Consider the following 144,179-nt stretch of genomic DNA (forward strand, 5'->3'; position numbering starts at 1 on the left):
GGTCACTTGAGCTTCAAGAAGACCAAGGAAAGACTTTCTTTATATTTCTACTGGCCTAAGTTAGGGTAGGATGTAGATACATTCTGTAGGAGCTGTCACCCTTGTCAGAACTCTGGCAAGAGTGGAGCCAAGAATGTGGCACCTTTAGTGCCTCTCCCAGTGGTGCCTCTCCCAGCCAAAGGACTCTTGTGGGCTAACTGTAAGAACTGGTGTCTTGTCTCTAGAGGCACTACAGGTCTTCTGTAGTCCCCTGGGACAGGCTCAGTTGATTCACTGTAGAAGAGGCCATCTTCCCAGTACAATCGTTGCTTTTGAGAGGGTGGGAATCAACATTGTTGGTCCCTTAGACCCTCCAACCTCTTCAGGCAATTGATTTATATTGGTTGTAGTAGACCATGCTACTGGGTATCCTGAAGCTATACCTATGAGGACTGTTACCAAGCAGGCTGTTGCTAAGGCCATGCCTGGTATTTGTACCAGGGTAGGTTTTCCTAAGGTATGACATTGTATGTCCCACTACATGCAGACCATGTGGAAAAACTGTGCAGTGACTTAATAGTTCTCAAATGCCTAACATCCTCAGACAAATGGGTTGGTAGAGAGGTTTAACCACACTATGAAGAGCATGATATGTGCTTTAGAGGAACCACTTAGAAGAAAGTGGGACCTTCTACTGCCATGCCTTCTATTTGCTTTTAGAGAGGTCCCTCAGGAGGGAGTTGAATTTAGTCCCGTTGAACTACTCTATGGTCAGCCAGTTAGACGTCCATTGGCCCTAGTCAAGGAGGGGCTAGAGAGTGCTCCTTCTCCCAAGCCAGTGAGAGTCACTGACTATGTGTTAGGTCTCCAGAGCAGAATGGCACACATGATGACAGAAGCATCTGATAACTTAAAAGCAGGCCAGGCTCTGGTGAAACATTGACATGACCAGAAGGCTAACTCAGGACCAGCAAGATTTAGTTATGGTACTTACAAGGCAGAGGGCCTTAAATGACAAATGGATTGGACCCTTCAAGGTTGTGGGAAAACCTGGAGAGGTCAATTAGAAGGTGTACTTAGACAATCCTAAGGAGGTCCCTGGGGACTTTCACACCAAGTTTATGTCACCAGACCAGAAGTGGGAGCTTTGATTCTAGCTTCAGCTCAGGAGGAGGAAAGAAGTGAACCTCTACCTGATCTCCTCAGGGGACAACCTTAAAATGAGAAAATAGAAGGGGTTAATATCTCTTCTAATCTGACACTGGAACAGCAGGAGGAGTGCAAGTTTTTGCTGAATCAGTTTGCCTGCCTGTTTTCACCATCACCAGGCTTGACGCCTTGGGGCCAGAATGATATTCTCACTGGTGACTGCTTACCTGTTAAAAGCAGAGGTTACAGTATGTCAGACCATGTAAGAACCCACATAAAGGAAGAGGTCAACAAGATGCTTGATCTCAGGTAATAGAACCCTCTACCAGTCCATGGTCTAGTCCAGTTGTACTAGTACCAAAGGCAGGATACAAGGAGTTGAGATGCTGTGTGGACTATAAAGCTCTAAATGCAGTCACTAAGACTGATGAGCATCCTTTACCTAGGACAGATGATCTGGTGGACAAACTTGGTTCAGCCAAGTACCTCAGTACATTTGACCTAACGTCAGGCTATTGGCAAAAAGCTCTGAAAGACCATGCCAAGGTGAAAACTTCATTCTCCACCCCAGCAGGCCTCTACCAGTTTAAGGTAATGCCCTTTGGATTAAAAAATACACCTGCAACATTCCAAAGGATGTTTAATCAAGTTCTGAATGGGATGGCGTACTTCTGCATGGCATACTTGGATGACATTGCAGTGTTCAGCCCTACTTGGAAAGAACATGTTGACCACTTAGGATATTGTTTGCAGGCTCTTCAGTGGGCCCATCTAACCATAAATGCAAGTAAATGTCAAATTGGTCAGAGCAAAGTGGTCTACCTTGGACATGAGGTAGGAGGAGGTGAAATCAGGCCATTGCCTAGCAAAGTACAAACTGTACAAGAATGGGCCACCCCACTACTCAAAACCAAGTTTGAGCCTTCTTAGGTCTCACTGGTTATTATAGGAACTTCATAGAGAACTATGGGTCCATAGACTCTCCCTTGAATGTGGTCTCCTCATCCAAATTTCCTAAAAAGGTCAGATGGAATGAGGAGTGCACCAAGGCATTTGTAGGACTTAAGAATGCCCTTTGTCTACCTCCAGTCTTAAGAGCTCCTGACTACAGCCAAATCTTTGTTGTGCAAACAGATGCTTCCAATACAGGTATAGGTGCTGTTCTGAGTCAGCTGGATGAGAAAAGTAGGGAGCACCACATCTGCTTCATAAGCAGAAAGCTGAAGGAACCAGAAACAAGGTGGGTAACCATTGAAAAATAATGTTTTGCTATTGTGTGGTCACTGAAGAAGTTTAGATCATACTTGTATGGATCGACTTTTGTGTTTCAGACTGACCACCACCCTTGAGATGGCTAATGTAGATGAAGAGGGAGAATCCTAACTTGTTAAAATTGTCAATCGCCTACAGGGGTTTGATTTTACCATTGAACAGAGGTCAGGGTGTAATTACAAAAATACTGATGATCTCTCCAGAATGTTTGACCGGCTGACTAGAGCAAGGAGATTCATCCAGAGGTGGATTAAATCCTCATGTTCCTTAGTCTGGTGGGGATGAGTTTTAAGGAGAATACTCATATATGTGCTAATTCCCTTCAAGTTAGAGACCCCCAGCAACTTTGCTGGATTTTGAGAACTTGATTTGTTTGCCTGGCAAGAGTGGTGACCATTTCTTCCCACTCTTTCATCTACTTTGATGTCTAGTTTACTTTTGTGTTCTTTGATGATGGAGTTTTTAGATAAACTCCATAGGCATCATCTTTTCATGTATGTTACACAGCACCTTCAATGTAGTAACACAGGGATGTCTTTTAGGCTTCCCAAAGTATTAAAATACCTTCTCTGGGATGAACTACTGCTTTCCAGAGAATGTAAAGTGAAATTGACTTTACAAGTCTTTCCAAATTCCTAGACCCAGCACACACCATCTTACAATAGAGTGCCGTAGGGGTTACATAGGATCCCCTGTGTCTAAATACTCATGTAGAAGTCAAATGCTACCCTTCCTATTTAAATGGTTGGTGACAGTGGTTTTACAATGAACTACCATGATTTTTCCCGACCACGAACACCGGTAGCTAAAAATCACAGGAGCCATGTTTTTCAAGATGGCACCTTAAGCCCCTTTGTTTAAACAGGTCTTGGTCTTTTTTTTTTTGCTGTTTCTTTTTGGAAAGGTCCTTCTAGAGTGTATCTCTGCGCGCCAAACCAGGTTTGGTCCCTTTGTTCGTAAGCCTTTGCGGGCTACAGGACTGAAGACCGCCTCTGGCGTCGGAGTGTCTGGGGTGGGCAGGAAGTGAGGGAGGGGCCCGTAACTCCCTGGGCTTAGTCTCCAAGGAGACACAAATGCACTCTGGCGTGATTTCCTGGCTGACTGTCCGGCAAGGACAGCCACCCTGCTGGATGATTGACAGCTAGGCTGGAATGAAAGGGAGAAAACTATTTAAAAGGTGAGTCTCTTGGACTGGAAAGCAGAGTGGATCACTGGAACGAAAGACCCAAAGAAGAGCTGGAAGAGGACGGCTATTGCAACTCCTGGGCCATTGGTTTGCCCGGTGAAGCCCTGCTGCAGGTCCAAATTTCCAAGTTCACCTCAACAGAGAAGCCCCTTCAAGGACGACTTCTTCCTGGGAGTTAGTTAGACCAATCAACTCGTAGGCCACCTGAATACCATTCTCTTAGCTGGTTAGGTTTAACCAGGGAGGGGGACACCAGCTTGTGTGCTTGAACTAGAGCTACTAGAACTGCAGTGACACAATTTTGGCAGCATTTTCCAACGATCCCGTGCAGTGCAGAAGTCCCCCAACGTCCTCCTTCTTGTACCCACGACTGAGGTTCATGAACAGCGAGATCTGCAGAAACTGCTCGGAACCAATTTCTTCAGCTGCATCTTTTGCTTCATATTAAGGTACTGTGCCAACCCGATTGAGAGAACGCATCTCTCGCGGTGAAAGTTTGTGGAACTTTCCCAACTTGCAGGCCTAATCAGCTTGTGACCCAACATATGATGCTTTTTTATACAAACTACTTCTGAGAACGTTTACTACAAGAACTGCGCTTTCCTATCCAAGACACTAGTCCATTGACTTTATCCTAGTCCTATTGAACTGAATCGAGTGCTCTAGTGAACTTAAACTATTTGCACTGCCTAAAGAAAGTTTTTGTGATCTATTCTATTAACTTGTGCCTTTTATTCCCATTTAAACCAACAGAAATGCCATTTTGCTCCTATTTCAGGGGAGCCTAATTTACTGAGAAACCTATTGGTTCAGTACTAAAGTGTGTTAACATCATTGCACTGCTCACATTCCCTATTGAGATAAGCATGGCTGCTCATCTCGCTACCAAAAACTGTGTAGTACAGACTTATACCAAAGCTTGGTTTTGCTTACACCTGTAGTCCTAATTGTATGTGGTGGTCCCATGAAATTCTGCCTAACACCTAGGAACTGCAGGACTGCCACCAGCTTGATCATTGGGGACCCGTCTATGCGGATGTCAATGCTGCTTCAAATGTTGTTTCGCATTGTGGCCAGAAGCTCAGTGATGGTCACCCCATCGATCCGATACTCTGTTATTAACTGGGTGTCACTGAGGGCCCAGGGGGATAGCCTGACCCTGGGGATGGGTGCACACCTTGCTGTAGCCAGTCACCTCGTCTTCCTCCTAATCCGCATTCAACCCCCCCCCCCCCCCACTCCCCACTGTGCTCCCTGTGCCCTGCCCTGGTTGTCCAGCAAGTGTAGCTCCAAAGGCAGCATGTGCAACTGCATGTAAAAGCTTCCAGCAGAGAATGGAAGCATGCTGTTGGAAAGTGTGTTTGGGGCCTGTGTGGGTCTTATATAGCCCTCTGGTGTGCATTGTATGCACCTGTTGCTTTATTCCTGGCACCTGTGTTCATTTACCTCCAGCTGGAGGCTGGGGGTATTTCCTGCTGTCTTATTGCCAGTTTTCTGGCAGTAATACCACTGGAAATGGATTAGTGATAGGTCTGTAATAAAGCTCTGTGTTGATGGCAGGATTACTGCCGGCTGTAATAACACTGGCTGTAATAACTCCTGCTGTATTAACGCCAGTCCCTTTCGGGTCTACGCTAATTTTGCAGGATCGTGATTAGACGGAACAGTATTCCAGGCGCTAATACCATTAAGGCTGTATTTAAGGGCTACCGCCCAACTTGTGATGAGGCCCAAAGTCTAGAGCGCCGGACCAAACGGTCTGATCAATGAAGTTTTAAAGAATGCCCCAGAAACATGGGCCCTAATTCCACTCCTTCTGTTTAAGAACATGCTTAAAAGTGAAAGAGTGCCCATTCCTGGAAAACATAGATCATCATCACCATATATTAGAAGGGTGATAGGAATGATCTGAGTAATTACAGACCTATCACCCACCTTCTGGATACCAAAAAACATTATCTTTGCAGTCCTGACCTTGGAAAAAAGGGAGCAATGGACCAAGACTGCATGTTGTCCACCCCGGTTTCAGACATGTATCAGAAGGGGCGTTGGAACCTCATTAAACAGCCTATTATTGGAGTACCTAGACAACAAAATTCTTGTACTTTCTGGCATGCCATTTTTTATTGCATCGATAGACCTATCATTGTTGTTTGATCTAGTCAATCGGCCTCACCTGCAGCACACACTAAGAGCATGCAAAATGCCCAAAGCAACACCACCCTGCATGTCCGCATGAATAGGATGGGAGAGTTATCCAAGCAAATCGAGACACCCAATGGTCCAAAACAAGGCTGTGTCTTAGCATCCTGTCTTTTTAATTTCTATCAGTCAGATTTAGGGGAACATCTAAAAGAAAGTGCATTTGGGTCACCTAGATTGGGCAACAACAGAAAATCATGGTTTACTTATGCAAATGATATAATCTTAATGGACCCCGCAGAGGTGGGTCTACAACGCCTGATAAACCAAATCTAGACGTACACTTTTGAAAATAAATTAAAGATACATGACATGAAAACAAGGATTCTGAGATTCACAGAGATTCTGAGATTCCCAAGGATTTAAGGGAAAAGTAATTTACAGTGTAAATTGGGATTTGAGAAAATGGAATTTATTCAAGAGCTAAAGTATCATGGTTTCATTTTGGCAAAAAGCCATCTAAACATAACCTAGAGGATAGAAGTGTAGCAAAATGTCACTCAGCTAACTGCGCAAATGAAATACATCAAGATTAAATATGGTTTGTGCACACTATTACCATTGATTAAATTATATTGTGGGAAGGCTGTTCTGATTATGATGTACGGAATGAAGTTTAACTTGGTCCTCAATCCTTCGTTTTTAGAACATTTGGAGGCTAAAATGTGGCCATCATTCTTAAACCTACCAAGCTGCATACCTATAACTGTTTTCAGATACTACCAAGGAATATCCTCCCCAACCGTGCATCATTCCTGCAGATTCTTGTCCCTATATGGCCGTATCCTAGAAGCAAGCGATGAGGAGTTGTATGATGATGTAAAAAATGAAATTGCCGTTGTTAGACAAGATTGTGTGCAGTACCATTTGCGTGCACTACAACAACCCTGACCTCCTGGCAATAGGAACCCGACCTTTGATATAAGTCTGTACTATACAGGTTGGTGGTGTGGTCGAGTAGCCAGGCTTATCTCATGAGGGGTCAGTGTGACCTGTAGGGGAGTTAAACAAAGATTCACAGTGACAAGTCTTCAAATAAACTCTTGTACACACAGTTTCTTGATTAAACACTTATAGATTTATTTAACAGTCAGTTAGAGTGAGCCTTTTTCAGAAGGGAGCAATATAAAGCAACACACAAATACAATTCTTAAATACACACTCTTAGTTTTCTAAATCAGCAAATACCCATTTGGGATGTCTCATAGACACTACCTACACCCTTAGGTGACTTCAATAGCTAGTGTGTTGTGGACATTAATATATTATTGTTGCATTTAGAATATACTGTATTCACACAATTATTTTTAACCATGGAAGTACTTTCAAAACCCCCCAAATGCAGAGCCAGTTATCCCTTTCCTGGAAGGAAGGTAAAACACATAAGCAGAGGCGAGAAGAGACATTCAGGGAGCCAGGGCAGCCAATGTTAAGTTAGCAAAAGTCAAGGTGAACTGAAGCACTTCTTGCAGGTGAGTAAATATCTTGCACTGTGTTTTAGAAATCTTTGTAGCAAAAGTATAATCAAATGTAGGGTGACAAGCCGTTAGGCCTGTGAGTAGTAGAAGATGCAAGAACTCTACCAGAGCAAACGAGACACGTCTCAACTGAGATCAAGTAAGGTGGCAAGACAAGAGGAACGTTTTCTTAGACTGTACAGTACCTTTAGGTTGAAGAAAAGTGCAGCAGATGACTTCTGTTCCTGTGCAGCTCTGCAGATTTTCCTGTGCCTCAGTCGTGGGGACAAGAGGGAGGACATCTGGGGACTCCTGCACTACAATGTGACTGTCACCAACCGCAACCCGCAATATTCAAACAAGTGGCAATTCAGTGTTTCAGCTCCTTGTGTCTACCGCAAATAGCAACACTGCGGTTCTGGGCTGTCAAGAAGGGCTTTCCTTGCATCTAGGGTCCCACACTCTGTTGAGGGGGCTCATGCTCGGTTCCAGCAGCGACTGCAGTGGAAATGCAACCAGCTTCGAGAGGATGCCCAGGTGGCTTACTTTGGCGTTAACTCGTCCCACCAACTCAAAGGGAGAAGTCGTCCTTGCAGGTCTTCACTAGTTGAAACAGAAATGGGGTTTCAGCAGAGCAGCATGGCTTCATCGGGCAAACCAATGGTCCAGCAGTTGCAGCAGGCGTCCACTTCAAGTTCTTCTTTGGATTCCTTCTTTCAGTGGTCGACTCTGCCTTCCAAGCCAAAAAGTCTCGCCTTTTATGCAGGTTTATTCCATTCATTGCAGCTTAGCTCTCAGTCACCCAGCAGGGTGGCTGTCCTTGCCGGAGAGACCTAAGAGTGCATTCCTGTCTCCTAGAAGACAAAGGCCATGGAGTTTCGGGCACCTCCCTCCCTTCCTGCCTCGCCAGATACCCTGGAGCCAGAGGCAGGCTTCACTTGTGAATCCTGCCAAAGACAAAATGAACAAAAGGGACCAACCCTGGTTTGGCGCGCAGAGTAAGTCTCAAGAAGGACCTTCCCACAATGAAATGGTGCAAAAAAGAAGACTGGGCCATTATGACAAAAGTGCCACTCTATGGTGCTTTACCGTAGCTGCGAACACAACCTGCGGTAAAAGCACACCACAGTAGTTAAAAGTAAACCACTGCCACCAGCCATTCATTGAGGAAAGGGTACCATAAACATGTTACATGAGAGACTAGACAAAGGGGATACTAAGCAACCCCTCCAGCACCCTATTGTAAGATAGAGTGTGCGGGGTCTAGAAAGTTACACATGTAAGTAAAGTCAATTCCACTTTCCTGCTCTTGGAAACAGTAGTTTATCCAAGAGAATGTATTTAAACCTTTGGGTAATCTGTAAAACTTCCCTGTGTCATTATACTGAAGGTGCTGTGTGACACAATGTAAATGATGATGCCTATGGAGTTTGTCAGACTCCACAACCAAAAGAAACAGAGTTCAAAAGCACATTAAAATACATGAAAGAGTGGGAAAAAAAGGGTCTCACTCGCTCCAGGTTAAAAAATCCAAGTCCTTAAAATCCAGCAAAGTTGGTGGGGGTCTCTAAGGTACAGAGGAATTAGCACATTTCTGAGAATTCTCCCTAACAGCTGTAGACAAAGTGGGTTTGTTGACCAAATTTAAAGAAACAGGTCTGGCTCTCCTAGAAAAGATACATCAAATAAGTGAAGACCTGACAGTGAACTGTGAATCAATCAAGACAATAATGTCCAAATACACCTGGCTTTGGAAAACAAAAACATTGGGAGTATTACCAAAATACATATAAAACTTTCCCGACCCGTAGTATTGAAATAGCTTCATGAAATTTCAACCTAACCTATTACATACTGGTGTGATTTTAGGAATGAGGAATTCATTGCCTCCAACTTCTCGTCTCTGTTGTTTTTGCAACCAATTTGATGCTGCCGAAAGTCCAAAACATGTTATTATGTATTGCCCAGGACTGAACAAAAAAAGAAACACATGTTTCAATGATCAAATGGTCAGAGGAACTGTTGCTTAAAAGGAAGAAGTGTGGCTAAACCTATTCAGTGAGTTTAAAGTTGTGTATGTATAGGTAGCCGTAAAATGTTTAAGATGTATTAACTTGATTGATTTAATCCTTGAATGTGGTTATAGTAAGTCAATGTTGACTAATGAACATATGGATTGTTTTCTTCTACATATGAAATCTACTAATTGATTTAGTATGATGTGTTAGGTTTGCATAAAACAATACACAATAAAAAAGTAAAAGAACAAGGAAGCCAATCTTGAAAAAATAAAAAGGGTTTTGCTACCTTTCTCTTTGGAAATGAATGCTAAACGTATTTCCATCGGAAATCAACCTTTAACCTCCAACTGTGATACCGAGGGCTGTGCTCAAATTCAAGGAAATAACAGAGGGAAATATCAGGCAATACTGAAAGTCCCATGAAGTCCCATGAAGTGAATCCAAAGACAAATTAAATTGGGTATTTACATTGCACTTATTGCCACACTACAGCCTCTAAGCACAGGACCCAGAATCAAACCCATGTTATTCAATATTATTGTGTTGCACAGACACGCACATTGTCCCTGTGCTATCCTCTCAGCCCATTGAGAGCTTATTTGATAAGGGCACATGTTTTGAATTCCTTTTGGTTTATGCTCTGTACAGCCATTGGACAATTCCTTGGTGCAGTATGAGATACTCTGGAAGCAGTATCAATGGGGTAGTAGAAACCTTTACATTCCGATTGAGATCCTGGAAAGGGTAGGATTGAGTAGGCTGTATACTTCATCAAATTGATTAGGAGACCTTGTAAAGCCAAACCCAGTTACAAAAAGCTCAGTAAGAGAGAAGATTGCCTGGGATATCCCCTTAGGAAATAGATACACCGCACTGGACATTGACAAGAAAGTCAATGTAGTAAGAGGGTCAATTGAGATGAACTCACTAACATCGGGTAGTGTTTTGCAGGAGGGAGCTGGTGAGGGTATATGATATGATATGGTAGGTCATTTATAATGCGCTTAATACCCAGCGGTTTCTAAGCGCAGTACCGGGGATCGACCTGTGTTGCTCTGTGTTGTCTTGCTCCCAAGGTGGGCATATTGCCCCTGAGCTATCCTGCCAAGACAATATCAACGGTTTATGGTAATCTACCACAGAATGATCCCCTGCTTACAATTTCTGATATAGATGGAAACTTGGAGATTAAAATTAAAATCACATAGAATGGATAAATATCCTGAGTAATTACCTAGCCTTTGATACTGAAGCAGGAAGGACTTGTGATTGGCTTTGCTATTATCCATGCACATGCTGGGAGTTGTGACATCTGTGAGAAACATTGTTTATTGTTTTCAAACCTTGAAGAACAGACTGAAGAATCTAAAAGCAGGTTTTAAGGATTTGTATGTGGAAATGAGGGATTGTTGACACATTTTTGCAAATGTATGTTATTTATATCAATAAACCTGGAACATCAAGTGGTAGCAATAGAGCACTTATGGTATCTGTATTTGAATATAAGGGTCATTATCTCCCAATCCATAAAGCCCCCTGAACATAAAGTCCCAAAGATGGAATGCTCCTGATTCTATGTTATTAACAAAAGTTAACACTTTAATTTATATGCACTGTGCTAATAATCTACCACCCAACATTAAATCCATTAACCCCAGGAGGGTCAATTCTTTTGGAGGGAGGTGGGCAATAGATAGGAATGCAAGCCATAGTAACACTCATGGAGTCTAAGAATGGGACCATGGGCTGAAGGATAATGTGAATTATGTGGTTATTATATATACAGAAACTGACCAGAGATCCATGGGTAGTGGGTGATGCCATTTTGAATGAATGGATTCACTGGATTTGTCAGAGGAAAGGTTGTTATTCTTTAATTCAGAATCTTATTATTGAATTAATTTGTTTCAATCTGCCTGGGGAAACAAAGTCTGACTATATTGCATTACAAGTAAACAAGGAGAGTCTGGCAAATGGTCTCCTTCATTGGAATATAGAACACACACTACCTACTGAATTATCTTTCAACTAAAGGCTATGCCTCCTTTTTACATGTAGCAAGATCAAGCGGAAAATAGGCCTGGAACACAAACCCCCTCTTATAGTTAATGTAGGGAACATCTATGAAAGGGTTCTGTTGATGTACCTTGGGTCCACAATTATATCATCCATCTGCAGGCAGGTGCCCAGCGTGGTAGCAGCAAAGTTGATCAGGGCTTTTATTATAAGCTACTGCTACAAACTTATGTGATGCTAAAGAAAGATCATTTTTAAATGGTATTTGTGGACTGGAGTACTTTGGTGAGAACAGCGGCTGGTGTATATAATGGTAATATGGCCGCAGTTGGACGGAATTTGGGCAGCGAGAGAGATCACAGACATGTACTTTGCTTAGAAGGGAGTTGTCAGGGATGTGTATTAGCCCCATCTCTATTGTACATACGGAAGCATGGGTTAGTTGCTACTTCTGGCAGAAGAGACACATCTTGATTCTGACAAAACCTGCATTTTATGTATTTAAAGATGATGCTGTTCTTATCTCATATGTCACTAGTGAATTAAGTAAACTACTGTTAAGGGTCAGTAAGCTTTGTAATGATAACTTATCTGTGGGGGTCTCATTGCATAATTTGATTGTTTTTTGTTGCTTTGACAGATTCCAGCAGTGGATATTTCCTGTTTTGTATTTAGAAGAGATGATGCTTGAGCTTTGCATTGAAATAAATCAGGTCGGAATGAGAACGGGCATCATTACAAGTTTGGTGGTGTGGCAAAAAAAAAGTGACAGTAAGTGTGTTATTGCCAATGTTTTGGCAGTAACAGAATTGGTGCTGTTTATCCCTGTTTTTTTAGTTAGCGAAATTATTGCAAGGTGAATCCATGTATTATTTTATGAAAAGTGTTGAGATCTCCTCCAGCTATTTGCTGGAGGTAAATCCTCAACTTTAATGCCAAAAATCAATGAATTAATTGTTCAGTAATTCAACTTTTGGTAAATCTGATAAGAATACCCATCGAGTCCCAAGGACTCGACAAATGGGAAGTTATCACCACTGTAATCCTGTGGTAACCCCACGGGACAAAGTAGCAGTAATGGTAATCAGGTTTGCCCATAAATTACTGTCAAACTCATAATGAGGACCTATAGTCTTCTGAATTGTAGATTTGGAGAGTGATTGCATGTTGACTTTGTGATAAGGAGGCAGTTGGCTTTGGTGAAAGGCAATACTTAGTTGGGTCATTATTTTTCAATCATGTCTTTTGAGTAGCATGATTCTCTGCTTTTAGACATGTGTATGCATAACACATAAACTTGCAGGAGCTCCTGGCCTATGCCGAAAAACCAATTTAAGGTTTTGAGTTTGTTAGTGACTAGTTGACATTCCCTTAACTAAAGATCAGCCTACACACTCCGCTCTAGACAGTGCATATCCTTTTGATTTGATAAGTAGGAAGGCCCATGCAGAGAGTGTTGCTTTAAGATTGACATGTGTTTGCAAGGGCTCATATGAACATTTGAATGTTTTCTGTTCGCATATAGGGTACATAGGCTGAAGAGAGTGTAAACTAACAATACCTGAATGCCATTATTTATATTACTTATTCTTAATAGTCCTACTATGTCTTTACAATGATTTGCACATTACCTGTTACCCCTTTCATGTTACAAAACCATAATATATAGGACTTCCCTCTTCATATTGAATTTATGAATTTTTGGAAATCAGGAATCCCTATACTACTGGCTTCATTTACACAATTGTGGGTATTTTCTGAAAAGTACAAATTGCACAATGTGGCCCCAGCAATGTGCACACTTACATGTAGTGCAGTTCATCTGTGCAATGTTCAGTATAGATACAGTGTTTATTGTTTAATTACGTTTAGGTGGAAATGTTTTTTAAAAAATAGACATTGCATGAATGGTAATGCAGGCATGTGCATGTGCAATTATGCTCACTGCAGTCTGTCTCTGAAATTCTTATTGTTTGCACCATGATGTGTAATCAATAGTTGTATTCATGTATTTTATTGTATTTATTGAGCACTTTCATCAAAGTGCTTTGACAATAATTAACTAGTGACAACAGTACAAAGCAAAAATGAAGGGTATGGAAAGCATAACAACCGGATGAAGCATGGCATAGTGATTGAAGCAAATGAGTTTTAACCCAAGTCTGTCGGACATGGAAGGAAGAGAAGGAGGAAATATGAAGGGCAAGACTGTGTTAGGGTTTTGGTGCAAGGGGCATGAATGAACCAAAAGTAGAGGAGGCACAGGGTGGTCTAGAAACAGAATGAAGACAGAGGAACTGAGAGCAAAGGGAACATGCAGGGACTTAGAATGTGAGGAGCAACACCAGGCAGAGTTTTGAAAATTAAGCAAAGACAGTGAAAGAGAAGATAAAGGTTAAAGGAGAGATGCAAAGAAGCAATAAGAGAAAGGGTGACAGAGGAGTGTGAAGGGAGATGAAATAATAAATGGATAGCAGAGTGTGGGGAGGGGAGACCAAGAAAAAAAGAATAGAACAGTAATTAGGTCTGGAAAAAAACAACAAATGGACAGGGACGTTTGTAGACTGTAAAGAGAGCAACAGCTCTGCATGCAGAATATTATAAAAATCATAGCGAGCTGAGGGCGCTAGAGAGCCAACCAAGATGGCGGCTTCCTAGAGAGCTCTGTGTAGCTCCAAATTAATCCTGTGACATCGACGCCTCTGTGGTGACCTATTCATCGGCAGCCAGCGCTGTGCAGTATTGTGAAATTCTGCTGCACATTTCGAGACCATTTTCACCTCGAGCAGCCAAATATCAGCAGACTTACAGCCTAAACATCACAGGCCCGCCCGCTTTGCAGTCTACGCCACGAGGCAGGGGGCGCGGCTGGCCGGCGTGGAGGGAGGGGCCCTGCAAAGGCCGAACTGTCTTCCTGAACGAGCAGTCGGTGAGCACTAAGCCAGCCCTGCCGGAAGACCCGAGCCTCTTCCAGAAGACGGGCGACACGGCCCCCCAGGCGCCCAGAGAGACGCCGGAGTCTCCGTCCCCACGGCGGCCCGAAAGGGGGAGTGGAAGCGCCACTGGCCAGAGCAAGCAAATCCAGCCCAGTGCCCAGGTAGGAGCGGATTGCAGCGTGCGTGGCCTCCGGTCCGCGCCCCCAAAGCGCCCGCGGGGCACCCCAGCCTACCTGCACAACAAACAACGTTAGCGGTGGGCACGGAGATAAGTGCCATCACTGACGACCCCCACCGACCCTCCAGGATTGACATTTACAAGCGAAACATCCAGGATTAGCATGCTCGTACCTCATGGCCAGCGGCGTAGCCGGAAAGCATCTACTGCGTTAGTCCACCACGATACTCCAACAACTGTGGATCAACTGAGCAGCCAATTCAAGCCACCAGCCCCCACCTGTGCACCCCAACCACAAAACAGCAAGCACAAGAATCACAAGCACCTAAACACTCTGGTCACATGCACACTGACGCAGTAAGGGACACTGCGCAACAAAGACAAACAACGCAACAAACAACACCTGCCATGGGGCCCACTCGCGGTGTGATTGGGACGAAATTGCAAGAACTGCTGGCAACACGCCATCCAGACTGCACCAAGAGCAACACAACGCTGACTGACCAGTACAGCTAGCCAAAGGTCCCAAGTTTCACGTAATTCTCCTCAAAACATCCCCCACTGCAACCGTGTAAGCAGAGTATCTCGGGTCCGCGCCAACCAGCGAGCAGACCCAACACTACCCCCAATCCAGATTCAAAATACTTATATCACGCAACAATCATCAACCACTCTTGCATAAACTACCTAAAACAACAGTTAAAAGCACCCCAAGCAACTGACCATGCCAGGACAACGCCACCATTGGCCCACGTTATCACTGTCCACAAACTTGCAGAAACCAAATCAAGATAACCATGGGGAAAACTGACAAGTCCCAAAAGAAACTGAACTTTGGAGCCAGTTCCTCTAGTAAACCTCCTAACGCCAACAGCAGACCTGTGTCGCCAACCCAAGACACAGCCCCAGTAGAGGGACAAGCCCAGAATTTTGACATTAGGGAAATCCTAATGGACCTAAAAGCCGGAATCGGAGGACTGGGGAGTAAACTGGATACCCTATCGTCGAAGGTAGACCATCTCCAACACTGCCTCAACAAACATGCAGACAGGCTCGACTCAGTCGAACAACACGTGTCAGACCTTGACGATGGCACTGCAGCCCTGACCTCCAGAGTCTCGACTCTAGAATCTCAAATGAAGGCAGTCTGCACCAAAAACAAAGATTTAGAAGGGTGTTCTCGAAGGAACAATATCAGAATAATCAGAATCAGAGAGCAACAACTTCAGACTAAAATGGAAGACCATGTCGAACAGATTTGTATGGAACTATTTGGAAAAGAATCTCTCTCCCAGTTGGCCAGTCCCAGGCGCAAACCCACGCCCAATCATAGCAAAGCCACTAAACTACAAAGACCGCAACGCAATACTCAAGATTGCCAGAGAAAGAGAAAACTTCCATATGAAGGGGACCCAGACCAATTTTTTCCAGATTTCTCCCCAACAGTACAGGCGCAGAGGCACCCGTACACAGCAGTCAAGCGGTGACTACAACACAACCAAATACTCTACTCTATGCCATACCCGGCAAAACTCTGAATCCAACATTAGGGCAAAGCCCACTTTTCCAACACACCTGAGGAAGCCAATGACTTCCTAGACTGCGCTGGATGCAGATCGGCCTCAAACAATCCAAGGCCTAGACGAGAAGACTGCATATAAAGAGAACCTCCATAACAGCCGACTTCAGCAACAAACGACGGTGGTACTACTCCACCTCCTCCATCATGCACGATACTCACCGCAGAGTCAAAATCCTATAACAACAGGGAGCCTCTCTCCCTCTTGGAAGGCTACTAACACCCCAAGCACAGCAATGTTAACAGTTCTGTTCACAAGGGTGGGTACATTGTGGGCCACTTGGGGGTTGCCCATGCAGGGGAGGGATGTTAATCTCACTAAGTTACTATTGACTGTTCATCAATGTTCTACTGCAAAACTACCACATACCCCCGCCTCGATGGCCATAAACATCCACCGCTTCTCTTACGCGCCCATGCATCATCCGAAACCAACCGACCATGCAGAGTCCAGCAGGCTGCAACTAACACTCCTCCCATTGGTCCATTTAAAGTAGCCACCTGGAACATCAGAGGTGGCAATCAACCAGCTAAAATCAGGAGGATCCTTCAATACCTCAGGAGGCATAAAGTAGGTATTGCCATGCTACAGGAGACTCACCTCGTGCCGACTGCAGAGCAACACTCGGCCCGCTCATGGGGTTGCCATAGATACTTTTCATCATACTCATCTTTTGCAAGAGGGGTCGCAATCTTAATTGACAAAAAAGCCAACTTCAGCCTAATTGACTCAAAGAAAGACACAGAAGGAAGGGCTCTATCGGTGAGAGGAATACTTGCAGGGAAAGAAATAGTCCTGGTGAACGCTTACGCTCCCAACATGGACGGACCAAACAACTACAACTGGATCATGTCTCAACTAGGTACACTCACCTCAGCAACAATCATCTGGGGTGCAGACCTCTACACCCTGCTAGATCCCAAAATTGACAAATCTCACAACACAGCCAGCAAACCCTCATAAGCAAGCCACCATGTGACTGAGATCTGTCAAGCATTCGAACTGATAGACATCTGGAGAAACACCCATCATGATGTGCGGGATTACACATTTCAATCAGCAGTCCATAACACCAGTTCACGTATTGACTACATCATGGTATCGATTAAAAGCCCATACTGCTGGGGATCCAGTCACATCCTCCCTCGATCCTTCTCCGACCACTCAATGGTGACACTTGAGCTTACTCTGCCCAGCATCAAGACGACGGCCCTCAACTGGAGATTCAAAGCAGGATCACTATTGGATTCTGCTTTCACATCGGAGTTCCAGCAAGAGATCCCAACCTTTCTTGAGATAAACCAGGACTCGGTTAGCTTAGCCGGTACTTTGTAGGAAACTCTAAAATGCTATGTACGAGGTGTATGCATGGCGAAAGAGAATGGCATTCTAAAATGAATATGACGTGAATTAACAATCAGTGAACAACGCCTGAAGGAGCTCGAAGCTAAATGCACAACATCCAACGACCCACAGACCCTAGCTTACCTGAAAGAAGAATTACTAAATTCCAAGAATCAGCTGAGCGCGAGTGTTTCTCGGACGCAGACACCAGATCCGACAATACGGCGAAGGACAAAAACCTGGGGCACTTCTGGCCCACCTAGTAAAAATTGACAAAACACTGACTCGCGTGGAACATATCTGTGACGCACAGGGAATCCTAGTCCACACAGAAGAGGAAATAGTGAATACATTCTGCGATTTTTATCAAGACCTATACTGCTCCAAATGTACCACCAGCCCTGAGACACTTCGAGACTGCCTCAAAGATACCGAACTATACTGGGTAACCCAAGAACTCCACGAACCCCTAAATGCACCTATCTCACAAGAAGAAATAGCAGAAGCAAAAAAAACTCTTCCAAACACCAAAGCTGCAGGCCCTGATGGCTTCACAGGGGGATTCTACAAAGCACACATGGCCACCATAGCTCCACTACTCCTCCGTGTATATGAAGAAGCCCTCGAACGTGGGATCCTCCCACCCACACTATGCGAAGCCAATGTGTTCTTAATACATAAACCAGGCAAACCTCAAGAGGACTGCGCCTCGTACAGGCCTATCTCACGAATTAATCTTGATAACAATATTGTAGCTAAAATTCTAGCACAACGACTACTCCTGTTTATGCCCGCACTTGTATTAGGGGACCAGGACGGTTTTATCCCGGGGCACAGCACAACATACGGCATCCAATGACTGTTCGGCGTCATTGCGGCACTTAACCCAACACAACAAGCAACCGCCGTCCTCCTGGATGCTGGGAAGGCCTTTGACTCCGTAGAGTGGCCATATCTCTTTGCGACGCTTGAACAAATGGGCCTGGGAAAATTCTTTATCAAAATGATTTTACTGCTCTATAACGATCCCTAATCCTACATTACCCTAGGTAACACAAAATCACCCTGTATCGAGCTAGAAAGCGGCACCAGGCAAGGCTGCCCCCTATCTGCCCTCATCTTTGCCTTAATAATGGAACCCCTAGCTTCCAGACTAAGATCCCTTCAACTCAATAGAGGCCTCACCCTAGGTCCACATAGACTAGTAGTCTCCCTATATGCCGATGATGTTATGTTATTTGTCAACAATCCCCAAACAAACCTCAACCCGATAATGCGCAAAGTGATTACATTTAGCTGCATCTCAGGCCTTAAGACCAATCACTCCAAATCAGTGGTATTTCTGCTGACGCCAAATACCCCTAAGTGCCTTCAGGATCACGGATTCAGATGGGAAAGCTCCAAAGTGCGATACCTCGGCATCTATATGTCACTTAATTGCAATGAAATATTCAAAGACAACTATGGAACGACAATAAACTCCCTTCAGGAGCGTATTCAGAGGAGGAAGTCACTCACACTAACACTGTGGGGGTGGGTCTCTCTGACCAAAATGGTGATTCTCCCCAAACTTCTTTATATATTCATAAATATACCCCTAATACTGCCACGCTCCTTCTTCCTAAAAAGAAAAAGCCCCATCCTCAAACTAATACGGGCGAGAAAACCAGCAAGAGTTACTTAGACAACGCTGACATTACCTACATCACAAGGCGGCCTCGCACTCCCAGATATGGAGAAATACTATTGGGCTGCACAGGCACAATTCTTGAGCCATTGGTATACTACACACTTTATACGCCCACATGTACAGGATAAACGGGCCATAGTCACTCCAAAACCTTCTACGAGCTGTTATTCTCAGCAACCTCCCAGTACCGCACAACACGATGAATACTGTCCTGTCTACCTATGCGATTTGGGAGAAAATCGCCCAAAAATACGGCATACACACGAGATACCCCCCCTACCACCAAGCAAGTTCATCCCCGGCATACCTCTGACAAATGAAAAGATATTTCAGATATGGCTTAACAAAATCAATATCCAATTCCTAGGTGACCTTTTCCCTGATGACATGTTTATAACCCCACAGATGGCCAAAGAGAGAGGAGGTAATACTTCACTCGATATATGTATCTACTTTAGACTACACTACACCCTACAAGCGCTATTCCCATCATTTCCCAAGAAGCCAGCGACATGGGACTTGCTACATAACGTGATCCAGGCAAAGGGAGAGGGAAGACAAGTATCCATAATATACAAATCCCTTCTAACAGAAACAGCAATAAACAACTCCCGCACGAAACAACAATGGGAGACGGCCATCCAGTCCAAAATACCGGATGACGACTGGACCTACATTCTTCGCCAAACCCAGAAAGTCACTAAAAACACTTGTTTCAAACAAATTCATTTCAACTTTGGCGCCCCAGCCGCAGACTTTCTCCACCTCGCCTGGAACTGTCCCGGGGTATCCCGGTTCTGGTCTTCGTTTCTACAGATAACTGCCGATATAGTGGGAGAAGAGCTATCCCCTCTTTTGACCATCTCACTTTTAAGTCTGACCAAATATCTACAACCTCCGTCAAGGAGACTAGCTGCTCTTTTTCTGGTGCTGGCACGCAGGAGGATCGCCCTGTCATGAGTTTGTGGTCCCCTACCCACACTAGCAGCATGGAAAAAAGACATCACATACTGCCAAGACATGGGCACCGAATTCACAAGAAACTTACCCCTTCACCCACAACCCCCCGACATCTGGGGACCATACATTGTCTACCTACTCTCCAACTCAGATACCTCAGGCTCTCATCCACAACTCTCTCAAACACAGAGAACAGATGCGTGCACTTCCATTACAATCAACGCGACAAACTGAAACACCATGAACAAGTCAACAGGATTGAACTTATATCAGATATTGTAGCAGGGGAGGGGGTTAAGCTGGGTATTTTGTATGTTATGAATGTATTTTTGTAGACTGCACCCGATTGGGTGCAGATCCGTGTTTTATTTTTGTATGAAAAATCTAAATAAAATAATTTAAAAAAATGATAGTGAGCTGAATGAGCTCTGGTGGAGATATGAAGAGTGAAAGAGATGGGTCAGTAATGACCACAAGACTTCGAGCAGAGAGGGAGAAGAGGACCAAAGTTGGGGAAAGTAGATACCAGATGGCTTTGGTGAGGAAGAAGGGGATGGATAAGGTACAGAGTAGATCCCAGTCTTAGGTTTGAGATGAAGGAAGCAATAGACCATCCCTTCTTTAGCAGCAGATAGACATGAAGAAGCAGAGTCTTAAAGAGAGGGGGAGAAGGAAGAAAATAAAAATAAAATGTAAGTGTCATTAGCCTAAAAGTGACATGAGAAATTAAAGCAGAGCGAAGCAAGTTTGAGACATGTAGAAGTGCAGACGCTGTGTAGTGTGCAGGACGAATGCCAGATTGAAGAGGTTGAAGACAAGAGTAAAGGTGGAGATAAGAAGAAATCTGATGGTAGACAACCCATCAAGAAGATTAGGTTAGAATGGAGGAGAGAGATTGGATGAAAATTTGATGACAAGGATGAGTCAAGTGTGTTTTTCAGGCTGTGAACGTTGACAGCATGCTTGAAAGAAGAAGGGAAAGTAGAAGAAGTCAAATATAGGTTAACAAGAGACATGAGATATGGAATCCGAGAGGATAGATAGAAGAGATGAGGGAAGAAGGAATAGAACCTAAGGGGGAGTCCATGGGTTGAGCACACGCCATGTAAAAAGAGGATCTGAGTCAGTAAGTAGGGCAAAAAAATACAAAGACAGAGGAGAAGGAGAAAAGGTGGAGGAACGAAGATGAGAAATGACCGGTGAGAGGGGTGGAGAGTCAGGTGGAGATGGGAAAGTTAGAAGTGAAGAGTGGGATTCGAGACATAGGGCCTCATTACATGGTAGGTGGTAAGGGTTTACCGGTACCGGTATTTTACCGGTACCGGTAAACCCTTACCGCCTTACTACGAGGTCCCTTTGCGGGTTGGAAAATTTAATGCCTGCTTTTTGCAGGCGTTAAAAACCAACCCGCAAAGGGACCAGGGAGCTAATTACGGTACCGCAATTTGCAGTGCCGTAATTAGCACCTTCCCCATTCCCATTATGCCCTAAGGGGCAAAAATGGGAATGGGGAAGGGCAACGGGGGAAGGAGGAATTACTGCCCCACCAACCTTGGAATAGGGCGGAAATTCCCCTTTCCACCAAGGCCGTGCCGGTAGTTTACCGGTATGGACCAAGGTGCTAATAGCACCTTGGTCCACCGCCGTTCGTGTAATGACGCCCATAGAAGCACAAAGCTGCAATGATGGGCCTTTAGAGGTAAAGAAATGCACTAGTCAGTATCATGAGAATTTAGAGCAGAGGGTCGGGAAATGAGGGGCAACAAATGAGTTCAGCAGCTGAAAAAGATGATGAGGGTGATGAGAGGCTTAAAGTTTAGTCGAAGAAAATTACTTTTTTGCAGAGAGTAAGAGAGAGTTTTAAGAAGAATGGATAGAGGATAGAAAGTGCAGATCGTACAGACAGTTGGACTTCTTCCACTGGCAGTCAATATTTTGGAGAGAGGAGCAAATAGAGTGGAGAGAGGGAGACAGCCAATGCTGAGATGGTTTCACAAGGGAATAAAGGGAAGAGAGGGGAATGAGAAGTTGCGGGTTCAGGAAAGTGAGCAGGCGAGATGGGAAGAAGCATCATCAACAGAGACAGAAGAGAAATCATTAATAGGAACAATGGTGGAGGGAAAAGAAGAAAGAAAATACAAGGAGTTGACAGAGGTGAGATCACAATGCAAGAGAGGTGAAGGAGGAGAGGAGGAGGGAGTAGGAAGGGAGAGGAGGAAGGAAAGAAGGAAATAATTTGAAGAATAAGGATACACCTGAACAGGAGTATCACAAGAAAAAGAGGTATTAAATCAAGAGAGGAACCAGAGGAATGGGAGGGTGGAGTTGGAAGTGGGGCCAGATTAAAGGAATTCAGAAGGAGAATACATGAAAAAGAAGCATGTGTAGTGTCAAGATGAAGGTTAAAGTTGCTGAGGAAGAACAAAGGAGAAGATAAGGGAAGGAGAAAAGAAAGAAGAGAACCAAGGTCAGCAAGGAATGAAAAGAATGAGTCAGGTGGCCTATAGAGAATGAGAAATGAGACAGGGAGAGGGCGAGATTATTTGGAGAAAGTATATCCAAAAGAGGGAAGATAGGAAAAGACTGTATAGGAGGAGCAAGAGACCAGGGCGAGTGGTACAAGATACCAGTGCTGCCACCTTTACAGTGAAGGTGAGAGGAGTGAGAAAAATAGTAAGAGAGGATAGAAAAGAAGCAGATGTGGTTATATTATCTGGATTTAGATTAATACAAATATCAAGAATAGAAAGGGGCTTTTTGCAGGCAAACCAGATATCGCAGAGTCCTATGGATTGAGAAGATGGAGGTGAGAGGGATAGTGGGGTGGGTAGAGGAAGTTAGCTGTGTCACAGGCACACTGAGACAGAGGGGCAGGAGAGTGATAATGAACAGGAGAATGCATGGAGACAAGGAAAAAGAAAACAAGGATAGCAGCGAGTAGGTTAAGGTGCAAAGCGATGCCAGTAGGACAGAGAGCTGTGAAATGTCAGTGGGTGATGAGCAGGAGCTGCCAGGGGTGAAAAGGGGCAGACAGGGATAGAATCCACCCTCATACAGGGCACCCTTAGGTCGAGACGCCCACGGCAGGGAATCCCTAGAGGTAGATGGTTAAAAAGAAAAATATGTGTTATGTGATCCATCATGTGACCACACCAAATGGTTCCAGCTGGTGTTGGCAGGCGTCAGGGGCGAGGGGGAATCAGGGGACATCAGGTAGCTATGCTACAATGTTAAGACCTCGGCTGGCATTCTCACAGTCCCAGAGTGCTGTGGCAGGTGCTGCTAAAACACTAAAGGAGATGGTAGACATTATGGCCTGGCAGTCACATGATCGATTATTCAACTGTGCTGGAGGATGTGCAGCAGTGTCAGCTGGCATCCGGGCAAGAGAGGAAGCAGGTGATATAAGGCGTTTATGCAGCAAATGTCAGGATCTCGGGCCAGAGCGCTGTCCCCACAGCCGATGCAGTTAAATCAGATGGACAGCGGTTTACATGCATTATTTGCACTTTGTAGTCTAAACTGTAGCATATGCCTCCCACATGGTATGCATGACAGGAGGTGTTTACATTGGGTTCGTAAGGAAGCCCTCTGATTTCAAACAGGACTATAATCTCATGGCTTGTGAGTGGCCCTGTTGGCAACACACAAGTCAGAAGTCTTTGCTAACTCCTTGGAATCAATCTCTTTTGAGTCAGCAATGTGCTGTCTCAGCTCAGGAGAGCAGGCATAAAAAATAGACTCTAACAAAAACAGATTTATCATTCCTACAAAGGATTTCACTCTGTAACCCTTAACCCAACCACCTACGTTTTTCAAACATTCATCCTCCCATGTAGCCGAAGGGGTACCATCAGTCTTTTTGAGGGTCCTAAATCTCTTAAGGTACTGGGAAGGAGTTTTCCCAAATCTGGCTATGAAAGCCAGCTTCACATTCTCATACTCCTGTCATTCAAAATCACCCACCTCCCTTACAGCATCAGTTGCAACTTGGGGAAGCCTAGACAAAAGCCAATGAATCAAATGATTCCCTGTGAGACCCTGAAACCCATGATTGTATTCAAAGGCACCAAGCCAATCCAAAATATCAGGTTTCACATCATACATACTCACTGCTTCTTTAGGCAGGCAAGGCCTCTTGGGACTGATATACCTAGGGGACTCTGGGAGGGAAACCATTTCAAGAGACAATTTCTTCATTTCAAGAGCATATTGCATTTCCAATTCCCTAAGTTTGACGTCCTGATGTTTGGCTTCAGCTTGATCTTGCAACCTTTTAAATCCCAATTCAAGCCTCGTTTTTTCAAGAGACACATATTCTGGACTCAGTGGTGGACCTTTGCGGTTTCCCTGTGGATATAGGTTGAGGCAAGAGGGCTTATCCTGGGACACCTCTCCCTCCTCTGACTCTTCTAAGACATTAGAGTAAGACTCTGAATTATCATTCTCATTATCAATTTCCACATTCTGTTGGTTAGTAGGTGTGACAGGCCTACTTCCCAAACTTTGGTGATTCAACAACCTTTTAATCAATACATTTTTCTTTCCTTTAACATGGATATTTCTGACTTTACACATTTTTTTCAGTTGATCTACTGTTAAAATGATTGGGGATTCCTGACTGAAGTTATCCATATTAGGCATTTTAAAATTGCTGTTCTGATGGAGCTTAGCCTTGTGAAGGTTTTAGTTGAAAAAAAGCAAAGCAAGTACTCAATGTGACAACTCTACAATAGATCCTCACCACCTGCCACGAGTGTTAGCAAGCTTGTATGCAGTTCCCTGTGGAAGACTGCGCCAGCCTGGTCCTCTTGGCAATAGTTAACCCAACATTGGTATAAGCATGTACTACACAAGTTGGTAGAGTGAGTGAGCAGCCAGGCTTATCTCAAGAGGGGTCAATGTGAGCTGAAGGGTAGGGTTATTACACAGAGATTCACTGTGAAATTCATCCAAATAAACACTTACACTCAAGGTTTCTTGATTAAACATTTTTTTTAAAATGTAACAGTCTGTTGAATAAGCCTTCTATAGAATAGTGCAGATGTATGTAACACAAATATATTCTTCAAAATACACACTCTCGGTTTCTTTAAATCAGTAGATACCCATTTGGGATGAGACATAGATACTTCCTACATCACGAGGTGACTTAAATATCTAGGACACTGTGGACATTGATATGTCACTGGCACATTTAGAGCAATACTGAGATTAGTGTCAAAAGAGCAATATGAGGGAATAAAACAATGGTTAACAATTATTCTTAAGCAGGTAAGTACTTTTTAACCATCCAATGCAAAGTAAGTTACCGCTTTCCTGGGAGAAAGGTAAAGCACAAAGTCAGAGGTAAGAAGTGTCTTTCAGGGAGCCAGATAAGAAGAACAATTTCCCAAAAACAAGCTACCTGTTGGTGTCACACACTTGGACTCAAGGTCTAGACGAGGATTTGGCACATTTCGAACACGGTCTTGTGTTGGAACAAATATCACAAGATATACACAGAAGCTAGTATTTTGACCAATAATATATATGGTTTTATTTAACTACATAAAACATTGAGCCCAATGGGTCCAATTATTAAAAGAACACAAGGAACGGCAGAGATAAATCACAATCCTGTTGGACAGAAAGAAAAATTCATGTAAAGATGATTGTGTGAGTCAATTTACTTCATTCTAATCATATATCGAACCTCTTTTATTTTTAAAGGTGATGTTAGTAATTGTATAAGTGACTTTACAACAAAGACATTTACATAATGAAACTATTGCAACGCCCCAGTTGGTACAGTGTTTGGGCATGAGCCCATCTATAAACAGTGTCGACAGGATGGCTCTGTTTCCAGCCTTATAAGCAAAAAAACAGTCTTTTCATCTTTCACAAATGACTGTTGTCCATTCGATGAGTGTAGGACCAAATAAGACTTTCATCAGGACACGTTAGGGCGGTGTTTGTAACCCAAACATCAAAATCTTCACAATGGTTTTAGGATGTCAACTGATGTATTGCTAAAGACAGACAAACAAATAGATTAAAAACTAGCTGTGTTCAAAATGGCATTCGTGAACATGCCTCATCAACATTTCTATGACCTGCCCTGTCTTGTATTGATCAGTGTACACCAAAAAAGATCTGCGTGGTTTCTCACGTATGACTATGCCAGAAATAATTAAATGACATATTTTTTGTTGTCTTATTACTGATTTCAGAGCAACTAGATGTACACGTACATTTCCTATTTTTGCATTATTCAGCTCATGTTAGTCATTTCATTTATGCAAAACGGTATTGTTTTTTTATTGGTACCTTATGATGGAGCTGAGGTTTGACGTTTTTCAATGGATATTTCGAGGTATTAGAGTCCCTCGTACATTTCTACAGGAGCGGAATGTGTCAGTAAATGACCTTCAATGGCTGAAATGAGGAAAATAGAAAGAAGTGCATATAATGCACATCAAATGTGTTGTCAATACCTCATAGGAAGTCACATGCAGTATGGGGGAGGTGTATGTAAATACTCCTACCTTCTGTGAGCAGTGGAACTGCTGCCGTCAGCCAAATATTAGTCTGAAGACAACGGGCATGCTGCGGTGGTGTTGTAATCTGTTTCAGCGCCGTTGAAAAAATGTCGACGTGCTGCAAAACAACGAGGCACAAGGGAAGCTGTAGAGTGAGGGATTTCTAGTGCGCTTTTCGGGTGTGGTGAAATGCTACATCAAAGAAACGTACTTTTGCGTGTTGAGCGAGACTTCTTGTTCTCTGCCCGGACGATCGCGTTCCGTGTAGGATGTGTCTAGATGGTCATGTGATCGCCTTGACGCCTTTTCAAAAGTTCACACACTAGCGTCGGCATGATGACATACTATTATGGTAGTGGCCAATTAGAGTTGAAATACACATCAGCCATCTTGGAGTGGCTGCCTGGGAGTTATCTAGATGATATGCATTAGATGGCATATGTGTAGAGTGTACGCAGCTATTTGGAAGGCAGCAGGGACTCAATTGCAGTTTATTGTGTATGTCTAAAGCAATTTGTTTATATCTCTATAGAATGAGCTACTATAGAAGATGTTATCAACGACCATATATTCGCATTGATTCTGATGGTGTGAAATACACTGTTGTGGCCATATCGCTGAGGTGTATCTTATATGCAAACTCAAAGCATTAAGTAATTGAGGCTGTTGACTGTTGCATATGGTCAAAAAAGATGGAAAAACCATTGCTCTAAGGTTTAGCATGGATCCTGAAAAAAGAATGGAGAAGTGAATGGAAAATTCTTTTTATTAACAAGGTGTTATTTGTGTATAAACAGGTTCCATTCAATATACAGATTTAGTCCACTTTTGACCGAATCTTGTTTGTGGATCCATTTTTGTTCTAGTTTGCGTAAATTAAGGTCCCTATCTCCCCCTCGGGGGTGTGGATCGAGAGTTTGCAAGACAAACCAAGTCAAATCGTTGAAAGAGTGTTTCATTTTGCTATAATGATCTACTAATGGTTTGTATTTGATGTTGTTTTTAATACATGAGCGATGTTCCCCTATTCTCGTTCTGATAGTACGTTTGGATTTTCCAATATACATAAGGTTACATGGACAAATAATGCAGTAAATTACCCATTTGGTTGCACAGTTGGAAAAAGATTTTAAAGTCCACTTGCCAGTTTATACCTCAATGTTTTGACATTCTTAGTGAAATTGCACATTAGGCATTTTCCACATTTAACATGGCCTACAACTGGAGGAAGGCTCCATAGTGTTGGTTGTGTAGATGGCGTGGTAGGCTGTCTAGGGTACGTGTGAACCAACCTGTCCCCGATATTTTGTAACCGTTTGAAAGCAAAACGGGGGGGAGGAATAGAAAAGGCCTCTGTGTTTATCTTTTCCAATGTTTGAGAATAGTTCTCCTCAGAGCATTACTGATAGGAGTAAAGGTTGTGACACAGGTAATTTTTTCCAGCTGCGTACGATCTTGTTTCACAAGACAGTCAGCTCTGGGAGTATTTTTAGCCCTTTTGTATGATCTTCTAATAGTTTGGGATGGATAACCCCTTCCTTTTAGGTTATTTTTTAGTTTTTCGCTATGGACTAGGAAATCTTGTTTCTCGGAACAATTCTGCCTGATCCTCAGAAATTGTCCGAATGGAAGGTTTTCTTTCAGTGAATGAGGGTGGAAACTCTCGAAATGCAGGAGTGTGTTGTTTTGGGTTGGTTTCTTATAGAGACTAGCTCCAATTTTATTGTCAGATGTGCGATATATGAGAAGGTCCAGGAAAGGTATTTCTTTATTGTTGGCTTCCCACGTGAACTGGATCGATAGTTCGCATTGGTTCAGCCAGATGTTGAAACTGGTAAGTTCTTCCATAGTACCGCGCCAGATCATAAAAATGTCATCGATATAACGATGCCATGCGTGGATGTTTTTTCCAAAGGGGTTTGTATCATTGTATATATAGATGTTCTCAAAGTGGTCCATGTATAAATTAGCCAAATCAGGGGCAAAGGTAGCCCCCATACTTGTGCCATTCAGTTGTTGGTGGAAAAAGTTCTTATGAATGAAGAAATTTTTTGTGAGGGCAATATGTATGCACTCTGCAATAAACGCTGAAGGAGGTTGTTTATCAGACCGTGTTTCCAAGAGTTTGAGCATCACGTCAATACATTTCATCTGAGAGATATTGGTATAGAGTGACGTGATGTCAAGGGTGACAAAGACATCATCTGGTTGTATAATAATAGAGTGCAAGATATTTATCATTGCAGTAGAGTCTTGAATGTAAGATTTCATTTTGTTGACAAAGGGTCTAAGGAACACATCTGCATAAACTGACAGCGGTTCTAAAAGTGAACCAATAGCGAAACTATAGGTCGTCCAGGAGGGCATGTCAAATGCTAGTGTATTTTCGGTAAGCAGTAAAAAGCCGGGGTGACAGGATGTTTGTTCACCAAAAAAAGTTTTTCATCGTCATTTATCCACCCTTGGTCAGCCGCATGTGTCATGAGATTGACAATTTCTTCCATAATTTTGGTGGTAGGGTCTGATGGAATAGATTTATAAACCATTGGGTCGGATAGTTGTCTGTTAACCTCTGAATCATAAAGATCAGATCCCCATAATACAATACCTCCGCCTTTGTCAGCTGGTTTTATTATGATGAAGGATTAGATTCCAAATTCTTCAAAGCCAGTTGTTCTGCTTTTGAGAGATTGTGTATGTGTCTATTTTTGTTAGTACACAACAATTTCATGTCTCTTAGTATTCTGTTTTCAAAGGCCAAAATTTCAGGTGATACCATGGATTGTAAGGGGGTAAAATTAGAAGGTGGTTTTTTCCGGATTTATTGTCACTATCTGGAACTGGATCGTTTTTGTCATGAAAGAAAAAGCGCAGTCTGACAGCACGAAAGAAATTTCTCATTTCAATTTCTGTTTGAAAGAGGTCTGCTCGTGATGCCGGGACAAAAGATAGGCCATTCTCCTGGGAGAAAGGTAAAGCACAAAGTCAGAGGTAAGAAGTGTCTTTCAGGGAGCCAGGACAGCACATGTTATTTGAGCAAAGGTTTAGGTGAGCTGAATCACTTCTTGCATGTAGGTAAAAAGTCTTGCACAGTGTTTTAGAAGTCTTTGTATAAAATGAAATCACTGTAAGGCCACAAGCTGGGAGGCTTGTGTGGGGCAAAGCTGCAAGCAACTCTGCAAAAGAAACCAAGACAAGCCTCAACCAAGAACTAGCAAGGCTACACAACAAGAGGTAAGTCCCCTTAGTTTTACAGTACCTTTGGTTAGAAGGAAGTGGTTTCACCGGGCTTCTGTTCCTGTGTAGGTCTGCAGATCTTGTTGTTCCTGGGCCCAGTCGTGGGGACAAGTGGGCGGACGTCTGGTGACTCCTGCACTATGAATGGAAGGTCAGCGGCAGCAATGGGCAAATTTCAGATCAGCGGCACTTCACGATTTCAGCTTCTTGTGGCTCTCGCAAACAGCACCACCGCGGTTCTCGGATACCACTGTAGACTTTCCTCACATATGGTTTCAAGCACTCTGTTGAGGTGGCTCAGGCTTGGTCAGTCCTGCTTCGTAAGAGTCTGGAGGATCTTCTTGGAGCTTGGGTCTAACTTAAAAATGATGTACTCTATTTTGCTGTTCCTTGCACTGGCCATCGGTTCCAGCAGTAATGGAAGTACAGCCAGCTCTGAGATAAAGTCCAGACGAGTTTGCTTTGGGGTTGGTTGGTTCCACCAACCCAAGGGGAAGAGCCTAGCAGTGCTGGGATTCTCTAGTCGAGATGAATTTGGAGCTTACACAATGCAGCAGGGCTTCACCGAGCAAACCAACAGTCCCGGAGTTGCAGCAAGCATCTCTTCCAAGTTCTTCTTCGGATTCCTTCGCTCAATGCTCGACTCTGTGTTCCAAGCCAAAAGCCTTGCCTTTTATACAGGTGTCTCCCATTCATTGACAGTCTAGCTGTCACTCAAACAGCAGGGTGGCTGTCCTCCAAGGACAGTCATCCGGCAAATCACCTTTGGGTGCATTCCTGTAACCAAGGGGATTAAGTGCAGGGAGTTTTGGGCACCTCCCTCACTTCCTACCCCTGCCAGACACAATGGATCCAGAGGCAGGCTTCATCAGTGAATTCCACCAAAGACAAAACAAACAAATGGACCCAAACTTGGTTTAGCACACAGAGTAAATCTCAAGGAGTACCTTTCCAACAAGAAATGGTGAAAAAAGAAGACCGGCCATTTTGACTAATTGGGCACCCATTGGTGCTTTACTGCAGCTGTGATTGCAGGTAAAAACACACAATTATGAGAAATAATAAACCACTGCAACCAGCCATTAATTGTAGAAAGGGTAACATAAAAATGTTAAATGAGAAACTAGACAAAGTGGATATTAAGTAACCCCTCCAGCCCCCTATTGTAATATAGTGTGTGCTGGGTCTAGAACATTACAAAATGTAAGTAAAGTCAATTTCACTTCACTGCTCTTGGAAACAGTAGGTTCACCAAGGGAAGGTATTTAAACCTTTAAGGAATATAAGGGACTTCCCTGTGTCACTGCACTGAAGGTGCTGTGTGTCACAATACAATGGTGATGCCTATGGAGTTTGTCAGACTCCAAAGTCAAAAGAAACACTGAGTCCAAATCACAGAAAAAAACATGAGAGAGTGGGGAAAGGGTCTCATTCTCTCCAGGTTAGATATTAAAAGTCCTAAAGTCCACCAAAAAGGTCTAGGGGTCTCTAAGGTAGAAGGGAATTAGCACATTCCTGAGAATTCTCCCCAACAATGATTTTGTCAAATCTATGTCTTTTTTAAATACTAACAACCACTTATCAAGTAGAATCCTGACAAACTACAGACATGTGTGATTTAATTGCTGGCCCACTACATTGTTACAATGTACTTGCCTACCAACATTGATGATGCACAAGTACAGCATGTTCCTCCATAAAACACAATTGAAGTGAGAAAAGCACAAGGATGCCCTCTCCTTCCAGGAGGGGCAGGGTGGGTCAAGTGAGACGTAGGGAAAGGCTCTGAGGATGAATAAAAGAGAATAGGTAGGCAAGAGTCTTTTCAGTGTTTCGAGCAAGGTGAAATGCTTGGAGCATTACCTAGAGGCCAAATATGATGTACTTTCTACAGATGCAAGGAAATAATCCACACTCATCAGTATGAGATACACTCAGTCCTCAATGAAGTTGAAAGGTGGACTCATATGCAATTGCTGAGGAACCCCCTTTAACAATAATGCTATTGGGAAAAAAGAAAAAGCTGCACTTATCTGATTGTCAACAGCAAAGATACAGGTTGTTTTAAAGATAGATGAGGTTAGTTAGGTACCTGAGTGCACAACTGAGTTAAGTGGCTTTGCTTTCACATCAGTGTTTATGTGGAAAGTATAGTAGAAGTGAAAGGTTTTGTTTAAGCTGTCTAAGTAAAAACAAAAGGGCAGATGCATAATATGAGCTTCTGGTTCTGCCATCATAGTGTGGGCACTTTTTGGGAAACATTGATGTGCAAAACCTAGGAAATAAAATGTTGGCCCATATCAGACATTAATACTTTTAAATTTGTGAGGAATTGATTCCTATTGGTTTTTCACACAGTTGGGAGGGTTTCATTTGTCATTGATACATATACACAAGTTCTTTGGCCATGTCCATCTTTACGCCTGGGTGAGTTCTTGGTTCCCCTTATCCCCTCAGCCCTTCTCACTTTCAGGCAGGTTCTGAGTTCACCCTCCTCCCTATGTCCTCTGAATATGTCTATTTAGTGTTCAGCATCCCTGCTTTATGTTATGTAGAAAACATAGGTCAATGTAAAAGTGGTTAATCTGTGCCCTAGCGCAAATGTTTTTAGATACTATGGATTATGAAAAAAACCTGTTTGCTACATTTTGTATTATCAAAACATTTGCTCAATGTTTAGCACTGGTGCAAATGTTTGATAATCTGGCCCCTAGACTTGCAGAGAAACTCAGAGACATAGAGTAACGGTGCTGTAACAGTTTGTTTTTCTACCAAATAAAACATTGCAGGAATGTTAAACAAACATTTCAACTGATGCACTCTATTGTTCCCATTCCCCATATGTAATAATTCATGCCACACATCCCTTCTGCTGCCCACCTGGCCTTTGCAGGACATGCAAGTGGTGCTAGTGAACAAAGACACCCATTTGTAAAACATGCTGCACACACAAGTGCAAACAAAACTTGAAAACAGCATGCTTTTGATTCTCAAACATGCATCTGCCAGACATAGATGCAGGTAGAAAATCAGCTCCCAACATATAATTATTTATGTATTTGTTTGTTTATTTTTGCTTTTATATCAGCACACAAAGACCTGAGGCATCTAGGTGCTAGTTCAAGACAAGTGCATAGTACAGTTCAAGAAAGTGCACAAATACACACATGAATTGCGGCAATGGTAGATGATAGAAGCACACTTTGTGAAGCCTCACCTCATTGTGCGGGGGGCAACATCAGGCATGCAAACAACATGATGACAAAATAGGTATGTGAGCACAGGAAGGAAAAGCCTCACCTCGTGATGTGGGGGCTACTTCAGGCGTGCAAACAACATGGTGACAAAATAGGTATGTCAACACGGACTGGGAAAGCTTCACTTCATGCTTCTTCAGGCATGCAAACAACATAATGACAAAATAGGTATGTGAGCATGGGCTGGGAAAGCCTCACCTCGTGATGTAGGGGGCTACTTCAGGTATGCAAACAACGTGAAGACAGAACAGCTATATGAACACTCACTGAGAAAGCCTCACCTCATGGCGCAGGGGCTACATCAGATGTGCAAACAAGCATGGGAGGGATAAAGAGTGCGTGCATATAGACTGGGCATGCTCCACCTTATGGAGCGAGGCTGAGTAGAAGCAACGAAAATAACTGATTATCATGTTGCATAAATCAGATCAGGACAAGAGAGGTAGTCCAACATTAGTGTAGCACATGTATGTACAGGATTAGTTCCTCAGGTGAGCTATTTTAGCTTCAGTCACCGCTTGATAGGATCATGTCAAGCAGGACAGAAATGGGAACGGTGAAGACTGTGAATTATTCCGCAAAACTGGGAACCTGGATAAGCAGGGGGTATCGTTGGTTGTAACAGATGTTGACGGTGAAGTACAGGTAGATAAAGTACATTGGGTATGGCGCCCACTTACTGACAGTCTGACGGGGTGATAAACAACATGCAGTCCTAGGGTAGTCCCTCTGGTGATAGGTGTAGATAAAGGAAGGAAGTGTGAGGGTTGTAGCTGAGGTTGAGGAGCAAACACGTGGCATTTGTAAATACGCGGCGATGGGAATGGGAATAGATAACTAGCTGAGATGAGCAGGCAAATAATGAGCGGGCAATCAAGATATGTGTCTGACCCACCTTACCTTACATAATGGTGTTTGGCACAGCAGATTGTGTTGGATCATGTGGAGGCCCAATATGAAGAGTGGTGAGAGAGAATACTCAAAGGGTGATGTAATAGTTGCCGTATGTGCCCAGACAGGCCCAGACAGGGATTTTCATCAGACCCTTAACGGGGGCCCTCGGAGGGGAGCCAGCTTCAGCTTCTGGCTCCCTGGGTAGGAAGTACATATGCAAGGACACAGCTAATCTGCCAAATGCAGAGACTTAAAAGTAGGTCTTGGGAGTTTCATTGATACGGTGGCGGCCATGATAACACAAGCAGACTGCTCTTAAAATGCAATATAGTGCCCAGCAAGGGCTTACTTGCCGGAGCTTAAACATATGAGGGCCAGGGAGAAGAATGGGTATGGCAGGAAGATTTCTGATAGGTAGCTTGGGTAAAAAAGAAATGATGCATCCTCTACATACATGAACAAGGAAACTAAATTCAACTGGAAAGTACATTGCAGGTATGAATGCAACATTATCCGATAAATATTTAAGTCATAATATACTCTAAGATTTGGTTGTAGTTGATCGAAATTAGACAGTGATGCAAACAGTAATCTCACCATCAAAGCAAATGGGGGACCTAATTTTCAAAATATTTAGCGCAACGCAAAACACTTTGCGCTGTAAAAGTATACGTTGTGCCGTGATCAAAACAATTTCTGATTCACATATCAGACTTTGCGCTGGCCCTTCACACTTAGCGCTCTGTGCTAGAGCTTTGCGCAGGTGGCGCAGGAAGCGCCAACAAAAAAAATAAAAGAGGGCAGAACACCATGTAAACAACACACCCACCCCATCAAGTGCTAAGCAAACCCTATTCACAGAAGCTAGCATGTAATAATCATCCCACAATTTTACCACCACCCGTTACCCGTTGCAAAACACAAAGTGCAATAAAGCTCATGCATTAAAGCGCAATGCAACCCCAATGAACATATGACTGCCCCAAAGCCGGATCCTGCATTGCTAGCATTTATATTACTATATTGAAGGAGGAGGGGGGCGGCAGAATCTTCCACTCAAAAACAACATTATTTGGGATGCCAGATGAGAAGGTCCATGTAAGATACTGCTTTCCTCTCCATGTCATCCAAGAGCTGGTCAGGGAGTGGGTGAATGACCTAGTATCACCCACCATGTGCTCACATGCTGTGTCAACTCTGTTCAAAGTGCTATCAGCCTTACACTTCTTGTCCACAGTATCATCACAGCCATTGAACCTTTGGAAGCAGCTGGCTCGTGGGTGAATTTCAACTATCTTGAGATAAAGGAGGAAACCCGGGTGTGCACTCATTAAACAAATGTCTGAGAGCTGCCTCTATCTAGTCCCGTGTAACGGTAAACTGTGAAACAATATGGAAGAGAGAGGTGTGTTTGTTGGCTTAGGAAAGACTGAAAGGGGAGCTTACTTCAAGTGGTTAAAAGCACATTTAATCATAAAGAGTTTCAACATTAATAGTGATCTGGAAACAGCACAAGAACCAAATGACTGGAATGAGGTAGTGCAACTGAGAAAATGGTTGATTAGAATGGAACTACATAGAGAAATTATGCTCGAGTATCTCAAACATGAAGCTCTCCCTCAAGGTTTAGTGGTGCATAATGAACCACGCCTGTTCCTAGAGAATGGAAAATTCTGGGTCCAATGAAGTTATATAGCAAATCGATGCGGGTGAGATTTGTTGATACTAATTATCGATACGGCCAAGGGAAAATTGAGATGGACCTTAAAAAAATTGGAGAGGATATTAAGAAACTTGTCTCAATGGACATATACAAAAAACAAATCGAAGAAATTGAAAAAGAAATGAAGGAATTTAAGACTAATAATACCCAAGAAAGGATCCTAAGATTAAAGAAAGATATGACACGGTTCAGTCATGAGCGAGTTTTCCCCTATGTCAAAAATGACTATAAACCCAGTTTCCAACAACAAGGAGCACCTAACTGCCACAATCAACGTGTGAGGTTCAGGGATACCTCATACAGTACCAGTAATGACTCCAGCGACCCAGACAACCCAGACGAAGACACCTCAACTAATAAAACCCCAATGAATGGTTGAGGACAAGGAACAAGATACAAGGCAATAATGGAGGAAGACAATCCACCAGGCCTTTTTTACACCAAGGCCAACCCAGAGGCAACTGGGACCAAGACAGACGACAAACCAGGAGCGGGAATCGCTTCTAGTGAACATCTCGACTTACATCCCTACACCCATGGAAGAAAAAGTCCTCAATAAATGTTTAGGCTTTGTCATAACAAAGGAACATGATCCTTTTGAATTTCGAATTGAATTCAATAGATTGATTAGAACTGTACATCTCTACGAATTCTTTGCTAACAATGAAACGGGTTATGAGACCAACAATATCATTAATCATACCAGACTTCGGAACTCGTCGACCTCCTGTGCCCCAACTAGCTGTTACTCCGCTGTATCTTTAGTTTTTCAGAATAGGGCATTAGCCGAGATTGAAAAACTGGAAAAAGAAAAGACTAAACCCTTTCAAAATATGTCAAGACCTGAAAAAGAAGCAATTGATTCCCTGGCTAAGAACAACCAGATCATCATTACGCAACAGGCATCTCACGCAGGGAGCACATCTCAGCGCTAAGGAGGCAGGTACATTGACTACCTATCAAGGAAAGGGTTGTCTTCAAAACACTGGCCCTAACCCACAAATGTCTTCACGGACTCGCACCTAGGTATCGAGCGCAAAGGATCTCCAAACAAACAGCTTCCAGGTCTGCCTATGCCAACCGCATCATGGTTCCTCACACACGGAGAGTGCGTGCGGGGGGTTCGAGTTTCACAACAATGGCTGCTACCCTCTGGAACAACCTCCCAAACCAGATCAGATCCATCGAATATCATGATGCCTTCCGCAAGGCTTTAAAAACTATGCTCTTTGTCTAAAGGGCTTATCCCATGTGCGATATTTTGCATATATGCTACTTCTCTTCAACCAATGAATATGACACACTATGCTATGCAGAATACTGTACTATGTAATATAACCTTGTAAGAAATGATTGTGAAGCTTTATTCCTGGGCTGCTTATTGTAACCCTTAAGCAAGCCTTCTTAAGTATCCTTTATAGCTCCTCGATGCCTGTGTGCTGCAGTGTGCTCTACAAATCCAGAAATAAAATAAAATAAAATAAATTAAGAAGGCAGATAAAGGGGGTGGTATTGTCATCATGAATCGGAAGGATTACATCAACGAATGCATGCACCAACTGAACAACACAATGTACTATAAGAAACTACATGAGGACCCCACAAAACAACTATCAGACGTGATCGGACTAAAGTTTCAAAGACACAGCAGAGGGGCTGGATCTCGAGATAAGAAGCTGAATTCCTCAACAATAGAAAACCCAACATACCAACATTCTATTGCCTACACAAGATACACAAAACCCTTGTTAAACCATCAGGATGGCCGAATGTATCAGGGATCAATTTGGTGCTGGAGACCCTGTCAAAATATGCAGATGATTATTTAAAAGGATACGTGAAACTCATGCTGTCCTGCCCTTGGGCCCAGACCAAAACATATAGAAAACCCACGGAAGCAAACTCAACGCGATATGCAACCAGTTGCCACCAGACTTCAGTGAAAAACAATATCCCCAAGGGGGAATTCATAAAGGCATGAAGAAACGGTGCAACCAGTGACGATTGTTCAGAGGAGAATTGATTAGCATTTCGGTGCTGGACTGCCCCAGGGCAGGGCAAAGACTGATATGTTTGGGATATTTCTTCTCTGTGAAAGATAGTGAGTTAAAGACTCTGGGTAAGTCTGTCGTATCCAGGACTAATGTCTGGCAGAGGTATTCCCAGGACCTCCCCTTGTTAATTTGCATATTTAAGTAACTTTGGATCTCACCTTAAGTTGCTAGGGGAATCCAGACATGGACCCCTTGCTCACTATTCTTAGGGGGGCACAGCTCCACCCTACTGATTAGGTCCAACCAGACCAAAACATGTGTCTGGGGTTGCTGTTGGTACTCTTGTTCTGAGGAGAATTGCCTAGCATTTCGTTGCTGGACTGCCCCAGGGCAGGACAAAGACTGATATGTTTGGGATATTTCTTCTCTGTGAAAGATAGTGAGCTAAAGACTCTGGGTAAGTCTCTCATAAGCAGGACTAATGTTTGGCAGAGGGACTCCCAGCACCACCCCTTGTTAATTTGCATATTTAAGTAACTTTGGGTCTCACCCTAAGTTACTAGGGGAATCTAGACGTGGAACTCTTGCTCACTATTCTTAGAGAGGCACAGCTCCACCCTACTGATGAGGTCCAACCAGACCGAAACACATGTCTGGGGTTGCTGTTGGTACTCTTGTTCAGAGGAGAATTGCCTAGCATTTCGATGCTGGACTGCCCCAGGGCAGGACAAAGACTGATATGTTTGGGATATTTAGAATGAGAATTTGAGAACACTTCTTGGGAATTGGCATTAAGGATGTTTCCCTGCCATTTGCCCAAGACTGGCTATTACACCATCAACTAGAGGACAAACAAAAATTGATAGGATTGAAAAAAAAAATTTTTGGGAAGAAGAGGGGCAAACAATGAAACCCTATTATATCAAGCAGACGCACGACTAATCTGTACATTTCGTACAATAGACTTTGGGCTCAACACAGACAATGAAATGAGTAACTTTCTCTAACTGGGAATATTTGTATAAACATGTTCAGACACTGTTTATGTTTTGGAACATGTTTCTTTACAATGTATTAGTATGACCTCCTCTCGGTAATGATACACTGTTTGATTAACTAGATATCGCTGGCTTATTTGGACTAAGTGACACCTTTACCATTTATAATTGCATAGCGCATCTTGATTTATTAATTTATTGGATGTTATACTGAACTGTATACCAATCTGATATCATAACTATTTTTGTTTCAAGGAACGATCCAATTGGGGCCTGTCCAAGTTATTGGCCACATGGGGATCAATATGAACCTTGCATAATATGTATTGACTATATGTTAATTTCATAGCCACCGAAAATTGATGCACATAACCAGTAATATAGGTCACTATGAACTCATATGTTTATTGATTTCCCTCCTCAAATAACCTGCCCCTTAGGCTATTCACCATGAGCGTAAACCCACCTAACCCTTAATCTTTTTTTCAAAAAAGTGTTACCTTCGAGTAACACTTTTCATTTATCGGTCCATTTTTAAACCTTGTGTTTATTATTCAGGTGGAGCTGACCCATTTTGTCTTGTAATTATTATTTTGCTATGCCATTCATACATGTAATATGGATGGTATTCTTTTCATTTTTCACCACTGTGGGAATCGTATATTTAAAACACTAAAATGCCTTTGGACTACAGCGTAACCTTGGAAAAACCATTGTTCGAACACCATTTCACACAACTTTGGGTACTATGGATGTAATTAGATATACTCCACGGTTTGGGAATCCAAAACATGGCGCTGACATTAGGAGAACGAATTGGAGTAATCAACATGGTAGAAGGACCAACTGTTACTATAGTAACGGTTCAAAACCACAGCTTTTGCAAAAGTACATGGTAGCCGACGCGAGGAGTCAAGTTATACTCTTTGGAGGTAAGCCCAAACTGCTAAACAGATTCTGGCACAGACAGCCTTTAAGTTGAGGTTTGCATCGGGGGAATCATAAATACTAATAGCCCTAAATGAATGTATGCGCGATTCATGCAAAGAAAGCAATAAATAACAATACGACGCATCTCATGCCCTGTACGCTCCCCGTAATACATGAACAAACAATAGACTGATTTCATATATAGGGAAAATGCGGCACAGTATCCTGACACATATAGTAAACCAAATTTGGATTAGAGTCGCTGTAATATTTATCTATAGTTTTGTGACAAACTGATCAACCACAACGATTTTATTTACAGGTGGGATTTAACCCATAGTTTAAAACACTGCGAATCCGAATTCAATCGGAACCAACATCGAGATAAGGTATATGTATGCACTATAGATAACTTAGGTCTCTGTGACCCGAGTCATGTTCTTGCGCACTATAGTAACACAAATACTTCTTCTAGCAGTAAGCTATACTAATAAACTATAAACAGATTATACATGTCAAATATAAATTGGTGCGTTTTGTGATAATAACAGCAAGTTTTTGCAAAATGTACACTTGGGTATCTGGAGTACAAGTTTCCTGACATACTGACTATATGTTCATTTATTTCTCCCTGTGTTTTTCGCAATCACTTGGATCACCCTGCCAACACCCCTCCTGTTATTGTCTGTGATTTGTTTCAAAACTTATTTGAACTTATACCTTATTTTATTTTGCCTGTTTATGTCTCACTCACCAAATGTGCATAATATATATGGTTTTCCTTTTTGATTCAATGTAACATGCACACATATGACCATTACTTTCATTTGTAGTTTGTTTTTTCTTCATGATCTTGAAGTTCACAAATTGGCCCTGATTTGACAAAGACACTTGTAGTGTCGAAACACGTGTTATCCAAGAGGGCATTTTGTTTGTTGTACAAAGAAAATATTTCACGACTAAAAACTGGCAAATTATACACTCCAAAATATTGTGTGGCGCAGTTTTTCAGAGTGTGAGTAAAATCCTAATTTCATGTTCTTACAAGAGGTAGGGGTTTGAGCCTCTTTTCTTTTCTCACACACCTATGACACCAGAAGAGGTGCAATACAGGAACATTTTCAAGGCACGGAGCACAGTATAGCTGGAACACAAACAAACACCTTTGTAAAAATATTCCTTAGTAGGCCAAAGGGCAGAGGGACAAGACACTTGCAACCAGGTAGTACAAACCTACTTCACATGAATAACAATCCCTGTGGAGCATATACAATAAAGCCACATCCCTGATAGCATTCAATGATGCAATTGGGCCAATCTAGCTTGCCCATAACAGCACCTTGAAAATGTGTCTCTTGGATTTCCAAACCATTCCTGCCCCATAAGATTAAACGTGCACTGCAACCTCATTGATATACTTGACATAAAGTGCTCAAACAATGTCCACACTCACGTCAAGTAGGAAGAACATGTTCATTTCCCATGCCCAAAATACCTGATTTAGCAACATGATGGCTCCATCAAATGTGTTTCCATGAGTCCCTTGCATCAAGTGGAGAAAAAGCAATGTCTCACCTAACTGCTATCTTGAAGCTGGGTCCCTCTGCACAATTGTATCTGGTCCTGCTCACCACCACTCACCACTGTCATGTATATGTTCCTGCAATGGGCAAAATCAACAGCTGCACACCCATCGCCTCCCCATGCATGTCTCTGATACCCTCAACATGTCCCTTATCCGATCATGAAGATGCACATAAAATGTCCCAGAAAGCTATCTAGTAACTCACATGGAACACAAACATAAATAAATAATGCAAGGTTATACATTCCTCACTATTAACAGTCCCCCATTATCTCAATCGGAACACAGTAGCAACATTACACATCACACATAACCACATAAGAATGTCAATTAGGCTGCTGACACCCGTACCTCACCAGCAATGAAGTGCCTACTTCAGACTTCATCCACATGTATACTTGCCATCTGGATCATCTACCTACGTGGATTGTGAGAGTCAGGTGTTCGGCATGCCCATGCATCATGGACAGGGGTGGACTGGGATCCAAAAGAGGCCCTGTAAATAATTCTCAAAGTGGCCTCATAGCACACTTCTACAAGCCCAACTCTAGTCCCATGGGAAAATGTTGAAATGCACAGGAGAAAGGAAATAGAAAAGATGTCTAGTCCAAGGTGTACTTGCTCTTATAAGGAGCTGCTGCTGATAGTACGGTTCATTTGTCTTTTGTTTTTCGCGTATCAAAAAGAGAGAATTTTTTGTTGTAATATTTTCAGTTTTTTAATTGCTTGAAAGGCACAAGTACATCGAGATATCAAGTGTCACCATTATAGTATGCCAATGCATTTCGGATCAAGTCCGTCTTCAGGGCTAGGGCACTGGGTAATGTACCAGTGAATCATAGCAATGTGTCCATTAATCATAATAACAAGAATGGCTGTTTACAATAAGCATTACCAGTTTGTACATTCATCAACATAAGTACAATAGTTGTTTACATACCATATTCAGTTCAAGTCAAACAGTGAGTCAAAAGTTGAGACACAATGGCAAAGCGTTAGTGTATATGTACTAGAAATCCATACTAAAGAGAGTAGATAATTGAAGGGCAAGTACTTCCTGATTATTAGCTTGCTAGAGGCCCATATGGCTAGTCCCAAATGGATAAGGCAAAGCTTTATGGTATATCTGCAACAAATGAATGAGGCTACATTTTAGTATGCCTTTGTTGTGCTGGCTTTGTCATTGCTCACAAGTTAGAAATGTGTGATTCGGCATTAGAGATTATGAAGAGTTACCTGGGAGCGGCGTGTTCGCACTTAGAGGGAAGTACACCTGAAAGCAAAGGGAATGCTATAAAAGCACTTTCAATATAGATGCAATGAAGTGTGTCGTACTATGAGGTTGCTGTCATGGCTCTTACGTGATTATTGCAGATGGATGCGCACAGACTGGATGGATTCCAGCGTGTGCGTTTGTCTAGGCTATCTTTGTTGTTCTCAGGTCGCCGTTGGTAGGTGAAGTGATGCTGTGCGTTCTAAAACGCAATGGCGTCACATTCACATCTCATCCCGCCGACCCTGTAATTTTGAAATGCCACACAAAAGAGGCCCATGGTGGAAAGGCCTATCAGTAAATTACCAGACTATAGGCCAGTACACTCCTAATCATGAAGTGACTACTTGACATGACACATGTCAGGAACCAGCATGTAAGGCTGACATTACAGGAGTACATATGTAATGCCACACAAGAAGGAAGCTACTGCATCAGCCCTCAACAAAAATATGTGCACAGGAACATCATGAGGAGACTGACTTCAATCAGCAAGTCATGAATCTGTAACCAGTATCACAAAGCACATGCATAGCTTATCATGGAGACAGCACACACAGACAAGTATTTATGACTAAACACACACACACAAATATTTAGGACTACTCACATCTTCAGTGACAGTGACCATCACCCAATCATCACCATATTACATGATTTATGCAAACCCTACATGTGCAACATCATGCCACTATGGGGATGCATATGACAAAAGTCATGAAAATGAACGAAAGTGCACAACTGTGCATGGTGGTACAGCTGTTGTGCTGTGAATCCCTTATCACCTACACCTAACACTAGGCCTCCACATTGGTGCTAAGAGGGTCAGTGTCCAGAAGATAGAATGGGGTCTTGGGTGGAAATAGGGTGCTGGAGATCCTCTCAGAGAGTGTGGGCACTGGATGAGACAAGAAGATTGGACGTTTGTTTGGACCAGCTAAAGGAGTCGGTCTGACAGACTGCAAATATAAACATCAATGTTGAATGGAATGTTCATCGGCATGTGGGAGGCTTCAGCAGTCCACAAGACCACCTCAGTGGACTTCACTGAGCATGGCCACATGTTCAGACCCTCAGCCAGAACATTTGCCCAATACTATGAGCAGCTGACTTACTGCCCTCGAGAGCACAATGGTCCTGACATAAGGCCCAGAGAAAAAATACCTTCCACCTTGGACAGGGGTACAAAAAGAAATCACAATTGAACAAGGGGAAAATAATGGAAACGATCCATGCCCCTCAATGCGCTCATGTACACCAGGGTGCATGAAGAAGGGGTGGTGGTGGCAAGAGGATAGGGATTTGAGGTGATATTGCCAATTGCATCACCTGCATGGTTCATGAGGAACCCCCATCGTGTTGTGGATCTTGGAATGGTGCACTCTGACCATGCAATGCCAAAGCCTCATCATCATTGGTTATGGCCACTCATAACAGGGATAGAGGGATGCGTACATGAGGTCCCCAATTGCTACAAGTTCCTTATGATGAATGTCGCAAATGGTCAAAAAGTCACTATGCATGCTGACCCTTGATGTATCCAACTGCATTTTGAGAGATTGTCACAAGGAATCCATCTCTGGGTAGTAGATGTCCCTTTTGGAAAACATTTAATCATGCAGAGATTCCCTCAGGTAATCCGTGTCTTGACAATAAGATTCCCTTGAGGCCAACATCTCCACATGGAGGGTTTTCCTCAATGTGCCCATCTCCTGCTGATGGTAGTCCATTGAGGCAAACAGCTCATCAAGCGGGGATTGTCAAAACACGGAACCATCATTGTGAATTACCTGCCTCAGTTGCTGCATGTCTTCTCTCCTCTCTTGCCGCAATAGGGGAGTTTGGCAGTTTGTGCAGCATTTGAGGAGATGACACTTTCTGCAAGGAGATGTCCTTGGTCATCTCCAGCAGGAAATCACCCTGGTGGGCAACTGAACGCAGCAACTCCTCCTCCTACCTTGAGTGTCTGGCAGGCATATGTATATCATACCTGTAGCAGCTCCGCATAAGCAGCTTGGCCCTAAACTGAAGCACCAGTGAGTTTTGGGGACATGCCTCTCATTTAATAATCAGAGCACGGCACTCCATTTGTAAAACTTCTGCATTGCAGCCAGCGCTTGCCTTCCCTCCCCTTCCCGCCTACCAGGCCCGTTATTGGTGGAGGCACCGGCCAGCCTGGCCTGCACCCTATGGCAATCACAAGCAGATTTCTAGCACTCAGCCTGACTTCCACACCCAGTGCTGAAGCGCTAATGCTTTTTGGGGACTTTCCCCCCATTTAGTAATCAGAGCCTTGCACTCCATTTGTATCAATTGGGCATCGCAGACAGTTCTTCCCTTCCGTCCCCTAGCCCACCCTTGATTCCATCCTTCTTCCCACCCACCAGGCTCATGATTGGTGGAACACTGGCCAGCCAGGCATGCACCCTGTGGCGATCACCAGCAGATTGCTCGCAATCCGCATTTATTTCACACACTTAGGAGCTCTAGACAAGCAGCTTGGCCATGAGCTGAAGCACCAGTGATTGTTGGGACTTGCCCCTCATTTATTAATCAGAGCCTTGCACTTCATGTTTAACAATTCTGCATTGAAGCCAGCTCCTCCCTTCCCTCCCATAGCCCATCCTCAATTCTTTCCTTCTTCCTGCCAACCAGACCTGTGATTGGTGTAGGCCCCGGGCCAGCTGCCCTGCACCCCCTGGCAATCACCAGTAGATTTATTGCACTCTGCATTTCTTTCACACCCAGAACAGGTCCTGGTCCAGCAGCTTTGCACTGAGCTGAAGCACCAGTGAGTTTTGGGGACTTGATCGGAGCCCGGCACTCCAGTCGTAACGCTTCTGCAGTGCAAATAGCTCTTCCCTTCCCTCCCATAGCCCACATTTGATTCTTTAATTCTTCACAGGCAGCAGATTTCTTGTACTCTGCATTTTTTTCATAGCTGGAGGAGCTCCGGACCAGCAGCTTGGCCCTGTGCTGAAGCACCAGTGAGTTTCGGGAACTTGCCGCTCATTTACTAATCGCAGCCCCACACTCCATTTGTAACTCTTGCATTCCTGCACACTGCTTATGAGGCCACTGGTGACCTCTTCAAATGGATTAAGCTCATCCACATGTGGTGGTCCACCTCAAGTAGCCTGGGCAGAGGCAGCATTGCTGCTGAGCTTCTCCTTGGTCCTTTGCCTGAGGTCCCCCATCCTCACGTGGACCTCTTCCACAGTGTGCCTCTCGACCCCACAGGCTTTTATGTGATCTGTGACCTCCTGCCACATACTCCGCTGCTGGGTCACAGGAAGGGTACTGCCAGCCTAAAGATACAGGTTGACCCATTGTTCTGCCCTCTTCCCCTTCCCCTACATAGAGCCCTCCCACTCATGGTGCAAGTGGCGCTCACAGCAATGTACCTGGAAATGTCAATGAAACTCTGCATTGTACACCCTAAATATCTCTGCCTCTCTGTGTGATTGGATCCAGAGGTGACCATGTGATACCTGATGGAGGCACCTGCCACAAGGGCCACCTTCCCCTGGCTCTGGATCCTGAGGTCTTCCCAGCGCTTCTTCACATGGTCCACTATGTGGACTGCCCACCCCTCTGCGCATTGATGGCAACTGTGATGTCCACCCAGATCTGTTGATGGCCACGCGTACCCAGCTACTTCTGACAAACCAAGAGGGTATCATTATTGACCAGGACCTGATCACCCACAATGCCAACTTCTCCGGCTGAATAGTTGACATCCCTTAGCCTCACCTTGCAGGTTCTGGTCTATGTTCCTGACCTGGTGCACCTGAGGCTGGAGGGGTGAATGAGTTCTGCAGAACTGTGGTGGTGGTATTTAGGTATGAAAGTCCTAATATGGCATATGAGGTAGTCAAAGAGCCTGACAGGTGGGCCACAGAAGAACAGGCTAAGGAGGAGTATCCACACTCCAAGGCAGTGCCAGTACACAGCAGGCAGTGACACACTACCAGGCAGCAGGAGATGTTGAGGTATGGTGGCAAAATAATGCTAGATGAGGCAAGATATGGAACAAGTGTCTACACTTAATGCATGGGGCAGCACTGACACAATCAGAGGGCCCTATGTATTTAATTTCCATGCCGCATGAATTGCACTTAAGCATCTAATACTTTAAGTGATGTGCCCTCCCTTGGTCACATGGATTGAGAGATATACAGCGTTGATTACCTGGCGTCCGCGGAGGCAATCAGGACAGGTTTCATTCAGGCACACCTAGACTCAAAGGACAGGGAATATTTGGGACCCTCCCTCACTTCCTGCCTTTCCATACACACTGGAGCCTGGTGGGATTCAGGGCGGAAGCCTGCCAAAGGCAAAACACGAAAGGGCTCAAACCAGTTTTAACTAACAGAGTAAAAGCCCAGAAGAAACTTACAGACAGAAAATGGTGAAAAAAGAAGACAGGGGCCATTTTGAGAAAATGGACACCCCTGGATGCTGTGCTGCAGCTGAGGGTTCAGCCTGCTGTAAAGATGCACACTGGTAGTAACATTAAAACTACTGCCACCAGCCATTTAAAGTAAGTTAGTGTAACAAAAAATGTTGCATGAGAAATGGGATAGGAATCACTAGGTAACTCCCCAGCACTCCAAATAGGCTGGTTTGTGCTGGTCCTAGACAGGATCATCTTACTAATCTTGGGAATGGTAGTTCACCCTCGAAAATGTATTTAATCATTCAGAGAAGTTCAGGGGACTTCTCAGTGGCACTGCACCTAAGGTGCTGTGTGTCACTATACAAAAAGCAGATGCCTTTGGAGTTTGTCAGACTCCATAAAACAGTAAAACACAAAAATCCCAGTCAAGAAAAACACACGAGGGAGTGAGAAAAAGGGCTCACTCACTCACTCAGGAGGAAAACATGATAAGCCCTAAATGCAGCAGAAGAGCTGGAGTTGTCTAAGGTTGAAAGAATTGGCAGAGAAATTACAATTCTCCCTAACAATGGGTGGCTTGAGGTGGCAGGCATGTATGTGTGACGCTGTGCAAGCAACTCATGAGCTGCTTGTAGAGCAGCACAGGCAGATGGGCCACCTCTTGTACCATCTGGCAGCGGTACTACTTTCCAGTGACCACTTTCGACAGACCACTGCATTGGCCCCCTCCTCGTTCTTATCTGTGACCTAGTCACCCTCATCAGAAGCCTCATGCCAGCTGCCACCATGGCCTCCTGTACGCCTGTCCCGCTACTGGCCAGTTGGATGTGTCTGTGTCCCTCGCAGAGGTGGAAGCCCATAGCGTGGCTCAGGGACATACATGGGAACAGGCTGTGGAGGAACAGTGGAGGAACAGCAGGTTGTCGATGGCAGTGCACTTGCTGTATTCACTGATGCAGACTTTCATCCAGTCGGAGGGAGAGCCAGCACAGCAGACACATTGCCAGGCACCAGGATATGTTGTCATTGAGGAGGAAAAATGTTGAATGCTTTGCAGGCAGGTGGGGGCAATGAGGTGCACACTTGGTGCAAGTGAGGCAGGAGACATGATGGGGCTTGCAGGTAAAGCTGTCATCGCAGGCGACATTTGTCAGGAAGCAGGATCAAAAGAGGCAGCGGGCACAAGAGATGGAATTTGCCTGGGCCAGTACCGAGGTTGAGGAGATAGGGACAGCTGTGGGGTGCCATCCTGGAGGAATCTTGCAGGGTAGCAGAGGAGATTGAGTCTCAGGTGAGAGAGGCCATGCAAGGCCTCGGGGAAACAATAGGGCCGGCCTGCAAGAGGCAGATGTGGATGGAGAATCGCCTTGGCTCAGGCATTGTCTAAAATAGGCATGGACTAGCCCACTGACTCATGCATATAGTTCACTAGTTGTAGGTTTCCTTTTGTTTTATTTATATATTCACTAATAATGTTTCTTTTACTTTCATTGTACATAGCTTTGCATCAATGTGTTCATATTATATTGTTCAACAGCACTGTTTGCCCTCTCTTTGTGCCATGTGCAGCATTCTTGGTTTGCTGGTGTATGGATGCTTTTGTGCGTCTTTCTCCATATGCTCATTTTGTTTGATCATGATCTCCAAATAAGCATGTACTATGGCTGTCATGTGTGTTTGGGCACACTCTGTGGGACATGGGTCCATGTTTCATGTGAGTGTGATTTTTAGTGTGATGCCTTCATTGCCAATGTATGTATGTGGACAATGGTAGATGCGGTGAGATGACATGTTTGGGGCCTCATTACGAGTCAGGCGTTAAGGGGTTAACGGCGCCGTAAACGGCGCCGACCCTTAACGCCTGATTCCGAGGTCCCTTTGCGCCATGGTGAGTTTAACGCCTGCTTTTTGCAGGCGTTAAAATCCATGGCGCTAAGGGACCATGTTGCTAATTACGCCACCGTTATTTACGGTGGCGTAATTAGCGCCTTCCCCACTCCCATTATGCCCTATGGGGCAAAAATGGGAATGGGGAAGGGTAAATGGGAAATGGGGATTTACTACCCCACTCACCTTGGAATGGGGCTGTAAATCCGCCATCCACCATGGTGTAAACATAGTTTACACCATGGTGGTAAGGGTACGACCCAGGCGGTAACTTCCTGCCTGGGTCGTAATGAGGCCCTTGGAGTTGCACGTGTTTCATGTCTTTGTCATGCACAACTGTTGCTTCTCTATTTCTATGCCTTGCAGTACAGGCATGTTGGTCATTAATGGATATGGTTTGCATGTGTATGTCAAACATGATGCTGTGGTGGGAAAGACACTTTCTATCTACATGTATTGATGGGTGTTGTGTCCTGTTGGGGGTTGTTTCAGGTAGACATGGTGGAATTTCTTTGATTGACCTGCCCATATGGCCATGTGGACATGTGATCAACGAATAGGGAATAGAAGGAGGGTTGTATGGGCTGCACGGGATGGTTGCCTGATGCCATTCCTTGTGCTCGGGCATCACATGTTTGCTGTTGGTTTATCAGTGTTGGTTGAATATGGATGTTTTGGATTATGTGTATGATGATGGTGATATGGAGAGACATTTGGAGATGAGAAGTATATTTCATGATGATGTTTTATATCCCTTATTGAGGATAGATACTCATTTGTGTTGGTGTGTGTCCAGATGTTCTACAGAGTAGGGAGGTTTGGAGTAACTATTGGCTGCTCATTCACCTCTGTCAATTCACTTCTCAAGGTTTCATTTTCCTTTACATTGGGCCTCATTACGAGTGCGCAGGTAAGGGGTTAATGGCACCGGTAAGGATGCGGGTGCCGTTAACCCCTTACTGCCACATTCCGAGGTCCCTTAGTGGGTCCCGCTAAGGGCAGCTGGTTTTACCAGGGTCCCTTAGCGGGAGCCGCTAAGGGCCCAGGGAGCTAATAACGGGCCCTCTAATTGCGGGCCCATTATTAGCTCCTTCCCCATTCCCATTGAGCCCTATGGGATCTCGAATGGGAATGGGGAATGGTTTTCAGAATGGGGACTTACCGGGTCCCCCAAGGTTGGAATGACCCGGTAAGTCCCCATACCGAGAACCCGGACCCGGTATGCGGTATGGGGGCAGCAATGGCGCTAATAGCACAATGGCTACCTCCATAATCGTAATGAGGCCCATTGTGTTCCTTCATGCTATCACAGATGCTTATGTATCCCTTTGGCACTTGCTTTTCTATGTGGAAGTCCTAAACATGTATGGTGTAATGGCATTGGGGAAGAAGAGAAGGGATTTGGTCTCACTCTGATTCACTGGTCTCCACACCTCATATGTGGACACTGTCACCTGAAAATCAAGGGGCCTAAGTGTGGCTGCAGTGACAGGGTGGTTGGCTGTTGTCGTGCCGCTGTGTGTGCTCCAGGGGGATGCCATGGAAGAGGTGACTTCCTTGATTCACCAGCACTGCTTCCAAGTGATCATGTTGGAGGTCGATGTCTGCCTGATGTACCTGACGGGACATACAGGTGAGAGGAATTGAGGTAGGTTAGTGCTCCACAACAAACTGATCCATGGTTGTTCAGGATGCATAGCAGGCTAGTGTGGGTACTGGGGCGAGGACATACTTTTGGGTGCTTTAATGTAAAGGGCTGCGGTGCAGGTTAGTGTGGGTACTGGAATGAGGGCATACTTGTGGGTGCTGCCTTAATGTCTGGGCTTGGGGTGCAGGTTTGTGTGGTTACTGGTATGATGGTGGACTTGTAGGTGCTGCCTTAATGCAGGGGGCTGGGGCGCCGGTTAGTGGGGGTACTGGAATGACGGTGAACTTGTGGATAGTGCCTTAATGTAGGGGGCAGATGGGAAGGGAAGTTGAGGTATTGGGACAATGGCTTGTCAGTAGCAGGAGAGGAGTGGAAGTAATGGTGATTGCTGGTAATTAATTCTTGATTATCTTTTTCCAATGATCCGGCACAAAGGTTGTTCAATGGCTCTAAGTTTTGTTTGCCATTGGGTCCTGTTGTGGGCATTCGCGGTGTTACTCATTTTCCTTTGTGCTCCATGTTTCTGAGCACATGTTATTCTGTGAATCATCTCCCAGGGCTGTTAATTTGGTCTGTGCAGCGTTCTTACTTGCGCTAACTACCTGCCTCGGATTTAGCACTTTTTTTGTAAATTAGGTCCATGATGTGTTACAAATGAAAACAAATGGTAGAGCCATCAATGATATCCCTAGTCATGAAAGAGATAGGGGACTGACTAATCTATTTAAGAGAGAACATCTGCATAAAGGACTGAGCAATCTAATTGGAAAAAGTCCTACTTGAACCCAGCCAATTATTCCTGTTTTCCGACTCCAGTGAGATCTATCCCATTTCTCACATCCTTGATGCTAAAAGAGTTAAGGCATGAAATGAATTTCAAATCTAGATCTATTTGTCCATTACCAGCCCACAATAACCTATTAAACAACAAATGATGCATATGTTGCAAGCCTTGGTGCACATTACAAGCCTAATTAACGGCGGCTCTCGATGAAACATGCAATTACGATGCAAAGGATTTGTTACTGCAGTACGCATGAAAGACACGTCCATTATTTTGCCAAGTAATAAGAGGCTGTCCTTTTTTAGTCATATAGACGAGGTATAATTCTGTGGGAAGACCATTGATTTCTCTATCACTATTATATGAGAATATTTTATTTTTCAAGTAGTTGTTTCATTGCTACAAGCAAGCAAATACAATCCATCAATCTGTGCGACTGGAACAAAATAATCTGTCTTTTTAATAATATCCTTTTTAAAATAGATTTAGACAACATGCATTTTCAATACAGAAAAAATGTAGTGAAGGCATTTCTATTGCAAGTAATGTATGCTATCATTTTAGATAGCTTTTGGTTTTGCCAACTGGTAGACCTGGGCTAGAATGTTCAAGTCTTTGTACAGAGCCAATATACCTCAGAGTAGCTTCAATGCAATTTATGGTAAAAGTAAAATTTAAAGGACAGAGGGCAAAAGATGACAGAAAAGAACATGAATCAGTCAAGACTTGTGGAAGAGGACGTTTTTAAGTATGTTATTGATTAAGTCGTCCACCAAATACAGGGTTGAATGGACAGAGTTTCGAAGTGTTTGTCCTTATGTGTAGTGACCTACTACTAAAACGTCTGTATCTCACAAAAAAAGTAATACCAAATGCTATAAAGTTCTAATACTTTGTTGAGACAGTCTGGCCAGAGGCCAAGTGAACACATTCGGGCATATTCCGAATGACCACAATATTGGCTGATTCAATCAGGGAGAGCTTTCCAGAGCCTCACTCGGGCTTGAACAAAGAGATTTGACTTAGTCATGCGTAAATGTTATAAATGGGGCGGGAACTGTTTGAATCTGGGGTCCGTTATTGAGGTTACAGGAGTAGGTATTTAAAAAACGTTATGTTTGAGGGAGAGGAAATTAAAATATCATTTAGTTGAGGAAGATTAGAAAAACACTGTATTTAAGAGAGAGGTGGACACATTAAAAAAGCTTTAGTTGAGGGAGAGATAGACACTTAAAATATGAGTAAGTTGAGGCGGAGGAAGACAATTAAGATACACTTTCTTGCAGGAGAGTCAGAAATAGGATAGGCCATCCATTTATGACTATTAGGGCAAATCACACTGATCACCTTGTATGCAATATATGCCATAGTGACTGGGGAGAAGAAAACAAAAAAGCATCACATGATTGTTTGGATGCAGTCAGGGCATTACATTCAATGGCTCCAAATGAGAGTGCCAACTTTATTGACAAGGCAAATATATCTGCAAAGTAGTGTTTGGGGGCTGGAGAGTACAGGGGTAAGAGACAACGTACTACTTGAGAAGAACATGTTAGAGCATTTTGAGGGTAGGAGAGTACATTTGGTGGTTGCACTTTGTGAGTCAGCAGCTTATGATATCAAAAGAAAACAATGCTTTTAAAAATGAGTTGCAAATAAAAAGGATTTAGAATTGTTTGAAGGCAAGAGAGTACATTCAGCTCTGTGACTGTGTGTGCAAAAGCTTTTGCTATCTTGTTTTATGTAGGAAGGCGAAGTGACCTTTAGCAACATGCTCAAATCACCTAAACATTCCAAGGAGAGAGGGATACAAGTAGCTAAAGTTTTTTTTTTACATCAGCCACAGCAGTTGTGGTGTGCATTGGGCATGCAGGAGGCATGAGTGGTAAACTAACTCCACACATTGTGCATTCGGCAGCAACAAATACAGAAACATCACTGTGTTATACAAGATAAAATAATGCATGGCCAGGTATTGCAGCTTGAGAAGGAGGTACATCCCAGGTTCACTGGGCCATAGGGGATTGGAGTAGGATATTTCTTCTTTGATCTATGAGAATCAACACACAGGGCCTCATCACGAGCTGGGCGGTAGCCCCGGTGATATTACCGCCGGGGCTATTAGCGCTACCGCCAAACCCCCGGCGCTATTAGCGCCGGATCACGGGTTTGGCAGAACGGTTGGTTCCCATTCCCCATGGGCCCATTCGGCGCCAAAAATTGGCACATTTGCAGCGGATTTGCCCCCAGCTCAGAGATGGGGGCAAATCCGCCAAGCCCATGATCTGGCGGACCCTTAAATGCAGCAGTAATAGCACTACTGCCGCATTTAAGGGTTACCACCAGACTCGTGATGAGGCCCACAGTGTATAAAAGCTGGCAATAGGAATCTACTGGACTCCCTCTCCATCACCACCCAAATTCACATATGAGTCTGAAAATAATGTTGATGATGCGCAGAAAAGAGTTAGAACCCAGCTCACTGCATTCAAGAACACATGATTCTGGAACCCAGTGATATGAAGCAGGAAAAGGAGGAGGACAATACTAAAGTTCCAGGGAGAGAAGGAAAAATAAAGCACATTGTCCATCTTTGTATATGGGCTTCAAACAAAGACTGGCAGATGATCTGAAATTGCAAAATATCAACATGTTGTAGAACACGTCTGGGACGAGCAATCCAATCCAAAGTGTGTAATATTTGATTTCAGGACAAAGAAAGACAGCACATTACCACCTTTGCTCTATTCAAGAACACTGTGCATCTTAGAAAATCTGGGACCACGTTGGGTACCACATCTGTGTGTGCCATATGAAGTAACACCATGCATAAAACATTCCTTCTGTGCCATATGTATAGTGAATAACAGCACCTGACTGTAATAGTATGACATGTGATATGTGATTAGTGTTATTAAAGAATGTTGTTATTAAACTGGTTTCCATGTGTTTAGGATAATCATTTCACTTGCTTGTGAGTCAGATTTCGGGACAAAGTAATGTATGCCCCTGCCCACTCTATTTTTCATGATTGCATTAAAATGAAGAGGACAACATATAAGAAAACATAGCCATATTATCATAAGCACCTACTTCATCTGAAAGCAGAAGTACTTTCCCCCACAGCAGGATATACAAACTGGTCAGACACATTACCTAATGTTTGTTTTCCAACAATCATTTGTTTGGGGTGCATTTTCATGTTCTACAGCATTAACTGCTTTCTTGTACACTTCCAATATTTCAAACAGTTTAGCATTTGCTTCAGAAAACAAAATCAGCCGACTCTTGTTTTGTGAAGGCCAACAAAACAAGTATTCATTTGTATGGAACTTCAAAGACTTGATGAGTTTCACATGCCCATTCCTTGAGGAATTTTTACCACAATTCAAATACTTTGGGTATTGCAATTAAGGTGGCTGTGTGAGGTATCAAATCTAGCCACCCTGAAGGCAATTGTCCAGTAAGATTTCCATCTATCATTTCATTGTAATGCATTCATCCTCAAGGCAGATCATTCACGCTGACATCCATGCACCCACACATAGAGCCTTGAACCACCAATGCAGCTATGCACTCACTTCAAACATTCTTCTACCCACCCATGGTCCATCCAGTCCCCTTTCTTGGGTCAGGTAAATAAAACGTGAATGCCTTGTTTGGAATTGTTGCCTCACTGTTACTATGTGATTGTGAATGCAGATATGGTGTGGGTGAGTATTGTCTTTGTGTGCAGGCATCACTTGCTTTGTTTCTGTTTGACAGTATGGCTTTGGGTGAGGTGCTGGTTTGAAAGGTGGTACTAGCACTCTGCGAACTTCTATAGTCTGTAAGCCACACCACAGTTTATTATAGGTTGACCAGCTGTGGTGGGTTTTTCTTTGCAAGTGGTTATGTTTCTGTGCTCAGCACACATTAGATTATCGTTAATTGGATGCTGTGATGAAGTAGGTGACTGGACCTCATCACAAGGGCTGGAAAGGATACTGGGGACCAAGAAGCCCAACCTAACACTTTGTTTAGGTCAAAGCCATGAGTTAACTGGAGGTCTTCATGTTAGGGATTCCCAATGTCATTCGTCAAAATCCTCCTCCTCCAAGGGCATCCTCAGCGTAAGGATTCTTATTCATTGTCCCCCTGTCCCCCTTTCAATCAAAGTTCATAATTCATTCAAAGATTGTGCAATCCACTCCCATGGCCCATTTGTGTTGATGGATGGAAGGGATATTTTTTAACCTGCTTCTGAGCCTCACCTATGCATGACAACACGCCAGTAACACAGCCAACAAGACCGAGAATCAGCTGTGTTCCCTTAAGGCCAGTTCCAGTGTGAACACCAATGAGGCAATGGCCTACAGAATCATTTTGGACAGCAGTAGTCCATGGAGCTACCAACACATAACCCTGCCCAAACGGGGAGCTGTAGTCGGGTGGTGGGAATTTGCTTGCTGACAAGATGACTGGTGGGCCAGTTAAAGACTTGAAGACTCTGAACCGAGTTACCACTGCAACTGATAACCAATTTAAGGCAATCAACTAACCGCAAGGATTAAGAGACATGGGGGGTCATTGCGAGGTTGGCGGTAGGGGTTGAATGGGGCCAGTAGAACTGCCAGCCCCGTTAAACCCCAACTGCAGCATTACGAGGTTTGCTTGCGGGACCCGGTAAGGGTTCTTGGTTTTACCAGGTGCCCTTAGCGGGTCCCGCGAGCAGACCAGGGTGTGTTATTAACGGGACCATTGTTAGCACCCTCCCCATTCCCATTGAGCCCTATGGGAGCTCGAATGGGAATGAGGAATTACCGGGTCCTGCAAGTTTGGAATGGCCCGTTAATTCCTCATTCGAGGAACCCGGACCCGGTACCCAGTAAGGGGGTAGCCATGCCGCTAATAGCAGCATGGCTACCTCCAACCTTGTAATGACCCCCATGGTATCTGTGTCCAGCTAATCCACGACCATGTTCTAACAGCATAGTCACACAGAGTCCCATTAAAGTGAAGACGGAAACTACTTGGTTTTCTGCCTTAAATTGCAAAAGAGAAACTGCATAGCAATTATCATCCATATAAACAGAAATACCTAAAAAAAGTAAACCAGACTTAAAATGTTTGTTTTTTAATAATTGGTTTACACTTTTCAAAATGCTAATTATTTCTGTGATATTTATGGTTCGCTCCCTACTACTCAATCAACGGAGTTGCCATAGGGACTTGATAGGGTTATGAGGGTATGCTTTGCTAAGAGGCTACTACCTAATGAAAGGAACATTATGTTAAACATATTTAACATATTTTCATACACAATGCAGATTTGTGGCATAATATCTCTGCAATGTGAGTTGCTCCATCGCATGGCAGCATTTTGAAAAAACTGTATGTTTCCTTTTGAAGACCAAGCCGTGGAATAAGCGGCCAGTAAGGTATCGTAGACGCTCCCAGTAAAGTGGTCTCAAATCTGTATGGGTAGCTGTGTTGGAGTCTGTAACTAATCTGTGACTGAGATTGCAAATGAAGCAGTACCCAAGCTGCAGAGTTAGCTGTGGTGTGGGATGCATGAAAGGATGTCATCAAGCTGTGGCTGAGGTTGCTGAGGAAACTGTCCCAAATCTATATGTTAAGCTGTAGTATAGGATGTGTGGAAGCTGTAGGGTATTTTGTGGAGATTTGGGGCCTGACGGTATTTTATTACCGCCGAAAAATAACTTAGCAATAATCACTCTTTGTATTCAGATTTGGCCATGTGCAACAATAATACAATGGACATGCATTATTTCAGCACCCAGACCTGCATATTTGGTATACGTGGTTGGTGGTATTTTGGTGAGCATAATTCCCTTGTTTTATTTGTGGCCCCAATGTCCAGAATCCCTTATCTTTGCTTAGATTTTTCGTGTGATCACTAGAGAGACCTCAGACCTGCATTCTAGGAATACCACATTTTCCAGTGATAGTGTTGGTGTGCCACCATGGGCGAACTCACTGACTTATTTACGACAGAGAGCTATATATGGTAATCTTGTGGTAATTTCCACTACCTTATATACGGTAGGGAGCTATGTTCTGAGAGTCTCTCTTCCCGTTGGCTCATGTACCTCCAACGAGCTATGCTACAATCACTCACAACTGTTCATACTGATTCTGACATGCACACATCTGTCTTAAAATGACCATTGCACTGTTTAAAAATCTCCCCACATCATCAGCATTGTAATGGTAAACAATAAACATCACCCGTCTGTTTTCAAATATTTTTCTGTATTATAAAAGTTGTATTTAAACACGATCTCATTCTTTACAGAAATAAAATGGTACAGTCAAAGCATTGTCTATGACACACTGCAAAGAGCGTGGCGGAGAACAGAACTCAAATTGCAACATTGGTATTTGATTAAGACACGCACAGGAATCCTACACTGACTGCATATTACCGTACACACTCAGCTCCCACACTTCTCATTACCTTATCTTTTTAGTTGTTCTCTTTGGCTGTTCTCTTTGTGAATGTGGCTCCCTTGGATTAACTCCAGCAAAAAGGAACGCTTGCCTTCTCAAACCGGGGTCATTGCCTGGAATTCTCAGCTTTTGCAGATAGGAATGCCTCAGCCAGTGGAAAGGTCCTTCTTTCAGCTCTCCCCAATCTCGACTGCAGCAGGACACAGGAATCTGCATTCAGTCAGGAGCCCCACAGCCAGGTCTTCTCCCCAGTCGTGCAGAAAAATGTCTCCTCTCTTTTTCCCCGTTACTGCCCACTAAAACTTTCCTCTCAGCCCTCTGTATGACGTGTCCCAATGAAATCCATCATCTCTCATCCTCCTACTCTTCAACAATAGCTTCGCTTATACATTTGCAATTGTTGCAAATCTGACTTCCTTCTTCCTGCAGTTACTGTGCACAAAAACACGGAGAATCAGGCAGAGAAGAGAAGAAAAAAAAAATCTGCACACACATTTAAATGGTTTTCAGAGTATGCCTAATTCTGCAGTGGAGAACACATTTTATTAGTGGGTTATGTTAAATAAGGTTTTATTAGTCAGGTTAATGGTTAATAGGTTAGCTGTTAATTTTCAAATGTGTCTCTCGCACCATAGGCATTTCAGGTGAAAAATAGTGTGCATTTTTAAATGAGCACGTGTGCTTTTAACTGTAAAAATAGATTTGCATCTTATATGTTAAAATCGTTTTTGACTGAATAGCCTGTCTTTCCTTGTTAATCTGGTAACCCATATAGCAATGTACCGCACCCTTGTGGTGGTGCTGCAAAAAAATGTGCTACTTGTGCAGTAGTGCTGTACTCTGTGCTGTTTGCTACCTGTGTAATAGTGTTGTACTCTGTGCTGTAACATGCTAAATATCCTTACAAAGCCTGTCACTAAGCTGCAGCTGTGGTTGCTGAGCAAGCTGTCACAAAGCTGTAGGGATAGCTGTGATATATGGTATGTCAAGGTTGTCACTGAACTGTGGCTAATTTACATACAAAAGATGTGATATGGCTGTGAATAGCAGTCCTTAAGCCATAATATAGGCTTCAAATAACAAAATGTTGTGTGTCTGACAGCCCCACGACAGCGCCTGGACAGCCCCTGCACAGCTATGCTACTGCTACAGGGCACAATTGAAAATGAAATAGCTGTAGAGCTAAATCACAGCTGAAATGCATCAACTTTGCATCCTCGACCACAGCTAATTAGAAGCCTTCAGCATTTCTACATGGGTTGCGAAGGCTGTGGAGCAGGATGGCATGCTTTGGTTTGCAGCACAGGCATAGAAAAGGGAATGAACTGCCTGAGCAGTGCCACTTCTCCATACCGTATCTACTTCCTGCTCACACCACTTCAAGACCATGCGGTAGTCACAGTCTGCATGGGAAGAAGAGTTTCCATACCTTGCCCTTACAGAGCAAGCACAACTGTGCTAGCTTATGGGCTAGAACAAGGAGTTGGAATGTCAGATAGAAAACATGGCAGTGCCAGGGCTACCAAAGGTATTGCTCATGTTAGCAGCTTCTATCCTGGGCAACCCTTAGTTGACATCCCTGCAAAAACGTGCAAGTTGGAGGCCGGAATATGATGCTGATCACATTCACATTTGCCACTTGCTTAGTTTATTTTCAGTATTAGTCCAAGCAGTGTTTTACTAGTTTGCCATTTATTAAAGATGAAGATGAAGATGTGGACTTTTATTTAGGACACTAAAGAACAGCCCTTTCCCTTCCAAGAGAACACCAGTCAAACAGGCTTTACCTAATTTCCCACGACAGCATGATTATCTGCGGAATGTGGTTATATCTGGATCCACCCTCTTACTTTTAACGGATCTCTGAAACTGAAATTACAGAATATCAGAAGATAAAATCTAACATCCATCAATGAAGTGTCAGCGGAATATTAGCCTGGTCCTGGTCAAAAGTAATGGATTGTTGTCTAACTTCTCACTTGACCTGTCTTACCACCTTTGCTCTATATTTCTCAGCATGATCTTACATGTTGACTCCAGATAAAGTATTATTCCTCTCTCTTTACTCTCTCTTTTTATTCTTCAAATGTGTTACCTGCTTGGGATATTGATAACCAAGAGAAAGTGGGTTCTCATAAAAGATTGCTCTCTCATATTGGTGCTTTTAACATGGTTTCCTCCTCTGGGTCAGGTTGTTGGTTGAAATGTAGTCCTAATAAGAGCACGTTCGGCTTCTATAAAAAAGCTTTAAGGACCACATGGTGAAACGCTAGTTCTAGTGATGTGGCTGCTTATTTGACATCATAACTATCCCTGTTCCTCTTAAGAAATGCATTTCAGGACACAAAAAGAAGAACAACTTTAAAAAAAAAACATAAAAGTAATATAATGTGTCGTTGGGGCCCTGATTTCAGTCAGGAGAGAAAATGGTTGAAGGGAATCTTTTAAGCTTAGGGCCTGATTCACAGAAGCATTTTTTAATGGCACAATCCCATTGAAAAATGCGTTGTATATCAGGCCCTTAGTGTGTTCCATGATTTCCATGATTTTATGATCTCTTAAAATGATCTCCAATAAAATTCAGTCATTCTAAAATCAGAATCAAGGGTTACTGGAAAACTGTTAGGTTAACTTCAAGATTCAAGTTTAATGCACTGTGAGTATCACAGTGGTCGACAGAGACAGGCAAGTGTTAAGATGGATTTCACTGGCCTGGTGGGCAGATTTTAGGAGGCCACCTTATTTATAGTTGGCCTTAGTTATATTGGCCATGTGTGGCACCAAGATGTTGCTGCATGTTTTATAAAATTGGGCTGTAAACCCATCTGGGCCCGTGGCTATGTTTTTTAAATGTTTTACATTTATTTTAGGGAGGCTATCATTCCTTATACCTCCCCCGCGAAGATGGGCTCCTCCTGTCAGTGGTGAGACAGGCCCCATCATTACCACTCTTAGAACTGTGAATGTTAGGAAGTGCCACACTTGGAACTGTGTGTGTTGGTAAACATTAGCCTGCATCGCATCTAGATAGGATTGTGAATGTTAACAAGTTCCACACTTGGATAGCATTGTGAATGTTAGCATATGCCGCACTTGGATGGCATTGTAAATGTTGGCAGGTGCCACACTTAGTTTGTGGATGTTAGTGGGTGCTGCACTTGCATGCCATTGTGAGTGTTAGCAAGTTCCACACTTAGAACTATGAATGTTGGCAAGTGCCACACTTAGAACTGTGAACATTATCCTGATTTGCATTGCATCTGGATGGGATTGTGAATGTTAGGAAATCCCACACTTAGAACTGCGAATGTTGGCAAGTGCCACACTTAGAACGGTGAACATTAGCCTGCGTCGCATCTGGTTGGGATTGTGAATGTTAGCAGGAGCCACACTTGGATAGAGTTGTGAATGTTGGCACACTGGCACAAGCACTACATGCCTAGACAGCGCATATCTCATTCCCAACGTGAACCCTCTCCTATGCTTCAACAGGCCTGTGTCTTGTCTCCACTTTTTAGACAATTCCCTGTTTTCAACTTTCCGTACCCTCTTCTTTGTAGACTCATATCCTCAGGCTCAGATGAAGGCAGCCTTCACTGCCTGGCGAAATGTCCTTGGACCAGCATCTACTCTGCAGTCCATTCTACACCATCAGGAAATGTTGTTCCGACGTTACTGCGACCTTGGATTGGTCCTTACACACCCACTGTGACCATTTACTGGTCACTTCTACATCCAGAACACATTTCTTTTGAACTGGTCTAGAGCCCACTATGCTATCTATAGTTGCTAGGAACTGACTTTCGCCTAATGTGAACTCATTAGGCTCTAGTTGTGTGGGGTGTTGATTTTATTTTATTACAATAACACGATGTATATGTATTGTGTGTTATTCTTTTGAGAGTGCACTCAACATTGTTATCTGTGTATTTTCTCTGCTGCTATGCTTTATTAATAATTGCAAAAATCTTGTTTGTTTAGAAGTGTTTCACAAACAGAGCCAATAAGTAACGGCTAATAAGTCAACCGTTGTTTGTCTCAACATGGGTCCTTGGTCTTTGCCATTCATTTAATATGGCGCATCTTTGTCAATTGATTTGAATACCCAGGGCTGAGACAGGGCTCCTTTTTTTATTTTCAAGGCCAATGTGAATACAGCCTCACTTCTTTGCAAAAAAATCACACTGAAATTACAAGTGTGCGTTAAATGTGTATGGGAAGACCAGACCCTGTCTGTTCACAACACTTGGAATTGTGAACATTGGCATGCGTCATATCTGGACAGGATTGTGAATGTCAGCCAGTGCCACATTTAGACAGAATAGCGAATATTAGTCATTGCCACAGTGTACTCCAGAGACCCCGGGCCGACCCATAGAGCAGAGGTTTGCTCTGAAAGTACTTTAAGACAAGATAGCTGCACCCTTGAGATGGATTGGGGTGCAGATGTATTACTCCAACACCAATCAATAAGGACAACTCAATGGTTTGGCAAAGGGAGTCCGTTTAATGACAAGTACAAAAAATAGGGAGTCATGGAAATCAGCAGTGATGCCATCGTCCTTCTCGCTTCAACTCCAATGAACTTCATAAAAATCATAGCATTTATATTGAAAACTCGTCATAATTGACGTGTAACACTCAAAAGTTGATATGCAATTCAATTGGTTAGGAAAAGGTAACTTTAATATAGGTACTTTATCTGTATATGGTAACAGAGTGAGGGGATTGGGTAAACACTGTCAGGTGGGCATCTAAGCCCTACCTTAAAAAATTAGTACTGTAGACGTCATTAAAACTACAACATCCCATTGGTTATACAAACTATAGGACCCTAGATTATTTGGTCCCTTGTGATTGGGGTGGCACCCACCCATGCATACATTTCCACTTTGCTTAGCAGCACGGAAAATGGTCAGCCAGGTGCAGGGTGCCCCTTCAGTTACCCGGCCTTCCTCCAATTAAGGTTACAATCAATCATCGGTTCAGCAACTATGTGTCAATTATTTTACTGTGGTTCGCCTCGAAACTGCATCTTCTGTCTGGAAAAGTTCTGATATCTCTTCCTGGGCGGATGCCAAGTGTAGGTGTAAGCCCGTGCTTCTCTTCGCTTGGCTGGTCACATGCTTCCCACACCGTGAATTTGTCTAGTTTCTCTCAATTTGTGAATTTGATTCTTATTCGGCTTGCCTCCTGCCTACGCCTCCTTATCTTGACCTTTCAGAGACAGGATATTCTGTTCTTAAGTTTCAATTATATGTAGCTACTGTTTGTTCCTCCTATTGGTATGACCGGCTTCTCCTGGCACGAGTTGCATCTGCCGACTTTCGATTCAGCCGTCTCTTCTCGCTTTATTAGAATATGAATCTCTGCTCATTCGGCCTTTAGTATCCTGGGTTGATTCTTCTTTGTTTGCAAAGTGGAATTACACTTATAATACTGTGCTTCTTTTGAGGTAGCTCAGGTATGATGGCGCTTGCTGCACTATTCTTCTACTTAGCATTGCAAGCCACATCGTTTTCTGAGCTTTCTTGTGGTTCCAAGCATATGTACAAGTGTTAGCTGGTTAAATATCTTCATCCTGTTTACAGCTTAAGCTTCTTTGTATTTCAACATTGTTCTCCCCTTTTAGGTTCACGATAACCTTACTCATGGCATTTCATCTCTGGGTGTCATTCTCGGGTTGTCATTTCTTCTACTTGTACGTCAGTCCGGGCCCTCGTGACGTCACCATTCGTCTTCCATCAAGACCTTTTTGTTTTCTTCCAGGACTGTACTTAGGCAATCTTCATTTCGTCTCATTTGCTGGTAAGGTTTTCTTAATGGATACCTTACTGTCCATGGTTTTCTTAGTATCGGTACTTCAATAGGTGCTGTTCTTCTGATAGGTACTGGGCAGAGCCCTACGACGGCTCTCTGCAGATTTATCTGCTCATCATTCATCACATATTTTGGTGTGAACGTTCCTGGTACTTCAAAATGGGCAACTGGAGTGCAGGTTTTATTTGGGACATCCTCTACACTCCCCCCTCTGGGCGATTCATCATCCACTTTCACCTCTGTCTTTTGATTCAACTTACTCGATTCTTCTGTATTTATCTTCACTCTATCGCCTAGGTTCATTCCTTCTTCATCTTCTGGGTCTATACATGATGGTTTGAAGAAGTGTCTCTTTGGAGTCCATATTTTTATTACTCCTTTCAAGCTTCTTGCATTTCTTACATGTTCGTCTTTATTCCAAGTCATCAATTGACATTGTCCATTTGGGCTGCAATAAACCCATCTTCCCACATAATTTCTATGCCTTCTAGGGTAGAGAAACTTTGTTCCTTCTGGTGCGTGAATGCTGGTCACAAAGTCTCTTATTTCTTCATCAGTTAGGTCTTTGGGCTTCCATCCTGGCTTGACATCAATCATGATCTTCATCCTATTGGCTTTTTTCGCAGTCTTCTGGCATTGTGAGATTATTATCTTGATAACACAAAATCCTAGCAATGTCATCACTAACAGGGCTCCCAGGAACTTGAATGCATCTGCCATCCATCATGGGACCCATTAAAACAGCGATCCAAAGCAGCTATCATCATCAACTTCATCAGTTTCATTGATCATCTGGTTCTGCAGGTTTGTCAGCATACCTATGGCCTCTGATAAGGTTCCATTCTCCTCATCGTGAAATGGTATAAATGTGCAACATGATTCTCCGATTTTTCCACAAACTACTCCATCCATGGCTGTGATCATGCCAAGGATACATCTGTTCTGAAGAGTCATCAGTTGGATGGCTCTTAGCTCTTCCTTGATCACATTGAATCCTTTTATGGTCGTGTTGATCATCTGCAGTATCTCCCATCTGGTTATCTGGTTATATGCAACCATTTAGTCTTTACTCCAACTTGGATTCTTGGCATAAAAATCATTGTGAACACTGATGAGGTGAGGCTGAACAGCCTGTTTCAAGCTTCTTTTGATTTAGCAGAGAAGTAATTCTCTCTCTTCATCTGAGTTATCAGTTCCACAGATCCCTTCTTCCTCAGGTGAGCATCTGCTTTGGGAAACTGTCAATATTCAGGTCACTTTTCAGGATCAACAGTTCTGGAACATGGACATTCACTATTGTGCATATACCTCCCCAGTCTTTTGTTAGTCTGATGTATGCCTTGGATCCGCATGCCCAATAATGATCCATAATTACTGCAGTTCCATGCACCATTCCTGGAGCATCAAAAACTTGTCCGGAATTCTTATTCTCTTCCATCTTTCTAGTGCCATTATTCCTGAAGCAGAATGTTGGGCTTTCTAGTGGCACTATCTGCAAGGGTCCTCCTCTGTCTTCGACCCATGTCAATAGTTTTGCAAGTTTCAGCCATAATGGCTTGCAGCCATTCTGCACAATGTCAACAGCTTCTTTGTAGAGTCCAGTGATCACCCAGGCTCTGCAAATCCCCACTCCTTTTTCTCACCCATCTCCTGAAAGCACTGTTCCCCAAATCTGCATTTGGCTCTATTCTTCCACTTTCGAGCTTCCTCTGGAGTTTTTCCTTGGACATTTAGTCTCGTGTTCACTTCCTACCTTGTTCCTGCTCCTTTAACCCCAGGCTTCTCGTACCTGATCACATGATTCCTAGTATGAGCTCTGTTTCTTGTTTTAATGTCTTGAACATAATCATCTTCGTCGGGATAGGCTGTTTCAGTTGCCCATATTAATGAAGCATCACTACCCATGAACTTGCTCTGGTCTTGTACATTGCTATGTGTGACAGACAATGTGCTATCTGGACATCAATTTCTACAGCTACGAAGATCTTGTATTTGCCCATGCTGTATGGTAGGAGTGATCAAAGCATTCCCCTTCTGAACTTTGTCTTCCAACTTCTTTCATGTGCCGGTAGCAAATGTTGTTTCCCAAATGTGCTGTGCTGTCTAGGTAGTCGTTTAGTACATTGTCATATCCATGCATGCTTCTCTTGATTCTTAGCGTGCTCCTGTAGTTTGCTATAACTACATCCCTAAATGCATCTGTATGGCTCTTTCTTGCTGGAGGATTCTCAGGTATCCTGGTCCATGGTGCAGGCTTCCTCATCTGCGCCATTTGTGTGGATAAGAGTCTGGCAGCTCTTTCCCTCTCTTCATATGTCCTTTTCTGTTGGGCTAGAAGTATTCGTATCCGTTCTGGCATTGGTCTAATATATGGTTGCACTGTGGAACTGGTACTGGTCTCCTGTGTTGAAACATATATGGTTGGCAATACTGTCTCTGCAGTTTTATTCTTCAGCTCCTCTGGTCTTTTCCTTTCTCTAGCTGACGGCCATACTGCGTCTACTATTACGTGTGCTTGTGAGATCTTCTTTGATTTTGTGTCTGTCTCACTCAGTGTTGTCTCAGGAGTGTTTATCATTATCATTTCTGTTGGTTTCTTTTCCGATTCCTCTTGTCTTTTAACAATGTCTGTTGTGGAGTTTCTTGTGGCAAGCAATATCTTCTTTTCTACTGTTTTGGCTTGTGGTTCTGCAGTCATAGACACTAGGCCTGTTTTGTGTGCTTTCAGTATTTGCATGCGTGTGGTTGTCAGTAACCTTTCTTCATTCATTCCTTGCCGACCATGTCTCTGGCTTTTCTGTTTGTTTGTTACCACAAGTGTGTGTGTATCATTGCTAATCACATCCATTTCAAGTTAATTCACTTCACCATCAGATTTTCTGGGGACTGGAATTACTATGTACTGTCTAGGTATTTTTGTGGGTTTTCTTGCATGCATCATTAGTTGGGTGCACTGGAATTGGAACGCTTTGCGCACCAATAAAAAGACAGTTCTGATAGTTAATGACAGTAAAACAATGATGAATATGATATATAAATACATTATGCCCCTGTATGTCAGGCAGCATCATTTACTTCCAGAGAAGCGTGGTTGTCTCTCCTCCTGTGGTAGGACCAGATTGCTGCTCTGGACCCCCATCTCGATCATTCACCAAATGTCCATTTTATTGTATTCCCTTAATCAATAGCGTCTTTTGAGTTCTGTGTCTAAGAGTGTCAGGTGTTCCACAAGTGTCCCCCCTCTTGTGGATGATGAGTTGTCTCTTATCTCAGGATACAGTTCCTTTGCTAGACTATAGGAAAAATCAAATCAACTAACACCGCAGTGAGTCTTTTACTGTGCATGTTCAAAGTAAGTAAGCTCCCAGTCAACTCCTCAGATTTGCTTCAGTCCTGAGGACATATTGTACACTGGTCAGTATGACAAAATAACAACAAATGCAATAAGTGAAGTCCTTGACACTGCTTCCTTTATCTGTCCCTCATGGAAGGCTTTTAGAATCTCCTCAGGTAGTTCTGTTGATGGTTCGAGAGCTCTATCTGTAACACGATTCCATGCAAGAGCATGCCCATCTGTGCAACATTAGCTGGATCTCTGATGATTGTGAGGACGTCAACATCGATCGGTCTTCCCACTAGCTCTGGAAAGTCAGTGACTAGGCAGAAAAGGACATTGTGAGCTAATCGGCTGTCTTCTAGTGACAGGGACATCTGTCCTGTCCTGCTGAGTTTTTCAGGATTGTATGCTTTCTCTTTAATGTAAACAATGTCTGCACTGTCCGGTCGCATGGAATGCGACTAGGATCATTATCTTATTTAAAAGTTGGCTTAAAACTATTCTGTATTTTCTGGGTCTCAAAGAAACGTGAGTGTGTCTGTTGCTCTTCCGACAGGAGTTGGACAATCATCGATTATGCGAAAGAACAATGTGTTGATAAGCTCATTTATTTCCATCTGTGTTTGGGACATTTGGTTCCTTCTCACTGTACTCAGGAAATAGGAGAAACTGTTCGGCAGTGACAGTAGCAATCTCTTTATTATCTTTTCATTTTCAGGATCTTGAAGAAAGTCAATGACATTGGTGAGCCTCTCTACCAATGACGGGTATGATCTTAGCACTAGATCAAAATAGGTGACCACATCCTTGGTGATGTCGCTTCTGCGGGACACCATAAGTGATTCCGAATAGGGTCTCAGTGTGGAATGAGTCTGGATACTGTAGTTGCTTCCAATGTAAGTTTCCTCAGTCAAAATGTGGCATATTCCTTTCTCATCAAGGCTTGAATGTGCCTCAGTTCAAAGTTCAAAGTCATCAGACTGTGTTGTGGCTTATGCGTGCAATTTTCTTCTTCACCCTGCAACTAGAATGCACAGAGTGTCTGTTTTTTATGTCCCTATCCCCTTTTTTGCTTAGAGGAAGTGTCCAATTGGCCGATTGGAGCCACAATTTGCAAAATGTTCTTTGTTTTTTTTGGCTGGTCATGCGTCCTGCTTCCTCGTCATGCATCTCGTCTGCACTTGCTGTGGTTCTTCCCCATCGCTCCTCAATTCCTCTCGTTGGGGTGCAGGCAGGGGCCTTCTCTGACATAGGGTTTGATATCGCTGAGAAAAATCCAAGCTCTCCTGCCTTGTAGTTTTACTGCGGATGGAGTGCAGTCCTCCACCGTGAAGGTACCGTTAAACCCTGTCTTGTCCCACTTTTTCCTTGTATGATTCCTCACAAGGATGGTATCTCCAGGGAAGATGGATGGAACACAAAGTCCTTGAGCTGTGTCTGTAGTAGTATCTCCTTCTGTGTTCCATGCTGCTCTGCACCCTTTTCGTTGTCGCTGCAGCTGGTCTGAAATTACAGTAAGGCAAGATGTCATGCAATTCAGACAGTTTTGCATTTCAGACCCTAAAATTGTTTTGACTGGGCATCACACCTTGCCCTATCCCGGGGTGTTAAGGGAGTTCTCATTCTTCTTCCTGTGTCTATCTCGTGTGGCGAAAGATGATGGTCAAAACCGGGTTGGTTCCGAAGTGCATACAGTGCCAAAGGAAGGCAGTGCAACCATCCCTTCCTTAGAATTAGCTTCAACTTGGCTATCCTTTCCTTTAACAAGTCGTTGAGCTTCTCACAGATCCCATTACCTTGCGGATGATACGCCGACGAGAACTTGTGCTTTATACCAAGCAGCAAGCAAATCTGTTCAAAAATTGCATCAACAAAGTGAGGGCCATTATCTGAGCTCATGACCGTGCACACCCCTCACCGGGGAAATACCTCTCCCACAAAACATGTGGCTGCACAGGTAGAGTCTGGGTATGTACATGGACCTGCCTCAATCCATCTATAGAATGGACACACCACAACAATTAATTATCTGTACCCGTTACATACTTGAATCATGTTGACGTAATCAACATGCAAGTGCTGAAAAGGTCCATTTGGCCTTTCGATGACTCCTCTCATTACTTGTAATGTGTGTCCAGCCGTTAATTGCTAGAAGATTATACATTTCACTATAAAGAATGCAACGTGCTCAGCTAAATTCGGTATGAACCAGTCTTTAGCGAGCGTTGCTGCTAGGTTCTCTTTTGTCATATGTGCTGGATAATGTAACTGCTCCAGCGCTTTTTTTAATAGGGCTACAGGCATTAATGGTTTACCAGTGCTGTCTTGTCACCACAAGCTGTCAGAGGGGTTTAAAGAACACCCTCGATGTTTCCAAAGGTTCTTTTCTTCCTGTGGTGCCTCCCCTTAGAGTTACATTAGCTGTGTTTGTCCCAAACGACTGTAACTTTCAGGTGCAGTTTGTGTAACCATCATTCGCTCGTTGGCATGGATAACTTCCACTTCTATGATCGTTTCACTTTTGGATGCCATACGCTTGGCTTCTGTGTCTGCTGCATGATTTCCACATGAGATAAAATCTGTCCCCTTCATGTGGGCGGTGCATTTCACAACTGCTATGCCCACTGGGAGCTGTAGTGCCTTGATCAGCCTGTCTAAAAAGGATGCGTGCTGCACTGGCGTGCCGTCCGCTCAGAAGAAGCCCCTCCTTTTCCAGCGCACTAAGCCTACGGGCACTGTTGACGTCACATAGGCGGAGTCACTGTACACCATTACTTCCTGGTCTACATGATTCTCAATAGCGAGTATCAACACCAATAATTATGCAGCCTGTGCTGAATAATGAGATGGTATTCATTCACTAATAAGTACTTCAAATTCTCCATTTGCTGTGTGTTTTATCACAGCAAAGCCAGTATATCTTTGTCTGTCACTTTGATCGATCCTCGAAGACCCGTCAATGAAGACAATTTCTCCTTCTGCCAAGGCATTTTCTTTCAACCTGGGGATTTCATCATAGAATTCTTCACAGTTTGCACAGTCATGCTTTGGCTCTCCTTCAGTGACTGGCTCGGCTATGAACATAGCTGGGTTCACTATCTTGCATCAGACTACCTTAATCGATGGATTTGATATGATCACTTCATAAGCCGAAGACCTCTGAGGTGTCAATGTGCCCTTTGGTTTCTCTAGAATGGCAAATAGTGAGTGCTCGACGTTCAATGTCATGGAGCATCCCATCACAATGGTTGTAGCCTTCTCTATGGAGAACGCTGTGGCAGCTAAACATTCTTCGCAAGAAAAATCACCTCTCATTACTGTGTCCAGATTCCCACTGTAGTATGGTAGGGGCTTGTACCCCACAGAGGTTCTTTGAGCGAGCACTGCCGTCATGACGCTGCCATCTGTGTGTGAAAACAGGTAAAATTCCTCTGCATAATTGGAGATCCCTAGAACTGGTGCTGTGCAAATAGCTCTTTTGAGTTTAGCAAACCCTTTTTCCATGGTCTCAGACCATTCAATCTTTTCTTTCATCACTTGGGCCTTTTTTAGGGCCTGAAGTAAAGGCTAAGGTAAGAGCTATAGTTGAAGACCCATGCCCTAACGTGGTTGCAAAGGCCTAGAAAGCTCCGCATCTGCTTGATCGTGTGTGGCTTAGCCGTGTTCAGTATTGTTTCAGTCCTTTCTGGGGTCACTCTCTTTCCTTCATGTGAGGTCAGCTGGCCTATGTACAGCGCTTCTTGTTGACAATATTGTAACTTTTCCTTGTCAACCTTATAACCCTTCTCAGCCAGTATAGTCAATAGCTGAACAGAATCGTACCTACATTGCTCTTCCGTGGTGATGCAAATTAAGATGTCATCCACGTATTGCAGGATGACACTTTTAGTGCAATATTGCTCAAGTCCATCTGCAGGACTCTGTTAAAAATAGATGGAGACTCACAATACCCCTGGGGCAGTTTCGTGCTTTTCAGATGCATCATTCTGAATGTAAATTACATCAGATCTTGTGAGTCGCGGTGCAACGGGATTGAGAAAAATGCATTTTTCAAGTTAATCACTGTGAAATATTTTGCCTCAATGGGTATATTACATAGAATTGTAGAAGGTTTAGGGACTAGAGGGAACTCGTCCTCAACAATATCATTTATTGGCCTAAGATCTTGAATTAGCCCCCACGACCCTCCCTTTGATTTTTTGATCGGATAAACCGCGGTATTGCATGACGACTCCGATGTCACTAAGATGCCCTGCTCCATCATAGCCCAAATTGTCTTAAAAATCCCTTCATCTGCCTCTCTGGACATGGGATATTGTCATTCTCTTGGGATAATTGCACCTGGTTTCAGTTTGATTTTTACTTCTCCAACCCCCTTCGAGAGGCCTATGTAATAGGGTCCTGTAGTCCATACTGAGACAGGCACTTGGGCCATGTCGTCATCAAAGTATTCAGGATGGTTTCGTGCCAACATCATTCTCTGAGGTACTTCTCTAAGGATCATTTTAACCCAAAAGGTGAGACTCACTTCCACCATTGTCTCTCTCATACCTGCTTGTTCTTTAAATAGATCGTCATTGGTGACGTCAGTCAATCAATATCCTTCTTCAATGGAAATTATTGTGCACCATTGTCGGCATTCGTCATCATAACCGTCAATCAAGGCCACCCTCCCTCGCAATGCAGCTGTGTGTATCATCAAGGGAGATACTTGTCCCTTTCCCTCGTGCATCGGTATTCTTTGCCTGAATAGGAATTCATCAGGGATTCTCATGATCCTGTCTGCAAGGCCTGGTTCCTGCCATAAGCACACGCATACCATATGCGAATATTTCTGGCTCTAATGGTATAGCCTTCATGGTTGTGTGTCCAGCGTACGCTCTGATGGTTTTGCATTCATTTGAATAGTGCATTCCTGGAGTTGAACATATTATGCCCTCCTCTGTGAACAAGATTGTCATGTTTAACTTTGTCATTAAATCTCGAGCCAAAATGTTCACTGAGGTCAGACATGAATGTAGTAAAGGCACATTCATCTCACTTTCTCCTATGGAGACTGGAAGTTCATTTGTGAAGGGAATTTGATTTGTTGCGCCTGTAAAACTCTGAGTATTTATGGCTTCTCCGGACAAGGAAAACTTGCCTTCACGTTTGCACGAGCATGTTGCACTCGTCTCAACTAAGAAGAAATATTCTTTATCCCCTATAACGACATCCACCCTAGGTTCCCTGTGAGGGTCTGGTGTCACTGATAGGATAAAACAGACCAGGGTTCCCAGTGAGCTGTCCTAGTCCATAAACCAATTTGAACCACTGTGTGCTGGAGGATTTCCCCCATTCCCATTGTTACTTCCCATTCCAGGGTTCATGTTCTGCCCTGTGCTCATTGTCTGTGATAGTTGCAATGGTGCCTGCATGGGATTCTCCTTGTGGAAAATTCCCCATGCTTTGCGGATGCACGCCTTGTTGCCCTCCTAGCACTTGTTGTTGCACTGTGTGATTCTGTGAACCACCCTGCTATAAAACTGCAGGGGGATTTGCCATGCCTGCTCCTGTTCTTTGGCCTTTCTGCATCATACCTTGGTTTCTGCATGTGCAGGCTAAGTGCTCCGTCATTCCACACAACCAACATACTGACAGTGGTTGGATCATTTTCCCGTTTGACATATCTTGATTACTGTTTTGCATACTTTGAAAACCTCCTTTATTATTTTGGAAACCTCCAAGCATATTTTGACAATTTCTTCTGTACCAATTTCGCTTCCTCACCCTTACGTGCAGCTTCCTTTTTGCGATTCTTTTCTTGCAGCAATCTGCAATAGTGTGCTATGCTCAGCTGTATTTTAGCCCAAGGTTTGGCCTCAATTCCCAGCAACTTCTTGAGCTGTTTCTGTACCGTCTCTGGCAGCCCTTGGCACAATATATGGTAAAACACAGGTATAGATTTCGTCCAAGATTCATGAGTCTCGAGTACCCATGTGTCTTGAAAATTCTGTATATAAATTAACAGATCCTCAGATTCCTTCATTTTTTGTGTCATTATAGCTCCCATATCGGAAGTATCTGGGTATAGACCCCTTTCACAACGTCTTTAACCGTCGTGGTAGTCTAATTGTTCCCCCTTTAGCTGGGACTCTGGGTACATGTTTCTTCTAACCGCTTGTATTAAAAGCGTAGGAATAAGGCGAATCCTTTCACTTCTCGGGTGTCTTCCCCGGTATCCTCTCTTTTCTCGGGTGTCCTCCCCGGTAATCTTTGTTAACTTAATTATTCTCGAGTCATTATTCCCTTATATATATACATTCTTCTCTACTTCTAACTATATTTGTTTTTTCTCCCACCTCCCTCTGTTACCTTTTCCCTTTACTTGTTCTAAGGCATGCACTTTTGCGAAAACATTCAATCTTTTTCACTCACCGTTCGCATGGTTCCTCTCTGGACCCTTGGGATCACCGCCTTTGTTACCGCCTTCTTTGGCTTTTCACCCGCTCAGCTGCCTGTATTAATGGGAAGGGATGTGTGGGGAACACAGGTCCCTTCAGGCCCTGGTCTGCAGTTTTTCTTACACTACCACTGTCTAAGGGCAGCTTCACGGTCTACTCAGCCGAATCAGCCGAATGGCAAAGAACTTGTGATATTGCCGAAGACCTAGAGCTACTTTATGTCGATGGTCAATTGGTGTCTTATTCTAATCAATAATCAATATTCGATAAACCATCAATCTCTGCTACCAAGTTTACTCCGGAGACCCCCGGCCAGCCCATAGAGCTGAGGTTTGCTCCGAAAGTACTTTAAGACGCGATAGCTGCACCCTTGAGATGGATGGGGGTGCAGCTGTATTACTCCAACACCAATCAATAAGGACAACTCAATGGCTTGGCAAAGGGAGTCCGTTTAATGACAAGTACAAAAGTCATGGAAATCAGCAGTGATGCAGTCGTCCTTCTCGCTTCAACTCCAATGAACTTCATAAAAATCATAGCATTTATATTGAAAACTCATCATAATTGACGTGTAACACTAAAAATTTGATATGCAATTCTATTGGTTAGGAAAAGGTAACTTTAATATAGTTACTATATCTGTATATGGTAACGGAGTGAGGGGACTGGGTAAACACTGTCAGGTGGGCGTCTAAGCTCTTCCTTCAAAAATGACTACTGTAGACGTCCCATTGGTTCTACTAACTATAGGACCCTAGATTATTTGGTCCCTTCTGATTGGGTTGGCACCAACCCCATGCATACATGTCCACTTTGCTTAGCAGCACGCAGAATGGTCAGCCAGGTGCAGCGTGCCCCTCAGTTACCCAGCCTTCCTCCAATTAAAGGTTACAATGAATCATCACTTCAGCAACTATGTGTCAATTATTTTACTCTGGTTGGCCTCGAAACTGCATCTTCTGTCTGGAAAAGTTCTGATAACTCTTCCTGGGCGGATGCCAAGCGTAGGTGTGAGCCCGTGCTTCTCCTCGCTCGGCTGGTCATGTGCTTCCCACGCCGTGAATTTGTCTAGTTTCTCTCAATTTGCGCATTTGTGCATTTGATTCTTATTCTGCTTGCCACCTGCCTACGCCTCCTTATCTTGACCTTTCAGAGACAGGATATTCTGTTCTTAAATTTCAATTATATGTAGCCACTGTTCGTTCCTTCTATTGGTATAAACTTGGCTTCTCCTGGTATGAGTTGCATCTGCCGAGTTTCGATTCAGCCGTCTCTTCTCCCTTTATTAGAATATGAATCTCTGCTCATTCGGCCTTTAGTAAACTGGGTTGATTTTGCTTTGTTTGCAAAGTGGAATTACACTTATAATAGTGTGATAGCTTAGGTATGATGGCGCTTGCTGCACTATTCTTCTACTTAGCATTGCAAGCCACATCGTTTTCTGTGCTTACTTGCGGTTCCAAGCATATGTACAAGTGTTAGCTGGTTGAATATCTTCATCCTGTTTACAGCTTAAGCTTCTTTGTATTTCAACATTGTTCTCCCCTTTTAGGTTCACAATATCCTTATTCATGGCGTTTCGTCTCTGGGTGCCATTCTCGGGTTGTCATTTCTTCAACTTGTACGTCAGTCTGGGTCCTCATGACATCACCATTCGTCTTCCATTAAGACCTTTTTGGTTTCTCCCGGGACTGTTCTTAGGCAATCTTCATTTTGTCTCATTTGCTGGTAAGGTTTTCTTAATGGATACCTTACTCTTCATGGTTTTCTTGGAATCGGTACTTCAATAGGTGTTGTTCTTCTGATAGGTACTGAGCAGAGCCCTACTACGGCTCTCTGCTGATATATCTGCTCATCATACATCACATATTTTGGTGTGAACGTTCTTGGTACTTCAAAATGGACAACTGGAGTGCAGGCTTTATTTGGGACCTCCTCTACAACATCTAGACTGCATTGGGCATATTACCAATGTCACATTTAGACAGAATTGTAAATGCTAGCTTACTTCGCATCTGGACAGGTTTTTGAAGGTGGGCCAGTGCCACATTTGGATGTAATGTAGAGTGTTTGTGTGTGTCATATATGAATGGAATTGCAAATATTTGCCAGTGCCAGTTCTGGATGGAAATGCAGAGATATTCACACGCCACATCTAGAAAGAACGTGGACATTTTAGCACCTATCAATTCTAGATAGCGAGGCCAATAACCAACCTCTTAACATTTTCAAGCCTCTGCATACACCTCTCAAACTCTAACCAAACACAACCACAACCCTAAAGCACAACAAACTGCACAAACTTCACTACACTGCAACAACCAAACAAACACACATACCTTTGCACAACATCACATGGCGGTTAATGACCGGAAAGCTCTCCCAAGCTCAGCGAACAGTAGTAACCGAACAGAGGCCACCAACAAGCAGCAAGTGCTCTCTTGCACTTATCCCGCTCGTTCCCACTAACTCACCAACCTTCCCCCCATTCCTTTTCTGATCTGCCAGAGCGCCATGGGATCACTCCGGTGGTGATAGTGCGCGATACAAATATCCTTTAACAGTAACATTAACATTAACATTCAACATAGTGAACAGGAGAACTCAGAGAGGTTTGCCAAAAGCCAATCAAGGTAGCAATGGAGAGCCGTCAAGGCTATTTTCGGGAGAGTGTGAGTGCAGTCAGGAGACCACAATGAGTCTGCACAGTGAAGCACACAATAATTAAACTTAGACAGCAATGTACACCCATAATATATTTATTCTAAGCCTTAAACATACACTAGAAAATGTTTCAAGCAGGTCTTACTATCACACATTTCTCAATAATAAGCATATGTACAATGACCATAGATTCTTAAAATGCATTCCATGACTTACATCAATCAAATAAGGTAAGTAAGTGATGCAGTAAGATGGAACTAAGTCACAAGAAATATGTAGCTTCAGAAGTCCAATCCCTATGAAGAGTGTGTCCATGTGCCCAAAAGTAAGAAATGCTTCCCCCAGTATGTATCTGATGCAGGTAAAGTATGTGTGTTGGTATTTGTTCAAGAGAAGAGATGCAACAACGTTTTTGTAAAAAATGTGTTATCTTTCAGGGTTCACTGCTCAGGTGCGGCGACCAAAACGTGGTGGAATGAAAGGGAACAAAGAGACTTGTTCTCTGTTGTATTCTATGGAGCACAGGGGGAGACAAATGCTTTGCATTTACTAAGACCCCTGACTCTGATTGTCTCTGAAGAATGTATTGGTAAACTGGGGGTGGATGGAGTTAGCTTTTCCCTCCATTGGTTCCAGTGATAGGTGCCCAGGGGCTGCAGGTGCAAGGACAGGTCCAGGAGCCAAGTGCCAAGTCCTGGAGGGTCAGGCTCCAAGATTCCAAGCACAGGAGTGGCACAAACCAACCACCCACGCTGCAGTTTTGGCGCCTGCAAATCTAAGCTTACAGAGCCCTCTAAAAACCCAAGAGTGAAAGAGGGTTAGGGAAAACATTGGTTTGATGGGTACAGGTGTTGAAGGTAACCAGATTAGGAAAAGGTGCTGGATGGGTTGGGGGAACATAGTGTAAAACTGTACATCATAACCTCCTGCATACCCATACACCCACATGCACACAATGTCTGAAATACTACTCAAGACGACACAAGCATAAAATACTGGCTAGACCAGTTGGGCACATAGCTCTGGGTGTGAGTGCTGGCCTCCTGCCTGTGCACTCCAAGTCCGGTAACAGGAGCAGTTCAAATGCTGCAAAGAGAGCTTAAATTAGAGATTGCTCTTTTGCTGCACGTGACTCATATGTGCTCAATCAGTGGTTAACTGTCTAGAGAGAGCATTCATGCAAACGTGGGTTACCTAAGATTTATGTGCATGCAGGAGTTTTTTCCCTGGCCACCCAGGGGTGTGCACATGCAGCCTGCATGTGGCTTCAAAGATGCAGATTTTTTTCCTAGCCGCATGTGGCTTTAAACATGAGGATTCACTTTGCGGGCTGCACATGGTTTTAAAACATGCATATATGTTTTCCCTGGCCGCAAGTGGCTTTAAACATGCGGTTGGTTTATGAGCCGTACATGGCTAAGGGCATGCGGTTATGCAAGTGAGCCCCAAGTGGAATTAGCATGCATTGTAGTTCACTGCTTGCATGTGGCTGTAAATGCACCCAAGCCACGCATGGCTACTCTGTGTGCAGCATGTTTTTTAAATTGTTCGAATGACTGTGCAATGCGCTGGGCTAGTGCGCGTCTCATGCAGGGAGGGATTGGTTTCAAGAAATGGATGCGCACTATTCTTAGCTATTCCTGGAGCAGGGGAACTTCTGAACTTGGGCAATGAACCCTGTGCGTGTTCCTCTGCTTCCTTTACCCTACTCAGAGCCAGCGTTACTTATCCTAGACAAGGGAGGGCCTGGAATGGAAATTTCTTGGGGCATGGCCCCTCGCAATGATCTCCGTGCCTGGAACTCTACTGGATGCAGCCGTGCACATTGAACCCCTCAGCACAGGCTCTGTGCTTTGGCTTACATGGAAAACTCCCAAAGTGGCCTTCAGAATGTAATTCCCGGCACCAGGGCTGCTGGGAAATGTAGTTTGTAGAGCCTTTTTCCTGCAATGAGGGCAAAGCCGCCTTTTGGAGGGTTTGAATGTTTTTCTCTGTCTTTGTTTTGTGTGTTTCTTTTGTCTAGGCCCCCTCCAGCCTGCTCCCTCACTCAGACCACACACATTCTTGCTGTGAACCCTGACAGAAAGCTTGGCAATGGAGAAATGCAGACAGCACCAATGCAGACCTCTTCAGCACACTTCACAAGATGGGGGAAGGCAAGTTCCAGTGAGGATGATGCCTGTAGAAGGGGATAGGTAGAAGTGGTAACATAGGTAGGAGAGGTAACCAAAACCAGGTATTTGATTGTGTTGAGTTAAAAGGAATCAATCAGAGCAGAGGTAGGGATGGATGAAAAGATGAGGGTTAAAGGTTCCACAGGATTGGTTGGAGAGAAGTGGGAAAGCGAGGTGAAGGGTGGAGCTGGAACATGGTAGCGAGAAGGCAGGAAGGATGAGCAAAAATGAAGGTTGCATGTGGGTTAAGCCAATCAGAAATTATGTCCATTGAAATTCCAAATTTGAACATTTGGAACTGTTCTGAGGAAATAGCTGGAATCCTGTTTCACCACATCAAGAGGTCTTTGAGCTATATTGACAGTGCTCACCGCCTTGGAGACCCCGCAGAACCTGCAGTGCTTTTGTTTCGCAATCTAAGTTCACTACGGATCGCTTCCAGTATCTCAAACCATCGGATGCCAGCTTGATCCATTGAAGAAGACTGACTCATTTCAATCTGATTGCAGGTTTGACATCATGAAAGAAACTGAATTAAGTGCCAACTCAACTGCTGGCAACCATTGAACCTGCCCACTCGAATGCCAACATGACTCCCCCTGAGCCATCATCTCTCCCCGACTCCCACTGCCCCAACCAATTGGAAGCCATCGTCTTGCTGTCTTGAACACTGAATCTACCCAACCCAGAGCCCACAACTTCAAACTGACTTGACAGTGACCACCAATGGGATTGCATCGACCTGAATGTCTTGTCTCTGACAGGACCGTGGAAATAGTGCCTTGAAGCCACGCTTGACACCATCGAACAGCAAAGAAAAGAATAAAGGTACTGTAAAGATTCCCTGTCACTGTAGTTCACTTTCTGGAACCAAAGTGAATTATAAACCCCACTTCTCTACCTTTTTTGTCAAGAACATATACTTCAACATTAGTATTCTTGCTCGATCAGAACATTCCTGCTTATTTACCCAGGATGCCTGTTCACAAACGTCTGAATTATCTGTTTTTCTTTGAGGGTATTTCTTTGTAAGGTTTCACTAATTGGTTGTTTGCATTTTATTGTTTGATTAAAAGTCTATATTTTTATAAAATCTTGATTTGGTACTCTTTTATTTTCTGACTAGTGTACATACAATGTTTGGGTTGTTACTGTTATCAGCTCACACCCCTCCTGAAGACAGAGCCTACCCTGAGCCTGCACTACCACACAATGCATAGGAGAACTAGCTGTTAACTGACGGTTAAGCCACTACTCATCCCTATACTCCTGCAGAGCAGTAGTCATTTTGTCACATCATGGAAGTTCAGGAAAGAGTTATTTTTTAACATTCCAGAATGTACTCACTGGAAAATATCTTTGAGGGAAAATACTTCTATTTTATCAAATACGTTGCCATTATTCAAATTTCTCTTTCAAACCCAGGGGATTCCACCAAAAAGGTTAATCCTATTACCAAAATTGCCTGCTGGGCTCCTTCAGTTTCAATTCAGAATTAGAATGAGGCAAAATGGCTTACTTTTTTATGCAGTGAAATCTCCTGTGCAAAAAAGAATCGCATACTACCCCTAACAGACACATTTCAGAATTTGTCTCTGTTTCGTACATTGCATCTATACGCCCATAGTTAACCATTTCTGTTTGTAATTTCAATGATGACATTTTTACCTTTTGGGATTCCTTCCATACCGCAACTTGGTCCTCTGGACATGCTTCTTCTATTCCTTGACTTTGAGAATAGGAATAACTTTGGCAAGATGTTTCTTATATACCAATTATTTACCAACAAATATATTGACGCACAACTCCGTTTCTACAGCCGCTGTATCGGAAGGCGCAAGGATCTTCTAAATAAGAGAAGCACATGGTTACTTTCCTTGTTGCTACTAAGCTCATTGCACTGAGAAGTTCAATGATCATTTTTTTTTTAAATGCCCAAAATCGGAAATGCCGAGACGCAAAATAAAATGCACACTTGATGCCTGATTCAAAGAACCATTTGATAATGGCACCATCCTACTGAAAAGCTTTCTGTGAATCAGGCCCATGGTGTCTGATTCGCAAAGCATTTTCCAATGGGTGCTTACTCTCGCTTTCTTCTCACCACCATGAACACAATTCCGTGCTTTGGGGTATCCAGTTAAAATTTCGAATGAACATTTTCGAATGCCTTTTTGTGGAGAAAAAAAAGTCAAAACATTTTTTTAAATATATTTTTTTTATTTTATATGTTTGTTTGGGTTTAGTTAGTAAAAAAAGTAGTCAATAAAAAAACAGGGGGTTGGGGGGGACCCAGCCATTAAAAAAATTAAAAATGAAAAAAAAAATCAACATTTTTTTTCCCAGCATTTTTCATTTGAGAAAATGGCATTCAAAATTGTGACATTAGAAAATGTCACTTTAAACCATGCTTTGGTGTGCGATAACTTGAGAATAGAGGGATGCATTAATCATAAAGTGTTGTATAATTCTCACAATAAATGATAGGAGGCGGTGTAGTTGCAAGTTGTGTCCTTTTATTCTCCGGTACCACTCAAGTAAATCTGCAACATATATAACATGAGTCAATGATGGCCAACAGGCCCCGGTGCTGCAACACAACTCGTGTAAATGCCGGGAGTCTCTCTTGCGGCTTGGAGTCCTCCCCTTGGGAGGAGCGCCCGGGAGCGCGTCCTGCTCTGTGGCTTTCTCCCGCCTGAAACCTGGCTGGGCGGGCACAAAGCCCGCACTTCCGGGCGCGCACGAGATCACGCGAGACTGGGAGGTCTCGCGATATCTCTACATAAAGCCACATCTTTTTTTTTTTTTTTATTTGACTTATATTCAGGTAAAGCCTGTAATTTTATGAAAAGGTGCATTAAAGCCACATCTCAATTTCTTTGCATGGCACCATCGAACTTCACCGAGTGCCTGATTTACAAAAATGTTTTCAATTGGACTTTCGCATGCGAAAACATTGTTGTAAAACAGGCCCCGAGTCTCGTGTCTCCAGTGGCGAATACCAGCAAGACGGGACTCAGATTTGCGCCAAAGCACAGAACTTAAAACTCAGAACGGTGTTCAGAGGACAGCTGCTAACATCCCTGAGGCTGCTCGGATAAAAATGACTGATACCTGCATTTGCCAATTAGGTACATAGTAACTTCCGGGAAGGATACGATGTCCATGCCTGCCATGTGGTTTATTGTAGCATTAACCACAATGAAAGTCCTGTTTTCCTTTTTATCGCCGCGACTACGGCATACAGAGTAGCCAGGAATCACTAGCAGGAAGATTGCAGTGCACGCCTTGCCGCGTGCCTCAGAAATACCCAGCACAAATAAAAGATGGCAAGCACAAGTTTATTGCTTAATCTCTTTCGACCTTGGCTTCATTACGACATGTTGAATAATATATGGACGACTTTCAAATATTACCTTACAGGGAAATTTCAAGCATAGCCAGTATCCGTAGCAGCTCTAGTTATGCGCTTTGCATAATGAAATTACAAAACGGATTTGCACGGATATATTTTGAATGACAATGGAGTGATTGATGTTACTAGCTCACAAAGGACAGTTTTTTTTTCTTTCTGGCCCTATTTCTTTTATTGCAAGGGCAATGTTTACAAATCATATTGGAAGCGTAAGATAATAAAAGAAGGCAGCCTTTGTAATGCATCACTGGGAAGACTGTCTTCTGAAAGATTTCCGTTTTTGTGTGACAAGTAATAATATTTCTGAATGACATGTCATCCTACTGTGATGTCATGCTTCTGGAATAATGCAATGGAGCAGGGAAATATAACATTTCTTCTACTTCTCTAAGGTCGTTACCAACATTGAAGGGAAGCAGGGCTGGCTAACACCCGCCAGGCCTCACTGTCAGGCAAACTTTCAAATGCAGCGTTGCTCTGTGAGTGGCAGTGAGCTCATCCACAATTACTAGATTGTCTGCCCATGTAATACACCTGCTACGAATGTGTGGTCACAGTGGTGGGCCTATGGCTCCAGAGCTAACCAGAGGCATAGCCCGGATTGTGCAACAATTAGGGCCAGAGCTAATGTACAATGTCCCACCATAAGGGGAGACTGCAGAGAAAAGGGGGCTTGTTCTTCCCCTGGCCGAATGAGCATGAGTTACCGAGCACAGCGAGGTATGATATGATATGATATTTTATTTGTATTGTGCTCGTACACAAATGTTTCACCCCCGGAGAAGATTTTTTTTTAAATTATGGGTTAAAATGGTACATTTTACAGTACACTTTCTGTGATAAATTGGTAAAACTCCACACAGTTTACATTCGGTTTTGTAGGGTATGAAATGAAAAGAAGGGCATTAGTTGTCAAGTCACCAACAATGCACACGATAATTTATTTGCACACTGTGTGCCAATCAGTCATCTGCCAATCACTTGGACTGGGAGGCGGGAGCCGACCCAGCAAATTACAGGCCCGCATTGGGCCCTTGTGGAAGCTAACATGCATCCCTTTTGTCGGTAACGCACAGCTGATCTTCACTTGCGGACTCATCCATGCCGTGCAGCACACCTGCCTCCTACACAGCGCCATCATACAGTAAGACCTTCCTCTGGGCAGAAGATTGATGCTCTATGTCCCCCAGACTCCATGATGTTATTTAACTTCATTTTATAAAAAAGAAGAAAAAGTGTCTTCAGTTAAAAAAGTTGCAGAGGCATGCCACACACCTTCGAGGGATGCGCTTTTCTATTTCCAGGCTCTGTGGTTATTAGATCTTTACCCCTAGTGAGGACTCAGATCTGGATCTGATTCAAATACAGCATGGACTTTGGGAAGTACATTTTCTTTTTTGGCCTTCCAAGATGGCCGCACACAGTTAGGACTGGAACCACCTTCGTGGCTTCAGCCTTTCTGCCTCTGGATTGGCTGCCGGATCAGTCATCTGCAAAATCACTTGGACAGGGAGGTGGGAGCTGGCCCTGCAAATCAAAGGCCCATTTTCTAAGGCCCTGTCTGTTCCCCTGTCCGTTGCCTGGACGGGACTGTGGGTCCCCTCTTACACCCGATGTGCAATGGAGGATGAGGAGAACTCCACACACTCTGGACACACTGTAATCAATGGTGCATCTAACATTTATCGGTCAGTTCCCTTAAGTAACTTTTTCGATCCTTTGCTTTTCACCTGGACTACCCCTACTCTCACTTCATCTCATCTCGACTCCCACTAAACAAGCTGTGCCCAGTTGCTGCATGTGTTTTCACCTGTTCTGCTGAAATTCGAATTTAGTTGAGCCCATTTGTTAATGTTAATGTCACTCTGGCTGCTCTGAAAAAGGGAGGGGGGCTGAGTTAGTGGAATAAGCTGGAAAAGTGCAAGAGAGCAGTGATATGCTGTTGGCCAGCCTCAACTCGGAATTCCGTTGGATGGGCTTGGGATGTTTTCCGGAAGGTAGCCGTTGTGTGCTGTTGTGCGAGTCTAGGTGTGGTTTGTTTTGTTGTTGCAGTGTAGTGAAGTTTGTGCAGATTGTTGTGTTATAGGCTTGTGGTTGTGTTTGGTATGAGAGGTATATGCAGAGAGGTGAAATTGTTAGTGGATTGGATAATCGGGCAAATGCTAACAATCACAATTCTATCTAATTGTGGCACATGCTGACATTTTAAACCTATCCTAGATACGATGCCGGCTAGTGTTTATTTGCTGAATGTGTTTTACCTTGCCCTGCTGAACTTCAAATCTGGTTGTGCCCATTTGCTGAAAGTATTTCACCTTGTCCTGCTGAATTTCAAATCTAGTGCCCATTTGCTGAATGTGTTTCACCTTGCCCTGCTGAATTTCGAACCTAGTTGTGCCCATTTGCTGAATGCGTTTCACCTTTCCCTGCTGAATTTCGAATCTAGTTGTGCCCATTTGCTGAATGTGTTTCCCCTTACCCTGCTGAAATTCTAATTTATTTGTGCCCATTTGCTGAATGTGTTTACCTTGCCCTGCTAAATTTCGAATCTAGTTGTCACCAGTTGATGAATGTGTCTTCATTCGAATTTACTTATGCCCATGTGCTGATGTGTTTTCACCTGTTCTTCTGAAATTCAATTCTAGTTTTGATCATTTTTTGAATGTGTTCACCTTGTCCTGCTGAATTTAGAATCTAGATGTTCCCAGTCGCTGCATGTGTTTTCAGCTGCTGAAAACCAAATTTAGTTGTGCCTTCGGGCTGATTGTGTCCTCACTAGCTGGTGTGCTTCTCTCTGACTCCCCCCTCCCTTGTGCCCCCCAACACATCTGACCCCCTTCCTCTGAGTGCATCAGTGCCTCAGACTGGTAAGTGCCAGACCCCCTCCACCCCATCCAACCATGTCTCTTTCTATCTCTCGTATCCTCTCCAACTGCTTCACTATCTCCTATCCTTCTATCACTAAATCTGACTGGAAGAAACGTAAGAAGGACAAACTAGGCTCCAACCCAGGACTTCCTATGCAGACACCTATGTTGCAGCCTCCGCCAAAGAGACTATCACTGACTATCACTGGCATCCTATTCTTCGTTAATGCACCTGACCTATAGACGCGCTACATGGTTGGCTTTCTCTTTCCTATCAGCTCTTCTAGCATTAATGGTGGCACACGCTGGGAGGTTCTCCTTGACCTCGTTGCAATTTCCAAACTCCTCATTAATGTTTATCTCAATGGAACCATCATGGTCCAGGGTCCTCAGCCCAACCTTCTTCTCTTCAACATGCTCCTCCCTCACCTCTATAACCGCACTTCTCCCTCCATCCATGCTCCTTTTCCTTCTGCACCCTCTTCCTCCTCTGCACATGCTCCCTTACCTTCTGTGCGCCTCCTCCTCCTCTGTACAGGCACCCCTGCCTTGCCATACTGTCCTGGCTTCCTTGCCGGCTTCTGCTCCTTCTCCATCCTCCACTATCCACCTGTCCCTCTTGCGACCTTCGGGGACCACTGTCCCCTGTACCCCCCCACCCGAGGAAGACCTTCAAATATGGCTAGCTGCTCCACATTGCCGCTCTCAACACTCGCTCGGCCGTCAAACATTCGTCCAACATCTACAACCGTGAAATTGCGTTTCTTGGTGTGCTCACCATCACGGAAAACTGGTTCAAGGAGAGCTCTGTCATAAGCTTTGATACACAGCTCCTTGAAGGCTACAAAATCCGCTCTGTGTCTAGGCCTAAGAAGACAAGTGGGGGAGTGGCACTTATCTTCCCAGAATGGATACCTCTATCCATCATCTCTACTCCTCCTTCGAGTGCCTAATTTGCAGACTCTCACTCTACCCTAAATGTTCTCTCACTATGGCCACCTTCTATTGGCCACCAGGACGGGCACTCCCTTCCTCTCGGAATGGGATGACCTGGCCTCCTCTCTACTCTCCTCCTCCTCTTAACTCCTCGTTTTGGGTGAACTCACTATCCATCTGGACTCTCTTGACTCCTCATGACATTTCCGCAACCTGTTCGACTCTCTTACCCTATCTATCCTGCCCTCTTGCCCCATGCACACCGGGGACACAACTTGGATATTCTCATCTCTACTGATATTCCTCTCTCTACCCCTCTCACTACCTCTCTCTCTTGGACCGACCACTCCCTTCTCCCAACACACCTGACACTCTCATCTCCTCTTGCAGCAACACACTTGGCTTCAAAGTCACCAGACACATGAAAAACGTGACAGTGGCTGCTTTTGCCTCCACCTACTCTCCTCCTACCATTACTACGTCAGACTCCTACCCTGGCACAGCCCTCGCCAACTTCAACCTCTCTGTCTCCAACTCTCTTGAAACTCTTGCCCTTGCCATGAAGGTCCGAATGAAGCCTTACAAAATGTGCAACTCTTGGTACAAGTCTGATCTGGCTTCCCTTTTAATGCAAATTTAGGGCAGCTGAGCAGAAATGAACTCATCTGGTGGAACATCTGACAAACTGGCCTGCAGCCTCCTTCAAAGGCAATGTTGACGCTGCATCCACTCCGAGAAAAGAGTCCATATTCTTTTCCGCATCTCTGCAGCATCAAACAACATGGCCAAACTTCTCAAAGTCTGCAAGGAACTGGCCAATCCTGCAGCAGCCTTTTCTTCTGTCACACCCACCCAGGACCTTTGTCCAGCCCTGGCTGCACGCTTCATCACAAAAACCCAAGACATCCTTTCCTCCTTTTCCTCCCTCTCTTCCACCACACAACATACACCCCCACCACAGCCTCTCTGGGGCCCCTCCTCTTACCCTCTTCTCTCTCTCACCCATCACACCTGATGAAGTCTCCAGAAACTTCCGGTCTATGAAGGCCTCATCCAAACAGCTGGACCCATGCCCCTCAAAAACCATTAAGGACAATATTGACTCCCTCACCCCAGACTTGGCTGATATTTGCAATCTCTCCTTTTCCACTGGTATTTTCCCATCTGCACTTAAACACTCCCTAGTTCATCCTCTGCTCAAGAAACCATCTGCAGACCCCTCTATTCTGGATACCTACCACCATATCTCCATCACTCCTTTCTTGGGCAAACTCCTGGAGAAGTTGGCTATCACTCAGATGAGCCTCCACACTGAATCTATTGGCTGCTTCCATGACCATCAGTCTGGCTTTAGAGCATCCAGAGGCACAGAAACTGCTCTTTTGAACACCCATGAAGACCTGATCACAAATCCTGACACTAACATTCCCCCTGTCCTCATTCTCCTTGACTTCTCCTCTGCCTTTGACATGGTTAACCACAACATCATGATCGCACATCTTCCTGAAACCTTGGGAATCACAGGGCAGGCTCTGGCATGGTTAATCTCCTTTCTCTCTGACCATCCATCCCCAGTGGACCTCGGAGCCTTTCGCTTGACTATTGTTCTCTCAACATGTGGCATTCCCCAGGATCTAAACTCTCCCCTTGGTTCTTCAACATTTATATGGCTGCCTTGGAATGGGGGATTGCCACTTCCACCACTAACTTCTAGTGTCACAGGGATGACAGACAACTATTTTTCAGGCTACCCTCAGCCGCCTCCTCTTCCTCGCTCATATCTGACTGTATATCCGCTATTCAGTCATGGTGTGCTGCAAACGACCTCTGCCTGAATGCCAGTAAGACTGAGATCATTTGCATTGGGATCCCTGCTCCCGCTTTCCCACTTTCTCTCTGGCTCGCCTCCATTGGCCCTGCGCTCGCTCCCACCTGCGAGGCAAAAAACCTTGGGGTCTTCTCCGACTTCACTGTCTCCTTCTCCTCTCACATCTATGACATCTCAAAAAAGTCTAATTATCAGCTACACCTCTTCAGAGGTACTCTTCATTTTCTCACTTTTCGCCAGTGGCTCACTGTCTCCAGACCCTTGATTCTCTCTGTGCTGGAGTATTGCGACATCCTCTTTCTTGACCTACCTTCTTCTGCCATGTGCCCTCTGCAACTCATCCAGAACAGAACCACAAACTTATCCTTGGCTTCAAGCCAAGGGACCACATCTCTCTGGTGGTGAAATCTATTCACTGGCTCCCTGTGGCTGAAAGGATCAAGATAAAGACCATCTGCATTGTCCGCAAGGCTTTCTTGGGGTCTGGGACCTACCTACTTGCAATGCTACCTACCTAAATACTGTCCCTCATGAGCTCATCTACTGTTAGGCAGAATCATATGCAGTACCCTTTGGGAACACCACACACAATTAAGACTACAAGTGTAAGTACAAATTCACCTTTGGTACAAGCCTGTATTACACAGTAAAGTGGTAGTGATGGCTGAACAGCCAGACTTATCTCAAGAGTAAAGTGAGCAGTATCAGAAATTACACAAAGGACAGTTATTACTATGGTTCAAACAAACACTGACTCAAGGTTTCTGAGTAAAAGAATATACATTTATTTACACATTAATTTGGAAAATATTTCACTAAAAAAAGCAGCAGAGAAATCACACTCTTAATATACTACACAACACCCAACCAATTCTGGACAAGTTAAGCTCAAAATGAAGTGTGAGCAAAATGGCACTCAAGCTATTAAAAAGGGAGGGAACGGCGAGATTACACTAAATTAAGCATCACCAACAAGTAAGTAGGCAGGGAAATCTAGAAAAGGCTTGCTACAATGAGGATTCAAATCAATAGGCCTGGGCCAATGTTAATGGTTCAGAGTCTTTGCAGAGGATCACACAGTTCAGAGTAGTTTGCGGTTAAGTCTTTGCCAAGTGTTTGAAACGAAGATGGGCGAAGGAAAAGTTATTTAAAAGAGTAGACAAGGACAAGCCCTCGGATTGGCAAAAGATTTAAAACACTTTCACCACGGTCGGATGGAACAAACAACCGGGTTGGAACAGTACCTTAGAAGAAGAAGAATGCTGTAGCTCATGCAGAAGTTCCTGGCAGATCCTGCAGGCTCACAGTTCCTGAAGCGACTGCTGTCGGACTGACGTGAAGGAGGAAGACTGGAGGGTTCTGCACTGCCCAGGGAAAAAACCAGCAGCAGAGCAAAGCAATAAATAAAACGTGTGCTCCTTAAAACCCAAACAGGGTCCGGTCCTCTTGGTTATCCGGTTCAATGCAGCTGTGTACAACAAATTTGAACAGGGAGGGAGGCCTTGCTTTGTGTTTGGCGAACTGGTTGGTCCCACCAGCTCAAGGGAAGAAGATTCCTTGCAGATCTTCTCTGTCGTCGAAGTTTGGAGATTCGGACCCGCAGAAGGGCTTCACCGGGAGGTTCAGTCGCGGTAATGGTTCTCTTCTTTCAGCTTCTCTTTGGTTCTCTCGATCCAGTGGCAACTCTGCCTTCCAAGTCCCAGAGACCTGCTTTTTATGCAGTTTTCCCATATTCACACAGCCTGCCTGTCAATCACACAGCAGGGTGGCTGTCCTGGCAGGACAGTCACCTAGTCAATCAAACAAGAGTGCAACTTGAGTTTCCAAGGGAACCGTGTGCAGGGGACCTAAAACCCCTCCCTCACATCCTGTCTACCCAGACTCTCAGGGGCCTAAGGAGGGCTTCTGTGCAGAAGCCCACCAAAGGACGGCGAACAAAGGAACCAAACCTGGTTTGGCGTGCAGTGTAAAACACGAGAATGACCTTTACAAAACGAAATGGTGAATAAACCTGGCCGGAACCAAATAAAAGTAAATGGGGTCCAGCGGATTAAAGTTTGAGGCTACTAATTTAGCCTAAAACAGTACCAAGACTATTTTCATAGATCGCGGTAGGAAAAATATGGTAGTTATCACTGCCACCAGCCAAATGTTATGTTATGTTACTTTGCATTTATATAACGCCTTATGTACCATTGTTATGGGCTTAAGGCGCTTGTAGGTTGAATGACCTCGGGAACCAAAGTTCAAGTCAGCAGAGAGAAAAGAGAGAGTCATAAGGTGCGTGTGAGCACCGGCTATGTGTGCAGCTGGTGTGGCATTTGTGTGATAGCTGCTTCTTAACGGAAGGTGTGGTGGTTGAGAAATCATGAGTATGTGTTCGTTCTGGCAGGTTGTTATCCAGAGCGATTCTGGCTGTGTTAGGCCTGAGTAGAACGCCTAGGATGGAGGGTGTGTAACTAGCAGTGTTTAGGGGGATGGGGAGTATGAGGCAAATGAAGGTATGAAAACAGCTATACCGAATGGTGTCATAGTTTTGCTGTGTTCTAGTTGAGTGGCGGTCTTAAGAAGAGAGTTAGCGTGGAGATGTGATATGGTGGTTTACCTTAGGTGCTTGAGATCGACCCCACTCCAATGGTTCCATGTACTCCATCTGTTCCATGAACTCCGAATTGTTCCATGTATTATGGCTGTTTCAAGGACTCAGATCCGCTCCATTCTATGCAGTCCAAATCTTAAAGAAAGGGGAACAAAATAATGTTCCATGAGAAACAGACAAAAAGGGATAACTATTAATCCTTTCCAGTACTCTATGTAAGATAGTTGGTATTGGGTCTGTGCATTTAAAAAGACTAATAAAGTCATTGGCAACTTTACATGTTCTGGGAGACAGTAGTCAGTCCCAGAAAATGGAGTTTAAAGTGTGAAGTCTGAAAACGACAACCCTGTGTCAATGCACTAAAGGTGCAAGGTAAAAGGATGATGCCTATGGAGTAGATGAAACTCCACAGTCTATGAACACAAAAATGTTAAACACACAGCAAAACACATGTAAGAGTGGGTAAAAAGGCTAACACTCTTACCAGGTGAAAATAATAAATCCTAGAAATCCAGCAAAGCTGCTGAGGGACTCAGTAGGTAAGGGACATTAGCCATTCTGGAGAATTTTCCCTAACATCTACCTCCAACATTCTGTGAGTGAGCTGGTTCTCCAAGCAGAGGTTTGGAGGGAAATCATTATCCTCAGCAGGTGCCGCCCTCTGGAATAACCTCCTTGCCACCCTCCATCTTGAGCTTGACCTTCATAAATTCTGGAAACTCCTCAAGACCTTCCTCTTCTCCTCTTCCTTTGCTCTCCCTCTACCCTGCTAACCTAGCCCTCTGCCCTCTCTATCGCTCCCTCCTCTTCCTTACATCTTCCTGATTGGCTACCTGGTGTACCTTAGAGTCTCATCAGTCCTGGGCACTCCCGCCAGTCCTCTCCCGCACTTGCCGCAGGGCCCTACTCCAACCCACCTTCATTGCACTTAGAAAAACCCAAGAGGGTGTCTCTCTCTGCACTTACCCCAGTCTCTGTTGACTGGGTGCACTTGGACCTCCCCCTCCCTGTGACACCCCATGCACTTGCACCACCCAAATGCAACATGCCTGATGATCATCTTTCTGTTCGCGCTTGTCTCCTCCTCTTAATTGCACTGGTAAAACCACAGAATCGCCGTCAGACCTATTTGCTGTGTTTCAACTGTTAAATGTATTTTACGTACTTACTCTGCCTCTGCAAACTATTATTGTCTCCGAATTTCAAGGGCTCTGAGCCACTGTTGTTTTCCCCCTTGTGCCCTCCCTCCTTGAGCGCTTTGAAACACTTCCATGTGTATAATCGCTATATAAATAAATAAACAATGCAATACAATACAATATGCCAGTACTCTGCAAGTGTAAAAAACATGTTCATATTGATTGTGCCCACATATGTCTATTCTGGTGCACCTACATATGCCAGTATCCCCACATAAAAACATACGCATGTTTGCTTTGCACATAATGTCAATAATGATATCATAACAAAACATGGAGGAACATACTCCTGTTGGTTTAGGATTAACACCTGTAAAATAAAAGCCTTGCCATAGTAGGAAAATATGCCATTTTTAGCTACACAACCCAAATTATGAAAACACTCATCATGTGGTATTTTCCCCCTAATGCCAGTAAAAATTGTCAGGCCACTTTAAGAAAACATATAATTGTGGGTAGCACAAATGATGCCCCCATGTAAGAACACTTATTACGTTGCCTTTGACCTTAATATCTGTAAAACAATACCATGCCACATCAAGGAAATATGGCATCCCCTCCCTATGTAAGACCAATCATCATGTTGGCATTGCCCTTAATGCATGTACAGAATTCCATGCCACAGAAGTTGCCAAGCAGTCCTTGAGTCTTGAGGGGTCTACAGAACTGATACAATGATTAGAGAGCTTGAATATTTAAGGGGGATGCTATTCCACAGCCTATGGCCAAAAACAGCAAACCTTCTATCTCCCCTTGAAAATGCCAGTGGGGGAGGACAGTCAGCAATAGCTGATCTCCTGATCGTAACAGCCTAGTAGGCTGCTAATGAGTGATGTTATGCCTTAAATCAGCAGGAGCAACCTGTTCAAACATTTGAAGATCAGGCACGCTACCTTGAATTTTATTCTGTCCTCCACAGCCAACCAAAGGAGTGTTCAGCGAGATGACGATATGTGGGTAGAAATGCCCAGCCGGCAGACCATTCTTATGGCAGCATTCTGGCCTTTTTGAAGCCTGTACAGCTGTTTGATAGGAAAGCCAGTGAAAATACTCTTAAAATAATCTCGGTGTGCATTCACCAGGGTACCCACCACAGTCGCATGGTCTTCAACTGGAATTAACTGCCGTACTTGCTGGAATAGAAAATTGCCTGCACCTTGGTGGTACCCTGGCCCTCACTTCCAGGGTTATCCTGCCAAATGCATCCTAGACTTTTAATCCTGGTAGCAAACCTCAGTACAGCACCAAGGAAACTGGGGACATAGGGACTTTTTGCTGCCATAGGTAGGTGTTTAGATCCAAACAGTACGAGCTCAGTTTTGATTGTATTTACCTGGATGTGATTTTCTGACATCCACTCACTCACTTTGTCGAGGAATTGTTTAACTCTGAGGAAAGTTTCCTCCACATTTCCAATTTTAATAAAAATATGGGTGTCGTCAGTGTAAGAATGATCATTCAGCCTGTGATTCCTCAGAATATCCATTAAAGTCTGCAAGCACAAGTTAAAGTGTAAAGGCAACAATGAGGACCCTTGTGGTACTACACACTCCATAGAAATAGGATCTGAGATATCTTCCCCAAATTTGGCCTGTTGTTGGCAATCAGCCAAACATAATCCAAACCACTTATTTGCATGTTTGGAGACGTCCCCCAGTGCTCTCACGCAGTTGAGAAGAATGTGGTGGTTGACCGTGTCAAAAGACGTGGAAAGGTCCAGCATGACTAAACAGCGATAGCACTCCTTAAATAATCATCCTGTAGAGCCAACATCGATGTCTCCATTCCAAATTTGGGTCATAAGCCAGATTGAAAGGAGTCCAACCATGACTCTATTTCCCCTCAGACCTGTATCTGGCAGGAAACCACCTTCCACCTTCTCCAGAATTTAATTTGAACGATGACAGTCTTCCTCAGATTGTTCATATTGACACATGGTATTTTCCACATTGGTCATGGCTATTTCTGCTTCATTTAGAATGAGTGGTTCTCCAAGTGGTTCTTGGCTTCCTGTAAGGGAAGGTTGACTGCCCTCAGGAGTATCTTTATCTAGTTGAGCTTCAATTTCTGTCTCTTCTTGGCATTCATTGTCCAACATTTCTTTGCATTGTTTGAAAGAGGCATATGTGATAATGCTTTCATTTGCTTTGAATGCAGTTTCAAATGAGTCATAGTCATAACAATTATTCGTCCTTTTTCCAAGGTTTAAAACGTTGCAGTAGGGCCATGTAATACAGATCTCTATGTTGCAGAGATTGAAATGATAACTTTATATGATTAATTAGGCTGGGTTTGGAAAGTTTTACTAGGCTTCCTTCACAAGTTGAGACTGAATATTTGTGCAGTTGTCTCATCTGTTGTGACATAGTTTTTGTTGGAGTAGTTGTGGGCTATGTCGTACAAGCACATGTTTTTTTTTTTTAAATGTCCTGGCTGCTAGGATCATTTGTGGCCATTGTTTATATCACTTGGTAGGATTTTAGCTGGGTTTGGTATGTTTTACTAGGCTTCCTTCGCAAGTTGAGACTGAATATTTGGCAGTTGTCTCATCTGTTGTGACATTGTTGTTGTAGGAGTAGTTTTGGGCTATGTCATACGAGCACATGTTTTCCAAAGCAGTACTTCTGTATGTGTATTATGTATCAATTAAATAGTTTTTTAAAATGTCCTGACTGTTGGGATCATTTGTCGCCATTGTTTGCATCTCTTGGTAGGAATTGGTAGGAATGTAGTACTCTTTTTCAGAGTGAAGCTGGACCAAGGTTTAGGCACACAGATGCACAACCACACACCCCGCACGCACACTCTCTCACACACACACACACACACACACACACACACACACACACACACACACACACACACACACACACACACACACACACACACACACAGATTTACACACACAGATACACATACAGATAAATACACACAAACACACATGTGCACACTCCAATACACACATATACACAGATACACACACACAGATGTATACACACACACAGATACAAAGATATACACACACAGACACAAATATACACAAACATAGATACACACAGAGAGATACACAAACAAAATGATAGACACAGAAAGATACCAATAAATGCATGCACACATACATAGAAATACACATACATTCACAGATATACCTATACACAGATATATGCAGATACATACACACAGATTTACACACAGAGGTTTGCATGCACAATTTCAAACACACTCACCCACCAGTCACGCACAGCTTCTCTGCCATTCGCAGGAGTACCCAGACCATTCACACTGCCTTCACACCCATGTTTATCATTAAAACTGCATTAATTCATCTTTGCACACTTGCAGATGCATCCTTGTATTCATCGTGTGAAGGTATTACGAAGCTAGACACATACAACAGATTCACAGTTCAAAACAAATTGGTTTATTAAATTAAATGTCAGGATGTTTGAAGGACTGACTTGCCCTATACTAAGGTGGGATTTCCCTATGTGAACAAAATTAAGGAAAGTCTAAGTCAGAAAGTTACTCTTAAAAGTCTGTGTCCAAAACCTATGCTTGCCCTCGGAACTAAAGCTAGACAATGCATAGGGATGTCAATAACAAATGAAACAGTGAGCAAACCAAGTTCCTGGTTTCTTAGCTCCCCTAACCAATGGTCAAGAAAATTCCACAAAAGTATTAAGATTACCTTCACCAAGTTAACACAGTTCCACAGCTCCTTGGGATTCCCTTCCCCAAGTTTAAGGCTATTGCCAATGAAAAGGGGGCTTGAGGTTTCGTCCTCAAGACAGCATTAGAATTCATCAAGCCTCAGGGTTCCCTTCCTCAACACTCCAAAGTATCAACTTATATTTGGTTTCAATCTTCCAATCTTCAACACAATTCTAGGTCAACTTGACCCTCCTTGTGGATTGCATTAATAGTTCACGTAAAGTGCTACTTCTTGGTTTGTTTCACAGTGTCTTTATCTTTCACCATTGAGGGTTCCTTGTCTAGGTGAAATTGTCAGACCACATGGGTCCACACATCACAGGTTGTGCAACCAGCAACCCTAGGCTCTTCAGCCACACAGGTTCTTCTATATTTGCCCCTGTGTGTATCACATTCATTTAGATTCTCCTTGTCGGCCTCTCGGCCGTATGTAAGGTTCAAACTCCCTTGGCTTCTTCTGGTTAGCCTCTTGGCTTTGCCACAATGTGTGACACAACTTCTGCCAGTCTTTGGCCTTCGCAACATGTAAATACCCAAGAGTATATACAGCCTATCATTGTATTAAACTATTTTTCTGTGCAAATGCAATCTCTTTCCATGAAAACACATCTTTTTCTTAATTATCAAAAGTATTCTTTATTTTGTTAAATGCATGAAAGAAGATATGAAAACAGAGTAAAAAAGATGTCATGCCATTAAAAGTACATTGCTAAGACTATAGTTCAACAATACACTTTAATCATACAAAAACACACAAACCGCTGTGATGAACAGTATGACTCATCCACACCAACCATATTCATTCCCATACATAGTCCATTCATACTGTGCAAATGACACAAAGTAATTAATTAGTAGAAAAACAGTAGGTCTCACTATTCGACCTCAAGTGTGAAGTTCTGTTCTAACATTAAATACACCAAATTGTTACAATATTGACATCTATCGATATACAATTCTGATGCAATGATTCTCCACACATGTCATAAAAGCTATCCAATTTGTTGTCCAGTGGAGCTTAGAAAAAAAGTGTTTGCTCAGTATTCGGCGTGGTTTTCATACCAAAGCCACCTACAGGACATAAAAGGAATCCATTTGTAATCACATTGGTGTGTGTTGACAATTTAGACGAAGAGTATCTGCATTACCAACATCAGAGGGAGAAGAAAGGGAAGACAAGGGAAAAAGAAAAGTATAGAGAAGAGGGTAAGGATATGGAAAAGAAAAAAAAGACTTTTTCATTAGAGTCTAATTGCAGACATCGTTACAATTTGTGCATTGCCTATTTACTTCGAAAGCAGTGTCAAAATGGTCACAAAAACATTGTTGACTCATACAATATTTCAAAACGTGATTAAATTCAATAACAACAGAAATGGTCGCAACAGGCCCACCCTTATATCTCTCACACACAACACCCAGCTGATGGCTCATGGTGCACAATTCGGGAAAAAGAACAATTCCTAATCTGAGAGTACTTGATATGGTTGAAGGTGACTCAACGTACACATGTCCAAATCCACAAAACCAGTTATTACTGCTCTATATCGTGGATCTGTCCTGAAGGGCCTACTGCTCAGTGTCATATGCTTTAGAGCTGAGTTTCTGCCATGCTGCTGTAAATACACATGGTTAAACCATAGTGACTACGAATTTACCAGTACATGCAGCACCCAAAAAGCTAGGACTCAAAACCTATCTGTATATCGTGGGGAATGAGCCTGAAATGCACATTGGTTATGGAACTACATCAAAACCCCAATGGTGCAAATGTCAAATCTTCAGTTCCCAAGGACTAATCTGGTAACAAACTTTGCCAGCATACCCAATCCGTGGACTTGCAGCTGTCGGTCGAAAAGTCCCATCCCTCCCTGTTTAGTGGTATCTGCATCCCAAGTGATGCGGTCCTGATGTAACAGTCTCCCCAGTGAATACTACTGAGATCCTGGCAGTGTCTACTTCTGCACAATGTTTTCTGCACACCAACACATGTAAACGTGGTGTGTAATTCAAGTAAAGAACAATCAAAACATGCCAAATGCATCCCCAAAAAAAGAGGGCAAAAGTCATTTCTTTGTGATCTCACCGAGTCTGACAGTCTAAGTCTGTGTGGAGAACCACAGATCACAGCTCCTCCATCTGCCCCAGTCAGAGGTTGCAAGGCTAATTAGTAAAATAAGTTATCCTGAGCCCAGAGTATTCACTTACACAGTGATAAAAAAAACACCCACTTAACAAAGCCAAACCAATTAGGGAAACAGTTACATGGATGACATTACCTCCTCATTCCATGTACACGCTGACTGCACGTTTCATTTCAGCACCTCGCCCAGTTTGTGCCGTAGTGTCTACGCAGCTGAGATCATAGACATCTAGAGAGAGAGGCACATCCACATCAATTAGGTGGTATGGGCCTGTGACTGTAAGAGCAACTAAATGAATGTACACAATAGTTGGGGTCCAGATGGAATTTAACAAAGACAGCAAACCAGTTGTTATCTCCCAAATATCCTTCCAGAACCCCACGTCTGATGCCCAAATGAAGGGGCTTGTCAGAACACTCAAGAAAGAACTGGTCCAAAACCGCATTGTTCACTTGAAAAAACCAATTCGTACAACGTTTGGACAATTTCAGAATGTGGTTTCCAAAGGGAGGACACCCCCCATATAACCAAACAAGCAAAGGAACAGCAGCTGTTTATGCTTGACCATATTCCATTTTAGTGGAGGCATAGCCTCTCCACGTATAAACACAACCTTGCAGAGCCATTTAATATAATCGTTCTGGACTTGAGTCCTCTCATTTTGCTTACCCAATAATTATGTCCAGTTTCCACGCAAGTAATCCCCATATCACAATGTGTTGCATAGTCATTTCTTCCAGAAGTAACGGCAAGCAACCATTTGCTTACTGGCTTGCACTATTTAAAGGAAAACTAGAGGCGTAGCCCAAAGCAAATAATCTCTTCAGGCATTAGTGGTCACATTGCGTAAATCGCTTGAAAGAGAGTTTTTACGTCGACCAAGCGTAGCCGCCATGCTGGAAAAGGGCCTGGATCAAGCTGCCTTCTATGGGAACAAGACGGACAATCACCAATAATGTTGCCCTTACCAGCCGACCATCAAAGTTAATGAAAAACGTAATGGAAAATCCGGTTATACAACTAAAAGGCCAAGAGGGATAGTATCTCCCTCACTGTACATCTTTCACTGGCTGACGGTGACACAGATCGAGTTACAATCATGTTAAGCACCTGTACCCAAATGAGGTCAACAAATGAGTACACATGGTCCATGCTGGAAATGCCTTTCACAGTAAGGTTGTGATTTCAATTAAACCAATAACCGGCTCAACTGTACCTACTGGAAACATAAGCGCATGTGTAACTCAAATTTTAATCCAAAACACATTAAGCCAGAAAATGCATACAGTAGATGTATTTAATTGCAATGTGAATCTTACTGTAAGAAAATAGGCCAATATATTTCCTCATTGAGACCTGTTTCATGGGTTTGTAATCTATCTATCCAGTGTTGTTCCAGAGCAAGTCATCTATTTTGCATTGAGTATTGACCCACATCTTGTTTTAACTGGTCAATTACTACCCACTGCATGTCATCTTCTGTGTGCTTGGCTGCCACATAATGCTGCACCAATGGTGCTGTTAGGTTTTTAGTCCTGATCCATGAACCATGCTCATTTATGCGCATGACTACCTATCTTGTAGTCATTCCCACATAGATCTGATCACATGGGCATCTGATGACATAGATCACGTTGGTGGACTGGCAATTGGTAACTTGTCATAATTGGCAGTTAAAATTCCCATAGATGAATGAAGTTGTTTGGCTGTAAGATAACATACACTGTAATTACAACAGGCATGATGGCCCAGTACTTGTTCTCTTTCATGATTCCAGGCCGTTCGTAAGGTGTTTTGAGCTAAGTTCACACTGGGCTTTTTTAACCAGGAATGTATTAGGCTGTCTCAAAGTTTTTTTGCCAGTTTCAGAGCAAATACCAAATTCAATGTTTTCTAATACGTTTCTTTAATTGGGCAATTTTTTTTAGAGAAGGTGGTCACACAGACTTTGCGTTTCAGATTAGTTCTCTTCTTACGTGGACATAACAGATATAACAGATGTTCTCTGTGCATCCAGCATGCTCACTTAGCTTATTTTTTTATACATTTGCGGGGATATCCTCTTTCCAATAATCTGTCCCCCAGTATGTTGGCAAGTTGCTCAAAATCGCTGATGGTTGTACAGTTGTGCCAAAACTGTAAAAATTGGCTATATGGCAAATTATCCTTTTGAGCATGTGGGTGCTGGCTGGAATACTCCAACAGAGTATTACGATTGGTCGGTTTCCGGTATAATGCGGTGTATATATGTCCCTTATGGTGTGATATAGCCAAATCCAGAAAAGGTAGATGGTGCTCATCTGAATGATCGGTGGAAGTAAGATTGATGCTACACTGATTCAGCCAAATAATTAATTCATCCAACTGTTCTTTGGTACTTTGCCAGATGAAAAAAAACATATCGCCTATGTATTGTTTCCAATTAAACACATGGCTTTTGAAGGGATTGTTGTTATAGATACATTTCTCCTCAAAGTCCGCCATGTATATATTGGCCAAACTTGGAGCGAAGGCCTCACCCATCCCGTACCTTGCTTCTGTAAATAGATGTTGTCCAAGAATTGAAAACAGTTATTGCAGAGAGCGATTTGTAAAACATTCAGTACAAACTCTGTGGGCATTGCCAGTGGCATTGGAATTACTTAACCTGTGTTCAATGCATCTCCAGGCTTCCTTTTGCAGGATATTAGTATACAACGCAGTGATGTCTAGCATGACTAATAAGTCTCATAGTCAAATGTTAATCCCTCGTAATAGTTAATGGTAGCCAAGGTGTCTTTACGAAAAGAGTGCGTGTGCTCTGCCAGTTCATGGATGACTTTATGTATTTGCTGCATGGTTCCAGCATTGATCCGCATAATGAAACAATCGGTCTGCCCGGTGGATCTGCACATTTCTTATGTACTTTGGGCAGTGCATATACAGTTAGTAATATAGACTCTCTCTGTGTCAAGAAACATGCTTCCTCTGTTGGCGAAAAGCATCATTCAATACCCTGAGTGCAGAGTTTCTGCAAGGTTTTCATTAGCTCGTCCGTCGGATCCACTGGGATTTTGTAGTAATGGTTTTCATTGTCAATTAAGAAACATCAAAATGTTCCCTATCCATTATCATGATTCCCCCACCCTTATCCACAGATTTGATGACTATTTCTTCGTTGTGGGTTAGGGCCTTTAGAGCAGCATTTTCTTTAAATTAAGATTGTGTTTATACCATGGAGAGTTACTGTCACCGGTGGATTGAGTTAACTGTAAAGAGTTGAAGGGGGTATCTGTACTCCTGCCCTCTATACGGCATAGTAGAAGCACAGACCACCCCAGACAAGATTCTCTATTTGGTAAACATTGATGATCAATCAAGGCTTAAGCTTTCAGGAGGTGATGCAGGCTGGTTCTTAAATTCAGTGTAGTCCCCAAGCCCTCAAAAAGGAATTTCCACACACTATGTTAGTAATAACACAGTTCTTTATATAAATAAGGTTCAAGTTATATACACACACAATAACACATTTTGTGCTCAGGCAATTCTATAATGATAAATGTACAATTTCTATGCAGTACCAGAATTACTCTTTGACTCCATTAAAATGCACCAATTGCTGACAGTTTCAAATGGCATACAAATCAATAGCAAAACGCATCACACATTGACGTTTGGAAGGAAAACAAATGGTTAAACAATTGGCAGAATACCGGCTCCTACCACCAAACACAGTTCTGTTCCCCACCTGGGCAACCTGTAAATAATATAATAAACAAGCCCAGTCCATATATTGTTCAGCAGAGTCTTACTTCTCACTACAAATGTTCTGCTACCCCAATGTACCTGGTTTAGCAGAGTACAACGTCGGGTCGTTGACGTATACTTCTTGAGTTAACTCCCTTGAAGGCAGTAGCCACGGATCGCCATGATCCCTTGAAGAGAAGGGGTGAACAATGGCATCGAAGTGGCAGCTTCAGTCCTGGCGATGCTTGTCGATGATCGCCCATGAACGACCTGCGAGGATAAGTCTTGCAGTGCACCTCGATGATGATAGTTTGTTGCTGCAAAGAGTCAATGAAGAACGTAGGCCCAGCAAGGGTGTCAGGTCATCTATGTTTGGCATCGGTGATCGGGAGTCGACCATGGCTGGCTTTCGGACCTTCGTCTGCTTCTTTGAGGACTTCGGCTGGCGGGAAGCCCACTTGTGGATTCTCCTCGGTTCGGCGGCGACCTTGCCTTTCTCCAGCGGGACAAAGCCATCGACAGTGATGAGCAAGGGAGTCCTTGATTCAAATGTCTTAGGCAATGGAGCGTTGCGGCCCCGGTTGGCGATGATGGTCATCGACAGCGATGGACTTCAATGTTTGGCGTTTCAATTCAGGTTCCTCGGCGGTCCCTGTCTTCCATCGGCATCCTTTCAATGATTGACTTCCAGGGGGCCTTTGTGAAGGTTATCTGGTGAACAATGGTCCCTCGTAGCTCGGGAAGAGGTCTCCTAGCCATGTCCTCTCTTAGATCAGTCCTCAAAGGCACAGCAGCTTTCTAATCGTGTCGAAGGCTCGGCTTTGAGATCAAGCATCAAGTTCCGACTTCAGATATGAATGATTTCCATCAATGAGAGGTCCCCAAATATAATGTTCAGTCTCCCATTCACTCTGCTGGGTCACACTCAGGCAACCAATCATTCAAAAGGGCATTCAGGCAGGCCGGCAGCCAATCAGGCTTGCAGTACATTCAGGCCATTCTTCTCCATTCAGACACACACAACAAGGAATGTGGATTGGGACCAGAACCCAGCTATTCGGCACTCCACACTGCATTCATACCAGTTTCAGGCAGGGCTGTCATTCATTGTGTTGCATACTAGAAACCAGACACCCATAACATGAAGTGTATATTGGTAACACAATCCATTCACCCAGGTCCCACCCCACGGGCTTACCCACAACATACAGTCATTGGGAAGGCTCCAGCCAGTATGGCCTGGACTTCCCCACAATACCATAAATGTAACTTAAGCCAACATCCAGTCAGGGAATGGACAGAGTCAGGGCTTCCCAGGACTTTGGGAAAACAAGGTAACAGGCAATAGAAAGCCACAGGGGCCATCTTGTCTTCTATCAGGAATCAACTGGTTCCAATGGCAGGGCCTGGGTATCCCAAAAGGGAGGATACACAGAGCACCTGTCAAATTCAGCATGGAGCTGCCACCTGTCCATACCCTGCTCTCTTGGCCACACACAGGTTCCCAACAACATATACTAGGGGTACAGGGTTGTACCCCCATCCATGGGTGCCATAAGGGAATCCCACAAAGTTTGTTCACCACAACCAAAAAGAGGAAGCGCTGCACTGCCAGAAGTCCCACATGGACTCCTGTGCAGAAAATAACACAGAACACACATGATAAAAGGAGTACAGGACAAGGGCATGGAAGCCCTGTCCCTCCAAGCATTTCCAGCATCACAGTAATGATCTGAGAATTGTATTCTCAAAAGTAATTATTTCAGGGGGGATGTCATTAACCCCGGGTGTGAATGAGGATTCAGGTCAAAAACCTGTCAGTGATGGATCTGGCTTGTCTTCCTTGTCCATAAAGAATGTCCTTAGTTTCACAGTTCTAAAGAACTTCATGAGTTCAATATCCATGTTGTCTATCGAATTGTCCCTGGTGGGAACAAAACTCAGTCCCTTTTTGACAAAATTGTTCTCAGCAGATGTTAACATGTATTTGGATAAATTGAACACCACTGTCTCTACCAAGGCTAACCCTGTTGCCTGGTGTTGAATGTTTGCAGGCAGCCTACTAAGGGGCTGCTCCCTCTGCTGGATGGACGTCTGCCTCTGTTGGAGCCTCGGCCTAAAAAGTTCTGACCCCTAGCATTGGAGGCTTGGCCAGAATATTGGTTACCCATGTCCTCACCTGAGGAACTTGCATCTGAGAAAGTCACCAAACGCTTGTTGCTTTGATATCTATTATGGAATTGCATGTTACAATTTGGTGCCTTATATGCACTGGCTAGATATGGATACACGTTCTCTCTTGAAAAAGCTTCAATATCGCTTTTCAGTTTATTCGATATTTTCAGTAAGTAACATTTCTTGAACGCTTCCCATTCTTTGTTGACAGAATTTAGTTTACTCTCTGCTTCCGAGATCAAATCAGTAGCTAGAAATGCGGCTTTCTGGACATCTAATTCCTGTCTTTGTTTAGTAGCCAGTCTATCTGCTGTGTTTTCTTATCAGCAGCATTAAGTCCCGGCTACATTTTGTGGCTACTCAACTAAAACAGATCTGTTAGTCCTCCAGAAATACTGCTGGAATAATTTGTACCTGAAGCCATAAGGGGATGGTATTAGATTTTAAATATTCTTTTAATAGATGTCCATGGAGTTCCGTGCAGATGCCCTTTTTCTTGGCTCTAAGTAACCCTTCTGGTGTTATCAAAGGGTCTACATTGCCAGTATCTGGGATGTTATTGAAAATGGTTGGACCACTGATGGCCTTCTGAATTTGAGCCTCTGTGTAGCTAAGAGTATCCCTATCCATCATGATGGTGTGTGCCTGCGAGAGGCAAACGGACAATGTGAGACATTATTGAACAATGATCTAAAACATTATTCTGTGGGAGGACCTCAGCAGCAAAGGGCTGTACTAAGAATTGTCTAAACTCAAAAAGATGTGGTCTAGACTATTTAATCATTGTATAAACTCATAGTCTCAAAATGTAAATTCCCAAGGGTATATACAGACTCGCATTGCATTAAACTATTTTTCTGTGCAAGTGCAATCTCTTTGCATAAAGACAAAACCTTTTATTAATTATCAAAAATATTCTTTATTTTGTATAATACATGAAAGAAGATATGGTTAGTAATGCAGATTCTCTTTGTATAAATTGTCAACACACACCAATGTGATTACAAATGGATTCCTTTTATGTCCTGAGGATGGCTTTGGTATGAAAAGAGAATCGGAAAGAGATGAAAAGAGATCGCATTTGCACAGAAAAATAGTTTAATGCAATGATAGTCTGTGTATAGCCTTGGGTATTTACATGTTGTGATGTCCATTATTAACCTGAGATGCTCAGCTTTACAAATGATTAAATAGGCTAGACCACATCTTTTTGTGTTTAGATGAGTCTTTGGCCTTGCCCACAGTAGTTATTCATAAAGTTCACTTGACTTTGCCAATTCACTTTGTGGTGGTCTTATTGATTCCCCACCTTTCTGTTAGGTTCTTTCACATGTGTGCTCTTTTAAGTAGGTACATTCCTATTTGCCTTTCATCATCTCATAGCTTTGCCCATAACATTTTCATTCAGTTTGATATTGAATATTTGCTTAATATTTCCTTTTTCAAATTCAAGTATTCACCAAGTGTTTAATATTAAAAAATGCTCACTTCATTATACAGAACTATGCTTAATGATTTCTATGATCATACGACATTCATAGTCTTCTTATTTCAGTTTGTTCGGCACTCTCAGAATACATGGCAGCATTAACAGCGCACTCCGGATAGAGTGTTCCCTTGATTACACTCATTGGTTTTGCACAACCGCTCTCTGCAGCTTTGCCGGTTCCCTTCTGAGATCCTTCTGGATACACAAGCTTCGCCCCCCTCATGGCAGCCACAGAGAGCTTCACTTGCTCTTCCGATTGCCATGGCGGATGTGGGCTTCGGGGAGAGCACAGCCTCCCGCTCAGCTGAAGATTAAGACACTCTCACGGCCTGCACTCCGACGAGACATCTCTCTCCTTCTCTGGACTCACACGGCTCATAGTCCTGGCTGCGACTTGCTTCTCTCTAGTCTGTTTCATCCCATGCTCTCCCTGCTCAGACACAGGTCTCCAAACTCACACAGGTCTCTGGTCTCACCTCACACTGTTTTTCTCCATGGTGTGCAGGCCAATCTCTTATACTCCCTAGGCGTATTGAGGGCCCACAGGTTTGGGTCATTAAGATCAATTGCCTGACCTCTAGTAAACTTATTAGTGGGACATGCCTGACTTCCCCAGTGGTATGCATTTTCATATCAGTACCAGAGTGGTAAAAAAAAAACAATTGGTATTCACTACCATTAGTCACCTCTTCCTCGTCTCAGTACTGTTATAGGTCAAATAGGACAAAAGGAGGGGAGATGTCTTACAATAGCCCATAAAGGCTTGGGGATGGTTAGGTTGGTTTTCAGAGGGAAAAGGGGGATACCATGTCTCGCTTGTGGGTAACCCACTCCCGATCACCAAGTTCCCTGTACCCAGGTGATCCCCCCTCACTTTTCCACCACCAGGGTCAGAATCTAAGAGCAATGGTCTTTCCCTGGCCACCTGAGAAGAGGGTCCAGGGGGAGTAGGAGTGAAGATACACTGAGTTTTCTCACAATACATAAATACACACACTTTGACACACCCATGCACGCAAATGCTTCCTTCCAGACTCACCAGCACGTCGTCAGCTGCTCTACTAAAAGCAAACAGGAACCAGGAAGCAGGGAGAGCCTCTTGGTTCCAGACATGCGTAGAGCATGGGAGCTGGAGAGCGACCTCTGCTGCTCACTCTGCAGGGTTAAATTTGTAAATGCCCACACAGCATTGTGCAGTGAATCAGCATTTACAGATTTTGGGTGAGCCTGGTCCACTCAGGTCCTACCCTGTTTATGGCTCTAGAGCTAACAGGAAGGTGTCAAATGATTTGAGGATGGGTGATGGGACGCTAAGTTAAGTGGTGGGTGGCATAGTACTAGGCACTTTCTTCCTTTTCATGTAGGAGATGTGGACACACAGAAGGGGGGGTGAGGCAGGGTGGCAGGTTTTGTGCATTACATGAAAGAAGTGGAAGAAGGCTGCAGGAGGCCTTTATGTTTCTTGTTGTTTTTCTATGGTAGAGGGCAGAACTGGACAAACAATGGAGGTAATGCAGGGTATAAGGTGGACCTTTTTTTTCATGTTGGAAGTTAACCTCGATGGAGATAAAAGAGGGCGACAGGAGACCACTAGTTTCCTTGCCGTTTATCATGCAAGGGTGACTGTTTAGTGAGGGAGGGTGGTGGTCAGATAAGTTTTTTAGTGCTGGTTTGGTGATGTGTAATTGAGATGTTGGAGGGTGGCAGGAGGTCAGATGCTTTTTGGCCAATAGCCTTAGCTTCTTCCATGCCTCACCTATCCACACTTGAACTGGTAGTTTGTGCGGCTGGCAAGGGGGACAGTGGGCCATGTTATGCAATGTTGCATTATGTTATTGAGATTTTGTATGCACAGAGCTCCCATTTTAATGGTCTCCAGCCTTTCATGTGGATCTCAAACAGAAACAAGCATTGACAATGCCAACTGTTTGGACATTTTTGTAGGCATAGGAAAGGCACTTGCCAGGCAATGGCCTAGTGGTATTAACTGGGCACTGATGGTAGCAGGTACAAAATGGTGCGAGTACCTGGGCATCTAATAGCAGTGCTTTGCAAATGCCTTCTACTTATAATATGTGATTTTAATTAACCAAGACATAAAGAATGGAATTTTAGCGAACCAAAAATATTGAAAAAAAGACTGAATTTCCATTTTTGGGGGATGGGGGTGTCACCTGGCCCCCGGTTACCCATGTTTAAAACCCCACCCAATCACCACCAGATTTAACCCCTTACCTCACCCACACATATATATTTATTTTCAAATTCTGTATTTATTTGTTGTTTTTTTATTCGATATATTTTCATTCTTTATTTTTTATTAGGTATAATCACTGGATACCCTTATACGCAAGCCAACACTGTTGGCTTTGCCAATGCTTGTTTTTAACATTAATTCAGTGAAGGAAACGCATGATGCTAATACATTGGCTGAAGAAAAATCTGGTTAAGACATTTTTATTACACCAGTAGTGCATGTACAAATGAAGTCATTCACTTTAAGAAGATTGCTTTGAAAAAGAACTGGCAGCCTCTTAGTGCAAAGTTTCCTGGTAAGCATGGCCATGGGCAGTCAATGGGTGGGCAAGGAACCAAACAGCTGCGTACCCCCGTATATGCAATGTTTCCCTATCTGTACTCTAATGCAGTAGTTTTGGCTTATAAGTGGCACAATTACCACCTAATAGCCCACACTAAAAAGGGGTGGCGGTTAAGAAGTAGAGGGAAAGGACAATATGTTGTGCTTCAATGTTTGGGCATGTAGAACCGGGAGCAACTAGCTTCTGGGTGGATGTGTTTTCTAGATTAATTGTGATATGTTCCCCAGCAGTGTGTTGCTTCTATATGGGAGACCTGGGAGGTATGAGGCGTATCTGTGTATTTTGATCAATTCAAAGATGTATCAGTTGATTGGAGAGGTGCAAATTTGTGCAATATTGGTGCGAGCTGAAGGTTGTGTTTATCTGTTTCTTTCAGCGATGTGGTGGTCCTGTGTTGAGTGAGGTGGGGAAAAAAAAGGATGTGTCTTGTTGTATGAGGGAAAATCCTTTTCCAACATGGCCACCATGGAAAGGGAAGATGGGGCTCTGTATGGCAGCCGTTCTGAGCAGAGTGGAAGGTGCAGCTGTGGCAGCAAGTGCTGCTGAAGCTTCAATAACTCAGGTTTGGGGGTGATTATAAATAGAAAAAGTGGACGGGGTCAGGCAGCTTGGAATGCGGGCTTACATGGCCGGTTTATGCCCACGTTCCTAGCCACGTGATTGACTGGTTACCCCCTGCCAGGTGCTAATGATCTTTAAAACAAAATGTTCTGGGGTGGAAAAGGGATTAAAAGTGATCTATCCAGTCTCAGGGGTCCAAAGATGGATAAAGGGAGAAGTTAGCAGTCAATAATAACTTTCTGCAGATTTTGACGGTTCAACAGCATCAAATCAGGCTTCTCAGCTTCGAATCAGGCCCAAATGCATCAGGCACATTGTCACAATGGGGATCAGATGAGGAGCTAGGGGTCAACTGAAGCTTGTTGCAGTTCAAAGATGTGCAGATCATGAGGGCCACGAGGGCCAATTTAACAGTTGGTTCGATGGCAAAGTGGCTCATGACTAGATGCACAGTTTGAGGTGAAGATCCGATGCAGCGTCAAGGGTTGTGGTTCACTGAGGCCACCAAGGTCAGTTGACCCTTGATGAAGATCAGCGGCAAAGGTTCTGGCAGTTCGTAGTGCAGCTTGATCCAGCGTTCAACAAAATGCTGATCGTGAGGGCCAGCAAGGTTGGTTTGACAGTCGCTTTAACAGATAAGATGCTGGTGACTGGATACACAGTTAAAGTTGTGGTTTGAAGGTTCCCCCAGGGTCTGGTCGACTGTTAAAGATAGGCAATGTAGATGCTGTCAGTTTGTAGAGGAAGTTGAAAGTCAGCAGGTTCAGCAATGAGCTTCATGTTCAAGCCGGGGCAACAATGATGTGCTCAGCTTGTACGGTGCAACAGAAACCAAACTGGCTTTGATGTGCAGAATAGTTGCTCGAAGAACGGTCATGTGCCCATGGGCGTAGGACATGGGGGTCAGGGGGGACAAATCCCCCCCACAATTTTAAGTGGGGGCGATGTAATGTCATTTATCCCCCCCAGAATATGTGTTTGGTGTGTCGTGCAGGGATCTGTTTTTGAAGTGGGGGGAAGGGCTGCTTACTATGTAAGCTGCCCTCTCCCCCATGTCCCTCAAAGCATGGGGGCAATACCCTGGGGGCAAATGGGTGATCATCTGCCCCCAGGGATGGGGCAAATAAAAAAAATATATATTTTTTTAAACATAGTTTTGGGTGGGGTGGGTGTGGGTGGGACCACTAGTCACCAGGGAGATTTGCAATGGGGGTAACCCTCTCCCCCCACCCTAAGTGGATGGGGGCACCTTATGTAGCCCTCTGTGGGGGCAGATTTCTGCCGCTAGGAAGGGGTACATGAGATGCCCTCCATCCATTTGGGGTGGGGGGGAGAGGCCCCTGCAAATATTGGCAGAGCCACCTCTCCCAAGCCTGGGGCAGTATGTTTTGACCCCCCCGGGTGGGAACACAGGAAGGTAGGATATCTGTTGTTGGCGGCGTGTTTCGGTGGGTGGGTAGAGGGAAATGTCTCTGAAATTTAGCAGAAAACAATTTTCAGACATTTCACTCTGGCCACCCACTGAACCAAACCGCCAACAACACATGTCCTACCATCCTGCGTTCCCACAGGTGAACCGATGAAAACGGTACCTCACATGTGTGGGTGCACCTACCTGGGCGCAAAGGGAAAAGGCTAACCCACTGGTAACCCCAAGCCTTTCGGCAGAGCAGATTTTGCTCATGTGGACAACATACAGATTTGGGCTTAGGGTGTCAAAGCCATCAAGGAAAACAGGGAACCCCATGCATTTCCAAAAAGAGGACACCTGTGGGAATCCACAGAGATCTGACTTGCGCGAATCGCCCCAGAATGTATTACCCACAATCCCCGGCAAAGTCTGAATTTAGTGAAAAAACTTCAATTTTCAGACATTTCCCTCTTGCCACCCACCGAAACACGCCACCAACTCCAAATGTCCAACCTTCCTGCATTCCCACAGGTGTCCCAACGTAAACGGTACCTCACATGTGTGGGTGCACCTACCTGGGCGCAAAGGGAAAAGGCTAAACCACTGGTAACCCCAAAAGGGTTTGGGGAGACAACCTACAGGTTTGGGCCTAGGGTGTCAAAGCCATGAAGGAAAATGGTACCCCATGCATTTCCGAAAAGAAGACACCCGTGGGAATCCACAGGGGTCTGACTTGCGCAAATCACCCCAGAATTTATTACCCGCAATCCCAGACAAACTGAAAATTGTGTTTTTTTCCACCAAATTTCATACTTTGTCAGGGATTGTGGGTCATAAATGATGGGACAATTTGCGCAAGTCAGACCTATGTGGATTGTCTCGGGTGTCTGCTTTTCAGAAATGCATGGAGTTCCCCGTTTTCCTTCGTGGCTTCGACACCCTAAGCCCAAATATGTAGGTTGTCCACATGAGCAAAATTCCTGAATATCTGCTGTGCGAAAAGACTTGGGGTTACCAGTGTTTTAGGCTTTTCCCTTTGCACCCAGGTAGGTGCACCCACACATGTGAAGTACCGTTTGCATCGGGAAACCTGTGAGATTCTCATGCTGGAAATAAGGAAAGGGATTCTTCTGGGATCTGCTTGAAAATGAAACCTGGTAAAAGGGGGCAGAGTCCAGGGGAAGCCATTGTCAATTCTGCCAGCAATCGCTAATTGCGCGAAGTATTTACACTCTTCCAAAGTGGAAAAGCAATGTGATTTCACCTGCCTTTTACGCTAAAATCTTCCATTTTGTGGCGGAAAAGTAAAAACGTTCGCCAATGGACGTGGTCCACTCCATGCAGTTTACTTTGCGCCTTGATGCTTGGGGGTTTTGCGTGATGCTACACATGTAATAAATAAATAAATACATTTAACATGACCCCAGAAAAATGGCAATTTGTGATCAGAATGAGTGAGCATGGCATGTCGCTGGTAAGAGGGTGTCCTGTGCTTCTTGAGTGCGTTGGTAAATGCCCTTAATTGCCATCTCGCGTTAAGCAGGTGCTTAAACCCATCAGTGTGGATTGCGCAATAATAAGTCGACAGAGGTATTTCAAATGGCCAATTTCGCTCTTTGGGTGAAATTGTCAAAGTGGGAAAATGTTGCCCAGCATGTGCCACTTTCTCTGCAGAGTGAATTGTGCCCACCCCGAGGAAGAAGTGTGAAAAACCCACAAGGGCGCTGTGCCCTGCTCTTTCTGCGTGGTGACAGATGCCAACTCAGACATTGGTAAGTCTCCGGTAGCAAGCCTGATGTGGCAAAGGATTCCAGACTTCTGAGGCTGATAACATTAGTAGCATTCAGTTACATGCCACCTGACAGGTATGTGTGATAAAGTTGCAAAGCACAGCTGTTAGTGGGCTAAAGCAGGAGGCAATGTCTGCCCACGCTCAAAGGGTACGTAAAACCAAAAGTAATAGGCCCCTCCCCCCATCATGGCAGTAGGGGCCAGGCACCAAACCAGGGCAAGAATGCCCTCCAAACATCCATGTCCACAAGTAGGGCACCCCTCGTTCTCCAGGAACCTTGTTGAGCAACATCTGTGCTTTCCAGGTGATACTAACGTTATTTAAAGCCAGAAGTCTAAAAGGTAATCGCTTGATTGCAGCTGGAAATTAGCTCCTGGCGTGATCAAAATGCCTTAACCAAGTGTGACATCATCCCCTTCATTTATAAGCAATATGTGTTTTCTCGTGTTTCTTCATCCACTGAATTACTGTAAGAAACAAAGGCAAGAGTTGTCTCTTCTTCTTCTTCAAATTATCGACAGCGTGGGCGGACCCACGCAGGCGCTTCCCCATCCAAAAGAATGATGTGCACCTACCCCACCAATCTAACACACAGCCCTCACATTCTCATAACTCCTCTCTCTTGTGTAGGTATTAGGAAGGCAGTTGCCAGCCTCTGGCATAATATGCCCATGTTCTTCAATATTGGCTAGCTGTTGCCCCTTATGGACAGGTAGAACCTTCATGGCAGTGACTGGCAAATACCTTTCCCCTGCAGACAGAAAAGCGGAAATAAGAGGCCAATTCAAGGTACAGAACAAATAGAATTTAAGACAGACTGCAGCTGCCATTGCTGTGTTACAGAGAATATGTTGAGTGTTCAAGCAAGGAGGTATGTATTAAGCAAGCAAGCAGTGAGACAAGGGAGGGGCAAAGAAAGGCCAGAGGGGCTCTTTGAATAATTTAACAGGGCAGAGGACCCATGCTCTGCTGTCCTAGTAACATATGAGAGAATCATATAGATCAGGCTTTGCAGCAAATGTTAAACGAGAAAGGAACAGAGTCCAGCTCTACATTCAGAATAACAAAGGCAAAGAAATGCTAGGCTCTGAAGCCAGCATGAGATGGAATAAGAGGGACCAGACTCATTGTGAGAGGCTGGCCTGGCCCTCGCAGGGGTGCTAGAGGGGCAGCCCACATAGCGGGATGCCCCTCTGGCCAGCCCCCTGGGTCCACATACACCCCACCTACTAGACATCCCCCGGGTCTGACACATCCGGCCGCAGACCTTGGGAGTGCTTATAAGGGTGTGGGCTTGCGATCGCTCATCCTCCTTGTTTGCTGTACCCCCCACCCCCGGAGGACAGTCAAAGCAGCAACATCACACACCTGGTCCCTCTACTCCCATAACAGGGCTTACTCAGAGGTACAAACAAGATTTCCTCTTTCTTTGAAACCCCATCCTTCCATTCCAAGAGACACACACGTCTCCTTGCCCCACACAAAAAAGTAGCAACTTGCAGTTGGTAGAAAAGGCTGCAACTCCTTTATTTGGCAGGAGTCCACTTACAGGTGATCTGCCTCATAACGAGCTGGCGTCCTAGCTGTGGCCCACTGGAAGTAATTGTTATTTCCTCTCTCTTACCATGAGCTCATAGTGAGATGATAAATCCAGAAATGCAACATACAAAGACATCACAATATAGTTAAACTATATAACAAGTATATACAAAACACCTTAAAAAAACAAGGCTCACCCAGACCCCTCTGCAATCGTAATGATGTCCGCACTGCATAGTCGGCGGAGCCTACACACATCTTTTTCAACTATAAAAACAGTTCCATATCAACTGTATTCCACTACCCCACCATTTCCAGGCCCTCTTTTGGCCATCAAATAACCTCAAATGAGTTTTCCAGAATTTTTCCTCACGGCTCTGTCCGCGCCCAGAAGAGATATCCGCAGACTCTGTGGCACCTGCAAACCCCTTTTAAAACCAATATAATTATCTCCATGTCAACTTTATTACACTCCTCACGTTTTGACCACCCAATCTGCAGTTGCGTACATTGCCTCGAACAGCACACCACCTCCCTTATTGGCCCAAACACGTCTGCAGATCCAGAATCAGAATCAGAAAAATAGTCCATGGACCAGACCCAGATATCATAATTCTTTTTTACCTACTTTTTGGTCAGTTTTTAAAAAAACTACTGGACGGATTTACACTACATTTCCAAAATCACTCTTTTGGGAAAAAGCTGCCAAAAACATGTCCAGCGGTTAAGGGTTCAGGCTACTACCAAAGGCCCTGTAATTATAGGGCAGCGATAGCCGCCATAGGTTTTTGTGGTGAGTCTGACTCCCATAGGAATCCCTTAAAATTCTATTGTTAATAACTTATGATACGAGTAACAGATTTGACCAGGTCCAAAACAACTATATGCCACAACCTATACAAACATCCTCATATCATCTATATTCCACTGCCCTAGCCTAATGAAGCCTGCCTGCATTCACCAGATAAGCTGCCCGTCCAAGACCCTGTCCGCGGACTACTGCGGTGTCCCCGGACTACCACGCTGCGCACGCTCTTCTTCCACTTAAACAAATACATGATATCAACCATTTTTCACTCCCCCACCCTTTCCATACCCTATTTCCAACATCAGATGCCCCTAAACATGTTGCCCAAACCTGTTCCCCACTGCACTATCCGCGGACAGCCAAGGCTGTCTGCAGATAGAATATGGCAGGAGTTTCAGAAAAACGTGACACATTTCATGCTTTTCACCAGCCAATCAGTGGGCGCAGTATGTGTTCTTACACAATTTGCCTTTCACACTGTGTCTAACAAAAGACATGAAGCTGTTTACTTGTCCTTCTGCTGAAACCAGTCTAGGGAAACCAAAGCAGCATTTGGTGTAGTATTTGCATTTCTTTTTATATTTGCATCAACAATACCTGCCGCAGTTGTGTCTTTGAAAATGTAAAATGTGTGCATGTAGGTCACTATGTGTACTTTCTGAAGAGATTTTGCAAGTGACATATTTATGAATGAACTGCAAAACAGGGCATTACTTTCTTGACCAAATTTAGGAGCATCTTTAATGTACAAAAGCATGTGGATATGTGGTGCTCCTCTGGCTTGCTATTCTTTTCTCCAAAAGAAGTGTTCCACTTCTCAGCGGGGAGGAATTGTTTTATTTACAAATGAAGTGCAGCATGGCAATAAAGCGATGATGGAAGTACCATGACACACTTACAGGATCAAGAGAGCAGAGTTCCCCTGGTGTTTTCATGTCTATTCCTTCTTTGTTGTCATTTGATATGCGTACGAAATCATGCAAGTCTTCCCATGCATACTCTGCAGAACTCAAAGTGACAAAGCATCTGGGTGGGCCAAGGTTGCCTAGCATACACCGTACATCTGCGTGCCATCGGATCCTGTATTCTTTCATACCATGCATGTTTGCCAAGAGATTCCTACTACTTAACTGTAAAACTTTATCTTTCTCTTGCACCTTTTGAAGTAGCTGAGTAGCAGACATGTTTAGAAAATTGGATCATGTTTTCAATGTGTGTGCAACTCCATGACATAGAGATGCTAGTTCACTTTCAAAGAGGAGGTGGAATATGTATTCCATGTTTTGTCTGAATCTGGGGTCTTCAGAATACATTCATAAACATTGGTATTCTGATGCTGTTATTTGTGTGCATCTTTCATTGTACTTTCCACCTTTTCCAGTAGGAAACAGTAGAGTAAAGGAACTTGCTTCTACCCTTTTTTCCCATATGCTGATTGAAGATCCTTTGGCTTGCCACATTTGATATATTTCTAGTGCATCATCTATGGTGTCTTTGGAGTGTAGTGGGTGAATTGTATACTGGTCTAAAATACTGGAGGCTGTAGTTGGATCTAAAAGTTTAAATTGGCAAGTTGATGAGGAATCCTGAATTATTTCAGTGGTTTCTCTCAGGTTTTCTTCAATGTTTATTTCTCTGTAGTATTCATTGTTGTCTTTAAGATATTGCAGGGCTTCTCACATGTTGTTTGAGTCTACTAGTTGTTGCCATTTTATTTTTCTTTTGTAGGTACACCATGCACTAGGATAATCAAAGATTGATCTATTGGCCATTGTACTCCTACAGTGTCTACATTTTCTTTGAGAACTAATGGCAGATAAACTACTTTGCCACATATGCCTTTCAGTAATTCAGAGGGAGGCAATTTCAATGTTATCAGTTGAAGACATGGGCCTCATTACGACCCTGGCGCTAATGGGTTAACGGCGCCGTAAAAGGCTGCGGCGCCATTTACCCATTAGCGCCTTACTACCAGGTCCCTTTGCGGGACCCGACCTGAACCGCTGGTCTAGACCAGGTGTTAAAGTAGGGACCCGCAAAGGGACCTTGGTGCTAAGTACGGTACCGCAATTTGCGGTACCGTACTTAGCATCTTCCCCAGTCCCATTGAGCCCTATGGGGCAAAAATGGGAATGGGGAAGGGCCAATGTTCAATGGGGAATTACCGCCCCACCAACCTTGGAATGGGGTGGGAATTCCCCATTTAACATTGGCAGACTCGTTACGATACCGGCACCAACCATGGTGCTAATAGCGCCATGGTTTAGCGCCAGTATCGTAATGAGGATTTATTGCTTGAAATGGGTGCACTGTTTGGATGATAATACTCTCATACAAATTAAGCTGTTGGAGTGGTTTTGCCAGTGGGTTTATTTCGAAGTTATTAGTGACAGCCCGTGAAGGCATTTGGTTATTGTCAAGTTTTGTAGTGCAGTATGTGCAAAGTATTGAGGGGTTAGTAATTTCATATTTGTTTTCTGCTATAAGATAGAGAGCTAATTGTAACCATTGTGATTTCTCATTGTCTTATATTTTGTACTTTATATCTACAGTTTTGGTGCTCTTTGTATGAAAGGTTTTGTGGCAACACACATATCCTTGGTTTGGTACTTCAGCAGATGTGCTTTCAAACTTCGCTATTTATTTTTGGACGTGCGCAATAGAAGATTGACATCTGCAAGGTTGCCCGTACTCTTTTATAACATTACTGGATTTTGTAAATGCTCTTCAGTTCCAAAATATGTACTTTTGATGTGGTCTATTTCTTCAAGCAGTTCTTTGGCTGTACCATGTAGGAGAATGTTATTTTAATATTCCAGTGCTAAAGCTGGACTTGGTGTGTTGCCAACATTTTCATGTGATGGAAGGTGTTTTTGCAAGCAGGTCCAGAAATGCAGGCTAATGAATGTGCTCATAGTCCTGTGTATTTGTGCACTGGACAAGAGTCCATAGTTTGTAATGTTTTAATTTCAAATTTATCTGTGGCTTTTACATACTGATTGAGGAGCTGCTGCAAAGATTTAATAGATTGTTTGTGCACGTTACACATTGATGTACACAGCCATTTGTAGATGGGACATATTGGTTCGGATGGAATGGAGATTTGTTTGTAAGTTTGCTGGGGATATTCTTGCAAGAAGCGTTTCTTCTTCCATAATGGTATTGACTACCTTTTCATACCCTCGTCCAGTGCTATGTGTAGCAATAGGGTTTGTTTGCTCTTTTTTGTATGCTTCTTCATTGAAATATGGCTCTATGCTGGAGGTGTGAATCCACTCACCTGCACGGACATTTGCAAAGGTATCTTTTTGTAGTGTACTAAATAATTTTGTTAGTGGTTTCATTCTGTTTAAAACTAATATGAATAATTTCCTTTTGAGGAGCATTGCATTGTCTATGAGAGCTTCCAGGATGAGTTTTCTGCTGTAAGTTTTAAGGGTGGAGAGTGATGTATCCCATGTTTTTGAAAGGTTCTGAAGGATTCTATGGTGGAACATTTTTTGTAATATTGATTTTTTGGACTGCTTACTTGTGCCTATGTTACCGTTGGTAGATGTACTGTTAGCCCTACTGGTAGTTACAGTCTTTTTAATGCATTTAGTTTTACATTTTGAAAGAGATATCACACTTTTTTTCCTGGTACCTGGCTCAGTTTTGCTTAGTGAATGTATTAGCTGTTTTGTATGAATGTTTTGTACATCCTCTGCTAGAGGAGGATGGTATTTTGCATGGCTGGAGTTCTATATTTTCTATTTCTGCATTGTTTTCTACAGAGTTGCTTTTTGGCTTGCATTGTCTTATGTCTGTTGAAAAAAAAAGGAAAATGTGGGTTTGGAAGTTGTGCAATATATGTATGTGTACTGTGCATGAGTGTCTGAATATGTGGGTAGGTATACGTAGAGGAGTTTGATTTTGCAAAGGGCTGTTACTTTTGGTTGGGAAGGTTGCACTGCTATGTGTGTGTGTTCCTCTGGGAAAGGTTTGCTTCAGTGTGCATGACAGTGTAATGTGATTGAGGAAGTGAGGACACTACAATGTTTTTTAAAAAAAAACTAGTGGGTGTTAATATTCTGGTGTTTTGATGACAATAGAAACAGTGGACCTGGCAAGGTGCAATGAGTAAGGGTGAAGCAAGTGCCGTGGGCTTTGATAACATTGTCTAGGCTACAATACAACAACACTGTCTGAGTAACAGGCAGAATACTACAACAGTACTGCACTTACTTTTTTGGATGCGAAGAGTAGGTTTCTTCTGAGTTTTATCTTCCAGCAGACACTGGGCCTCATTCCGAGTACGGCGCTAACCAATGGCGCTATTAACGCCTTGGTTGACGCCGTACCCGGACCGGCAGCGCCTTGGTGGTTGGCGGAATTACCGCCCCATTCCAAGGTTGGCGGGGCGGTAATTCCCCAATCCCCATTTACCCTTCCCCATTCCCATTCTTGCCCCATAGGGCATAATGGGAGTGGGGAAGGCGTCAATTACGCCACCGTAAATTACGGTGGCGTAATTAACATCAAGGTCCCTTAGCGCCATGGTATTTAACGCCTGCTAAAAGCAGGTGTTAAAAGCACCATGGCGCTAAGGGAACTCGGAGTATGGCGGTAAGGGATTACCGCCACCGCTCTCGTTAGCGGTGGCCGCTATCCCTTACCGCCATACTCGGAATGAGGCCCACTGGCTTTTAGCAGGCAGTTCTACCCTGTAATTGCAAAAGAAGGAAGTTAGTGGGTATGTGTGTTAACAGTACAGTAAAAGCAGCAGGAGAACACCTTGTTTTAGATCATAGGAGGAATTGGTGGCAGAAAGATTTAGTTTTTGTTTGCAATTATACAGCATTGCATACAAGTGGGGACTTGGGAGTATTAGCATTGTTGGTGTGGGGTCCAGTGGTGCAGTGATAACTGTGTCCTATGGGCTGCAGTTTTGAAGTGTGTGAGATGTTTTTACACTATTTGTTTTGGAAATGGATTGGTGGAAGGCATAGTAGAGTGTCAAATAGGGAGAAAGAGGTAGAGATTGAAAAGGGGAATGTTACTGTGTGTGGAATTTTGTTAAGTTTCTCACACTTAGATGCTTGCTACATGAGTGCAGAAATGATTTTCAGATGTTGCATTTATGTATGCACATTTATATATAGCACTGTTACCAAGGTACATATGCATTTCTTTGCTTTCATCCCAATGGTGCATTTTGTCAATTGAGCAGTCCATGTGCTTGGCATGTTTTCCTAATATATGGGCAATTTTCTTGTTTGTGTCCATTCTGGCATTTCACATAGGATCTGTCGTATGCATGTGCTGTGGAAATATTCCCAATGTGTTTGTTTTAGAAAATAAATCACAGGCAGTGGGTTCTGAAATTGAAATATGTGGTTTGCAGCTGTTATGCTAGTGGGCAGTACAAGGAAACTGTGAAAGCAAACAGCGTTGTAAGTACCTGTCAGTTGATGTGAGGAGATGGTACACATGAAAGTATGATTATTTGGTAGGATGTGTAGGGCAAGTCGCATGCACCCTGTTCATATGCATGCAATATATGTACTTGCTTTGCTTTGGTAACATACATGCAGGTTTGATTTGTTTATGTGTATTACAAAACATATCCATTCCTGTAGTTTGTGTTGATGGATGTAGATGTGGATGAATCGGGAAGTAGAAATCTTGGAGAGTTTTACAGTATTTTTGGATGCAGATTCTTGGGAATCAAAGGAGATCAATGTTAAACAGTACATCTGTAGTGTTGTACTGAGTTGCTAGAGTTAGATGTAGAGATTATGGATGCGATTGGTCGATGGTTGTGAGACTGCTTCCCAGTAGCCAATAAGAGAGTGCTGCAAAGTATGAAGTAGAAAGGGAAGAAGGGCTGCCCCTGTGTTACGGGATCCGTGGACACCGCGCTAGTTTGTGGATCACACATGCTACATCCAGGGATTTTCAAAATACTTGGCATGGAAATGAGAGTGTACTGTGGGGATTATCCAATCAGGTGTTAAGGGTGTGCTTTACAGGAAGGGAGGGTAATACTCTTTTTCATTGCTGTGTTGGTTGTCTGGTGAAGATGGCTGGAGTTACTGTATGGATAGTGGGAGATTGCTTTGTTTCTGATCTGGAGAGGTAGGCAAAGGCAAGAGGTGTTTCTACAGATCTTGGGTTTCCAGGCCTCGAGGTTTTATGGCGGAATGTGCCTGGTTGCAATGTTCAGGCACTGCTTGCTGTTTGTAGAAACATGGCTACTTTTGGTAGTCCTGATATGTTGGTGGTGTACTGTGGAGGAGAGCATTTCAGCTACAGCAGTGGCCCAAGTTTGATTCCTGTATTCAAGGTCTTGGTGGAGGAAATAATGCTGCTTTTCCCAAGTGCAAAGGTTTTTTTTTCAGAAATGCTACCAAGAGCACAATGGAACAACCCCAATGTCTTCAATCCCCAGCAAAATGTTGCAAGGTGCTTTCTGAATAGAGGCATGGATGTAGTTATGCGGCATGCTGAGATGTCTGATTTCTCCAACTACAACATTGAGTCTCTTAGTTTGCACACCTTTACTGGAGATGGCGCTTCATTGTCCATACTTGGAAATGCCTGTTTCTTTCGGAATCCAAGGGATGCTTTGCAGAGGTTGCTGTAAGACTGTGAGGAGGAAAATAAGAGAACCCCCCCAACAATACAAAATAAAAGGTGTTTGGTTTCAAGCACCTAAAAAAAAAGGTTCTTTTCAGAGTCACCACAAAAGAGGAAATCTCCTACACTGGTTGAAATGTCTTTCTCCACCCCCCGGGCAGTGCACAATATGTCCGCGATATGTTTGCAGACTCCGCTGTAATTCATGGATTGCACATGCCACATCCGGGGCTTTTGAGGATGCCAGGCATGGAAATGAGACTGTGGAGGCCACGGGATTGGTCAATAAAGTTTCCTGAGTATGGCAGCAGGTCTGTTTGCTGAGAGAAGTGCAGATGGCTATGGCTGCATCTTTCATGAGGCAGAGTGTATGGATTTAGGGGGACTCATGGATACATTGGTTGCAGGTGTATGCAGAGCACTGTGGAGTGGCTGCACATTTTAGATTCCCTCATGTGGATTTGCACTGGTATGCAGTGTGTGGCATGTGGTGGCTGGATTTGCTTCCTCTTTGTGCCACTTTGGTGATGCAACATCATACAGACATTATTATTGTTCATTGTGGTGGGAACAGTTTAGGACATGTTACTGGAATCTCATTGCAGTTTGCGATGAAGGAGGCACTTGGGAAAGTCATGGACATGGTTCCAAACTCCCTAGCTATTTTTTCTCGCAATGCCCAGAGACAGATGTGGCTGTGCTCTTCTTCATTTGGTCCGCAATTGGAGAAAGCGAGGTGCAATGTCAACAAAGCTGTTTATGCCTTTTTGAGAGATGTTAGCATGTCCTCCTTCCACAATGAAAATACTACATTTTGTTGCAGCAACATTTTTCACAGAGATTGAGACCATCTTACTGATGCTGGTAATCAGCAATGTTTTTGCTAAATATCCAAAAGGCATTGCAGCCTTTTTTGCAACTGTTGCAAGCATTTTTGCAGTTGGTGTTGGCCACTTGAAACCTTTCACAAACAACAAAGAAACCTCAAATAGGCTATCTTCAGAGCCACCACTTTCTCCTGGAAAATAATGCAATGTTTATGATAGCACCACCCCATACATTTCTAAGAAGTCATCTGCAGACTTCTCGGAATGCCCAGGGCCCTTCACCATTTCATGGGCACTTCTATTTTTAAACTGTGAAAGGTGGCTCTGAAAAGAGCCTTTTTTATTTTTTATTTTTTTGTATTTTTTGGGATTTTTTAAACATGACACACAAGAGAGTGAAGGGTAGGGAGGTTAGGGAAGAGGCACCAACCACAGGGATAAGAAAGGGCAGTCAGGGAGAGTAAGATGTTGGGTGCGCCTCATCGAGGTAGGGGGCAATTCCCTTTGTGGTCCCGGACCGCAGCCTCAAAACCACTTCAGAACTGGTCACCCATGCAAAACTCTGCATCGCAGTATATACACAAAACAGTGACCTTTGAAAGGTAAGGATCAACTGCCTGCAGGGCTGCTTGAGGGATCCTCTGTCCCACAGGAGTGTCCCTTGTGGTGTCAGGATCAGATGTCAAGGATGCTGCATTGGATCTCAACCCACTCCCCTGTTCACAGGCGACAACCCTCCGAACTGCTGCTTTCTGGTTGGATCATAGGTGTCGATGCATAGAGGTAGTCCTATAACTGTACAGCCCAGGTTTGCCACGGCTAAGTACACCATCCTGCACTATTTGCACCACAACTTGGATGCACTAGCCTTGGGCTTGCCACCAATGGTAGTAAAAAACCTCCACACCCAAGACTCACATGGGCAGCCGTTATTGGGGACTTCCACTACCTCATTCTCTTCTTCCTCTTCTTTTTCCTCTGCATCGTCACACCTGTTCCCTTCTCCAAGCCCTTGTGGAGGTGATGATGGTGGGGGTGAGGGTGCTGCTGAGGCAGAGGCAGCAGGAGAGATAGCTATGGATGCCATTTTTAAGAGAAAGTAGCCTGGAACTAGGAACAGCAGGAACACAGCAATTTGCCAAATAGCTGAACAGCAACCTGCAGTAGTAGTCATGGTCAGCCACAGCCAACAGCAATCCAAAGTAATGCAGCAATTAAATTGCAATGACAGCAAGTACACAATGACAGCAAGTGATTTGCTCCGGAAATCCAAAAATAGAATGAGGAGCAACACTGGGGTGTGGCCTTTTATGGGGGAGGTAGGGAGTGCTTCGCGGACAGTCATGCAGTCCAAGCATACTTCGAATCCCAAGCTGTGCACAAAAATCTCCAAAAAGTGCCGAGATCATCAGGGCATCAGGGGCATGGTCTTGGGCTCTGCAAGGGTGACGTCTCACAGTAAAACACCTGGAATTGGCCAAAAGAAGTCACTGTTTGGGGGCCAGAAACTGGTCTGCATATAAGGACTGATGCTCAGCGTAAGTGCGGTCATATGGTGACACCACGGGCATTCGCAAATGGAACGGCTGTCCGCAGGACACCTGTTGCATGGGATCTGCTGTGCGCATGCACATAGGTGTCCTACAAACAGGGTTGGGGTCCCAGAATGTATTAAAAGTGCAACACACATGCAGCAAACAGTTTCAAACAGGCGTGGTGTTCGTAGGACTCAGGGGATGAGATGCGCATCTGCCCAGGTGTCCGCCAGACAGGGTTGGGGTCCCCAAACTAATTAAAAGTACATCAGAACTTTGCAGACACGACGGACAAGTTTGTTGTCCATAGGACAAGGGGAATGAGATGCGCATAGACCAAGGTGTAAGCCGGACATGACTGTGGTCCTCGAACTAATTAAAGTACGTCACTGTTTTGCAAACATGCTGAGCAGGCAGGATGTTTGAAGGAGTAGGAGGGAGAGATGCGCCTGCCCCCAAGTGTACGGTGGACAGGGTTGGGGTCCCCGAAATATTTAAAGGTATGTCACAACTTTGCACACATGTGAACAGGAGCGGTGTCCTATGGACACCTCCATTTTGAATGCATACTTTCCGATCCAGAGCGGTGCCCATAGGACACCTCCCTTTTCTTTAATTACGGACATCCCGTACAGTTGCGCACCCTTACAGACTCATAAGAGGGCTTTTTGAAAAAGAAAACACACACACGCAGCAACAGTATACACATAGAACTTTATTTACCACACATAAATACTCAAAATTAGGAAAGGGTTGCAGAAATGGAGACAAATACAGGGGAATTGGGGTATTACACAGGTTGGGCTTCATGGAGGAAGGGATTGAGGTCTCATCATAAAGTTTTTGCTTACATGGAATTTGTGGGGATGGTTGGCTGGGACAGGGGGAAGGGGTGCAGGTGCAGGTGGGGCAGTGGTATTTAATATTGTCCTTTATATGTCTCTGTACAAAATCTTTTAAGTTGGCAAAAGTGTAAATTTATTTGTCAATTTTTGTCTCCAGGCTCACTGGTTGATTTTGTACACTGTTACCTTGGTGTTCTATATACCCATGGACTTGTGGAGGAGCTGCTGCTTCTGGGGCATTCCCTTTATTTTTTCTTTAACAGTTCTTACAGGAAATGATGTGCCAGGTACATTTGAAGCAATGTGTATTAATTGTCTTACTTTTCAAACTGTACTGTGCACCAATGGAGTTACTGTCTTCACTCATTTAATCCCGAGGAAAGTTCTCGTCCATCCACTCCAGGGTGCTTGCCATTTCTGTGTAGAAAAAGAAAAATAACTGTACAGTTATGGGGGAAAATGTAGTGTACTTACCACTTCATAGTACAGTTATGCTCTCAGTACTTTGCAGTTGTCTCGCTGACAGTTGCTTCTCAGTTTCAATGTAAAGCAGCACTGAGGTAATACTGTTTGAGGCACACGTTATTTTTCTCCTTGGTGCATTCCATTATGTTACATACCCTATGCTATTGTACTGTTGCTTTGATAAGTACAGAGTTTGTAGACCTACTTCATTTTCCTTCTAATTCACTTATGTGTTGCTCTTTAAACATGTTCAGTGTATTTGGGCATGCTACAACAATGTAGGAAAACCCCTGAGCTTTTGGGCAGTGTGGATGCTACCCGAGGTCCGCAAACAATCGCACAGTCTGCAGACTCTGTGGTTATCTGCAGGGGTCTAGGGGGATCAGAATGTTGTATTGGACATCTATACAAATTAAGGGTATCCTGGTAAAAACCTATACAATTCAGTGAAAATACTTTGTTGAAGGGGCGTTATGGTTAATTTGCACTACTAAAAACCTACCAAATTCAGTGAAAAAACTTTGTTAAATTTACATTATGGTTAGGTTGCACTGTTAGGCACAATTGCATGCAGTACCCTTTGGGTGCACTACAACAGCCCTGACCTCCTGGCAATAGAAACCCAACCTTTGGTATAAGCTTGTACTACACAGGTTGGTAGCGTGTTGAGCAGCCAGGCTTATCTCGAGAGGGGTCAATGTGAGCTGTAGGGGAGTTACACAGAGATTCACAGTGACAAGTATTCAATTAAACACTTACACACAAGGTTTTTTGAATAAACACTTATTAATGTATTTATCAGTCAATTAGGGTAAGCTTTCTTCAAAAGGGAGCAATATAACAGTTACACTCAAATATACTTTACAAAATACACACTCTTGAGATTGGGAATATACAAGTGCCGGCTCTGTCTACACCACTGCCTGGAACTTCTATTTTTGCACAGCTGATAAAGAAACACTGCGAGCATTGTGGATTTTGACACGCTCTTGTCTCCTTATGGAAGGCTGGACTCCTGTGGGTCACGTGATACTGGACGCAGTTAAAAACCACACACAACCGCCTTGCAGCGTTAAGCCCTGGAGCTTTAAGGACTGGAACCACTTTTTTGCTGTTTAGCTGTGGAAACTGTATATTGCTCCACCCACGGGATTAGTTCAATACAGACCAGCTGAGCGGCTCACTCTGGGAGCCACCCCGTGAGTAATTTACTTTTATTATCCTCTTTTGGTGGAATCTTAAGGATTTGGGCAGCTGTCTTGATTACGATAGACTGTAACGCTGCTTCCGGCTTTTTCATTCTGCGGTCTGTTATTTAGGAGCTTGAATACTCTGCTACAACTCTGCCGACTCCAAGAATCCTGCTGTTTAGATCGGATTGGACTACTTCTTCAGGATGGACGGTTTGGGGTTCTCCCACTACCACTTAACTAATATAGGATTACAGGGTGAGGGAGGACATTCGGACTCTGGCAGCTCCTCACGCTGTCGGGCGTGCCTTACCCTGTTACCTTGGGACATGTTTTCTCTTGGCAGTCGGCAGCATCATCCAGGGAAAGTGGGGCTAAAACTATGCTTTGCAATTGAATTGAGCTTAACCCGGGAAGCTGCGAGATCTGCTTTTTTCCTAGGACTAATTGATTTGTGGATACACTTACTGTATAGTTAAGGGGCTGCAAATATAATTCTCCCCTGAGTCTGCTTTCTGTATTCAGTGCAACTGTATGAGGGTTTTACATCCTATTTTTATATTATAAATCTTATCATTATTGGTATATATCGGTGAGATATACATTGTGTTCTTAAATTAATTCCATATTTATTATGCCTATCTAATTTGCACCTGTGACTCTGCGAACCCCCATTAGTTCTCGCTTGAAGCTCTGGACTTTGGGGCCAACTTCATTTCTGGTTCCTCCTAATGGCACGTAAAGGCCTTAGGAGTCAGTCAGCCATGGAGGTTAACTCTGATCCTCTCAAGTTCGCAGCAGAGTCCAACATTCCCGATATCAAAGAAGGTAGTTTGGACCAACTACCCACTACTGCCTTGGCCGGCAAAGATATGTGCTTGGAAGAAATAACCAGGGAGCCAAGCCTGTGCCCACTAATTCCTATTGATTTAACAACTGTTGTGCAAGGTCAAATTCACCCCTTGGACAGGATGGATGTTTATAACACCTTGGGAATCACTCCCCTGGGTTTGCGTGACAACAGATGTATATTCAATGAGAAGGATAATATTTCTATTGATGCTCAGGAAGATGTGCAAGGTCAAATTCACCCCTTGGACAGGCTGGATGTCTATAACACATTGGGCATCACTCCCCTGGGTTTGCGTGACAACAGATGTATATTCATTGGGAAGGATGATATTTCTATTGATGCTCAGGAAGAGCGACTAGTGGCTACCCTAACCCTTAATCTGGGTGATGGTGGCAGCATTACGAGGGGGGACTCTTCTACTGGGGGTGTTGATAAGTAAATGGTGAAAGCCACACAAATTGGGCCTAACTGTCCTCCGTCTAATATTTCCTGATGCTAAAAGTTCAGTATCAGATGTTTCCACTGTTGAGCACCTAACACACATCGGAGGTATTGTTAACCACACTGCCTCTTTTTCTAAGTCATTTATGGAGGATTCCACTTTGCATAACTTGAAATGAGGCCAGTAATGCTTACAAACCTATCCTCCACTAATTATGGGAATTTGGATAGCTCTATTTGGAGAGCCCATTTGTTTAAAACTCCTCTAATGAAACCCCTGCTTAGCGACTCTAAATCAAAATCTCAAATGGGTAGGTTGGGGGATCCAATTTCGGGAAAAAAGATATCCAATTACTTTGGCAAAAGAACTGCCACCAGTACTCTAATTAAGCCAGCTTCCTCTAATGTATCAGTTGCTAGCCTAGATCACTTGCACCTGGCGGAAGTAGTGAAAAAACTAGATACTGAGGAGGCTCCACGCAACAATATCAATGATATTAGCATCATTGAGTGTGCAGCTAAAGCCATTGCCAATAATAATTTGGAACCTAGATATCCTGATACTAATAGTGTCACCCAACATACATGTGATGTTTCTTATATGGGTTCTCCATCTGAACTCACGGATTTCATCTATGAATATACAGAAAGCAAAACTAGTTAGGAGAAAGGGGTCTACTGCCGGATCCTATAAAATCAAATCCCAGTGACTCAATGTTGCATCACACCCTGAAGGAAACCGACAAAAGGATCAGGCTTACTCAACCCACAGTCTCCGCCTTAAATATGGTGTTGAGCCCCTTCGTTACTCTATATGACAACATTTGGGCTGAAGTAAGATCTCACTCCCAACTACTATCAGAAATCTATGCTAGGTTGGATGGTTTGGTTAGATTTGAAGTACCAGTGAGAATTATTAGGGAAGATAACTATATAACATATAAGCCACCCCTCAGCACTAAGTGACTTGGATGTTGTTCCAGTTAAGCTGCACCTACTCTCCTCTTGCCCACCTACACCTACTGGTGCATTTGACCCTGTTCCAATGACAGAATACATGTTGGATAAGGGAGTTGTTCCTGACACTACCTTAGGGGTACAGACTCTGCCTAATCTATAAGGCTCTGCCTAATCTAGAGAAGGTTCCTGCTATCGTAGATTTAACTAAAGAAGACCCCCCCAGCCAAAAGTAATGTTCTAGTGGGGAAAAGACTTCTACAACAAATTAAGAAAACTAACAACCAGAAAAATATCAAAAAAATGAACTTGTTGACAAATACATTTTTCAAAAATCTGGTTCTACCAAAGTCTTATTATCCTCAAGGGATGATAATACTAACTAAAGGGGCAGTGGCCGGTGGTGTGGTGGAGGTGCCCTCTACTACGGTTCAAGGCAATTCAATTCCTGGTTTTGGATGCGAGGAGAAACAAAAAAAAAAACTGCCCTCTAATCTTGGCATCATGTCTGACGGGGCACCTTTAATTCCTTTGGAAACAGCTGTAGGCATTCAGACCGACCTATCCCTAAAAACCCCTGGCTTGGGGGACAATAACAGCCATCTTCCTTCTGTTCCCACTACCGAATACTAATGTCATCCTGTTTCCAATATTCCCAATGATAAAATAGAGGTGATTGACACTGAAGAGAGAGGTTCGCCTTCAGACAATATCCATAAAGAACAGCCAATAGACAATGCTCCAATTGAGAATATGTCAACCACCCCTAAGCCATCGGACATTCAGATCCCCATAACTACTAATATACGACCCTTGTCAATATGGCCTTGGCTAAACAACTTTTACTGGATTTATATAGAGTGAAGTCTATTCCAGTGGAAGGCACTACCACCATCACAGGTGTTGATAAGGTTACTACTGATGATACCCGAAATCCTCTAAAATTTGGCCAGGTAAGTCATGTTTCAAGGGTCCATATGAGTATCCCCCAATCAGCATTGGGGGATGCTACAACTGGCTTTAAGACAGTGGGAGATCTTTATGCCCCAAAGATTGTGGACCCTACTTTAATGAGGCCTATTAACTCAGGTTCCCTTGGTAACCAGGATAGACTACCTAAAGGCCCACATACCACACAATTTGAGACAATTCTACAGGGTGCAAAGGGCCCAAAACTCAAGAAGATCCACTTAATCAATTTAGTAGGGATATTTCTGAAACCCTGCAAAAAAATTCTGGGTAATAAAGAACCCGTTGAGACTTTACAATTTACTTGTCTCAACGGTGATGATATGTCCATATGCCTCAATCGAGGGAATATTTTGAAAATATTCCACCAAATACTGACACTGTCTCTGGTGTCTAGTTATGACTTAGAAATAATCTATTTCCCACTCAAGGAATGAGCAGATCTGAGTAACATTGTCCTTAAATCAAGAGTGGTTTTGGATCTGATTCTCGGAGAGATAAGCGGCCAGCAGGAATTAGGCTTTGAAATTAAGTCAGTGAAACCTACTCAAATTCCCGTGAATCCTAGAAGAACCGAGGAGTACAGGGGACATTTTACAATGGTTTATCATCCAGAAAGATCTTTCCAACTACAGCGGAGGTACTTTCCAGCACAGAATTATGGAGATGCATGTGAGTGGTCCCAGGTTACTTCTGCCCTGTGGAATTGATCAATGCACCACAAGTTCGGCTTCTAAGATGAAGATAGTTGATACTAGTAGCCTGAGATGCCTGTCCTGGAATACTAGGGGAAGTCTTCACCTTCTTACAAACATAGTCATAGTCTCTATGTTAAAACTTACTGATTGCTTTTTTCTGCAGGAAACTTGGTTGCTTTTGTCCTCTTATATTGATGGCTATGAAATTAGTGCTTAAATCGCTAAACCTAGTCTAGGGGGTAAAGCGTCAGGGGGACTACTTATTGGCCTGAAGTATATTCTTGGTCTACGGACTACGGTTATCCCTGATATATCTTTTAGTATATTAGCCATTGAGGCCTCCTCTAAAGAGGGATTGGTGGATATGTTACCGATCAACATCTACTGGCAGCAGGGGTAAGAACTTCTAGAGCCCTTTTTGGAAATGTTAACGGTAGTGATCCTAACTTGGAAAACCTTGAACACTAGTGGGAAAGTGATCTTCATCGCGGATTTGAACTCAGATTGTTCTACCACGCCCGATGATGATTATGGGGACTTTGGTCAGTACTTGGGGGACGTTGCGTGTATGGGTCAGAAATATTCCTGTGGCAGATTATGGAACCACTCCTTGTAATATTTGGGCCTGGTATGCCTCAACTGAACTTCTGACGTTGCCTATCCTCGTCTTCCAACCTGTAGGAGGGGCCTTTCTACCTGCACCACAGATTACTTCTTTGTAGACCAATCTTTGGTTCCACTGTCCTCTGAAGTTCAGGTGAACTTCAATGAATGGAGTGATCATGGAACCTTGATTGTCGACTTCCAACTGCCATCCAAAAAATTGCTCAGAGGGGGCCCACGTAACTTGAGAATTGTGGGACAATGTACAGGGGTCTGCTGGTCCCCAGCAAATATAAATCGCTTTAGCAGCCAACTTATGTCCACCCTTGATAACACATCTCTTCTATGGAAACAAGTAGTCTTCAACATACTATACTATGATAATTTTCTGAAAACCCTTCATGGTAGGGTGTATGATAGTTTGAGAAAGGGCCAATCTAAAAGAGAACATGTGCACATGTTTGACAAAGAGGTGGCCAAGGAAAAGTCCCTCATGCTGAAGTTGCTCAGAGAAACCCGTAATCTCGACACTGACCAGCTGGCCAAAAATGCTAAGGTCAGATCCATCCGACAGAGATATGAAAACTTCTGTATTGCAAAAAAAAGCAGCATGCTCCAAAAAAATCTGAGCTGATGCTACGTGTCTGGGTGAAAAAGGGATCTCAGGTCTTTCTGGGCTCTCTTCTCTGTCCAAGACAACGTCTCAATAACTGACCAACTGAACAGTATCTCAGATGTTCAATGGTTAGAATTTTTTTCTGAGCTTTTTGGACAAGGGGAAGAGGGTCTCCAAGAACCAGTTATAAGGGAGGGCATTAATATCATCTCTTGGGATTCGATCATTGACTATGAGACTGTATTAAATCTAATTTTCAAAGCTAAGAACTCAAGGGCTCCAGGTCCGAATGGACTGACTAATAATACAATCTAAGCGCTACCAGAAATGTGGGCCAATATATTAACCATGCTTTTCCAAAAAGTAATGAGGAGCGGCACAATACCCATTAGTTGGCAGACTGCACACATAATTCCTATCTTTAAGAGAGTTGAGTGGAATCACGCTAAGAACTATAGACTGATCTCACTGATTGATGCAGACTGCAAGCTATTTGCCTCTCTGCTACCTTCACATGTTAATGACTTGATTACGAAGAACCATATCTTAGATAAATATCAGACAGGGCTTAGGGCTGGACATTCTACTAACCTAAATGGTTTGATTCTAACTGCTCTCCAAGATTCAGCATGGAGTAAATATGGGGGTTCACTATATGTTGCCTCTATTGACTTTTCAAATGCGTTTGACTTGGTTATTAGGTCTTGTCTCTGGGCTGAACTTTCCAAGTGGGGTCTCCCTGTAGGTTTACTGAAACTTATCAGGGCTATGTACGAGAATTCGGCGATACATGTACGCCTGAATCTGGAAGGTAATCTTTCTAAAAGAATAAGAACACGGCTAGGTGTGAGACAGGGCTGCTCTTTGGCACCCTATCTCTTCATCCCATATCTGGCCAATGCCGGTAAATTTCTTGAGGATGCCGGGCGGGTGAGTGCTAAACTGGGAGATCTCAGGTTTTCGTGGTTGGCGTATGCATAGAATTTTCTCCTGTTTGACCATACCAAAGTCGTATTACAAAGACTGCTACATATGTTTGAAGAGTATGCTGTAACGAATGGGTTAAAAATCAACCCAAGTAAAACCCGCATTATGGTCATTTCTAAAAGAAAAAAGGGGACTAAATTTGACTGGAAAATTGGAGGGTAACCAATCGTAAGATTTTTTTGAAGGGAAGGTCGTGCCGAAGCTGACATGTGGTATTGAGCTTCACTATATGGATATTCACACTTTTTGGGACACCCTGGAGGGTATCATCTGGAGAAAGGTGTTGAAACTGCCTAACAATATTCCAATTGTGGCCATAAGGTCTGAATTGGGACTTGTGCCAATGAGAGCTAAATCCCTTTGGCTGGTGCTGGCTTTATTTCATTCTCTGCTTTGTCCTAAAGAGGATTCCTTCTATGCTGAATTAGGCTAAATTATTTTTTACCAGGGTTGTTTGGTTCGGAATGTTTACCTTACTACATTCAGAGAACTCTGTGACAGGACTCTGTTGGCCTTGTCTACGGACAGGGCAACAATAATGAATAATCCAGACAAGATAAAAAAAAAAGTCCTCTATACCCATGACTGGAATAGTACAATAAAAAAAATGTCATTCCTACTCCTCTCTGGGTGATATAAAATATGACCATAAGAAAAGAGGAACTTTATCTTTCATTATGACACAATTCCCAAATCGCTATTCCCGTTCTCTCCTTATGAAACTTATTTGGAATATTCTCCCCACCAAAGAAGTTCTGAATAGAATGAATTTGATTAAAGAGATTAACACCCTCTGCTGTTTTTTTGTCATAGGCCAGGGGTTATAGAAACTGCTCGCCTTCTGTTTTTAGACTCTGCCGTATTGAAAGGCCCCAGGGCCATATACCTGGGTAATTTAATACTCTAGGATTTCTGGGGGCAGATGACTTCATCTGGTCAAGTTGTCTCTCTATCTTTAATGTTGTGGAGGGCTTGGTGGTTGCTGGATTAATCAAAACTTTAGACCCCTTTGCACTCCTGCATTGATTAAGGTGCCCCCTCTCTCTTAGGGCCTCTCTTGTTTCCATTCTGCTGGCACCTTTTTCTTCTTCCCCTGTAGCCTTTTTCTAGTTAATTGGTTTACCTTCTAAGCTGCTACTGGATACTATGGGTGGTTGCAATGATTTCTGCCATGTATGAAATCTGGATTTAACATGTATTATGATATTATGAATTGTTCTACTTTTGCACTGATTTTGTATAAACTACGTATGCATTTGATATGTATTTCTTATGAATTGTATGCCTGTTGTTATTAAATGCAATTGTAAAGGTTCCATATGTAAACCATATACAAATGCAAAATAAAAATACACACTCTTAATATCTCTAAATCCACAGGTACACCTACACCCTCAGGTGACTTCAATAACTGCTGGGGACATTCATATATAACTCTTGTATTTAGAATCATTTCAGATCCCCCAATAAGAGGCATTCAGTGCAACAGGCTAAGCCAAAGTCAATGGGCAAAAGTCTATATGAGCTGAAGCACTTATTTACAGGTAAGTAAGAAAAGTGTTTTCACAATGTTTTACAAAGTCTTTGACGCAAAAGAAGAATCATGTAGGGCCACAGGCCATTACACTTGTGAGTAGAGTAGTAAAAGATGCAAGAAACTCTACAGCAAGAGGTAAGTTCTCTCAGACTTTTACAGTACCTTTGTATTTAAAAAAAAAAAGTGCATCAGATGACTTCTGTTCCTGAGCAGCTCTGCAGATCTCACTGTTCCTGGGCCTCAGTCATGGGGACAAGAGCAAGGACTTCTGGGGACTCCTGCACTGCAATAGGACGGTCACTGCTCGTAATCTGCTATCTTCAAACAAGTGTATGTTTCAACTCCTCACGTCTACCGCAAACAGCAACACGGCGGTTCCTGGATGTTGAGATGGGCTTTTCTTGCTTCTGGGGCTCCAGACTCTTTTGAGGCGGCTCAGGCTCAGTCAGTCCTGCTTCCTGGGAGTCCGGAGGATCTTCCTGGAGCACTTGGACAGCTTAAAAGCAACACACACAATCTGGTGTTCCTCTCCCTGGCGTTTCGGTTTCCAGTAGCAACTCTGTGGAAAGTCAACCAGCTCCAAGAGAATGTCTAGGTGACTTACTTTGGAGTTGATTGGTCCCACCAATTCAAGGGGACAAGTCGTCCTTGCAGGGGCTTCTCTGTCGATACAAATTTGGAGTTTCAGCACAGCAGCAGGGCTTCACCGGGCAAACCAATGGTCCAGGAGTTGCAGCAGGCGTCCTCTTCAAGTTTTCTTTGCTCCTTCGTCCAGTGGTCGACTCTGCCTTCCAAGCCAAAAGCCTTGCCTTTTATTCAGTTCTCTCCCATTCATTCCAGCATAGCTGTCATTCACCCAGAAGGGTAGCTGTCCTTGCTGGACAGTCAGCAGGCCAATCACTAGAGAGTGCATTTGGGTCTCTAGTAGACTAAGCATAGGGAGTTTTGGGCACCTCCCTCACTTCCTGCCCACCTCAGACACCTTGGAGCCAGAGGCTGGCTTCACTCTTCAATCCCACCAAAGGCAAAGCGAACAAAGGAAGCAAATCTGGTCTGGCGCGCTGAGTAATTCTCAAGAAGGACCTTTCCACAAAGAAATGGCAAAAAAGAAGACCTGGCCATTTTGACAAAAATGGCACCCTTGGGTGCTTTACTGCAGCTGCAAACGCAGCCCGCAGTAAATGCACACCACGGTAGTTAAAATGAGACCACTGCCACCAGCCATTCATCGAGGAAAGGCTAACATAAACTTGTTACATGATAAGCTAGACAAAGGGGATACTAAGTAACCCCTCCAGTACCCTATTGTAAGACATTGTGTACTGGGTCTAGAAAGTTATAAACGTAAGCAAAGTCAATTTCACTTTACTGCTCTGGAAAACAGTAGTTTAACCCAGAGAAGGTATTTTAACCTTAGGGAAATCTGGAAGACCAAAGGTGCTGTGTGACACAATGTAAAAGATGATGCCTATGGAGTTTGTCAGACTGACAACCAAAAGAATCACAGTGTTCGAAAATCACAATCACAGTGGGAACAAGTGTCTCACTCTCTCCAGGTTAACGAAATCAAGTCCACAAAATCCAGCAAAGTTGCTGGGGGTCTCTAAGGTTGAGGGAATTAGCACATTTCGGAGAATTCTCCCTAACATGCACTAATAAAAATCTATGCAAATTAGTGAAAACACTTTGTTAAAGGGACGTTATGGTTAAGTTGCGCTAATAAAAACATCAAATTCAGTGAAAAAACTTTATTAAAGGGACGTTATGTTTCAGTTGCCCTAATAAAAACCTATTAAATTCAGAGCAAAAACTTTGTTGAAGGGATGTTATAGTTACTTTGCACTAATAACAACCTATCCATAATATGTTTACAAGTACGACCGAAAATCTCCAGAAATTCATCAGTTATGGTAAGCTAAGCAACCATAATTTGAGCCACCACTGTGCACTTCTAAGACTTACACTTATGACATCAAAGATGACATCACAAATCTGAGGGGTGGTTGGGCGACGTATTATGAACTACGTACTGCAATAAACAATGTACTGATGTAAACAATATTCCATTCCAATATTCTTTCTAGTATACCAACCTACTCATACAGAAAAATAGGCTGTGTCTGCAGCATGCACCATAGAGGTGCACTATTTATAATGCTGCAATGTTGAATTATAAAATGGTGAATGGTTCTGCATCAGGCGTTTGTATAATGTGCAACCTGTCATAAGTAGCTAATAAAGGATCATTTACTCTATACTTGTACTACCACAAACAAAACATAAAAACACCACAATGCATACAAATCTGCAGCATATAGAGGGAATATAAAGTAACCCAAACAGAAATAGTATAATCAGAAAGTGTTCATAACCTAAATGGTTGTCTTGATGTACAAAAATGACAGCTGTGTTTCAGGCCTGCTTCTTCCCCTCGGATGCGTAGCAAGGATTGTCTAAGAGGTTGGGCCTGATGCTTATGTAGTTAGGCCGGCCACAGTGACAGTAACATCTGTAAATGCCCACAAGTGCTAGTCATTGGGCATTTATATATTTTGTGTCGGTCTTCCCCGCTCAGTCCCTACCCTGTCTACATCTCTGCTTCCCCTATCTATATGCATCACAAGATGCGATTGAACCCTAAGGAAAGTACTGTTAAAACATATGAGAAGGGTAACGTCTGCAAATACAGTACATTTTGCATTTTCTCTTTCTGACTGTCAGTATAGAAAACCACTTGGCCTAGATATGTCAGTGAACAAAAAAAAGTGGGAGCCACAAATGTGGTATCATCAGTGATGTCATCAATGAAATTTGTGATGTCATCTTTGATGTCATCGATGTTAGTCTTAGCAGTGCATGGTGGTGGCACGAGATATGGTTGCTTAGCTTACCATAACTAGTGAATATTTGGGATTTTCGGTTGTACTTGTAACCATAATACTGATAGGTTTTTATTAGTGCAAAGTAACTATAACATCCATTTAACAAAGTTGTTGCACTGAATTTGATATGTTTTTATTAGGGCAAATGTACCGTAACGTCCCTTTAACAACGTTTTTTCACTGAATTTTATGTTTTTATTAGCACTCCCTTAAACAAAGTTTTTTCACTGATATATAAATATTTTACTTGCAATAACAAAGAAAACATATTTGCCTTTATACAAAAATCTTCTTCATGAAGTATATAGATTGTGCATAATTCTGAGTTCACATTCAATCAAAAACAAATGAACAGGGTCATGGGAACCAAACCACCCACTCCTATCGTTAATTAACACATTTTGACAGTTGTCTTAGCTCATTAGATGATTTTAATATAGGTCACAACGTGACATGTATTTACAGCAGGTGAACACAGAAACTCAATAATTACAGGCAAACAACAATAAATGGTACAAGTAGTGTTTACCCAAGGTGACTGTCTTGGATTGTGATTCAAGAAGAAGAACACACATACCCTAATGCCATAGAAAAAAATAGAAAAGATGACAGGGATTACAACAATATATATATATAAAATGGTACACAGTGCTGAACTGCACAATGATACAACAGTGGGTGTATTTAGTCACTGGGACTTGAAGTCATGTAGTCAACACAAAGGTGTTTCTGCTTCAAGGGCTGGATTTTTAGCCATTCTCGTATGGGCCTTCATCAGGATGGAAAACTGAAGGGTGTGAGTAACATGCGTGCTCATGTTAGACTGATTAGAGTCACGGAGGGAAGTCACGGGCCATCCGGTAAGTGTCAGCGGTCCGTATGGTTAAAGAACATGTCCATATTAGCATGTCCAGTCTTGTTAGTTTAATCAATAACAGGTAAGTCAGAATGGATTGGCGTGTTTGTCAAAAAGTGTGTCCGGAAGATCGCACCTTGAGACTGCGGGGAAATCCGACTGCCAAATGTCAGCGCCTTCTCATTCATATATAATATTTCAATGTAAACGGTATAGCTCTAGAAGTGAATCTAATTGTGGTGTATACATAACCGTAACAAGCAAAACAATATCAACAAAGTGTGCTTCTAACTGCATTTATATCTTCTCTATGCCATGATGATATATGCCATTCACCTGTGCCTTGGAATGTCAGAATAGCACATTGTGTAATTCCAGTTTTAAAAACGCAGACTCATAGCAAGTTAAATGCAACCACCTATGGTTCCTATGATAGCATTAAACAACATGTCACAAGCAGCAGTGGGTGGAACAAACCGAATGTTACCTCCTTGTCACAGTCCTTCATCTATGTCAAGAACTGTGACCAGGAAGACCTGGACTTGGAGTAACTAGATTACCAGTAAGTAAAGGCCCCTTATTATCATATTTCCTGCACTGTCACTCTAGTCTCATTTCCATGGTCGACATAGCACACCATCTGAAGACCTCCACAAGTTCAGTTTAGCATGACACATTTTGTTAGGGTACGTTTTACATCATTCCCATCTGCTATATCGATTGAAGAGTACATCTGGCGTCATCTCTCATCAAATTGCTGTTCAATGTGATTTACTTTTAATTGGAGATCCTTGTTGTCTGCTCATTCCCTATGCACTTAAATCCACATGAGGAGATTAACAGAAAGCTTCAAGTTGTCTCCATTGAACTAAAGGACTGCTAGAATTTTTGATTAATGAATAAGCCACACTAGACCCATGAGCGGTTTCTAGGGATGCCTCCATGGAACGAGATGCAAATACAGAAGATTTGTTTTAGATTTCTCAAGGTCTTTCTAATGGACGACATCTGTTTACAATGCTTTTGTCCATAATTAGACTGACACTGGATGGCACTTTACTTCGACTGGTGTACTTAACCTGATTACCACAGCTGATGAGACAATGATTATTTTTATTATGGTATTTATTTAGCATGGACCTAGCTTCAAGAGGGAACAAGTGCGTTGCAGAGGTATACAACAATACAGATACACAACAGAACACTTTACAGGGGTATACAACAGTACAGACGCACACCAGAGCACTTTTCAGAAGTTAAAGAACAGACATACATTGGGGGTAGGATACAGAGAGGCACAGAGGAGGAGCTCAGCATATCGCAGGGTACTGTGACTTACCTAGGTAAGCAAATAGTTGGTGGTAAGAAACAGCGTATCCAGGCCAAAGTATAGGCGGTGAAGGATTGGGACAGCCATAATACCCAGACTCAGGTGAGGGCCGTCCTGGGCCTCACAGGTTATTTTATTTCTGGCCTTTTATTGAGGGGTATGGGACCCTTGTCCTCCCCCTAAACAATGTAACATCAAAGAAACTGCTGAAGAAGGTGACCTGGTCCCCTGCCTGCCAGTCATCCTTCCAGAGATTGAAGGATGGCCTGTTCCAGGCCCTAGCTCTGAAGATCCCTGATTTTTGGGAAGAATGTATCATCCACACAGATGCTATTGAATTAGGCATTGATGCAGTATTAGCGCAACACAACTCTGAAGCGGTAGAACAACCTTGTGTGTACCTAGGTAGGTGCTTGACCAAGTGTGAGGGCAAACGAGCCACCATTGAGTAGGAGGTATTTGCAAGAGTTTGGGAGGTACACAAATTGAAGCCCTACATTTTTGGGTCTCACTTCACTGTCCAAACTGACCACAGACCTCTGAGGTGGCTTATGATCATGCAAGGAGAGCACCCTAAGTTACTGCATTGAGAAAAATACCCATAGGGAATGGACATGAACATCCAACACAAACCTGGGACGCAGAACTCCAATGCTCAGATGGCCTCAGTCAGTATTTGTACCAGGAGTATGGGCCAGGTCCTTAGAAGGGTGACGTTTTTGGCTGTGAGGAACTGCCATATGGCAAGGATGCAAAGACCTGGCTTTTTTTTATTTTTATTGAATAATAAAATGATGTAGGTAGTTCCATCTCTGTTGATTAGATTCCCTTTTCACCAGCTCCATGCCAAGACTATAGTATGTATCTACGGCCTGCTGCATCAGTATCCTGAGTCTCAGCGCCTGCTCTACCTGTGGCACCGAGCAGGTACAGAAGTTACAGATGGCCGTTTGGCAGCGACATTGACAGAAAAGTCTCTGCTAGACAGGAAAGCACTTAGGTTATGCACCCCTGTACCCATACGACAATGATCATGAGTAGCCCATGATGGTGGCAGGAGAATCTCTAAAATAAAGCTATGCCTGAATGTAACATAGTGCATTGTACTACTTATGATCACCATCACCACATTCCAATTGATTTCTCACATGTGTCGGCTCATGTGAGTCAGCTCTGCTGTGGAAGGTGATGCATATTCTGGTTAGCCGGGTTTAGCCACAAAATGGCAGGACAGGAACCTGGAGGGTATGGCCTCCTCTTTTATCTCGTTTTGAGGCCAGGTAACAACCTCATCCTGAGACAGCCACACAGCAGACATCTGTCCTGGGCCCGGCATCAAATGAGCACACTTATTTGATTTGAAAGAACTAGCCTCACACCAGTGTGCTGCATCTCTAAAGGTCTTTATTCTCATTGAGAAGGGAAGGGGTGGGATTTTGATAGGTAGAAGGGATCTAGACAATGAAAGAAGACTTCCACAATTTTTACTGTCTCTCTCTCTCTCTCTCTCTCTCTCTCTCTCTCTCTCTCTCTCTCACTCTCTCTTTCCTGTCCCCTTCACTTCCTCTGGATAAAAGCACTTTGGGTGTGACATCACAAGGGCAAAGTCCACTCTTTCCAAGAGCAGTGATTGGACCATTAAAGCAGACTAGCTTTAGTCCAATCACCTAAAGACTTTTACCATTCTGTCAGCAGATTAGCTCATTTGCTCTTGGATCCTTTAAGGCCAAAGATTTATTCTGAAGATCTCACAGGACTTCCTCTGGGAAGGTTTCACTTTTCAAATCTCTCAGCCTGAGGGGATGAAGGACTCATCAAAGACAGAAGAACCATCTGTTCCCTACCTCTCCCAGTGCACATCAGTAGTAACCTCTGCTGTGGATCAGGACCTACCACTCTGCACTGGAATCTCGTAAACTGTGAGAGCAGACCCTGAACAGAACCATTCTTACCTCAGGTCCCTCTGTGTGGGTCTCACAGCAACCAGAGGACCAGACCCACCATAGCTAACTATTCTACCTCACTGAAGCAGTAGCTGTGTGTTCACCACACCTAGAATATGTGGAAAGTTGCTGGTGCTGATTACTATGCTCCTCCACCACATCTGAAATTTCTTGCACTTAAACCCAGCTTGACACTGCATTGTGTCTTGGCTAAAGCTTGTCACCTGCTATGCACCCAAGATCATCACTTTGATGGCTGTTGCCCATTGGCTTGAACTGCTGGAGTGTCACTCATCAGCCCCTTACAGTGGCTAACGCCTGACTTGTCCTGGCCATTCCTAGGACTGCCCTGATGTGCATCTTTGAGAGCTGCCCTTCTACCACACTGAGCACCCACATTTGGCTGCTATTAGATGCATGCTTAATATCTGGGCCCTCCACAATCCTACATGCCCGAAATGATCTTCATCCGCTCACATCTACATTCAACATCAGGTTGGACTTTGTCAGCCCACCAAAAACTTAATCCAGGTACAGTTAACTCTGGGCTGCCCCTTTGGTCCACTTGGACCCTAGAGACTGGTTAGGTCACGATTGTTCCTGTTTTCAACAAAGATATCCTTTTGTGGCTAGTGATTTACCTATCGCTCTTGGAACTACGCTCAGAGTTCTACTTTCTTCAGTCTGTCGCATCTTCTATATTCTCCCTTGGGGTGTACAGTATTCTCTATTCTTTCTATGTGTAGATGGTTTATTTGTTTATAGCATATATATATTCAATGAAAAAACTTAGTTAAAGGGATGTTATGGCTAAGTTGCACTAATAAAAACCTATGAAATTCAATGGAAAAACGTTAAAGGGACTTTATAGTTACAGGTAAAACCAAAAAACCTCAGAAATGTGCCAGTTATGGTAAGCGAAGTAACCATAACTCGCACCACCAGTGTGCACTGCAAGGACTAACACCCATGACATCAAACATGCAATCACAAATCTCATTGATGACATCACTGATGACATCGCATGTATGGCTTTTCGTCACTAACAGTCAGGAAGCAACAATTCAAAAGCTTCTATCTTTGTGTATGGCACCCTTCTCATATGTTCTTGTACTTCTTTCCTCAGGGTTCACTCAAATCACATGATACATATACATATAGGGGAAGAAGAAAGCGTAAAACACATCAACCATTTCTATGCATGAAGGTAATCAGTTATGTTATGAACATATTCTGGTAATACTGCTCATTGTTTGCTTACTCTAATTTCCATGTACAGGACCAGCCTTTTTGGGATGCCTGATGACCAGGTCTATGGCAGGTATAGGTTTCCACCTCATATCATCCTAGACCTAGTCACTGAGTGGGAGGATGACCTCACATCACCCACCTTGTGCTCCCAAGCACTGAGCCCTTTTGGAAAAGGTGCTCAATGTCCTGCATTTTTAGGCCACTGGGTCATTTCAGTGGACAACTCACAAGGTTCCTGCATCTCCCCTACCATGTATAATATCTTCACCAAGCCTTTGGACAGACTGGGTGTCACCTACACTAACTATGCAGATGACACACAGATCCTCATACCCCTTTCGGGCAACCTCGAGGCAGACTCAGCCTTGGTGAACAAGATTTACACCCTCATTCAGGCATGGATGGCATCGAATGGCCTCTGCCTGAATGACGAAAAAACAGAGTTACTAATCTTAGGCTCTGAAGCCAACATCCAAAAACTCAGCCCAAACTACACAACCTTTAACATTGATAGCAACCCTATCAAGGTGATGTCTGTAGTTAAAACTTTAGGATTCTATCTGTACTCCTCTCTCACTCTCAAAAAGCAAGTCAACTCCCTCGCCTCATCCACAACTTATACTTGCAAACTCATCAGAGCTTCCAGACCATACCTCTAGAGTTCTAGCTGTATCACACTAGCCAATGCTCTTATCATGTCAAGATTAGATTATTGTAATGCCCTGTATCCAGGAGGCAACAAATATATCACAGACAAAATTCAAAGAATGCATAATAACGCCCTGAGGGCAGCATTGAACATCCCCTACAGAGAGCATATTACCAAATTCAGGAAAGAGGTTAACTGGCTGAAAATAACGGACAGAATCCTCCTCCCTCACATCCAAATGCCTGAATAACCTAGCACCTCCATACCTAGCGGATAAAATTACGAGGAGAACAGCTACCCGTCCCACGAGATCTGCCAACTCATTTATGTTGGAGATTCCCAGGTTCAAAAGCTTGACAGCGGGAGGAACCAGTTTCCCTGTTAAAGCTGCACAATGATGGAACAAACTACCAGTTGACCTCAGACTAGACCAACCCTACCCTAGATTTAGACATAAATTAATCAATTGGCTGAACACCAATGACACCTAACTTAGCTGGCCCCATCGATTTACACCTCTACCTCCCCGGCGCCTACATGAACCTTGTTTCTGCTAAATCACACTGTACTTTGATTAACTGTGAACGCAAGGTTATCTGCTCTGTCATATATGTATGTACCATGTATATACGATGATGTAGACATGCAAGGTTGTATATACATATGTGTATATGTATGTGTGCATATACGGATACTCATGTTAATGCTTCCTTGACTTACCAAGGCTATTGCTATGTATTTGATGTATTTTGTTCCTATTGCAATCACTTGCTCTATGTATTGCTACCTTGTACTGTAACTAAGTTATAAGATTTCTTGTTTCTGTTGCGCCCGTATACCTAAGGGTTTGGTGCGCATTACCAAATAAATAAATAAATAAATAAATAAATAAATAAATAAAATAGTCGGGGGCGTCTCACAGCCCACGCAGTCACGCTGCCTACACCAGGTGTTGTCTATCATGACTGCGCACCCCTCAGTCCGTAGGGACATATACATGCCCAGAACACCTGCAGAAAGGCAGGGAATGGGCCAGGACTTCTACAGGGTGGCACACTTCCCCAGAGTGCTCGGTGCCATAGATTGCACCCATGTGGCCCTACGTCCACCTAGGGCCACTGAAAAATCTACCGCAACCACAAGCACTTGTATTCAATCAACGTGCAGGTTGTATGCGAGGCCAAGGGAATCATCACCTCTGTCTATGCAAATTATCCAGGGTCCACCCATGAAAGTTTCATATATAGAATGTCTACCCTGATCCGGGACCTGGAAGCTGGGAAGCATGGCAACACATGGCTCATTGGTGAGTACAAATGCCTGTACACATGCATGCATGCAACACACAGACAACTACACCAAGCCAACTAATGACAACCATTATCCCCTCCCCAGGGGACAGTGCCTACCCTGTGAGCACCTACATGATGACGCCAATACAGAACCCCACCAAACCACCCCAGGTAAGATACAACGCAGCCCATATTGTAACCAGGGCCATAGTGGAGCACACATTCAGAGTGCTCAAGTCACGCTTCTGCTCCCTTGACCGCTTCCCAGTACCTTAAGAGGTTTAGGACCCTTAAAAAACATGACGGTACCCCTAGGGCTACCTGGGTATGTGAAAGTTTGAAAAACGTAGATTGTTGGGTTAAGGGTTACAGAGTAAACACTTATGAAGGTATGAGAAATCTTTTTATGTTGGAGTCAATTTATGATGCCTGATCTCCTAAGTTCAGACAGCACTTGGCTGATTCAAAGGAGATAGATCCCAAGAAGTTAGCTAAAGCTGCTGACTTGTGGGTTGCCAACAGGGCTAGTCACAAGGATTCTGGGGCAACTCAGAAGAAGGATGAGGGAAAGCAGCCAAAGAAAGATAACAAGGAGAATTCCAATACCTCCAATCCAAAAGAGGGCCACAAACAGTAACATAGAGTAAACCACAAGGGAAACCGAATCAGGCTAGTACAACATCTGGACCCAAACCAGATGGAGGTCAGAACAAACCCCCATTCATCAAGACATTTGGAAAATGTTATGTTTGTGGGTCAACTGACCATGTGAAAGGGGATCCCAGATGTAAGGGTAAACCTTCAGGGGTCCATACTGTCTCCTTAGCCTTCTCCCCAGAGGAAGAAGTACCTATGGCAAGTGGAAACTTTCACCTACTGGCTGATGAACATATGAGAGTCTAAGCTAGTGTTTCTTTAGTGTCCCTGGGCTTGTGGGAACAACAGAAGTTAGATGTCTATAATTAGTGTTCTTGTGATTTGCAAGGAGACTCCTGCCATCAGAGACACTGCAGCCAGCATAACTGTGGTGGATGAATCATTCTTCAAGGTGGAGGATGTTTCTAAGGCACCCAAACGCCTCACCAAGTTAGATGGAGGCCCTTTCGAGCTCTCATCCAGTGTAATGATATGACTGTCAAAATACCTGTTAGTGTGCAGAGTGAAATGCCTGAGAGAGTCCTGTTGGTTAATGACTTGAAAAATCTTGGAGTTGTGTCCAGTACCCACAGGTCTCCCAGTAAAAGGAGACAGGAGCTCACTAGGCCTTCAAGGGAGAGGATTTTACGAGGCTCTACAAAGGAGTTGATAGAGGAATCTATCACTCCCACTCCACAGGAGTTTCTCACTGCTTTTTCTGGAAAGAAAGAGGCAAAGGGGAAACCCAAGAACCTCAAGGAAAAAGTCAGACAACATGTCTTTGCTACCAACAATGACATCCCCAAGATTGTCCAAAGTCACACATGTGATTCCTCGACCTGCTGAGGCAGAGTGTGAGGTACAACCATGTGTGGTTGACGCAGTTTCTGAAGAGTCAGATATGGAGGAAGACGCTGTTTTGGTTGGCGATCTTGACCCTGTTGACCATCCTGAGCTGCAGCCTTTACTGGCAGAAGGTGGACCCAACAGGGCACACTTCAGCAGAGGACAAAGAGAGCGTCCTACTCTCAAAGGTCTTTGACAACAGGCTGCTAACCAACTTGGGCAAGTGGTTGGAAAGCATAGGTTAAGCTGGGAAGATGGCCTCTTCTACAGTGAACTGACTGAGTCGATCCCTGGGGACTGCAAAAGAATTGTAGTGCCCCTTGCCAACAGACTCCAGTTCCTAGAGTTGTCCCATGAGATACCTTTGGCTGGTCATTTGAGTTTCAAAAAGACCAAGGAAAGGCTGTGCTTATACTTCCACTGTCCTCAAACCTCTGGCAAGAGTGGAGCAAAGAAAGTGGCAACCCTGGTGCCTCTCCCAGTGGTGGGAGTTCCTTTTGAGAGGGTAGGCATCAACATTGTTGGTCCCCTTGACCCCCCCCACATATTCAGGGAACAGGTG

Source organism: Ambystoma mexicanum, chromosome 11 (genome assembly GCF_040938575.1).
Source record: "Ambystoma mexicanum isolate Mex_15411 chromosome 11, UKY_AmexF1_1, whole genome shotgun sequence".
Classification (NCBI taxonomy): Eukaryota; Metazoa; Chordata; class Amphibia; order Caudata; family Ambystomatidae; genus Ambystoma; species Ambystoma mexicanum.